Source organism: Coptis chinensis, chromosome 6 (assembly GCF_015680905.1).
Source record: "Coptis chinensis isolate HL-2020 chromosome 6, ASM1568090v1, whole genome shotgun sequence".
Taxonomy (NCBI): Eukaryota; Viridiplantae; Streptophyta; class Magnoliopsida; order Ranunculales; family Ranunculaceae; genus Coptis; species Coptis chinensis.
The window spans coordinates 35,082,839-35,227,017 of record NC_141461.1 but is presented as its reverse complement, the minus strand read 5'-3'; the positions used below and the strand labels follow the sequence as shown (position 1 = coordinate 35,227,017).

Genomic DNA, 144,179 nt, shown 5'->3' with positions numbered 1-144,179 from the left:
AGGTTGGATGTCATTTGTTGCTTAGAGCTTTGTTGTGAGTTGATGTGGCAGGTCCTACATCGTAGTGCGCAAATTATAGCTCGTAGTGCGTAGATAGTAAATCGTATGTCATAATGCGTAGATCGTAGTTCATAGATTGGATTTGACTGATAATTAGCCTTTAAGTGGTAATAACAGTTGAATCAAGCTTAACATTATCAGAGGCCTTAAGCTTATTTGTGGTCCTTTTATGGGTACCGTTGATTGGATTTGACTGAAAATTAGTTTTTGTGTGGTAATTACAGTTGAATCAAGTTTAACCCTCGCGTTGGTGTTAAGTTGATTTTTACGCCTTTTGTGGACATTTTTGTTGATATTTAGCCTTTTGGGGGCATCACTATAGTTGATAGCTAGCCTTTTAGTGGCATCATTATGGTTATTAGTCTTGAATTGATTGTATGTTGCTAGGCCCAATTTTTTAGCTTTGAGCGACCATGTCGGAGATGGTTGTAGTTGGCCCCTAGTTCTTAGTAGAAGCAGCCCTTTGTTGTTGTTAATGTTGTTTAGCCCCAGTATTGGAGCTTGATTGACATGTTTAGATGGCAATAACTTGTCCTAGTTCGGAGATGGCTATGGCTAGCCCCCCAACTTGATTGGCTTGCAATAAACTGCAAGGGAGTGAACTTCCATTTTGTAATTCGAGCGACTCACTGGTTTGTAGTATATGCGAACTGTCGAGGAGGGAACTACGTGCTTTGAATTGTTTTGTCTGATTCGGGAACACTTAGATGCTTCTCGGTTTGGAATTGTTGATTCCTTGATTCCCCTTGATTTGTTATTTCAATTGATGATGGATAGACATGAGAATGGCAGGAACTCCAAAACCAACTTTCCATCCGCAGTGGTCTTGTATATAAACTATCACAGTTATCACAATCATGACTGAAACTGCGGCCGATCCATAATTCCAATTGAAGAAACTCTGCACGACCCTCCTACTTTTGGGATTGCCTCTTTGATCAAACTGGTCTGCACCAAATGCCAATGAACATTGCCGTATACCACCAACTCCAATCGACATAAGCACAAAAGAAGCAAATAGGAGAGTGAGTTGGGATGGCGTTGCAGATTTGCAGCTTTGAGTTGATGAAGTACATTATGGAGGCTTTGTATATGGAACCGTGGTTGTTAAGTATAAAAGAATTATCCCCTGGAACAAGAAAAGGTCAAGTAGTGATTTTGTTTTTGTGTTTTTTTTATGGTGAGGTCAAATGATTCTAATATTGAGTACTACTGGATAAAGACTGATTATATAATGATGAAAATTAAGGCAACATCCGATGTTGAACATGAATCTCGTTGGGCACAGAAATACCGCTAAGGAAAAAAAAACCCCGAATATATACATGTTGTCTTTTAACGTCAGATCCTCAAGATGAATGTGTCTTTTAACGTTAGATCCTCAAGACGATTGTGAATCTTTTAATGTCAGATTCTCAAGACGATTATTAGTCTTTTAACGTTAGATCCTCAAAACGAATCCCAACCTGTGGGAGCAATGGGGTGACGACAAAGTTTATCCTTCTCAACTTGTGTCAGACAAAAGTATACCTTATACCGGCAAATATCGGATAGTAATTTAAGACCTAGACAGAAAGGTGTTTGACAATATAATGCATCCACCACCCCATCTTTCGTGGACATCGCTTACGAGCAAAAGTACTACGACCATTACCTATTCGAGATGAGTGAGACTACACCAAATGATAAGCTGAAATTCGTGAGGAAGAGAATAGAAAAGGGAAGAGAAGGAAGGAGGGGAAATTTTTGGTACCCAATGTTTACCAGAAGGCACGTTTGCTCGATTATCAGAAGACATTTATACTCAGTTCTGAAATAGAGTTTTTGTGGACTACGGTTCCAGCGCTAGCAACCACACACTCAAAGAGATTTGAGAGAAGAAAAGAAAAGAGGGCCCGGCTACCCTAATGGTGTACTTCCCCTTTTTTAAACATATGGAAGGAAGTACACCAGCGAATCTAGTAGTCTCTGTAGACTGGATATTGGAGAAGAGTCTTTTCTACATCTGGGGAACGTAACTCATTATAATGTTTAAGGTGTTGGCCATTTTCTTAAAATTCATTGTTATCGGTTAAATTTTTCAATGAGATTGCCCTATAAGGTGTGACAGTAGAGACAATGAAAGGACTAGACCATCGTGTTTTCAATTTTTCTAGAAAGATGTGTAATCTTGAGTTGTATAACAAAACTTTTTGACCAATCTTGAAATCTTTTCTCAATATGTGCTTGTTGTGCACTTTTTTCAAGTTGGCTTTATAGGACTTTGAGTGATCATAGGCATCACTCCGAATTTCCTCAAGCTCATTTAATTGCAATTTTCTCTTCTCGCTTACCGCATTGATATTGTAATTTAGGCTTTTGATCGCCCATAGAGCACGATGCTCAAGTTCAACTGGCAGATGACAAGGTTTTCCAAAAACGAGGCGATAAGGAGACATCCCTATGAGTGTCTTAAATGTCGTTCTATATGCTCACAAGGCATCAGATAATTGGAGAGACCAGTCTTTCCTAGATGTATTAACTATTTTCTCTAAAATTGACTTAATCTTTCTATTAGAGACATTCACTTGGCCACTGGTCTGAGGATGATATGGAGTTGTCACCTTGTGGGTGACTCCATATTTCTTTACTAACAACTTAAAAAATTTATTATAAAAATGTTTTCCCCCATCACTAATAATAGATTGGGGAACACCAAAACGAGAGAAAATATTTTCTTTTACAAACAAAATGACAGTCTTATAATCATTAGCCTGACATGCTATTGCCTCAATCCATTTTGACACGTAACAGCTACCAGGATGTAGAGAAAGCCATGAGAATTTAGAAAGGGGCCCATGAAGTCGATGGCCCACACCTCAAAAATTTCGACAATTAGAATAAAATTTAAGGGCATCATATTGCGTTGAGTAATGCGTCCTAGTTGCTGGTAGTGGGAGCATGCTTTGCAATGCTTATGTGCATTTCTAAACAGTGTTGGCCAATAAAAACCACATTGTAAAACCTTAGTCGCAGTTTTCTTACCACTGAAATGACCACCACAAGATTTTTCATGGCAGAAGGATAACACGTCATTGTGTTCCCAGTCGGGAATGCAACGGCAGATTAGTTGGTCAGAATAATACTTGAAGAGGTAGGGATCATCCTAGAAATAAAATTTCATAGTGGAGAAGAACTTTTTTCGGTTAGCACGAGGCCATGATGAAGGGACTTTCTCGGTAACTAGGTAGTTTACTATATCAGCGTACTAAGGAGACGAAAAGACTGAGTACAAGTGTTCATCAGGAAAGGAATCATAGATGGGGTCTGGATCATTATCGACATCACTGACGAGTCGTGATAAATGGTCGGCCACAACATTCTCTCAACCTTTTTTATCTCTAATTTCTAAAGTAAACTCTTGCAAAAGGAGGATCCATCATATTAACCTCTGTTTTGCATCTTTTTTCGCTAGTAGGTAACGAAGTGCCATATGGTCAGTATAGACTATTGTCGAAGAACCTGGTATGGACGAAACTTATCCAATGCATAGACAACAGCGAGGAACTCTTTCTCAGTGGTGGTATAGTTACGTTGAGCTTCATTAAAAGTTTTACTAGAGTAGTAAATGACCACGGGTTTGTCATCTTGGCGTTGCCCTAAGACGGCTCCAATAGCATAATCGCTCGCGTCACACATTAGTTCAAATGATTTAGAACAATTAGGTGGTTGAATTATAGGAGTTGTAGTCAGGGCGGTTTTTAAGGTCTCAAAAGCTTGTTTGCAATTGAAATTGAAGTCAAAGACGACATCTTAAATCAGGAGATTTGTTAAAGGTCGAGCAATCTTAGAAAAATCTTGAATAAATCTCCTATAGAACCTTGTGTGGCCTAAAAAGGCACGTATGTCTCGAACTGTTCTTAGTATAGGAAGAGATGCAATTTTTTCAATTGTAGCTTTATCAAATTCTATTCCGTCCTTTGAAACAATATGTCATAGAACTATTCCTTTTGTAACCATAAAATGACATTTTCCCCAATTAAGGACGAGATTTTTCTCTTCACAATGCGCAAAAACCTGTACAAAATTTGATATGCATCTATCGAGAGAAGCACCATATATTGAGAAATCTTTCATGAAGATTTCCATAAAACGTTCAACCATATCACTAAAAATGTGAAGCATACAATGTTGGAATGTACCAGGGGCATTGCAAAGGCCTAAAGGCATTCGTTTATACGCAAGGGTGTCAAAGGGGTAGGTGAATGTTGTTTTCTCTTGATCAGCATGATCAATTACAATTTGAAAATAGCTTGAATATCCATCAAGAAAATAGTAATATTCATGACCCGCTAAAAGTTCAAGCATATGGTCGATGAAGGGAAGTGGGAAGTGATCCTTATTAGTGACCGCATTAAGTTTGTGATAGTCAATGCATATTCTCCATTTCATTGGGATATAGTGGAGATGCATTCATCTTTATCATTTCACATAACTGTAATGCCAGACTTATTGGGAACAACGTGGACTGGACTTACCCAAACATTATCAGAGATATATAATACATGTATCAAGTAACTTTAAAACTTCCTCCCTTACCACATCCTTCATGGCTGGGTTTAGACGATGTTGTGGTTCACACGATGTTTTTGCATTTTCTTCAAGATGTATGCGATGGGTGCACACGCTAGGGTCAATGCCCTTAATGTCATCGAGAAACCATCCAATAACAAAACGGTGTTGTTGAATGACATTAATTAAACGGGATTCTTGATCGTCAATCAATTGGGATGATATGATAATTGGGTGACTACCATCTGGATCAAGATGTGCATATTTTAAATCTTAAGGAAGAGACTTTAAGTCAGGGGTGGGAGGAGTGGGTATCAAAAATTCTTGAGGAAAGTCGTCTTCCATAGAGAAAACAGATTGATGTTCTTCCAAATCGGTCGACATCACGGTAGTAGGGTCAAATAGTGGTAATGACTCTAATAACGCATTTACTTCCTGTGTGTAAGAATCAACATCAAATTTGAAAACACCAAAGGAAAGAAATTGGTGTACTTCATCATCAGGAAAAGAGTTTGTTAAATACTCTTGCACAAGGCTGTCAACCATGTTAACCTCACTATCAATGTCAGCCTATGGAATTTGTTTCATTAACTTGAACACATTTACCTCGACTGAAAGATTTCTGAAGGACATGGTCATGGAACCATCCCTATAGTTTATGAGGGCATTAGCAGTTACGAGGAAAATATGCCCTAAGATGATAGGAATGGAGTCACAGACAACTTCTATATCCAGAATGACAAAATTGATGGGATAGTAAAAGTCTTGGACTTTTACGATGACATTTTCCACAATTTCCTTTGGATACTTAATAGAACGATCGGCTAACCATAGAGTCATGGTGGTAGGTTTAAGCTCATGAAAACCTAGCTGTTTGAATAGGTAATATGGAAGTAAGTTCACACTAGCGCCTAGGTCTAGTAATGCAGTAGCAGTATATTTGTCACCCAATGTGCATGGAACGATTGGTCTACCAGGGTCCTTCTATTTGACAATTCCATTGGATTTAGTGATAGAAGGGAACTGTTCGGTGAGGAACGCTTGTTGAGGAACATTTGTTCTCTGTTTTGTGGTGCACATATCTTTCAAAAACTTTGCATGTTTTGGCAATTGTTTGAGGGCATCGAGAAAAGGTAAGTTAATTGTCAAATTCTTAAAAGTTTCTCGAATTTCATCAAAATTTTCGTCGGGTTTATTTTTTGCCAAACGAGCAGGAAACGGTGCCTTAGGCCAGAATTTGGCATAGGGATCCACTTGCTCATTTCTCAATTTTTGAGTTGGTGACTTGGTTGGAATTGGTGCTTCCAGCGTAGGTTCATTATCAGAAATAGATTCATTGGAAGTTTCAGTTACCTTTGGTTGATCATCTGGTATACGTATTTGATTGTCTATGGTTTTGCTAGATCGAAGAGTAGTGATTGCATTCACCTCACCCTGATTTGGAGTATTTGTACCAGGTGTATTGGTGAGTTCAAAGGCAGTGTTAGCTGGCTTAGGGTTTGGAACTACTTGTCCAGGAAACACGCCTTTCTAACTCTTTTCCTGCGCTAATTGTTGAAGCCATTGTTGGATAGACGTCAATATTTGAGATTGTTGGTTCATGTAAGCCAAGAAAGTCTTACTCGTCTTATCAGTAGCGAGTTGCACAAGTGGTGCAACAAGAACTAGATCACGATTATTGCTGAGAAGCTAAGGATTATAGTCGTAACTAGGATTGGCTGGAACAAGGTTGCGGTTATTTTGATAGTTAGAATTGGAATTACTTGAAAACTGATTTTGACTTTGTTGATACTGCTGATTATTTCCTTGACAATAGGAAATATAGTTGGGGGATGGTCAAACAGGTGGATTGGCGAAACCTGGAAGAGCCATCTGTTGGGTGTTTGGGCACCAAGCGAAATTTGGATTCTGTCTCCAAGGTGCATTAGGAATGTTAAACGCACAAGCCTCTTCTGATGGTTGTGAAGATGAGGCATATAACAAGGGACAATAAGCATCAGGATGGTCAGGACTTAGACAAAGAATACATGGGGAGGTGTTAATATTCATGACCTGTTTTGGGAGTTGATCGTTCACTTTAACTGCGAGGGCATCTACTTTTTTAGTCTGGGATTCTATTAGATTTTTTAATATGGGATCGGGTTTTACCTCAAAAATAGATGTAGCTTTTGTAATAGTTTCCTTAGATGATTTAGAAGAATCAGTGTTACCCCAATGTGTACCTCTCGTTGCTTGTTTTTCAAGAAAATTATATACCTCAATAGCTTCTTTGTCCATGAAGCAACCGCCATTCATTATATCTAGTGTTTCTTTTTGATGATCGGAAAGTTCATTAAAGAATGAACAAACAAAGACAGTGGTGTCGAGCTGATGATGAGGACATTCTAAAAGAAGATCAGTAAATTGACTCCATGCTTCTATAAAGGATTCATGAGGATTTTGGTGAAAGAATTGGATTTTCTGAAGCATTTTAGTAGTTTTCTTCTAAGTGTAAAATTGTAACATGAAAGCTTGCACAAGTTTATTCTGTATTTGTATGGATTGTGGTTGTTGTCCTGCTAGCCAAACTGAAGCTTTATCAGCTAAAGTGAAAGGAAACAACCTTAGCAAGACTTGTTCAGTAGAGACGGATGAATGGTGAAATGTGGTAGCTACTTGCTGAATCCTACGAAGGCGATTGTACGGTTTCTCATGGTCTAAACCATAATAAGCAGGTAACAATCCAAAAATGTTAGGCGGGATTCAAAAATCACCGTCAATATCCTCGAGTTTGATGCAGGCAGAAGGTCCTTCCTGTAAGGCAGATAGAAGTCCGAAAGGGGCTTCTCAGCTGGTGGAGTTTCGTCGGCCATAACGAATGAAGTTAATGGCGACAAGGGATCTTGATGATTTTTATTAACAGATGAAGAACTTTGTTGAGGCGAGAACTTACGCAATTGCCTATTGTATTTTCTCCTATGATAAGTATGTTCAAATTCTTTATTATTACCAGACCTTAATCCCATGCAAACATAAAATTAGATCTGATGCACAAAAGGAACTTATTATTACTTGAATTTTATTATTTTCTTAAGCATTAGAAGTGAACAACGTAGGCCTAAGCTGCTGCTAACGTAGAAGTGAAACTAGGAATACGTGTGCATAAACCAACAACTAGGTCACAAGAAAGATATGAGGGAGGTTTTCCGTGCAAGCACAGTCCTAATTAAGGAACATCAATCTTTCAAGTTTCCTAGACACCGTTGGAATATGTTTAAGATTTATGTTAATTTTTAATTTTTTTTTTTTGTTGTTGTTGTTGTTGTGTGTTTTTTTTTTTTTTTTTTTTTTTTTTGTTTATTTATATATATTTATATATATATATATATATATATATATATATATATATATATATATATATATATATATATTGTTATTGAAGTTATTTAAAATTTATGCATAGGATAAAGTCGCAAAGTATTAATATTAATATTATTATTATTATTATTAAAATTTATGCACGGTTCTTATTAATTATTATTATTATTATTTTAAGTTAATTAAAATTACTAAATAGGCATATAAAATCTAATCATGCATAAATAATATACTCAGATGTAGCTAGAGACTATAGCATGTGAAGATATTCTATTCAGACGTATATAAATACTAATAGCCAAAGATGTATCATCTATAAATATTTCCATACGAACAGGCAAATATACATCAGTAATACGTATATAAAGGCTAATAGACAAATATATATTACGTATATGTATATCTATGCTAACAGGCAAATTGAAACTACTCATACATATCTAGATATTGTAGTAGGCGAAGATATTCTACGTACGCGTATATATAATGATAGGCAAAGACGTAACATATACTTAAAAACTAAACAGGCAACGTATTATATATAGACTAATATAATATACTACTCGTGTTTTGCATAATAATTCAATTTCGTTAATACTCAGTGAGATTGCGAATATCATATAGAGAGCAGTTTCACCTCACAGGGTTTAGAAACAACTTACCCAACTCAGATTTTAACCCTCATTGGAATGTTCTTCTCTTTTATGACAAAATCAACTTATTAAGTAAAACAGTTTACCCATAAGTAGTTAGATACTAAACATGCAACAACGTCCACTTATACGTATATATAGATATAACCATGCAAACCATTATCACGGGCATGTATATATACATTAAGAAGCAATTCATAATCACTCAATATATATATATATTGATAAGCACCCAAAACTGTAATATGAAACCCCATTGAGACATATATATATATATATATATATTGATAAGCACCCAAAACTGTAATATGAAACCCCATTGAGACATATAAATTTGGTTAATTATATGTTTAATAATCATGAAATAAATATATTTTCATACTTTTACAGGTATTCACAGTAAACATGAAAATAATGGTTAAACCTGCGTTAAAACACGGGGAACGATGTATATATGAATTCTTCCAAATTAGCCATGTAAAGCCCAACAAATCCGCACAGAAGCATCAAACTTCCGAAGCTCTTACTTATTGAACCAGGACTCCGAATGCGACAAGTGAGCTGCTCAGACAATCAGGGCGATGAACTCTACGCATAGGCGGAAAGTTATAAAATTGCCAAAAGACTGGACCGCCACTGGACTGCACGTGGACCCACTATACGGGCCTGCAAGATTTGATTAGTCATCAATCATGGAGCATGTCAAGACAAAAATGTCAAATTATTGGTGCAAAGTTGACACCTTGCATGTAATTAATTAGATTAAGTGTTAATAGTGAAAAAAAGGCAAGGTGTCACTTTGTTTTAATGTGGTGGATAAAAATGAAGTAAATGTGGTTTGATGTTTCACGTGGGAGGAAATGAGATATCTCTCAAATGGAGAAGAAAACAAAACAAGGGGGGAACAATCCATTTACTCCCTTGACTTCTTTTCCTTTACCTTATATTATTTTAGTTCCTTAGTTTTAGATAGTTTTTACTTTTTGGTTTTTGGAAACAAAAGCTTGTAATAGTTTTAATGGAGGAAACCTTGTGTTCTTCTTGAAAAATTCTCACTTCTTCATGCAAGCGAGTTTATAAATAAATAGTTTCTTCTTTTTGTTCTCTCTCTCTCTTTTTACATTCCACACTTGTTTTAGTGTTAGCCCAAGAATCATGAGCTAAACTTTCCCTTTGTGGGGAGTTAATAACACTCATGTGAGGGAAAAGTCTTGTTATTTGGTTTAGTAAGTGTTTAGGAAGAACAACTAGGCCTACATCCTATCCCAAAATGATAGTTGGTGTAGAGTCTAGTTTGGGATCAAGTGATGAGCTTAGAGATAAGTCATTGCTTGGTTCCATATGCTAGCATGTATGAGCTTAGAGATGAGTCATATTTGTTAGGGATCAAGTTTTCTTTTAGTAGAACTTGTCTATGAGTTCTAGGAAGATTTTAATGCACTTATAAAAATCAAATAACAAAAGTAATCTTCACATGAGGAGAATTAACTCTCCACTTTTGTTTTAGTAAAATTTTATTGTGTCTTAGTTGCATGATTTCGTAACTTAATGTTTTTAATTTTTGTATAGTAAAGAAACCAAATATTTAGTATTAATATAATCATATTTAAACTTACTCACTAGTTCCCTAAAAGAGTAAAAACCCAGTTGTAAGTGGTCCTAGAATTTAGGTTGGTTCGAATCCTTACTCCAAACTATATGAACACGAAGATCGTGAGTAAGGAAAATCTTTGAATTCGCACTTTCGCCAAAGAAGAGATTCAAATCTCTAACAAAACAAAAGGCAAAAAGTTAAACATCAAAATGGCGCCGCTGCCATTCTAAAGACTAAGTGCTTGTGCTACAGATTGTAAATTACTCCAAGGGAACCCCCACTCTCATCATTCTTTCCTTTTCGTTTTGTTTTTACGTTTTTGTTTTATTTTCGTTATTTTTGTGTCGCAAAAGACCTGACCTCTCTCGAATTTTTTGTTGTACTTCCAGGGACAAAAAGTTAGGACCGGGAAAGTAAACTACACAAGATTCTAAGGTTTATGTGAAAATTTGAACTTATTGTGGCATAATCGACAAAGCGTCTTGTGATCTTGGACTTCAGCGTCCGCGTGTGTAACCCGCGTCCACAGGTGTATTTTCTCTTTTGCTGCTCCTGTTCTACCTCCAGCATGCACTGATAAATCCTGATCCATATCCAGGCCTAACTCTCTGGAACTGTGACATAAAATTCAAATATCTTCTGGGATTAATTACGTCGACGGATTGAAATGTCTGTTTCATTTCTTTGGCGAACTTACAGGAAGCAACAGGTTCCAAATTTTTACTGTTTTTGCATGAATGCCATGTACGTAGTTATTATGTGCTAGTTTATGGATTATTATTTACGTGTTAGCCTAGAAATATGCATGAATCATGTTCATATACCTGTAAATATTTATATACGATTAACTGGGCATGAATTGCATCTTAATGTATATATACATCTAAATGGTACTGTTTTGCATGGTTCTCTGTCTTTCTACGTCTAAGTGTCTATTATTGCATGTTTAGTATTTCTCTTTGTATAAGTACACGTCTTGTATAATACTTCGATTTTGTCAAGAAAGAGGAGAACATTCCAACGAGGGTTAAAATCTGAGTTAGGTAAGTTGTTTCTAAACCCTACAGGGTGAAACTGCTCTCTATATGACACTCGCAATCTCAATGAGTATTGCCGAAATCGATTTATTATGCAACACAAAAGTCGTATTTTAGTTTATGTATAATACGTTGCATGTTTAGTTTTAGCATTGTCATATTTATATGCGTACGCATACTATATTCGCATGCTACTGTATTTAGATACGTATGAGTGATTCAAATTTTCCTGTTACTGTTGATATACGTCTACGTAATATCGATCTACAAATTAGCGTACATATACGTATTACTTATGTATATTTGCCTGTACGTATGGAAGTATTTATCGATGATACAACCTTGCCTATTCGTATTGCTATAAGTATGAGTATAGTATCTTCACATGCTACTGCATCTAGTATTGTATGAGTAGATCATATTTGCATGCTTGTAATTTCACCCTTGCATAAATCTTAAAAATAATAATAATAATAATAATAATTAAGAACGACCTTGCATAAATTTTAATTCCATAAATCTTAATCATATTCCAACAGTGTCTAAGAAACTTGAAAGATTGAGGTTACTTAATTAGAATCGTGCTTGCACGGAAAGCCTCCCTCATATCTCTCTTGTAACCTGGCAGTTGGTTTATACACACGTATTCCTCGCTTCACTGCTACATTAGCAGCAGTTTAGGGTTCAACTCCAAAATCTTTAAGAGAATCATAAAATTCAAGTAATAATAAGTTCCTTCTGTCAATTAGATCTAATTTTATGCTTGCATGAGATTAAGGTCTGGTTCCACTAAAGAATTTGAACATACCTATCGTCGAAAAAAATACGATAAGCAACTGCGTAAGTTCTCACCTAAAAATTGTTCTCCTTCTGTTAATTACATTCATCAAGTTCCTTTGTCGCCATTAACTTCTGCAGTTATGGCTGACGATCTTCCACCAGCTGAGAAGCCCCTGTCGGACTTCTATACTGCATTACAGGAATGACCTTCTTCCTGCATCAAACTTGAGGACATTGTCGGTGATTTTCGTATCCCACCAAACGTTTTTAGTTTGTTACCTGTGTATCATTGTTTGGATCACAAAAAACCGTACAATCATCTTCGTAGGCTTCAACAAGTGGCCACAACATTTCACCATCCAGCTGTCTCTAAGGAACAACTCTTGCTTCGACTATTTCCATTCACCTTAGCAGAAAAAACGTCAATTTAGCTTGCAGGACAACAGCCACAATCCATAGACACATGGAATAAACTTGTTCAAGCTTTCATGCTTCAATTTTACACTAAAAAAAAAACTACTGAAATGCTTCAGAAAATTCAATTCTTTCGTCAAAATCCTCATGAATCGTTTACGGAAGCATGAAGTCGCTTTACTGATATTCTTTTAGAATGTCCTCATCACCAACTAGACAAAGCCGTCCTTGTTCGTTCCTTCTTTAATGGACTTTCTGATCATCAAAAAGAAACCCTTGATATAATGAACGACGGTTGCTTCATGGACAAAGGAGCTACTGAAGCATATACTTTTCTTGAAAAACAAGCGAAAAAAGGTACACACTGGGGTAACACTGAGCCGTCTAGATCATCAAAGGATACTGTAACAAAGGCTACATCTATTTTTGAGGTAAAACCCGATCCCAAATTAAAAAAATTGATAGAATCCCTAACTAAAAAAGTAGATGCCCTTGCAGTTCAAGTAAACGATCAACTCCCAAAATAGGTCATGAACGTTGACACATCCCCATGTGTTCTTTGTCTCAGTCCTAACCATCCTGATGCTTATTGTCCATTGTTATATGTGATCTGGCTGTAAAACAGCGGTCGGGTTTGTCATTTTGTTCACATTTCAATAAAATTGCAAAATATTTCATCTCAATGATTTTAATAAGTTTTGTTGTTTGATAAGTTCATTTTATTCTTCCTAGAACTCATAGACAAGTCTAATGGAAGAAAACTTGATCCCTAACATGTATGACTCATCTCTAAGCTCATACATGCTAGCAAGTGGAACCAAAGCAATGACTTATCTCTAAGCTCACCACTTTGATCCCTAACTAGACACTACACCAACTATCATTTTGGGATAGGATGTAGGTCTAGTTGTTCTTCCTAAACAACTTACCAAACCAACAACGAAGATTTTCCCTCACATGAGTTTTATTAACTCCCCAAACGGATATAATTCTCACTCGAGCAGAGTTTCTGCTCTGAGATCACATAACTAAAGTTTTATTCTAATTAACAGAAAATAAAACTGAATTAAAAACATTTTAATTAAAAACTGGAAATTAAATTCTTCATTACACTAGGAAAGCAGTAAACTACTCTACTCCTACTGATGGAATACTAACCATTCTATGAGAAAAACTAAAACTAGACCTTTCTATTTATAGTTGAATGGACGGTCGTGATCGAATCTCAGAAATCTGATTCAATGAGTGAGATTTTATCACTATTCGACTTTTTGACTTTAAGGAATATTAATCACTATTTGACACTATTCAACATTATTTGACACTATTCGGAACTATTCATCTTTTGACTTTACAAAAAGTTAAATAATAAAAAATCTAAAATATCTACGTCGTCTTCGATGAATAGTGATGTGCTTGGCTTTATCTCTAATTTCAAACCATACGTCCATTTTGTAAAAGCAATATACCGCTGTGTAGAGTTTTCTGTGCTGATCATTTTGACAGGTCATATGCTTCAATCGGAGTTAGGAGACGGAAGATGTCACCATTTGAACTTTCTCCTGATTTTCGGACTGTTACAAGTCAGTTTGACCAAGTCTTGACCCAAACATGACTCCTTTGGCTAGCTCAGGAACTCAAGTTTGGATTCTTCAACTTGTTTCATGGTTCTCTGAGTCCATGAGCTTTGCTGGCAGATTGGAGCTTTAAATGAGCTGATACTGAATATTTCAAGTCCAAGCTTTATTCGGTCATATTTCATCTTTGAAACACATGTTACGTGTGTATTTTATCATTTTATCCGTCAAAAACCTGTGAAAACATGAAAATACAATTAATTTACATTTATTAAACACATAATTGACCCAAATATAATGTCTCTACGGGGTTTAAAACACAATTTTGGGTACTTATCAACCACCCCCAAACAACACTTTGCTTGTCCTCAAGCAAAGAAGAGACTTTAAAACAGATAAGTGGTCAAAAATGTGTAGTCCTAAGCTAATTCTCATTTCGCAGAGTGCGATTGCATTGACCATATGCAACAAGGCATTAAACCACTAGGAATTCCCTAGTGGACGAGTTTTAGCCTCGTGAGAGTTTTCCAGAGAAGATACCCACAAACTTCACCTATGCTACAACGACTCAGTAACAAAGGTTTGTTCCCTAAATTAGATATCAGATATCTATACGTCTCACTAGCGGGGAACGCAGATTAATTCCTTTGAAACCTACGTTAATAAATGTACAATAATCAAAACATCTACATATGAATATGTATGCAGTGAACTTTACAATGAAATGTACAAAGCGGGGCGTTTTGGATACTTTGGAGAGCGTCCTTAAGTAGGTTCTCATAGGTATGTGTTGAAACACAAATTCTCTCATATTTTTCACTCAAGTTTTGCTTACTCCAGTGTGCAGTGGGCACACATTTCCTCACATTCTTAATGACATCCAAGGAAGCCGAGGTCGATCAATCACGTCTACCACTTACTATCGCACTAACCTATCCTAATTGAGCTAGAGGACTTTTATTAGGTATTACAGGGCTTAGGAAATGGTTTAGAAGGAATGGAATGGATAACAAAGCAATGAGTTAGAGAAAATATGGTCTTCAAATAATTACTAGAGAAAACCTAGTGTTCTTCTGTTTCAAAACTGTTCCATACTTCGCCCTTTTTGGCTTTTCTACTCCATTTGATTTTATTTTTGGAGTTTATAACTTTGATTTTAATTTTTTTTTCTTTCATGAAATTTATTTTTTTCTTGGTTTTGACACAGCTAACTAGATTCATCAATCGGCGCCAACTGATAGAATGAATTTTTAATATTTGTATAAGTCTTTCTCTTCTCTTTTTTTGCTCTTCATCATATTTCTCGAACTCATCGATATGGATATGGGAAAGGAAATAATGGATGAAAAGTAAAATGGCTAATATAAAGGCTCAACGGGGAAAACTAGGGGAATATATATATATATATATATATATATATATATATATATATATATATATATATATATATATATATTTTTTTTTTTTTTTTGGTTTGTATATTTTTTTATTTGGTTATATCGGTCTAAAGAATGCTTAAATTCTCCTAGGATATGGTATAGTGATCAAACAAGTGGACGTGTGATTTCTTTCTACTTTCGAATTGCTTCATCCTTGGGTCATTACTTTCGATACACACATATGTTGAGGCTTTTTGGCTAGATTCTCCGGATTTGGAATTTAAGTATTCTAACCATGGATCCTTAAACTTCTTCGCTATGTACAGTCATTGACACTCATTGCATGAAAATTCATGAAAAGATGTAAAAACTATTGCATACGTATTAACACAAGTTTCTAAGAACCAATCATAATTCTAATGCTAATGTAAGATTTCTAGACAATTTTCATCACATAAAAGGAAACAAGACCTTTATTACTAAGTACGACTAACTAATTTTTGATTTTTTTATTTTTTTTTTAGAAAGAAAGAAAAATAAATAACCTAAAAGTGTCTAATTTTTGCAAAATGTTTCTCTCCCACCCCCAAACAGATAGATGCTTTGTCCTCAAAGTATCAAAAGAGATAGGGAAAGAAATTACCTGAGAAACGTGAGCAAAAATTCGGCTGAATCTCTATAACAAAAATTACATAATGCATGCAATAAGAAAATTGAAAATAGCACACCAATCAAGAAAAACAACCAAAATACACACACATATATAGACATAATAATTTAGGTCGCTTATAGTCGATTCCTAAGACTTTTATCAAATATAAGGGTTTGTAGAAACCCTTGGCATTAAATGTCCCGGATAGTGGAATGATTTAGCAAATACAGATTATTCGCTAATATGTTGAACAAATAAACTCGCGGTCGCTGATAAACATTACCTTACCACCCATCGGTACTAAATTGGAATACACAATTTATTTGGACCCGAAGGAACCGGCGTGACAACTATCCCTCCAAATAGAAGGCGCTGGATACCTTATTATGGCATTACTTGAATGCAACGAAAATGAGTCATTTAAAGTCGATTCTCAAGACTTTATATTGGGTATTTTAAGTCGATTCGAGACTAGGTAATGCGTAGGGTCTTTTTACGTCGATTCCCTAGACTATGCACACCCCCAAACGGATGAAACCCGGGGTGTCATATTTCTATATCAACTATTAGGTAATAGTTGAAAGATTTGGGGTTTAGCGAGTACCCCCTAAAAATGGTGGTATTTTTACACCCCTGTGTCGAGATAAAAAATCAGAAGTTGTCTTTCATGAGGCTTAGATATGTAAAATAGGACAGATTAGCAATTTTTTTTTTTTTTTTTTTTATACTCATTCGAAAGATTGGTCTCAACAATGGAAATAATTGATTTATCTCTTGTATGCAAGGGTAAAGGTTTGTTACTCATAGGTTGGTCTACATTTTGATTTATCGTGATGGTAGAATTTTTTTTTTGTATGTAGCAGATTCCCTAAAAGTATGTTTCAGGTACCCAATATAAATGCATGCATGTGTTTAAAGTTAATCAGGTTTGCAAAATTATTAAGCATTCCTAAAATTTGAATTCTAATCATGTTTGCTAATCATACGTTATAAACATGTATTAACGTTAAATCACAATTCTAAACATGCTATCATATCATTTCCAAAAGGCTAAAATTGATTTTCGTTTAAGTAGCCTAATCATGTGTGGAAATGGCATATAACCCTTTGACAGGAGATTCAAAGGAGAGATAAAAGAAAATCGTGCATCTTCCCAAGTTGTGCTTACACACACTTGGGTCAAAGATGACTTGAGTGGTCATTGACTGCTTTTGTGTCGTCAATACCACTCACCTGTTTTAGAAAATTATATACAAACATATAGAAGCCCACAACTAGGCCGAAATGATGGCACAAGGCCAATAAATTATAGAGTCGACCTTCGAGGGCTTGATTACACAAATATATTTAAAAAATAAAAACAACAAAATTACAAGTAAAATAAAATAAAAACCTAATAATTCTACATTCTAATTTATTATTATTATTATTATTTTTTAAATGTGTGGTGCTTGGACGATGAAAATCGGAATCCACAGTCCTTGTGCGTTCAGTACGATCAAATGTGGGATTAGGCATTAGGTGCAGTCCTCAAGTCATTTAGTCCAAAGTCCCTTTGGTTTTTAAGCGTAAGTCCTAATCACACACACACAATATTATTATTGATTTATTTATTATTTACGTATTATTATTATTATTATTATTATTATTATTATTATTTACTTATTTATTTATTTATTTATGTATTATTATTATTATTATTATTATTATTATTTTTTAATTGCTTTGGATAGGTGCAACCACAAAGTTAACACTCGCAACTACCCACGTAGACTTTTAGTGATTGATTCGGTCACCTGCTCAACACTATCACTGTCACTATAACTTCAACAAACACAACTAGTTTCATCATCATAGAAACCACAATGCAGGTGTACACACTCGTCGCTCACCACCACACAAACAACATTTTAGCACCAAACACCTTCCTTTACTTTATAGCTTCCAATATACACAAACAAATTGCCACAGTATTTCTTCCAGCACCACCTAACACCTTCGTCTCCATCAGTTCTTCAATAACAACCACCACCTCTAGCAAAGGTGCAGTAACAACTCGATGCAACACCGCACAACAACACAACTGAACAGAACTACCAAAACAACCACCATCGCCTCCTTCATCACCATGAAAATCAGCTTCATCCAGCAGCAAGACCTTCACCTTTTTCTCAAACCAACACCACCAATTAACGTGACCTTCAACTTCCAGCACCAACTGACCGTCTCCTTCCTCAGGCATCAACATACCCACAACAAGCAGCTACCAATCAGCACTACCAACCATCTTCACGTCCAACTCGCAACCAACTGTCACCCCCACAATACAACCACCACTAGCACAGACATCACCACCACTACACTTTTACAGGCCCCCCCATTTCGACATCAACCAACACCATGATCACAACTAACAGCGGCAACAACGACCACCGCCTCCTTCATCACGATTGCGAACACCGCCAGCACCTTCCATCAGTGGCATCAATCTCCTCGGCAAGCAAGTGGAAGCAGTAGCAGCACCTACAATAAGAGGAAAGCGTGAAGAAATTATATGATTAGAAGAGAAAGATGAGGGAAGGAGTGGGGAAAAAAATGAGGGGTGAAAGAAAAGTGAGTTGAAGAAGAAGAGAAAGAGAAGAAGATGGGTGTTTTTTTTTTAAGGCCCAAAAACAGGCCCATAACCACAAAATGGTTGATTTTGTGGGGGGTTTTTTTTTTTAAGAGGAAAAATATAAAATTGTGGATGGATTAGAAATGATAATGGAAGTGTTGTGACCAAATTAATTTATTTTGCAAATTTTACGGAAAGTCAATGGCCATTGATCCGGGTCAGAAAAAAAGCGGCCGGTCGGGTTTGTCATTTCGTTCACATTTCAATAAAATTGCAAAATATTTCATCTCAATGATTTTAATAAGTTTTGTTGTTTGATGAGTTCATTTTATTCTTTTTAGAACTCATAGACAAGTCTAATGGAAGAAAACTTGATCCCTAACATGTATGGCTCATCTCTAAGCTCATACATGCTAGCAAGTGGAACCAAAGCAATGACTTATCTCTAAACTCATCACTTTGATCCCTAATTAGACACTACACCAACTATCATTTTGGGATAGGATGTAGGTCTAGTTGTTCTTCCTAAACAACTTACCAAACCAACAACGAAGATTTTCCCTCACATGAGTTTTATTAACTCTCCAAACGGATATAATTCTCACTTGGGCGAGTTTACGCTCACGAGATCACATAACTAAAGTTTTATTCTAATTAACAGAAAATAAAACTGAATTAAAAACATTTTAATTAAAAACTGGAAATTAAATTCTTCATTACACTAGGAAAACAGTAAACTACTCTACTCCTACTGATGGAATACTAACCATTCCATGAGAAAAACTAAAACTAGACCCTTTTATTTATAGTTGAATGGACGGTCGTGATCGAATCTCAGAAATCTGATCTAACGACTGAGATTTTATCACTATTCGACTTTTTGACTTTAAGGAATAGTGATCACTATTTGACACTATTCAACATTATTTGACACTATTCGGAACTATTCATCTTTTGACTTTACAAAAAGTTAAATAATAAAAAATCTAAAATATCTACGTCGTCTTGATGAATAGTAACGGTGCTTGGCTTTATCTCTGATTTCAAACCATACGTCCATTTTGTAAAAGCAATATACCATTGTGTAGAATTTTCTCATTGATCATTTTGACAGTCATATGCTTCAATCGGAGTTAGGAGACGGAAAATGTCACCATTTGAACTTTCTCCTCGATTTTGGATCGCATAAGTCGGTTTGACCAAGTCTTGACCCAAACATGACTCCTTTGGCTAGCTCGGGAACTCAAGTTTGGATTCTTCAACTTGTTTCATGGTTCTCTCGAGTCCATGAGCTTTGTTTGGCATTGGAGCTTTAAATGAGCCGACATCAAGATTTCAAGTCCAAGCTTTATTCGGTCAGTATTTCATCTTTGAAACACACAGTTACGTGTGTATTTTATCACGATCGTCGAAACTTGTGAAAACATGAAAATACAATTAATTTACATTTATTAAACACATAATTGACCCAAATATAATGTCTCTGCGGGGTTTAAAACACAATTTTGGGTACTTATCAATATGCCTCCCCTTCTCAACCATCAGAAGAGGCATGTGCATTCAACATTCCTAATGCACCTTAGCGGCAACATCCAAATTTCGCGTGGCGCCAGAATAACCAACAATTAGGGGCTCCTCCAGGTTTCGCTAATCCACCTGTTCGACCAACTAACAACTTTATTCCATACCGCCAAGGCAATAATCAACAATACTAACAAAGTCAGAATCAATTTCAAAATACTTCGGATGCTAACTATCAAACCAACCGTAGCCTTGTTCCAGCCAATCCAAATCCCAACTATAATCGGCAACTTCTCGGAATAATCGTGATCTAGTACCTGTTGCACAACCTCGCTTTACTTCGTTACGGATAGGACAAGTGAGACTTTCTTAGCTTACATGAACCAACAATCTCAAATTTTAACGCCTATCCAACAATCACTTCAACAATTGGCAAGAAAAGAGTTAGAAAGGCGTTTTCCTAGACAAGCGGTTCAAAACCCTAAGCCGAAAGAACATCTGCATTTGAACTCACCAATGCACCGGTACAAGTAATCCCAACCAAGGTGAGGTGCACACAATCACTACTCTTCGATCTGGAAAAACTGTAGACAATCAAATACATATGCCAGATGATCAACCAAAGGAATCCGACGGTTCAAATGAATCTATTTCCAATAATGAACCTACGGAGGATTCACCAAATACAATAATGTCAACATCTCATAATTTAGGAAACAAGCAAGCGGACCCCTTTGCCAAATTCCGCCATAAGGCACCGTTTCCTGCACACTTGGCAAATAAACCTGATGAGAATTTTGCTGAAATTCGAGAGACTTTTTAGAATTTGACAATCAACTTACCTTTTCTCAACGCCTTAAAGCTATTGCCAAAACATGCAAAATTTCTGAAAGATATGTGCACCACAAAAAGGAGAACTAATGTTCCTCAACAAGCGTTCCTCACCAAACAGTTTCCATCCATCATCGAACACAATGGTATAGTCAAATACAAGGACCCTGGTAGACCAACCGTTTTACGCACCTTAGGTGACAAATATACGGCTATTGCACTACTAAACCTAGGAGCTAGTGTGAACTTACTTCCATATTACTTATTTAAACAACTAGGTCTTCATGAGCTAAAACCCACCACCATGACTCTACAGTTAGCCAATCGTTCCATTAAGTATCCAAAAGGAATTGTGGAAAACGTCCTTGTAAAAGTCCAAGACTTTTTCTATCCTGTCGACTTTGTTATTTTGGATACTGAAGTTGCATGTGTTTCCATTCCTATCATCTTAGGACGTCCGTTCCTAGCAACTGCTAATGCTCTTATTAACTGTAGGGATGGTTCCATGACCATGTCCTTCGGAAATCTTTCGATCGAGGTAAATGTGTTCAAGATGATGAAACAAATTCCAGAACTTGACATTGATGGTGAGGTGTACAGGGTTGATAGCATTGTGCAAGAGTATTTAACAAACACTTTTCCTAAAGATGAAGTATACCAATTTATTTCCTTTAGCGATTCTGAATTTGAGGACGATGATTATACACAAGAAGTAAACGAATTATTAGAGTCAATACTATTATTTGACCCTACCACCGTGGTGTCCAGCGATTTGGAGGAACATCAATCTGTTTACTCTATGGAAGACGATTTTCCTCAAGAATCTTTAATACCCACTCCACCCGCCCCTGACTTAAAACCTCTTCCTTTCTGAATTAAAATACGTACATCTTGATCCAGATGGTAGTCATCCAATTATTATATCATCTCAATTGACTGATGAACAAGAATCCCGTTTAATAGATGTCATTCAACAACACCGTTCTGCTATTGGATGGTCCCTCGATGACATTAAGGGTATTGACCCTAATGTATGCACCCATCGCATACATCTTGAAGAAAATGCTAAGACGTCACGTGAACCGCAGCGTCGTCTAAACCCAACCATGAAAGATGTGGTACGGGAGGAAGTTTTAAGATTACTCGATGCATGTATCATTTACCCTATATCCGATAGTATTTGGGTGAGTCCAGTACACGTTGTTCCAAAGAAATCTGGCATTACAGTTGTGTGCAATTATAAAGATGAATGCATCTCCACTCGTATTCTAATGAAATGGCGAATATGCATTGATTATCGCAAACTTAATGCAGTAACTCGTAAGGATCACTTTCCACTGCCCTTCATCGATCAGATGCTTGAACGGTTAGCCGGTCATGCGTATTACTGTTTTCTTGATGGTTATTTAGGATATTTTCAGATAGTCATAGATCCTGCTGATCAAGAAAAGACTACGTTCACCTGTCCTTTTGGTACATTTGCATATAAACGAATGCCTTTCGGCCTTTGCAATGCACTTGGTACTTTCCAACGCTACATGCTTCACATTTTCAGTAATATGGTTGAACGTTTTATGGAAGTATTCATGGATGACTTCTCAATATATGGAGATTCTTTCGATCGCTGTCTATCAAATCTTGAAAAGATCTTTACACGTTGTGAAGAGAAAAACCTTGTTCTTAATTGGGAAAAATGTCATTTCATGGTTAAAAAAGGAATAGTTTTAGGACATATCATTTCAAAAGACGGAATCGAAGTTGACAAAGCTAAGATAGAAAAAATTGCTTCACTTCCTATACCAAAAACAGTTCGCGACATTCGCGCATTTTTAGGACACGCAGGTTTCTATAGGAGATTTATTCAAGATTTCTCAAAGGTTGGTCGACCTTTAACCAATCTTTGCTTAAAGATGTCATGTTTTACTTCAGTTTCAATTGCAAACAAGCTTTTGAGACTTTAAAATCCGCCTTAACTACCACTCCTATAATTCAACCACCTGATTGGTCTAAACCTTTTGAATTAATGTGTGACGCGAGTGACTATGCTATTGGAGCTGTATTAGGGCAACGCCGATAAGATAAGCCAATTGTCATTTATTATGCGAGTAAAACCCTTAATGAAGCTCAACGTAACTATACAACCACTGAGAAAGAGTTTCTCGCCATTGTATATGCCTTGGATAAGTTTCGTCCTTACCTAGTGGGTTCCTCCACAATTGTCTACACTGACCATGCGGCGCTTCGTTACCTATTAGCAAAAAAAGATGCAAAACAGAGGTTGATCCGATGGATTCTCCTTTTGCAAGAGTTTACTCTAGAAATTAGAGATAAAAAAGGTTGCAAAAATGTGGTTGGAGACCATTTATCAAGACTTGTCAGTGATATTGATATCGTCTACGTAACCTATCCATGATTCCTTTCTGGATGAACATTTATATTCCATTTTTTCGTCCCCTTGGTACGCTGACATAGTAAATTACTTAGTTACCGAGGAAGTCCCTTCATCTTGGTCTCGTAATGATCGAAAAAAGTTCTTATCCACTGTAAAATTTTATTTCTGGGATGATCCCTACCTCTTCAAGTATTGTTCCGACCAACTAATCCGTCATTGCATTCCCGACTGGGAACACAATGACGTGTTATCCTTCTGCCATGAACAATCTTGTGGTGGTCATTTTAGTGGTAAGAAAACAGCGGCCAATGTTCTACAATGTGGATTTTATTGGCCAACACTGTTTAGAGATGCACATGAGCATTGCAAAGCATGCAACCGCTGCCAGTAGTTAGGACGCATTACTCAACGTAATATGATGCCTTTAAATCCCATTTTAATTGTGAAAATATTTGATGTATGGGGCATCGACTTCATGGGTCCCTTTCCAAATTCTCATGGTTTCCTTTACATAATGGTAGCAGTTGACTACGTGTCAAAATGGATTGAGGCATTGGCATGTCGTGCTAATGATCATAAAACTATCGTTTTTTTCGTAAAAGAAAATATTTTCTCTCAATTTGGCGTTCCAAAAGCTATTATTAGTGATGGGGGAAAACATTTCTGTAATAAATTTTTTGAATCATTAGTAAAGAAATATGGAGTCACTCACAAAGTGGCAACTCCGTATCATCCTCAAACCAGTGGCCAAGTAGAAGTCTCTAATAGAGAGATCAAATCCATTTTGAAAAAAACTGTTAATCCATCTAGAAAAGACTAGTCTCTACGATTATCTGATGCCTTGTGGGCATACAAAACAGCTTTTAAGACACCTATAGGGATGTCTCCTTATCGCCTCGTTTTTGGAAAACCTTATCACCTGCCGGTTGAACTTGAGCATCGTGCTCTATGGGTCATCAAAAACCTTAATTATAATACTAATGCGGCAGGCGCAAAGAGAAATTTGCAGTTAAATGAGCTCGAGGAAATTCGGAGTGATACCAATGATCTCTCAAAATCTTATAAAGCCAACATGAAAAGAGCGCATGACAAGCACATATTGAGAAAAGATTTCAAAGTTGGTCAAAAAGTTTTGTTGTACAACTCAAGATTACACATTTTTCCAGGAAAATTAAAAACTCGATGGTCTGGTCCTTTCATTGTCTCTGCTGTCACCCCTTATTGGGCTATATCTTTGAAAAATGTAAATGATGAAAGCGAATTTCAAGTAAATGGCCAACGTGTAAAACATTATCATGAGTTGCACTCTCCAGATGTTGAAGAGACTCTTCTCAAAGATCCAGTCTACACAGACTAATAGATTCACTGGTGTACTTCTTTCCATGTGATATAAACAGGGAAAGTATGCCATTAGGGTAGCCGGGCCCTCTTCTATTTTCTTTTCTAAAAATCCCTAGAGTGTATATATAATTTGTAAATAAATAAACTTCCTTTAAAAAAAAAAGTGGGGGTTTGCGTTCTGTTTTTACAAGATTCAAACCCCCCAAATAAAATAAAATAAAATAAAAAGGTTTAAATGTGATTATGTCATATTCCAGTGGATGAAATTTTTAATGCCGATCGTTTTGATATCTCATTTGTTCAATTTGGATTTAAAACGAATCGAAATTCTACGTTTGAAATTTCGGAACATTTCAGGACATAAGGGGAAATTCTCGAAATCATTTGGGTTTGGGCTAAAAATTAGACCTGATCCAAAATCACAGATCCAGTCACAAAACACAACCCGCGGGCCACACCACGCGTCAGCCCCTCACTTTTCTCCCCCCCCCCCCCCCCCAAATCCGGATCTTGGTCCCCCTCCCACTCAACTCTTCGCGCACACGCTTCTTCATAGGCCCGATTTTCACCAAATAGACGCTGGGCAATAACTCCACCAATTCAAGACCCCTTGCTCCAGCACCATCTCCTCCATCACTCCTAGCAATTTCCACCCTCAGAAAATCATCTAGACCTCTCTATGGCAGCATGAAGACGAATCACAGTTGAGAAGAATTTCAAAAATCTATTCGATTTGGGCATGTTTCATCCCTTTTTTGATGAAGAAATTGCAAATAGGGAGTGGGAGTATCTGTTGCACAAGGTGTCGACTAATTACTCGGAAGATTTGGTTTTAAAGTTTTACAACAATGGTGGTTTCCGGGGTGATGAATTTTGGATTACGGCGGATGGGATGGACCGTGAACTCACACTGGAGTTAATATTGAATACAACACAGATTTCGATAAACTCAGATAGTCCAACCCTGTTGTTATCAGAGTATCCGACTACGATGGACTTAATGTTTGACACGCTTCTCGAGAGAGAGTACAATAATGGCTCGAACTGCATGTACCAGCACTCACTCAGACGAAACTAACTAGCCGTCACTCAATGGCTGGCTTACAACGTCATTGGAACTTCTAAGATGTCTGACGTGAACAAGACATTCTTGCACCTGCTGTGGATCCTCCAGGAGAAGAAGAATACTTTCTGTATGGTCCATTTCTTGGGCCATGTTCTTGCGACTGCGTCAAACAGGTAAGCTCCTCTTGTTGTACTTGTTACTCAGCTTATGCTTAACTTAGGATTCCAGTCTACTACTCCTTTCATTCCAACAAGGTCTTTCGAGAATTTTAGAATTTTCGAGACTTGTGTTCTGGACTACTGGGACCCAGTAGCTAGAGATGATATTGAGCGTGATAACGTACCTCCTCCTCCTCCTTCACCACCTAACTATTTTAATGAGGATATCATGCACCGAATCAGCACTCCCATGGAAGCTTTGAGACACATGAACACTAGCATGCGCAGGATGTTTCTTCGTCAGGAAGAGATGCTTACTTCCCAAAATGACTTCCAGCAAGAAATGTGTAATCGCCAAGGCCGTTTCCAGATAATGATGATGGCAAATTAGTAGCAATTCCAAGATCAACTACTAGAGTCTTTGGGTCACATTCCAGACCAGTTAGCTCAGCCAGGAGTTCGTCGTAACCGACGAAGTAGAAACCCTGGTTCATCCTCTGCTAACCCTAAGGATTCCTAGTAGTTGTTTATTTTCCTTGGTTTAGAAATGACTATGTCATTTATTTCCCTTATGCATTGTATTTTTATTTTTCTAGTGATAAAAAAAATTATATATAGTTTGATTTCTCATAATTTTGTATCTCTAGATGGTTTGAATGAGAAATTGTTTATGATATGAAATTATTGTACTTCATAATATTTTAGTTGTTCCTTGATGCACTGGGCCTACTCTCAAAGCCCAACGGTCAAAACCCAATGGACTGATCCAAACGGTCAGAATTCTAATTATAAATACAACTCTCCTTTTCCACTTTCACTCATCCCCTTCTCTCACTCTTCACAAATTCCTTTTCACAAATTCTCATTTTCTTCAACATAATGAATCAACTTGAGCGATGGGAAAAGGAGCAACGCGAATGGGCTGTAACAATATTCGTGATAACCGTGTTTATCATTGTTCTACTATCGCTCATGCATAACATGCTCTAGAATATCTAGATCTATGTAACCGACATCTTTCTTTCCCTTTGTCGCTTTGTATATTACTATGGTGTGTTAAATAATTCTCCACCATTTGTACGGGTTACGTATTAAATGGAGAAGTCCGTATTAAATATTTGCATTGTGTGTATTAGTTGTATTTTTACCTATTAACAAAAAAAAAACAACTAAGAAAACCATAACAAAGAAATTACCATCTAATTCTATCTCTACTCATGGTGTTCAGAGAAGATCGCGCACGCTACACGGTACGCATAACACTTGTCACACACGCAACTCGATTATTCTATCCATATTTTATTACTGAGGCATGATCATAAATTCTGAAATTATGGGTAGGTCTAACTGCCATGTGAAACATTCCCCCATACTTTCTATCATTTTAACATCTCATTAATTGTTTGTGGAAATCTAACATGAAAAGAGTTACTATGGATACCCATTGTTGCTGTTCATAAAGGTCGGTATCACAACAACACATGAGTCACTTGTGTTTTCATATATTAATTTTGGATTTACCTAAACTTGGCATCCTGATTGGTACAGACTCATAGATTGCCTATAAATCTCTTCTTTTCAGCCATTCTCTTTCAAGCATTCTTCACTATACTTCCCTCCGTAATACCTTCAAATGGATCAACCAAGAAAAATAACGCCTGAGAAAGACTACTTGAATTTTTTTTAAGATGGCCAGTTTTCTCCTTATTTTGACACTAAAATTGTACGTCGAGGATGGACGCCTCTTTTATATCATTCAGCAGCTGGTTATTCCCAAGAATTGGTTATGATGTTCTACCAATTTAGCGGAACTGAAAATGGAAAATGCTATTTCAATGCCTATGGACGACGATTGGAATTGACTAGGGAAATTATCTCCGACATACTTCAAATCCCAATAAATACCGAGGAGTTTCTTTTTCCAGAGTCATCATTTGATTCCGTCAAAACTTTACTGCGAGCTACCGTATCCCATGGCGAAGTCGAAAATAGACATCACGTTGTTCTTCAACGCTCTTTGAAACAGAATCAACGAGTTGTGATCCACTGGTTGGGACACAATATGGTAGGTACATCATACCAATCAGAAGTCACAAAGTCTCAACTTCACCTACTTTGGGTTTTGCAGACTCAAAGGGATGATTTTTGTCTAATCCAACACCTCTAGAACGCGATCACCAAGAAAACAAAAAGGTCAGCACCTCTACCTACTTTAGTCACGCAGATTATGATGCATTGGGGTTATCCAATAATTTCTCCAGAGACACCCCTTCAAAGAGCAAATATTAGTGTGCTCCAAACAGACTACTCCGTTGGTTTTGGACTCGACACTCGACGGATGAATGAACGGAACTTTCGGGCTCAAACTCTAAACTTTTCTTTGATGAAAAATGCCATGATAAACATTTTTAATCCCATGGAAGGCATTCAATTTCTTCATCACGGCATGCGGGAACTATAAGCTCGTCAGAATATCATCATTACAACTCTTAAGGTATTCCAAGAACGTCAAGCAATGCATGATGTTGAACAGGACGAAATCTTGGAAAATCATTCTCAGTCCTTGCAAAATCACGCTCTCCGAATGGAAAATCAAACTACACTCTCTGCCAGCCAAGGGGACATTCAGATGCATCTCAAACGACAAATTGAAGAACTAAACACTGTGGTGCACAATATGCGTCTCCAGTAGCATCATAATCCATCATTTTCTTATTGAATAAAAATGGAATAATAATACTAAGTGAATAAATAAATAATCGTATATATTATTACGCTTTTTAAATTATTTATTAATTTTGTTCTTATCTTTGTGTCTTCTTTTGTAAAAAATGCTTGCTAGAATCATTTACGTTGTGACTAACTAATTTTAACATGTGATTTTCAATGTCATTATAGGAGGGTTTATTTTCTTCCATACTCATTTATCCATCCAGTTGCCTTTCTCATTGCCTATTTCTTTACTTCATTAACCATGGCATCTTCATCAAACATTGCATCTTCATCAAATATGACACCTCCAAAACTCATTCCTGAGCAATCCTTTCAGTCTATGATGGATTCCAATACTTATGGCCATCTCTTCCGTGACTACATCACTAACATTGGGTGGTCTTCCCTAGTTCTTCAACCTGACCAAACTTATTCTCCGAGTTTGGCCGCATACTTTTATGCTAATATGGAGGACACACCAGCATTCAATCATGCGCATGGCTTCTACTTAGATGGGTTCACAATCCTAGTTGGTGACACACATCATATTTTTCTCAACAACAAACGCCCTAACTTTGGATCTTCCATATCACGAACCGGCCGCATCATGGCATTACATCTATCATAATTCTTACCGTTCCTTTCAGTGGCAAGTGTTTCGCAACACTTACGGTGATGGTCTTGAGATTAAACGAGAAGGAGTTGGCCATGTACCATGGCGCGACATCACCATTCCCTTAGTAAGCATGACCATGAACATGGGGACTGCGATGTTGTTTGTACTTCTGAACATCATGAGAGATTGGCATTTTTCTACTGCCAATAAGGCTGCCTGCGTAGTATTCAGTGCACTGGCTCAAGGTTATACATTATTTAACATCTTAGGTTGTGTTATTTCCAACCTGAAATGAGCTCGCACTTTTCAGGATCAGTATATTCTTTTATCTGTAACCGCTTGCTGAATCATGAAGACACATTTCCCACAGTTTGCAGCTACTTTTCATGACTGGGTCAAGGTAGATTCTATGTGCCCAGCAAACAAAATCATTCGTTCATTAAGGTTTAGGCAATGGAAGCGTCCCCGCCGCGGTTACGAGGCATGTTAGATTTGTTACCCGACGGATGAAAATATGAAGAAACATTTGAGGAAATCTGGAGACAAAGAATGGGCAGAAATTTGGCAGACTATTATCTTTTGGCGCGATGCTAAGAAAATGCATTTCCTTATTGAGGACGCGAGACCTACACATCCCGCTGGATGGTAAATTTGAGCTTGTCATTGTACATATATCTAGCTAAAAATTATGTTTCGTGTGCTATATTGTCTTTCATTATTCCGTGTGCTATGTTTCGTGTGTTATGTTTCGTGTGTATTGAACATTTTATTGTTTCTTTCTGAATAATATATTATGTTATCCAACCTTTCTGTTCCAGCAATCTAGCCCTAATTTTGCTCACGGTTCTCAGGTAATTTCTCTCTTTATTTATTGATACTTCGAGGACTAAGCATCATTCAGTTTGGGGGTGCTTTTAAACCTGTAGCAAAAATTAGGCATATTGTAAACTGTATATAGTTTTTATTTTCTTGTTAATAATTGTACTTAGTGACAAAGTCTGGTTTCCTTTTCAATGATGAAAATTGTCTAGAAATCTCACATTAGTATTCGAATTATGGGATTTGTTTTAAGAAACTTAAGATAATACGTATGCAATAGTTTATACATCTTTTCATGAACATTCATGCACCGAGTATCATCGATTATACATAGTAGTAAGTTTCTGGAACCAACGGTTAGTTACTTAAACTATAAATCCTGTGAGAATCTAACCAAAAGCCTTGACATGAGTGATTTGTGTGTGATGACACAGAGGACTAGTTTTTCCAATTAGAGAAAATCACGCGTCTACTTACTTGATCACCACCCGAACCCTAGGCGAGAATTTAGGCCTTCTTTGGATCGACATAGCTAAAAATTCTTACTGCTACAAAATTTTACCACTAGTCACTCCACTTGAAACCTTTCATCAAACCTTTCACTTTCACCAAAAATTCCTTACCCATCTATTAAACCAAATAAAAAGAACCTACCTAAGTGATGAGTATGAGAAATAGGATGAAATGTGGAAAAATAAAGAGAAAGACTTGTCACAAATAAAAGTCGGTTACTTTGCTTCCGGAAAAAGAAAATAGAATCATGTTCTGTTCTATATATATATATATATATATATATATATATATATATATATATATATATATATATATATATATATAAAACATCAGTATCCAGAGGCTTATGAACAAGGTTGGAAAACTCAGTTAGAAGAAGGAAAGAAAATAAGGAATTCTCTAGTATAAATATCTTAAAGACCCTATTCTCTCATACTCGTAAATTTTGATTATCCATTTCCATTTTCTTGTACACCATCACCTAAGCCCCATAATACCTAATAAAGACCTCTAGCTCAATTAGGAGTAGGGTGGTGTGATAATAAGTAGTAGATGTGATTGATCGACATCGGCTCCTTTCACTGTCATTGAGATATGAGGAAACGTGTGCCCACTGCACACTGGAGTTAACAAAACCTAAGTGGTAAAATTTTGAGTGGAATTGTGTTTCGACACATACCTGTGAGAACCCATTTAGGTACGCTCTCCAAAGGATCCAGAAACGGCCTTGCTAGTACATTTCAATGCAAAGTTCACTATATACATTATCATATGTAGATGTTTTAATTATTGAATGCATATTAACTTGAGTTTCAAAGAAATCAATCCTCGTTCCCTGCTAAGGAGATGTATGGATATCTGAGATTAATTTAGGAAACGAGTTTTTGTCACTGAGTCGTTGTAGTATAAATGAAGTTTGTGAGTATCTTCTCTGGAAAACTCTCACGAGGCTATAACTAGTCACCTAGGGAATTCCTAGTGGTTTAAGGCCTTGTTACATATGGTCAATGCAACCACACTCTGCGAAACGAGATTTAGTTAGGACTACACATTTTGGCCACTTATCTGTTTTACTGTCTCTTCTTTGCTTGAGGACAAGCAAAGTGCTGTTTGGGGGTAGTGTGATAAGCACCCAAAATTGTAATATGAAACCCCATTGAGACATATAAATTTGGTTAATTATGTGTTTAATAATCATGAAATAAATATATTTTCGTACTTTTGCAGGTATTCACAGTAAACATGAAAATATTAGTTAAACCTGCATTAAAACACGGGGAACGACGTATATATGAATTCTTCTAAATCAGCCATGTAAAGCCCAACAAATCCGCACAGAAGCATCAAACTTCCGAAGCTCTTACCTCTTGAACCAGGACTCCGAATGCGACAAGTGAACTGCTCAGACAATCAGGGCGATGAACTCTATGCATAGGTGGAAAGTTATAAAATTACCAAAAGACCGGACCACCACTGGACTGCACGTGGACAGACTATACGAGCTCGCAAGATTTGATGAGTCATCAATCATGGAGCATGTCAAGACAAAAATGCCAAATTATTGGTGCAAAGTTGACACCTTGCATATAATTAATTAGATTAGGTGTTAATAGTGAAAAAAAAGGCAAGGTGTCACTTTGTTTTAATGTGGTGGATAAAAATGAAGTAAATGTGGTTTGATGTTTCACGTGGGAGGAAATGAGATTTCTCTCAAATGGAGAAGAAAACAAAACAAGGGGGGACAATCCATTTACTCCCTTGACTTCTTTTCCTTTACCTTGTATTATTTTAGTTCCTTAGTTTTAGATAGTTTTTACTTTTTGGTTTTTGGAAACAAAAGCTTGTAATAGTTTTATTGGAGGAAACCTTGTGTTCCTCTTGAAAAATTCTCACTTCTTCATGCAAGCGAGTTTATAAATAAATAGTTTCTTCTTTTTGTTCTCTCTCTCTCTCTTTTTACATTCCACACTTGTTTTAGTTTTAGCCCAAGGATCATGAGCTAAACCTTCCCTTTGTGGGGAGTTAAGAACACTCATGTGAGGGAAAAGTCTTGTTATTTGGTTTAGTAAGTGTTTAGGAAGAACAACTAGGCCTACATCCTATCCCAAAATGATAGTTGGTGTAGAGTCTAGTTAGGGATCAAGTGATGGGCTTAGAGATAAGTCATTGTTTGGTTCCACATGCTAGCATGTATGAGCTTAGAGATGAGTCATATTTGTTAGGGATCAAGTTTTCTTTTAGTATAACTTGTCTATGAGTTTTAGGAAGATTTTAATGCACTAATAAAAATCAAATAACAAAAGTAATCTTCACATGAGGAGAATTAACTCTCCACTTTTGTTTTAGTAAAATTTTATTGTGTCTTAGTTGCATGATTTCGTAACTTAATGTTTTTAATTTTTGTTTAGTAAAGAAACCAAATATTTAGTATTAATATAATCATATTTAAACTTACTCACTAGTTCCCTAAAAGAGTAAAAACCAAGTTCTAAGTGGTCCTAGAATTTAGGTTGGTTCGAATCCTTACTCCAAACTATATGAACACGAAGATCGTGAGTAAGGAAAATCTTTGAATTCGCACTTTCGCCAAAGAAGAGATTCAAATCTCTAACAAAACAAAAGGCAAAAAGTTGAATATCATATATATATATATATATATATATATATATATATATATATATATATATATATGCCCGGCTCCTAAAAAGACCTTAAATAAGTACCAAATCTAAAACACCCACAACTTCATCTACAAAATGATTTAAACCCTAATCTTTTGTGCATATGATCTACTAACCATAAAGAACATCTCTACAAAAATTCAACTCGTTTGATATCCTCTAACTTAGATAAAATTGTTTTCCACTTTTGAAAATATATATAAAGGTCCAGAAATTTATAGTTTTTGCAATCATCTTTTTCCAGTATTAAAAACTGTCAAACAAGTTAAATTTTTGTAGAGATATTCTTTATGGTTAGTAGATCATATGCACAAAAGCTTATGTTTTAAATCATTTTGTAGGTGAAGTTGTGGGTATTTTAGATTTAGTACTTATTTAAGGTCCTTTTAGGAGCCGGGCTGATGTGTAGGTGTATATATATATATATATATTAACAGGTGTATTCACATGATTCATACATATTTCTAACCTAATACGCAAATAATAATCTATTACCTATGACATAATAGATAAACACATGTGAATCATACAAAATTTTATTAAAATTAGAACCTGCAAGTGTCCCGCAAGTCTACCTTAGAATTTAGACCGTCTTTTCACCACATGAACGTGTCGAACTCCGAAAGGTATTACAAGAATCCAATACAGATGGCTTGGACTCAAATCAATACTGGATTTCTACAGAACAAGAGTTTCTGTTGTTGCAAAATCACTAGAAACTGGATAAAACCACCAGCGCACGCGACCCAAATAGCCTGAAATTGAGTTAACGCACGCGAGCTAAAAATCTCATAAACGGCTGAAATTTTCCCAGTAGTCTTAGATATTGGTGAAACTTCTGTTCCAGGTTTGAGTTTGTGGTACCTGTCTGCAGAAAAAATATCTAGGAGACGGATCAGTAGCGAAACTTGAAGAAAATAAAAATGAAAACAACCTAAAAATGAAAAATAAAATATATGGAAGGCTAGGAGAGGGGTGGGTTCCCCTTTGAGCTATTCCAGCTTGTAACATGTGGTCCTTGCGTCTTTAGGATGGCAGCGGCACCATTTGATATTTGCATTTTTTTATTTTTATTGGTATGAATTCCAAATGACTATAAACGTACAAATCTTCAATATTCCTTTTCCTTACTCACGTATCTTTTGCGTAAGCTTAGAGTAAGGGTTTCGTCCAACCTAAATACTAGGCTAAGGTCACAACTGAAATAGAATTAAAGGGGACTAGTGAGAAGGATTTTTGTTTTGAACTTTTTGTTTTTACTTCCTATGATAACTTAACATGCAAGACAAGGTAAAAAAAAACTAAACTTTAGTAGTTTTAAACAAGAACTAGAGAGAGAGAGAAAAAGGAGAGGATAAATCTAGTCATGCAAAAATTAGTTACATAGTTTTAGGTAATAAGATCACTACATCTCTAATCCATTTCGGGATCATAGACAAACTCGAAAATGGAATCGAGCCTCGATCCCTAGCAAGATATACTCATCTCTGAGTCCATCTTACTAGTATGAAGAGTTGAACTGATATTTCATCTCTGAAATACCATCTCAACTCTTGGTCTCATCCTACATCAACCTAGCAAATCGAGAAGTTTGAATTCTCCAGGAGCTCGCGCGCATGATGCATCCCATTGTCACATGGATGGTGCACGCGAGTTCATCTTGAGCTCCAGACTTTTAATTTGGTCGGACACTACCATTTTGGGGTAGGAGGTCAAATGAGTCCTAATTTCCTAAGTAGTGATACTAGAATCCTAATTCATAACCTGATCCTCACATGAACATCATTAACCATCCCCTTGGAGGGTTTTAGTCCATGATCATGGGAGTTGAAATTATATGTTAATTATGTAAGGATAATATAAGAATAGAAGAAGAAAAATAGAAAAATAGAAAAAGACCTTATTTTGCTTAAGAAAATGATAATTTATTTATTATAACACAAGTGTTGCCACCATTAAAGATGTTATAAGAACTTACAAAAGATAAAGATATAAAACATGTATGAATGAGTTAATCCATGCTCCATCTCCAAATTCAATACATATGAGAGCATTCTCTCATTCATCCCACATGAAACCACCTCCCTCATTTACTCCTATCTTATCTTCTAATCCAAACAAATTGACACCTTGCACAATTTGATGCTATTAGCACCTAAAATCTAGTCAACTTAATTAATGTCATGCAAGGTATCAATTTGTGCCAATAATTTGCATATTTTGTCTTGACTTGCTTGATGACTCATCCAATCATGTGGGCTTATAGAGTGGGTTCACGTGTTGCGTACAGTGGTGGGTTGGGCTTCTGGCATTTTAACAACTTCTCGTCTTTGCGTAGAGTTCGTCGCACTGATCGTCTGGGCAGCTCACTCGCTAAAATTAGAGTTCCGGTTCAAGAGATATGAGCTTTTGAAGTTTGATGCTTCTGTGCACGTAATCCCTTTCTAACTTAGAATCGTCCTGTTGGAGTTCCTAGCTTTAGGCAGATTTTGTTGAGCTTTGCATGAGCTAAATCGGAAAGCTTTACGTAGGCCCATTGTTCCGTGCTTAAATACTGGTTTTATCCTCATTTTTACGTTGGTTTCACAAACCTACAAAAGTACGAAAATATGATTATTTCATGATTATTAAGTACATAATTAACCGAAATGTTCTGTCTCTACGGGGTTTATAATACAGTTTTAGGTGCTTATCAGCATGCTTGATTTCAATGCCTTTATTAATAATTTGGGCTTGATTGATTTGGGTTCCTTTGGGCCTAAATTTACCTGGTCTAATAATCATAGATTTAAAGATCATGTCATGGAAAGATTGGATAGAGTTATGGTTAACCCTAATTAGCTTGAATTGTTTCCACATGTTTCTATGAAATCTGTTGTTTGTGCTACTTCTGATCATCTGGCTTTGAACATCAACCTGAAAGGTAACAGTTGTAAAGTATATAGACCATTTAGATTTGTTAATATGTGGTTTAAAGATTCTTCTTGTATTCCTACCATTGAGGAAGCCTGGAATGCTGCTAATCATACTAAACCTGATTGTAATGTTTTAACTAAATTTACAAAAATGAGAATAAAACTTAAAAAATGGAATAAAGATGTGTTTGGGAATGTTTTTTCAAATATTAGAAAGATTCAAAATCAGCAGAAGGAGCTTATGAAAAATACTCTCAATCTCTGAGGTCATATGTGAAGAGATTAGATCTTTTAAAAGGCAACTTAATGAGTGACTTGATAAGGAAGAAGACCTTTGGCTCAAAAAATATGGGGCTCTATGGCTGAAAGAACAGGGTAGGAATACCAAGTTTTTTCATATTTCTACTATCTATAGAAGAAGGAAAAACTGTATTGATAAGTTGAAAGATGATAATGGCAACTGGCTGGAAGGTAAGAACACGATTAGCAAGAACATAAACTCTTTCTTTCAAGACTTATTTACATCTGATATGCCTGTAAATAATACTGATATAGATTCTCTTTTCGTGTCATGTATTACTGATTTTGAAAATGATATGCTTGTTAAAATTCTTTCTGGTGAGGATATATGGTTGGTGGTAAAAAAGATGGGCTCTCTTAAAGGCCCTGACTCGATGGTTTCCAGGGGGTTTTCTTCCAAACTGCCTGGGATGTGGTTGGACCAGCAGTTATTGACTATGTCCGTTTTTTTTTTTTTTTTTTTCTGTAATGGTGTTTTAAACCACAAATTCAATGAAACTTTTATTTCTTTAATTCCTAAAATTTCCTCTCCTAAACATATCTCAAATTTTAGACCCATCAGTCTTTGCAATTTTGTTTATAAAATTATTTCAAAACTTTTAGCTAATAGATTAAAGTGTCATATTCATAAAATAGTGTCACCGTTTCAAGGGGCTTTTGTTAAGGGTAGGAATATAGGGAATAATATAGGCCTTGCTAGTGAAGTATTTCATAACATGAAGAACATGTATAAGAAGAAGGAAGGTTGGGTAGTTTTAAAACTGGATATAGCTAAGGCTTATGATAGAGTGGAGTGATCTTTTCTAAATAATATTTTTGAAAAGCTTGGTTTCTGTGAAAAATGGAGAGTTTTTATTAATCAATGTTTATCTTCTGTTTCTTTTAAAGTGCTCCTCAATGGCTCTCCTTGGAACAGTTCTTCCCTCAAAGGGGATTGAGACAAGGTGACCCGTTATCTCCTTATCTCTTTATTCTTATCTCTGAAGCGCTCTCTCGCATGATTAATAAAGCTGAAAATGATCATGTTATACATGGTATTAAAATGTACGTACTAAACATAGGAAAATTTTGAGAAAATACTAGAATATGAGAGAATTTTCAAATAAAGATAAGTACCTAGGAGTTCTTATTTTACTTACTGACAGTAAGAAAGCTGATTTTGATTACTTGGTGAATATTATACATAATAAAATAAAATGTTGGACAGCTAGGCTGTTATATCAAGTTGGAAGAACGGTTTTGATTCAAGTTGTAGCTCAAGCTACACCCCTTTATGCCATGACATCCTATTCCCTCCTTGTATCCGTATGTGACAATATGGATAAAGTGTGTAGGGAGTTTTGGTGCCATGGACATGATGATTCCAAGAGTATCCATACTATTGAGTGGGATAAACTCTACAAGCCTAAGTCCCTTGGAGGACTAGGATTCAGGAAATTTTCTAATATGAACAAAGCTCTACTGACCAAACAGAGTTGGAGAGCTTTAAAAGATAAAAATTCCATATGGTTTAAAACTTTTCATGCTGCTTATGGAAAAAAGGGTATGGGGACAGAACAAAAATTACCATCTAATGCCTCTTATTTCTGGAGAGGGGTTAATAAAAGTTTTGATCTTGTGCATAAAGGATTTATATGGGCCATTGGGGATAATGCTCATACCTCTATTTTCAATGATAGATCCTTGGCTTATGTTCCATGATCATCCTATACTGATAAAGGATTTGCACCTACCAGTGGGGATCCAGAAACATTGGGAAGTGAAAAATCTCATGAATCAGGAAGGATCAATATGGAATGATCAGCTTATTGATGAAGTTTTTTATCCTATAGTAGTAGGACTTATCAAAGGAACACACATCAGACCATAGGATGGAGGGGAGGATGAGTTAACCTGGTGGCCTGATACTAAAGGAAAATTCTCGGTCAAATCTACTTTTCATATGCTCAAAGCGAAAGATTGGGAGGACTGTGACTCTACTTTTCAAACAAAAACTATCAGAAGAATTTGGAAAGCTAGGGTGGCAGCTAGAGAACAAATGTTCATTTGGAAATTATATATGGACATATTGCCAACTGGAGAAAAGATACAGAAAAGGATAAAGAACAATGATACCATGTGTGGCTTTTGCTTCAGGAATAAGGAAACTGTGGAACACATCTTTTTTGAATGTGATTCGGCAAAAGCTTTGTGGCTTGCTTCAGCTCTTGGTTTAAGAACAGAGGTCAATGGTGGATGGTCCATTAGAAGATAGATGGATGAGATTATGGAATGGGTGAAAGCAAGGTCCCTGACATAGCAAACTTGGGTGTGTATGCATGCACCCTAATGCAAACTATGTGAGATAATAGGAATCTGGAAAAGTTTAACAAAAGAGCAGTTGATAGGGGGTATATACTAACAACTACAATGATTCAATAGGAAAGAAGACTCAAAGCTTTTGACAGGGAGAATCTAAACCCTACTTTTTCTATTCACTCGAACACTACATTTAGGAATGTAAACACTAACCAAAGCACACATGCTTCTGCATCAACAAGTAATACTAGTAATAAATCCTCTACTAACCTCTCTCACATGCCTGATTCTGTAAATGTTAGATTTGATGGTGCTTTTAATAAGAGATCTCTATCAGGACCCACTGCTGTTCTGGCTTGGAATGAAGGAGTTTTAATTGCTGCTGCAGTGAAGAGATTCACAACAATGTCAGCATAGGAGAGTGAACTTCTTGCAGCCGAGGTAGCAGTGAAGCTGGCAAAACACTTAGGAGGAGGAAAATTTCTTTTTGAGGGTGACAACATCAATGTCATTAACAGTTTGAGTTCCCGAGAGTCTAGTACGGCTTCGTCTTTACAAAGCATTACTAAAGTAATTATTAGTACTGCTAGTAAATTTAATTTTTCATGTTTCAGATGGTTAAGAAGATGTTTTAATGGTGAGGCTCATGATCTAGCTAAATGGGTTTATAGCTCGTCTGACCTGAGTACTCTACTAAAATGTTGCACAGACTTTCAGTGTATCACTTTAATTCTATAATATATATATATATATATATATATATATATATATATTATATATATATATATATATATATATATATATATATATATATATATATATATATATATATATATATATATATATATATATATATATATATATATATATATATATATATATATATATATATATATATATATATATATATATATATATATATGCATGTATGTATTGTAGCGACAAAAAAAAAGGAAAAAAGAAAGAGAGGTTTGATTAATGAACGAAAAAGCTTTAGTGAGGACAGACTTGTACGTACAGTTGCATGTATACAATATATGATGTTTTTGCTATATGTTAATGAATGTGTATTTTTGTTCAAAAAAATAAAATACTAGAGTGCTTTCACTTTTCATTTTATTTTGTAAAAACAGACAAGAAATACAGTAGTTAAATACTAAATAATTTTAGTAGACTGCTGGAAATCAACTGTTTCTGTTTTTTTTTTAATTTTTCTTGTGGTTCAGATTTCAGAATAAAAGATTGTTGGACAAGATTTGAGATCTGGACTGGGCTCTGTTGAATTTCTCTAGTCAGGCTTGTACTAAAACTAAGTTCACGGCGCACAATGCCATGGAATTCGTTCACTTCTGAGGAATGTCACAAAGTGTACACTTTTATTTTTTATTTTTTTTATTTTTTTTCCAGGTTTTACTGCTTTCAGTTTTCACATATATCAAAACTAGTTTGCTCGTTCTGTTGAAGGTGGAGACCGAGTTTTCATTTTGATGTGCCACGGAGGTCAATCCATTATTGTACTCTGATGACCACCGGATGAAGTCCCATAACCAATGAACCAATAGGTCAATCCATTATCTACACGGCTACACTAAGTAAGCAACTGGATATATGTTCAGGGGAATATTTATGTAAGACTTCGATTAGGAATACAGGTTTGGATCCCCTTAAGTCCTTAACCCAATAATTTCTTCAAAATAAAAAGTGAGACAACTGGATCACTGACAGAAAAGTGAGAACTACGGAGTGGACCACTAATTTGGCCGTACTAATATGAAAAGAACTATAATGTTTGTAATTTTGTATAATTGATGCAGAGTTACCTTTTTCTTGTTTGAAACTACTACTAGAGGCCTAGAGCCTAAGATTTTTCTTACCATATAGTGCTCTGTTCAGGAAAATCACAAAATATTACCACTTTGTCTGCAAAAATATGTCAACATTGGTATCTCAATATCCACGTAGAATTCCCATAAGAAAGGTTGGTTTAGAGATGTAGCAGCGTATGCACTAAAGTTAGAATGAAATAATGAAGGGGAGTGAAATAGCAGTAGTTATCTACTTATCGACATGACTCAAGCTCATTATGTAGTACATTACTCATTTCCAAAACGAGATAGATTGTCAAACTTTCTAGGTATAGAAGAGGGACAAGGGAACTGTTTTCAGTGAGATGGTCTTTGCCAAATTACAACAATAATATGAAAGAAAATGTTAAAACTTAATTGCCGTCTCAGAACAGTGGTGGTGGGGCTAATGTTCAAGGTTAAATTCAATGCTTCCTAGCAATCAGGCCCAATTGTTTTAAGTTTCTTCGTTTTAGTAATACCCCTCAATTTTCTAATGTGGAGTAGTTAACTGTTGTACTATCACAATTAAGAACTGCAAATGGCAGGCATGCTCCTATCAAAAAAAAAAAAAAAAAAGCAAATAGCAGGCATTCATTAGAACTACCTAATGTTACATTGTTACTTTATGGTATTTGGTGCTTTTGATCTCACCAGACACCAGTTACACGATGACCAACTCTTCTGTATTCGGTAAGAACTCATTTGTATTCCGATCCATTGGAGAAAATAATGTAGGGACTCTGTTTTTGCTTTCATACAACTTCTGGTTATCATTACACAAAGATCAGTCATTCGAATTTTTCTTAATAAATCAGACCATATCTTATGCTTGCTTAATTCACATCACAGAGACCAGCTGATAGGCGAAAATGAATAATTGAATACTAAATCCATTATTTCTTACTTGTTCAGTTGTTTGACTGTATCATAAAGACAATGACCGTGACCATGACCTATTGAGGTTAGACCGTCGTTAATCATTACCTTGACTTTTCACAGCCATTCTCTCTTAGCAAGATGTTTATATATTCTAGATCTTTGCACACTCCCAAGATTCATAAGCTAAAAGAACCATGGATTCATTTCACCATTACCTACTAACTCCAGTAGGCTCATGGGAGCCCGGGTCACATGAGACACATGTGGTGGGTTGACAAAATCTCCAAAGATGGGACAGATATCGTTATACAATAGTAATACAGATCGATTTCAATTTTGTATTGTAAGGAGGAGAGAAATAATTGGTTGGGTAACAACACAAGAATTATATTTAAGTACATTTTCCCCTATTTTATGTAGCAAGACAAACGTTTAATATGTTGTTTATGCAGAATAGGGGCCTCAAATCCTCAACCATTAAAAAATGAGCCTACATAGCAATCGCAACGAAGATCACGTATTGTCCTGACCTTCTTAATATAGAAATATTTTTGATTGGAGGAAGTATAGTTTTGAAAGCCTATAAGTAATCACATATTTGCTCGCTCAACTCTGCAGGTAAAATACCATAAGAAGATAATGGATTCAATTCAACAATTCCTATCTTCACCAATGGTTCTAATTTTCTTTGCTTCAGTAACAACCCTCTATTTTTTGTTGTGGAGGCGTAGGTTTACTTCCATTAGCAAAAATTCCAAAAAGAAGCATGCACCTGAACCTGCTGGAGCATGGCCTATCATTGGTCACCTGCATTTGTTACTTGGGCCTGACTTGCCCCACATAACATTAGAATCCATCGCCAAAAAGCTTGGGCCAATTTTCATGCTACGGATGGGTGTTCGTCGAGCTGTAGTGATAAGCAACTGGGAGGTAGCAAAGGAATGTTTCACTACCAACGATCTGGCCTTCGCTTCTCGTCCTAGTTCATTAGCTGGACGGCTCATGGGATACAATTATGCCATGTTTGGGCTCGCCCCTTACGGACCTTATTGGCGTCGACTGCGCAAACTTGTCATGCTTGATGTCCTCTCAAATAACCGGCTGGAGTCGCTAAAACATGTTAAAGACTTGGAAGTGAGCACTTCTCTCAAAGAACTACATCATCAGTGGGCAACGCAAAATAAGGCCGATCGTCCGGTTTTGGTAGATATGCAAGAATGGTTTGGAAACTTGACTCTGAATTTGGTATTAAGGATGATTGCAGGCAAACGATACTATGGTACAAATTCTGCTTCTAGTGAGAGCGAGCCAAGGCGATGGCGAAATGCCATGACAGATTTCATGAGGCTACTGGGCAGTTTTGTTGTTGAGGATGCAGTTCCTTATCTAGGATGGTTGGACTTGCAAGGATCCAGAAAGCAGATGAAAAACACAGCGAAACAACTTGATAATATTCTGCAAGGATGGTTGGAAGAGCATCGAAGGAAGAAAAACTCTGCGGAGGCCACAGGGGAGCAAGACTTCATTGACATGATGATGTCTATTCTTGAAGTTGAAAAGATCTCAGACTTTGATGCTGATACCATCAACAAAGCCACTTGCTTGGTAAGAACAGATATATGTTAATTTGGCCTTGCCATAAAATGATTATACATTTTCTGGTCTTCATTTCATGTATAAATATTGCCTTCGCAGACTCTAATGTCAGCTGGGAGTGACACGACATCCGTCACTCTAACATGGGCAGTCTCTTTGCTTCTAAATAATCAACATGCACTAAAGAAAGCACAAGATGAGTTGGACATCTGCATTGGTAAGGATAGACAGGTTCAAGAATCAGATCTTAAGAACCTCCCATACCTCCAAGCCATAATCAAGGAAACGATGCGCATGTATCCAGCAGGGCCGCTCTCTGGCGGACGCGTGGCTATAGAAGATTGTACCGTAGCTGGCTATCATGTCCCAGCTGGATCCCTCTTAATAGTGAACCTTTGGAAGATTCAACGAGACCCGTCTGTATGGTCTGAGCCGTCAGATTTTCTCCCCGAGAGATTCCTAACAAGCGATAAAAATGTTGATGTTAGGGGTCAAAATTATGAGCTCATTCCCTTTGGGTCAGGTAGGCGTATATGCCCAGGCATCTCGCTTGCACTTCAAATGGCACACTTAAGTCTGGCTCGTCTGTTGCATCAATTCGAGTTAACAACTCAATCGAACATGCTTGTGGATATGACTGGAAGTGCAGGCATGGTTAATGTAAAGAAGACTCCACTAGAAGTACTTGTTCTCCCACGACTTCCTCCCAAGTTCTATGAAATCTAAACAGAAGTCAAATGAGAAGAATGGCAGATAATATACTATCAATAAAAGATCTGGGCATCTATTTGAGCATATAGACTTAACATAATAACAGAAGATAAGAAAGGTATATCATGTACTTGAGAATTCGATTTTAGTACATGTTGAGGTCTGCAATAATAGAAACATCAATCATCCTCCTACTTCGATAGTGTTTACTTTAGAGTAGAGTAAATAGTAGTGGAAACTTGGATTTGGACACTGCTAAATTGGGATGTAATAATTCATGTCGTCGATGGTCAATTAGAATGCATGTGTTTTCATCAGTGAGTCCAGTTAGAAAAAGATAGTTTTAGGATCCCGGCCTGAAATTATTTATCTTTTGACTTTTGAGTAGCAAACAATGTATGTGGCTTATTTTCATTTGTATTTGTTCTAAAACTAAGAAAGTAGAAAATTAAGGGAGCTGGAGGGGGCACCGTTTGCATACAGTCCACTGGTACGACAACAAACGTAGAAAGTAATCAGCTTAAGCTGCAGGCTTTAGAACTACTTAATATCACCATATTTAATCTTTTGATGTCGGCCAGTTAAAGAGATCCAACACACCCTTCTGTATTTAAAATAATCTCTTACTTTTTCCTTATTTTTTTTTCCATCCCATATTTATTTTATTTAAAGTAGTTGATATACTGATATACTAGATAAAATAATCAATTTAGAACATCTTTAGGAGTGAAACCAAAAAAACACTAAATTTTTGAACCAGAAAAACACCAAATCAGAAAAACACCAATCATCTTTAAGAGCAACATCAAATTTTCGACATCAAATGACGCGGTTTTAGATAGTCATATAGCTCACGCAGTTTTCCCAAAACCGCGACACTAAAGCCCATCTGACATGCCCAAGCCCACGCGGTTTTCCAAAAACCGCGCGATGTATCACACATCAACTTTGTTTTTTATTTTCTTTTCCAATCTCTCGCGCGGTTTTCGCAAAATCGCGTGATTGAAGCCCACTTAGAAGCCCAAGTCCATGCGGTGTTATAAAAACCGCGTGAGAGATTTGATACAGCACCAAAGCTGGAACCAAATTTTGGGCGATTTGGTGTTTTTTTGGTGTTTTCATCAACATGTGACTCTCCTGAAGATGAAAAAATACCAAATTGTTGAAAATTTGATGTTTGATGCTAGGAAAGTATCACTCTTAAAGATGCTCTTAAAGCATCCATTAGAAATGTAGGGACTCTATTTTTGCTTCATACAAGTATACAACTAGGGGGTGTTCATTTGGCTCCGAAACCCAACATGAAAAACCAATCCACACCCAATAAAACCCGAACCCAAAACCTATCCGACATATAATCTATTTAATAAAATAGGGTGTTTTTTTCCACTACATGACAAAATTATAATAAAAGATGGTCCGTATCATTTCTATCACAATCTAACAACTGCTGTGGGGCTGATCATCCTTGAGATAAGGATTCGAATTTAATTGTTGGAATATGACATTAACGGGAACGAATCCCACTTCGTTTTTACAGGCTTTTCTCACACCAAGTCGTAGGTTCGAGTTAGAGCCCAGCATCAATTTCGTTTTTTTTGGGCACTCCTTTTTTTCACTCACTAGAAATATAAAATTTTGCCCTCAAACAAAAAAACACATCCTGGTATACAAGCTTTGTTACAAAGTTTCAGGACTATTTGTTTGAGAATGTTTAAGAGGTTGTAGCTAATAAGGCTAATAAGGTTAAGGTTTATGGGAAGGACTTTATAAGGTTGGCAAAAGGGGAGGCGGTGGATGATTTTTTATTTGGGAGGGTGTAGAAGATGGGGGTGGGTCGGCGAGGCTACTCAGAATTTGATGGAGGAGTTTGAGGAGGCAGCACAAGGAGGAGGAATACAGAGTTTGGCATTGGGTGCTTGGAGAACAGTTTTTTGGTTGGTGGTTCTGGTGTTGAGGTTGTGAAGAATTTTAGTGATGGGATTCAAGGGAAGGGTGTTTATGTGAAGTTTGATAATGGGAGTTCTAGATTTGGTTCACATTTTGGCCATTCGGTTTCAACACCGAAAAAAGCTCTTCTTATGAGGGCCGAGATTAATATGCTGCATATGTACTCGACTACGAGTGAGGTTAGTTCTCATTCGACTGGGCTTCATCAGCTTGATATTGAAATGAGGAGGATAGTTTTGGAATGGAAGTTTGAGAAAAAGGGGACTGATATTACAATGAGTGATATAACTAACAATAGTAAGGGGTCTCAGTTGGACCCTTCGGCATCGATATTCTTGGGTTTGGATGATAATAGGATTTGTAGGTGGGATAAGCGTGATCGAAAAGATATGATTCAGAATCTCACAAGTGAGAGTACATTCGTCTTGAATTAGACTCAAGGACATTAGTTTTCTAGAGGGACGAACTTTCAGTGTTTTTCCATTACTGGTGGTGGTTCAATTGTGGTTACGTTGGATCTCTTGATGGTAAAATTAGATTGTATTTGCCATTACTGGTGGTGGTTCAATGTGTCATGAGTGCCGTCTGACACGGGCATCAACTAGTAGGATTAATAGGTTAGGGTTCGGCAGGGTTTTAGTATCCGAAAGGTAGCTGAACCCGACCCTTACTTTTAACTCCAAAAATGAACTGACAACCCGACGTCCCGACCTTAAATAGTTATAGTCCAAAACTGAACTGACAACTCCGAAACTCAACTGCTCAAGCATCATGTTGGGTTTATAGGCCTATTTGGGCTTTGACATTTTGGTTGCTAACAAATAGCCTAAGCTGTCCACCCAGCTAAAGGATAAAAGGGACACATTTTTAATAAAATAAAAACAAAAAACAGGATACCTCAAAAGTCAAAAGTCTAAGCATCACTCCATCGTCTACATCTAAACTATTTTACAAAGGGTAAATCTATGGTGCGCAGGAGAGAGAAAGTGAGAAAGAATCTGAGCCACTCACACACAGGGGTTGAGGGTGTATTGCTCCACAAGGTATTAGATCTATGCCCTCATAGTCCTGCGTACCCATACATCCTGCGCACTGAAGACATGCTCTTTTAAAAATCGCTACCCTCATCTACAGTCCCGCAATGGTAAAATATTAATTTTTAATGTATCTCTAAATCTCTTGATAATTTTTTTGTCTTACATGATTTGGTTTTCATTTTGACTATTTTACCCCTATTCTTTTAATAGATTGACGATATTACCCTTCTTTGGTTTAAGCAAAACGCACATGCATGCATCAATCTAGTTAATTTTAATTTCCAAACGCACTTACACACCTCATGCTACTCCTTTCTTTTCTTTACTTCCAAAAAAATTAAATATCCAACCAATTAAATATCCAACCGTACATAGAATAGAACCATTGATAATCTCTTTGGGATATATCTTCGCTAGCAGGTCATTATTTCAGAGATAAATGAACCATTTAGGTTTTCTTTGTTGTTAGGTGTGCTACATTTTTTTTTTTTTTTTTTTTTTTTTTATGGGTATGTTTGTGCTGCCACTGGCTTCCTCCTCCTCACACTTTTTTTTTGGGCTTTTGAAGAACCCGCCCCGACAATGTTCAAGCCCTCAAAAGTTGGCCCTCACAAATTTGAGGGGCGGGCTAGGGCCTAGGTTTTGAAGCATGAGCCCGACCCTCATTAAGCCCTCACTTGGCCCTCATACGTTTTCTTGTTATTTTACATCTATATCTTAATATTAAAGCTCCCACAAGGGGTATTTTTTGAGCTCTATTAAAATTCCAGGTCATCAATTTAATAGTTAACTTGAAACAAAAACTCTTTTTCTTTTAGAATCCAACTTCAGACAGGAATCTTCTTTCCTTTTAGAACCAAAACTCAAATAGTAGCATAAAAACTCTACCTAATCTTTAATCAAGTTGTGTGGTGTGGTGTATCATCTTCACAGGTAAATAATCTTCTTCTCTTCTCTGTTGTAAGTTTTCTATGATCGTATTCGTGCGTGTATCTTAGTTTGTACTGGATCTGGAGGATGGCTGAAGTTTCACAGCTATACGAATCCACTCTTCCATGTCCCTCCTTTCATAGCTTAAAAATCTCTTATTACCTTAGAGTTCCAGCTAATAGCGCTTAGTCTTTTCGTTGGTAGTGCCCCTAATTCCTATTTAACTATCTCGGGGCTATATTCTTCTTTGTATGGCTATGAGCTTTTGCTTGAATTCATTTTTTGATCTCGGGGCTCTACTTTTCTTTGTATGGCTGTGAGCTTTTGTTTGAATTCGTTTTTTGATCGGAAACATAGGCTTAGTAACATAACAGATTCTTCCCTCTAAGTACTCAAGAATCCCTTGGTCAGCCTTCCCCTTTATTTTTATTATTATATAAGTTGTAACACCAACAAGAAGATGATTAACATGATTACGACCTTTTCTTCACACTGGACCAGATGACCACATGAGGGGCATGTTTTGCAATGATTAACAATAAACTTCTCTTTGGTAATAGGGTCTACAGGAGGGCGGTCTCCTTTCAATACCATTGTCTTCGTTGCACTCATCATTCCACCAAGCCACCATGCCATCTTTCCTTATTATGCTGCTCTTATGCCCTGCAAAAAAATTCGTTATTCATTATCATAAGATCAATGCATCAATTGATAATTTCATAATGGCTCTTGAGCTCTTTTATACACAATGCATTGACAGGTACCATGGTTTCACCAAGTACAAAAAGAAAAAGAATAACACTGTCGAAAACAATACCTACTGCCAATAAAGAACAAGCTATAGTAAATAGATATGGAAGAAGGACAATTTTGAATGAGATTAGAGACTACAATTAACAAAATAAGCATCTTAATCAACAAAAGAAGCTTCTGGATCAGTTCAGAACTTGCAACCTCTATAATCAGTACTACACAAACTTAGTAGCTGCAAACATCGTCTACAAAGAATTATGTATCGTCTATAACACTATTATAAGTGTATTCTATTTGTTTATTAATTTAACCTGTAATTTATTTGTTTATAACGCTATTAATTTATTAACTTTTACGTAACCTGTGAACAATTATTAGAGATTCCAAACACAAAAAAGAACCTATATTAGATGTATCTAAATGCATGAGAAAGGCGACTGAGGACAATGATTACCATTCCCAGATGAGTGGGGAAGATTCTGATAGTGAATCGATTAGTGGACAGTTCAATGAATCATTAATTACCGATCAAGTCGATGATTCCCATCCAAGTAAGATCTATTACTTATATTTTTGTGTTATATTTTATTCAACATATATTTTTGTGTTATATTTTATTCAACATATATTAACAATGATATTGTGTTATATGTAGGATGAGTAGAAAAGCCATGGCATTTTGGAGGTCCAACATGTGTGTGTTCTTTTTTGTAGAGCCATGGTCTGGTACGAGGAAAGGGTAGACAAAACGAGAAGAACATCAAATCCAAAGTTTTCAATATGTTGTCAAAAAGGTAAAGTTTAACTACCACTTTTGAAAGAGCCGCCTAATTTCCTATGTCGTCTTTTGGATTTTAAGGGTGGTTTGAGATCCTTGAACTTTGCAAAAAACATCAGGGCTTACAACTCCATTTTCGCACTCACATCAATGGGTGGTGTAGTTGATCACTCCGTGAACGATGGAAAGGGTCCATATGTGTTCAAGATAAGTGGTCAAAATTACCACAGGATCGGAACTATTCTAAGATCTGAAGGGCAACAACCAAAATTTGCACAGTTGTACATGTATGACTCCGCAAATGAAGTTTCAAATATAATAAAGGCACTTGATAAAAAAAATACCATATAAAGAAAATGAGGAGGATGATGAAAGATTAGATCCAGATGTGGTTGAAGGACTAATGAAAATGTTTAATGATGAAAATAACCTCACAAAGGTTTACAGAATGGCAAGGGATAGGTTTAAAGAGTCTGAGTTGGCCAATGTTAGTATTAAACTTATTGGAACAAGACAGACTGATGGAAGACAGTATAACTTGCCTTCTACATCAGAGATTGCTGGACTTATTCCTGGGAATGGAGAAGTATCTGTGGGACCCCGGGATGCTGTTGTAGACATAATAGGTCACGGTCTTAAGAGAATAAATGAATTGTTTCCAAGTTTCATGGCGATGTAGTATCATTTACTTTTTCCGTATGCAGAAGATGGATACATGTTGGGCATTCCTTATAGAAAGGGTTCAAATGTGAAGAAAAGGAAACATGTGAGCATGAGAGAGTACTATGCTTATTGATAAGTGCCTAAAATTATATATTTTATATATAGTTTTATAGGCACTTTATAATATCATTTATGCTTAGTAATTGCGTATTTTTAACGTAAAACCATACATTTGCTTTATTCCATGGCATTATGCACATTTTTTGGTCATAAAGAATTATTTATATATATGTGCATGTCTTTGGAAAAGTCTCATGCAAAATATGTTTTATTAATTTGGTTTAATATTTTTTTGTAGGAAATAAAAATGTTGGTCAAAGCCCAATCAAAGCCCAAACCCATGAGCCAAAGAGGATCATTTAAAAAATCAGTAAGTGAGAGCTCATGGAATAAATTGTGTTATCAAGAATGGAAGAAAATGTTAGAGAATTGATAATTATGGAAGAAAATCAAAAAAGATAATCACAACTACCACTGTATATCCTTACCATTTTTCACCCCATTAAATATCCCCATTTCCATTAATCATTTATTCCCTTGATTTTATCATATCAAATCATTCCTTAATAACTTATATTTTTGCCACCATATATATTCCCCCATATCCTTCGTATTCTTGCCAATCACTCCATTTCTAATTTAAAACCATATCATTCCATTTTATCCTTTATTTAATTACCAATTTATATTTCCTTCCCTCACCATGCCTTGATAATATCTCTTATATATTCCATTTCCTAAATTCTTTTATCTTATATTTTCTTCCCATATCCCAAAGATTATTTCCATTTTGTGTGAAGAAATTATATGCACCAAGATCTTCTTTGTGGAAGCTATAAATAGATAAAAGAATTGGCATTGAGGTGGCACCCATTCAACATCCATTCTATCTCCATTCTAGTATCCAAGTAGTAGAAATTTTGCTTTGTAGTTTTAGTTCATTTAATTAGTGAGGAAGAGTGCTCTTGAGTGTGTAATTTTCCAAAGATCAACATCAAAGCAATAAAGGCAGTTTCAATGTTCACTCTATCTCGTCTTTAATTATTCTTTCATATTAATTAATAGCATGGAGGGCTAAGCTTCCACCCCCATGGTGGAAAGTGAAAGATCTCCATGAAATTCTTGTTATTTTGTTTTTGTCATTTTTGTTAGAATCTCCACTATATGTGTTTTTGAAGAAATCCAATGATAGCTCTTTTTAATTGATTTTTGCAATAAGGTTAAATGTGCATGGTTTCTATCACCGTAAAAAATACGGGGTATTTTCCATTGTTAGTTTATTCTTTTTGTTAAAAATCTTTTAGACTCAACTTTATTAGTTATTAAGGGATTTTTGGGATTTTTTGTACTTCTTATTGTGGACATTAAATGCCTAAAAATTCCTCATTTGGAGTCAAAGAGAATAGAGGATTGAATTTAATATTGAGATGTTTTATTATGTTCTTAAACTTATATTTTCCACTAATTCTAGAACTAACGTTTAAGATTTAGTGAAGTTTCAAAAAAAATTTAACAAGAGGTATAAAAATGAAATACAAGAATTGTTGGTGAGTTAGTAGCTTTCTACCAAGGGTTTTGATAAATTGATCTTTGAAAATTAATTGCTTTAGTTAGTTATTATTTTCTTACAAGTTACTTTTAATTTTAGTTTAGATAAAAAATTAGAAATCCTCAACGGCTCAATAATTTTTTTAATATTAATCACCAAGTTAGCTATTGGTTTATGAAATCTTTTCTCCCCCATTTATTCACTTCAAGATGTGGATTGATACCTCACTTACCACTATTCTAATAATATTTTATTGATTATTTTGCAGTTTTTGAGATTTTTGTTGATTGACAAGTTCTAGACGATGGAATTAAATATTCAAAGGATTTGTCCAAATCACTTATAGGATACAACAGAGGGCAAATGAAGGACACACTATTGTTTGTGGAAGAAGACTGATGCTACAATTCTTGGTTGATGGTTATGCAGCTACCAAAGAGAACAGATTGAATTGGGTGAGACAAAATGAAGACAAAATAAGATTTGACCTGTACAAAGGATTGGTTGACATTGTAGTTGCGGGTGATACAAATGCGGCTTCGACTGGTAAACGGTTAGTCCTACCATCATCTTTCACAGGAGGACCACGATGCATGGTCCAAAACTACCAGGATGCGATAGCTATCTGTAGATGGGCATGCCCTCCCGACCTTTTTGTCACCTTCACTTGCAATCCGAAATGGCCAGAAATTCATTCAGCTCTAGATAACCTGTCTTGCACGTGTATGGTTAAAAATAAATGTTCACGACACTATCCGAAAAAATATTGCAGTGAAACAGTCATTGACCAAAACAAGTACACAGTCTATAGAAGGAGAAACAATGGCAGGAAATTAATTGTGGGGGAAGCAGAATTAGGGTGTGTTTGTTAAATTTTAACTCATGGAAAGGAAAGGAAATAAAATAGGTGGTCCACTATGGAATGGAATGGAAAGGAAATAATTTTAAATGGTATGTGTTTGGTAAACTGGGGAAAGGGAAGTAAAAACTGGGGAAAAGAATAATCATGTTTGTTTGCAAAAAGCTATGGAAAGGAATAATTGTATTGTTGGGTCATGGGTGTATTAGTAGTAAGTCCCTATCTATTTATTTCCTTTCCTTTCCTTTCCACAAAATTACACACCCTTAGACAACAGATGGGTAGTTCCACACAATAGAGACTTGGTTGTCAAGTACGAAGCACATATCAACGTGGAACATTGCAACAGAACACGGTCAATTAAGTATCTCTTCAAATACATCAATAAAGGAAAAGACCGAGCAACATTTCTCATCGTGGAAAATGTCGCCATAGACAAATTGACTGGAAAAAAGGTCATTGAAGAAGTTAACGAAATAAAAAAGTACTTGGACGATCGATATATATCTGCTTTGGAGGCAACTTGGAGGATTTTGAAATTCGATACACAGTACAAGGATCTGAGTGTCGAACGGTTGCCATTCCATCTTGAAGGTAACATAAAATCATTGTAGTCATTTAATAGTTAAATCAACACATTGTTATTTATATATCTTACATTATTTCTCTCATTATTATTCGTAGATGAACAGATGGTCTATTACAATGACAACAATATCCGGAAGAAATCATTGAATGCGAAAGTTAAAAAAAAAACACAGTTCACATAATGGTTGAAGACAAACGCACTGCATGCTGATGCAAGAGAGCTCACATATGTTGAATTCCCAACAAAATGGACATGGCAGAAAACCAAAAGGATATGGTCTCGAAGAGAAAAGAGAGGGAAGAGAAAGATTGGTCGTGTATACTATGCACACCCTACATCAGGCAAAAGATACTATCTACGGATGCTTCTTAACATTGTCAAAGGACCTCAAAACTATGAAGACATTTGAAGGATCAATGGTGTGCTACACCTAGACTATAAAAGTGCGTGTATGGCACTTGGTCTACTCAAAGATGACAACGAATGGCATGATGCACTTAAAGAGGCAAGCGACTGGGCTAAAGCTAGATCATTAAGAGAACTATTTGTGACACTGTTATTGCTATGTGAGGTGACAGATCCTTTGAAATTGTGGGAAGACCACTGGGACAACCTAGGAGAAGACATTCTATTTAGGTATAGGCATTTGAAAAATGACGAAACTGCCACACTCACAAAAAGCCAGATCAAGAATTTCACCTTATGTGAGATTGAAAAAATCTTGATACGTAGACAGAAAACATTGAGAACTATCGCCAGTTTAAAAGAATCTATCCAGACATGGATACACAACTCACGTCTAGGAATAGAATGGTTGACGAGGAAATGGACTACGACTGAGAAGACTTGCATATATGAGAACTACTTAAATATGCACAAGCGCCTTAACAAAGAACAATACAAAGTGTTCCAAGCAGTCACAAGTGTCGTTGACTCAAAAGCTGGCGGTGTATTCTTCGTTTATGGAAGCGGAGGAACTGGGAAGACATATCTCTACAAGATAATCATATCTAAGTTGCTCTTAGAAGGAAATATTGTCTTAGTAGTTGCTTATTCAGGAATAGCCTCACTCCTTCTTCCAGGTGGGAGATCATCACACTCAAGATTCAAAATTCCAATTCCAATTGCTGAAAACTCAACTTACGACATCCCACCTAATACAGACCTGGCAAGACTAATCCAGAAAGTTGATCTCATTATATGGGACAAGGCACCTATGAATCATAGGCACAACTTTGAAGTAATTGACCGCACTTTGAAAGACATCATGAAAGAAATTGTGCCTAACTCAGAAAGCACTAAATTTGGAGGAAAAACATTCCTACTAGGAGGAGATTTCAAACAAATACTGCCGGTCGTTCGAAAAGGAAGAAGGGAAAATATTGAGATGTTTCAATAAGCAGGTCGCACCTATGGAGGGACTGTAAAGTTTTTCAGCTAGCAAAGAATATGAGGGTGATGAATGACGCAATTGATTCAGAAAGTGCAGGAGATTTCAATAAGTGGGTGTTAGACCTTGGAGATGGTAAACTGCCAGCAATATCGATAAACGACGAAGCCGAACCATCGTGGGTAAGAATTCTAGATGATCTCCTCATACCACCTTCTGATGATTCAATCCAACAAATAGTATCAACAATCTATCCAGATTTTTCCAACAAGTACGACGATGTTCTTGAAAATCAAATACACTATCTGAAAGAGAGGAGTATTTTGGCTCCGAAAAATGAAGACATTTATGAGATAATTCTTACATAATGTCTTCAATCCTCCCTGGAGAAGTTCATCACTACTTGAGTACAAACTCACTAAGCCCAATAGCAGGTAAATCATAAAGCCAGGATGTTCTGTACCCCGTTGAGTTCTTGAACACCTTGCAATTCTCGGGATTACCAAGCCACGACCTCGAGCTAAAGAAAGGTGTTCCGATTCTACTTATGCGGAACATAAACCAAAGTGCAGGTTTGTGCAATAGAACGAGGCTAATTGTGACACAGTTGGGAAAAAAGGTCATAGAAGTTGATATTATAATAGGGACCAACATAGGCGACAAGGTAATAATCCCATGAATAATATTGGAACCAAGTGACACCAAGTTGCCATTTGAATTTAGGAGAAAACAATTCCCTATTAAAGTTTGCTATGTGATGACGATATACAAAAGTCAGGGGCATACTTTCAATGATGTTGGGGTTTACTTGCCAAGGCCAGTGCACTCATGGCTAGTTGTACATTGCTGCATCACGCACAACATCGCGACAAGGGCTAAAGTTCCTAATAATTAGAGCAGGAAACGAGCCTGAAGGATATACACAAAACATTGTGTATATAGAAGTACTAAATGATTTACCACGAATTTAGTTAGATAATGCTTATTTGGTGTACTTTTTTATTCCATATATAAACTCAATGATTTTTTTTTTTAATTTTATATATTTTTCTTTTGTATATAATCAATCTTGCCAATCCAGGAAAAATATAAGTTCTAAAACTCTACAAATTGTAAGAGATTATTTTAGTATGGTAATCCAGGAAAAAAGGTTCTAAGTGACACAAAATTAAGGTACATATGCACGAACACTCAACATACACATTTCATTCAATTCATTGTGTCGAACGTTCACATAATCCACGTATATGTTCTAAAATGACTATAAATACTCAGCCATAGGATATAGAGTAGGTGATTAAATCCAGGTTTCAATATAATAGAATATTACTATTATAAGAAACGAAACATAGTTCTCTGGATTTTAAGAAAACAAAAGTTTACTCATCACGGAATTTTAATAAAACTGGAATCCAATAGGAAACTTACTAATAAAACAAGTACAAATTATTTAGAAACCACAATATTTAGAAAGGAATCCAAGTCAGATTGGAATTAGTATATGAATAACTATAAATATAACCTAAGTAACGAGAGAATAACATACAGTAGAGTTTCGGCAAGAAAACAATTGCTTTCATCTTCTTCAAACTCAGGTACTCAATTTTCATCTCTTCATCTCATCTGCAAGAAACAAAGGTACATATATTTTATTACTATCTGCATTATTCATAACACACACACACAATGTTGATAATTTTTTGCAAGTTAATAGAAAACACACTACATATCTAGATTTAACTATGGAGTCTGGATACCTAGATACAACTATATGGAGTCAAGATTTCAAGGCTACCGTACCTTCACTAGATATCTAATTGTGATAAGAACTTTTTGAGAAGAAAAGAGTTAAAGAAAAAAATAACATTAGGAAAATTTTGCTACTATATAGAAAACAAGTCACAATGTGTTGGTTTGTAATTGAGGACCAAACCAATTGATTGACAGCCATAGCCTACTTAAATTATACACATATGATGACCACAAACTATGCCAAAGTACACTCACTCATATTAAGAGCTTATTTGTAGTTTTCACCCAATTAAAAGAAATTAGCACAAAAATAATTACCCAATGAACTGACATTCAAACAAACATAGACTTCACCTGATTCTTCCGAGGATAGTTTCTGGTAGGAAAAGATCTGAAACTAGACCACCTCCCATTGCAAAAGCTAAGACAAGCCTACATCTCACAAAATTAAGTTACTCGATAAAACTTGCATGCTTACAGATCTAACAAATATGATGAAGTTAGATCTAATAGAATCACCGTATTCTATTATAATAGTGCAATTTGTGTTTTTTTCAAAATCATATCAGGATGGCGATAAAAGGATACAAAACATTTGATGAAGTAAAAGACACAAAATTCCACTGCAAGGTAAAAGCAAGAATTACGAGGATGTGGATAGCTAGAAACAAGAGGAGTCCAGAAACCATATATGGTTTGGAAATGTTAATAATTGACGAAAAGGTAAAATAATATCAATAAGCTTTCAATTATATTACTATTACTTTTATTAATAAAGTATTTTCAATTGTAGGAAAATCAAATGAAAGCTTCCATACCCACATACAATATAGACCAATTTAAAGATAAACTAAAAGAATGGGATATATTCGTATTTGAAAAGTTTACTATTGCAAGCACATACAGAACAGACTGTTAAATAGACAACAATCTCACAATCAAATGCAAAGACGACACATTTGTAAGTGCAACAACTAATGATGATGATGGCCTGTTCTCAAAAAACAAATTCACATTCACTGATCTAGAACATATTCCAAGCAGACATGGAAAGGTGACTTATACTATAGGTATGAAGGCTAAATTAGAATTTAAAAGGGTTCTTATATATCTTTACATACATTATTTTAAACTGACAAATCCAACAAAATAGATGTTATTAAATTTCTGAAAGGAATCAGCCCACAAGGTTCCAGAAAGTACATTGAAATTACAATCGTAAACGAGAGGTAAATATTTATACATACATTATTTCCTTTATGTACTAGAAAATATCTCATTACTTAAAATAATTATACTTATTCAACGGGGGAACATAACTAACAACAGCTTTATGGGATGATCTCTCAAAACATATATTAAGCAACATGTCTGGAAAAGAAGATGTCGTCATCATCTTATTCTCGATGTTTGTCAAAAATTTTAAAGGTATTCTTTATTAAATGGACATAATTAGCTATCTACTTTTATATTTGACTCACATTTACAGTCAATATGATTACAGTTAATAAAAGGGACGTGTTCAAACTATCCCCGACGTCAGCAACAAGGATATATTTGAACTTGGATATGAAATACGTCGAAGAATTAAGAAATAGGTAACGTTATCACAACTATAATGTCTACATCATTAGTACTACACACATACTTATTTTCTACTTATCTTTCAGGTCAGGAATACGAAGCATACAAGTCCAAATTGAAGAACCTCACTTCAAGAAAATCAATGCAATGGACACATTACAAAATGAAAACAAAACGACATAACAACTAAAAATTCTGGCCAAGATATACATCAACAGGGTAACTACATTCCTATTATGAAAAAAAAAATCATTCTATTCTATATATTAATTACAACTTTATTTTCAAAACAGGGCACATTTCATACTTGAAAAGCAACAGTAAAATTTGTGAACGGAAAACTATGGCACTACTCAACATGCCCACAATGTCCGAGAAAACAAGTTAAGACAGACTCAAGTTCGTATTGCGAATTTTGTCATCTCGCGTACAAAAATCCAAAAGAAATGTAAACTGATTTTAAATTTAGACTTGACAACCAAAAATTTTATCAAGTACATACTGATTTTTAACTCGAATAAACAGATACAAGTTGGAAATAGACTTTGAAGATGAAACTGGGGAAACCACTTTCGTTGCTTTTGGGAAACATGCTGATTTCCTTACAGAACAACCGATTGAAAAGTTGTTAGATATATCTTCGTAGGCAAGCAAATGAATTGTTTTCAGTAAACTTACATCTTATAAACTAATATATTTACACTAATATAATTAATTAATACTCCAAGAAGCTGTTCAAAAGAAACTAGAAAAGAATCTCAACAAGACATTCATTTTTAAAGTTAAATTAAGTCCATTTAGCATAAGAGAGTACCAGTCTTTTTCAATCTCCGATATTTCCAAGACAATGGAGCGAGAAACACGATCGAACACACCGAAAAGGTACTACTCTCACTCAAAACATATTAAACTACACTCGCATTACATTCAAACTTGAATCCATATTAAATTTTCCTTCTCGAAATTACAGGAAGATTTTGAAGCCCAGTATTCTACGAATAGGAATATGAATATAAAGCATCAAATTTCACATCGCTCTACTGTGCATGAGGATGGGTTTGTTACCACAATCCAAATGAACGAGACAAATGAGCAACATGAAGATGAACACGTAACAAAAATACTTTGCACAAGGAATACTCAAATGGAATTTTCTGGAATTTCAAATTAATTAATTTCAAATTAATTTATAATTTGATATTTCATTTAAACCAATACATTGCAAATTCAGTGAGATTATAATGTAATAATATACTTATTCTTCATATTGCTGAAGCGCGCATTTCTCATATTGTTGTTATGGACCATATTATTTTCTCAAATAAGCTTAGTCTATTGAAAATTTCTTTGAACATATTTCTATCCATCAAAAGAATTATCTAATTCCACATGATAATTAACTACTACAAATATACTAAGTTCGACACACGTTCTTAGGACTTTATTTGAATCACTAATAATTCATTAGTTTTTTCACATTATGAGAGATCAAGAATAAAATCTCTCCAATTTTGACATTTGACACATGCAAAACGTGGTAAAAACATATTTTATTTAAGGCAATATATTTAATGTCTCTTTATTACAATACTTATAATGTAAAAATTATTTCAAGCATGTGCACCCAAAGCTATTGACTCCTACGTATATAATATTTTTGACTCCTAAATAAACTCATATTGAAAAAGCAATAACTTCCAAAAATAAAAAGGAATTCCAATACAAACAGATTTCTAAAATAAATACTTCAAAATTCTATTACATCCAGAAAAATCAGTTCAAGCATGTGCACCCAAAGCTACAAGAAAGGAAAGACCTCCTATGTATATAATATTTTTGACTCCTACATAAACTCATATTGAAAAAGCAGTAACTTCCAAAAATAAAAAGGAATTATATTCCAATACAAACAGATTTCTAAAATAAATGCTACCAAATTCAAGACAAATTAGAACTTCTAATATCATCAAATTCCGGCCTATATAAATAAAGATCCACTCTAGAAACATTCAGAAAATCTTGAAGAAACAAAGGATTTGGTACGTTCTTCTTCTATTCATCAAACAATTTTCTTTCATTAGCTTTCAACTTACAGGTGCGTCAACGTATACTTCATTATATACTTACATACATACAACATCATTAACATCTTATTATAATAAAATTTATTACCACAACTTATACTATTTTCAATTATAACATCATAAATTGTTTATCTATAATAAGATTGCAATAAACTTTGTCCTTTCAAAATCAACTATTTATTAGAACATTCCAGACTTGGTGGTAAGAATCACAGTCTAATGTTTTTTGGGCATTGACATACAAATCTATCCTAGACAGGACAGGAATGGCCAGCTTGGATTACAAGTTTACTAGGTATGTAATAATCATAACCAAATAAACCCCAACAATCCAATTAATTCGATATTCTCATTAACCTCACCAACCAATACATAAATCAATTCAACTTCCCCTTATTAGTAAAATCGATCAAGACTTGGTGGTAAGAATCACAATGTCTAATGCTATTTTAGGATTGACATACAAATCCATCGTAAGGGACCTTGGCTGTGGGAAAGGACCTGTATACCACTGTTTCCCTATCGGTGGGAGCTGGCTGTTAACACTATACCAAAATAGGACATTCCTAACGGTCAGAAACCGTTACTAAAAATATTTGTAACGGTTTTGTTGCGTCACAATTTTGGCGTTTCTAATTCATTATTAATAGTCGTAACTGTTTAAAATCATTACATAATTATTTATTGTAAAGGTTTTTTCTGTGACTAAAAATATTTGCTAACGGTTTTATTTGCTTAATTGTGTTACTCTTTTCTAACAATAGTAACACTTTTATAGAATTAGTAACGCTTTTTGACCATTACGCTTTTCTAACAACAGTAACGGTTTTATAAAATTAGTAACACTTTTTTGTGTTACTCTTTTCCAACAGCAGTAACGGTTTTAGAAAGTTAGTAACGTTTTTTTGTGTAATTGATTTATATAATTTGTAACGTTTTGGTAACGGTTTTGTTGCTTAGTAAGTGTTACTTATTACAAAGCTTAGTTACGGTTTTCCACCGTTACAAAACTATTTCATATTTAAAAAAAATAATTTTCCACAAAACCACCCTTTTTTGAAAGACTACTAACCTGCATAAAGATGTCCCCACTTACTGGGTATTCTACAATCGTCCATAACATAAACAAGAAATCTCACAAGTACATCCAATCATATAAAATTTTATTAAAATAACTTCACCAAAATGTCTTTTCATAAATAGGACTTGCCATGAATGAAATATATATTGTTTTCCAAATCAATGGGACTTGTCCCTAAACTCAAGCTCTCACGTCATTTGTACAGAACTCCCACCTTCAATAGTTGCAAGCATCAAGGGATGACTTTAGGATGGTATCATCAGAAAAGTCTTTTTCATCATATACACCAATAGAAATAGATAAAAAATAGTCAGGCAGTAGAAAACAAATATGTATAGATATATACTTGTATCTTATTCTTAAGTTGTAGCTCCTTATACTCAAACTATAGAATTCAGAAAATAGAGTATGGTAGTAGACAATAGAAGCATAGTATTGAAAGTTTATGTAATGCCCCAAAACCCTATAACCTTGTCAGACACCTTGACGAAAGACATAAAAATTTCGGCAGAATCTCCTCTGTATTTTCAACATTTCATAAACATAAATCATGTCATAACCTGAAAATCAAATAATATACTTTCATAACATATATTAAAACCTCATACCTCGGTCGTAAATCCAACTACTCAAATATATATAGATTCGTAGAACCAGCTACTTAACCATCTCGACCAATGTCAGTTAAGTCAAATAACTAATCCTCGGATCAAAAAGACACTATAAATGTTATACCAAAATTAAAATGAAAATAACATATACATCACTTCCACTTATATCAGTGTTATTTATATACCAAAATTCAAATGAAAACAACATATACATCACTTCTACTTATATCAGTGTTATACACCTCTATTAGCTCCAACCAGCGATACCACACTTCGAATATATATACACCATACATTCACACTACTCACATGTAAGAACCCATCTTCCAAAACAAAACTCATGAATATTCCAACTTCCGCATACAATTGTCACATATGAAACGAAAGAAAACCACACAAGGATCTTACCTTTCATTAACTACTAGGTATCCTGTTGCTGCTCTCCATCTACATTCCAACACGGAACACTAAAGCTAGTTTCCTAACAAAATAACTAAAGTAACATATACGCGATTATACAAAATAACTATTATTTTAATATTATATTTAACATTCACAATTTATTTACGCTTTCTGGTCCAAACAAACAATTTAATAACGTAACAAATTAATTCTCAAATCCGGCAAAATTAACGTAACACTTTATGTATAATTGTAACGCTTATAAAATGTTAGGAACCTAGTTACACTTTAAAACCATTACTAAGCAAAAAACTAGAGCGTTACTAATATCCTGTTTTGGTGTTGTGTAAGGAATTCCATGGGCAGTCTTAAGAGTTGGATAGCTTGGATTCCTTCCTCCTATCTACATAGACCTCTACTGGGTTAAAAGTGGAGGAAGACCGACCTCCCTACTAGCTATAGGTATAATATATATGGCTGAGCTGAAGAGAGTTAGGTTGTTGTATGCCACAAGAGATTCAAGGAATGAGAGCAAAAAAGAGACCTATCATGGGACGGAGTAAAAGATCTGTACAGCAGGAGGGATTGTATACTCGACTTGAACGAAGTTTGAATATAGAACACTCTTTCCGACTGCGGGAGGTGTACAGAACGGACTAGACCACTCTTTCCTACTGTGAGGGGAGTACGAGAATAGAGCTCTAGAAGCTAAGGCAAGCAATCCCTTCCTCTATAAGGACCCGACCACTTGAAGTCCTTTTGAGGAATCAGCCCCCTTCCTCTCTTTGCGAATAATTTCATACGATCTATTTCTATTCAACAGACAAATTTATTGGGTTTCACATATATGTTGTATCTAAAGAATAAGTTTACATTGGTTATTGATTACATGCATAATGTATAGAGTGATGATTATGAAGCTTTCATTCAACTTTTTTGAACTTATGATTTGTGTATGTAGGTGTGAATTGTCAAATTTTATTGGATGGTCAATATGGATCTACAAGAAGCAGAAAAGGTACAATTTTATTACTACACTTTGTTATTTAATTTACTTGAATATTCAATTGCTAACATAAAACTTTTTCTTGGTTATCTAATAAAAAAACAGAAAATGATCACTATGGAGATGAGGGAAGGACAGTATTCAAGAGGGATTGAAGTGTCATTCAAACCTATGCTGAAAGAAATAATGATATAACTAAATTTGGATCCACCTATTTACGAAAATTATTTTAAGAACGGAATGTACAATGCAAGCGTCCAAATAATCAATGATGTAGTGGGTGTCGTAAATATTAGAAGAGTACCACCTAAATCCCTCGAAGAGTCTGAAAACACTGCAGCAAGACAGGCAATCGAATTTACACGAAAAGTATAACTTTTTGAAGTTGTTGACTACAACTTTCCGGAGTTGAAAACAAGCAAAAGTTCATTAAAGAACAACAAGAAAGAATTGAATTCCTCGAGAAATCCATGAATATCAAACAATGAATAGAGGCAAGTTTTTTATTTAATGTCATTTTTCATATAAGGTATATATCACTAATTTTTAACAATGTAGGTTGGAAGAATTGAAGCACGTTGCGGTAGGACCACTTCAGAAAAAATAAGTCAGCTTTTCAACAATACCGAACTTAAGATAAAGGAGAATAAAGAACAATACTCAACTCTCAACACTCAACAGATTCAAGAAAGAGGTAAATAAATCCACAGTTAAATTTTTATTGTTAAATTGTGTTGTTTAAGTGTGTTACTAACTATACATAAAACAATCTAACTTGATGCAGCCAATACGATATCCAAAACGAATCCATGTACAATACAAAGAGATGTTGATGTACTACACCGAAAAACTCAAGGTCGACGACCCAGAAATTCACAACGGAAAATTGGGAGAAAATAAGTACAGATGTACAATATCAATTAACGTTGAAGGGTGGAGAACACACCAATTCGATTGAACATCGACAACTACAAAAGAAGAATCATAAAATTCAGCCTCTAAAAAAGCTATTGATTTTCTACATCGTACCAAATTGTTCGAAGTGGTAGACTACAACTATGAAGAACTAGAAGAAAATTACGAAAAACTTCAAATTGCTGAACAGAACGACATGCTTACCAATCAGTGCATACAATTTCAGCAAAAATAAATTCGAAGTCTGAAGGAAGAGATTGAATATTTAAAGGTCATTATGAAGAGGGAATGGGAAAACAAATAGTAGAATTTAGAAATACAAGAATTTGCTTTTATTGTTAGTGGATATTTAATTGATGTCTATGTTCTTTAATTGGTAGATTTACTTGAAATATTGATACTCACTTGCATTACAACTTTTAGAGTAGTTTCAATATAAATATTTCAATGAATCTTATAATATATTGATAGCTACTTTTCATTCCCTCACACCACTAATTAATTGATGTTATACCATATAACAATTTTAATATGCACATAGATAGTATAGTTGTATTATAAGGCTGTGAGGACACTAAAATACAAATGATGAAATCCTTTTCATTCAAATTTGGTGATGAGTTTATAGATGTATAATAGAAAACAATTCATCTGTATTAAAATTTTAAGTTTGACATCTTCTTACATAAGCCATTGAAGAGGGGCTTCTCTTGAATGAATTTTACTAAAACATAAATTTAAAATTTATGACAACACTTAAAAGTCTTAGTTTCTTTTTAAAACCAAGCACTTCACGCATGTGCACCAAAAGCTACCTTCTTGGATACAAGAAAGGAAAGCCCACAGTACATCCATATCTAATATTTTTGACATTTATGGCAACACTTAAAAGTCTTCGTTTCTTTTTAAAACAAAGCAATTCACGCATGTGCACCAAAAGCTTCTTGGATAAAGTCCACATTCGTATCTAATATTTTTGACTACTAAACAAAATCATATTGAAAAAAAATAACTTATTAAAATAAAAAAGGAATTCCAATACAAACATATTTCTAAAATAACTATTTCCAAATTCAAGACACATCATAACTTCTAATATCATCAAATTCCAGCCTATATAAATAGAGATCTACTCAGAAAATTACTAATAAAACAAGTACAAGTTATTTAGAAACCACAATATTTAGAAAGGAATCCAAGTCATATTGGAATTAGTATATGAATAACTATAAATACAACCTAAGTAATGAGAGAATAACATACAATAGAGTTTAGGCAAGAAAACAATTGCTTTTATCTTCTTCAAACACAGGTACTCGATTTTCATCTCTTCATCGATTTTCATCTCTTCATCTCATCTGCAAGAAACAAAGGTACATATATTTGATTACTATCTGTATTATTCATAACACAAAATGTTGATAACTTTTTGCAAGTTAATAGAAAACACACTACATATCTAGATTTAACTATGGAGTCAGGATACCCAGATACAACTATATGGAGTCAGGATTTCAAGGCTACCGTACCTTGACTAGATATCTAATTGTGATTATTATAATATGATTTATTTTCAATTGTAGTATCTATATACATAAATAAATACATCACACATGTATACTACGGGATTATTCCATACAATCTAATTCTATTCAACACACAAATTTATTTCCATGCTAAAATTTAAGAATAATGATATGTGATTTTAGTAGAAATTAGGATATTCTCTTTAGTTCTAAACATGCGCCAATGTGACAAATCTACAACACAACGTTTGTAACTTAATGCATGCTTCTAACAATTAAAAGAAGTAAAAGAAAAAATATTTAGTTTTCCAATTATTATTCATTTTGCAGGTCATATACTTATAGATTAATTATATACTAATCCAAATCAATTTCATATACAGCAAAAAATGGAATACGAAAGGGTGATACCGATATCAAGAAAAACAATATTGGAGGTGGTGCTAATAAGAAATGGAATCTACACACCAGCAATCTAAAACAGAACATTAAAAGGTGACATATTTGTTTCTACTGTTACCATGGACGTGCTAAAACCAAAAGAAATTCTTAAAGAGGATGCAAAAGAATATGAGAATAAATATGAAGAAAGAGACACTTTGGTATCCTTTTGTGGTGCTCTACAAGCAACACAAATTGGGAGAACGAAGAGCACAAAAGGCTATCACATTTCTCCATAATGTGTACCAATTTGAAGTGAGAGATTATAACTTTGGAGCCACACGTATCGAACTTGAAGAAGCCAAGAAAGAAAGAAATAAAAAAAATAAAAAACCTCCAACAAATGAACGAGGAACTTGCAAAAGAAATCAGTGACCTTTGAGAAGCTAATCGAGAATTCTTTGAAATGAATCAAGATCTACACAACGACATCATGCAAGTTGGACAAGAAAATAGAGAAGTCAGGACAGGTATTGCAGATAACGAAATAATCGACATTAGTGACGACGAATAGAACACCATCTATCTATAACTCTAGGAAGGTGATGCCTGATACATGTTTTAGTTTGGTTAAGCAACTAGCATTGCACATATTGGTCTTTGACAATATGGTCGGTGTCTGTATTTTTCAAATTTTAATAACTCCATTCCTTTATAGTAGTTTCAATTGTGTAATGGCTTACTTCGTTTCAATGTAAGTACAAATTAAAGATCAGCTAAAAGACACAACAAACATACACAAATCAAGAGATCATCAAAGAAACAAACAAACAAACAAACAAACAAACAAACAAACAATGATATAAAAAACAATAATGAATCAAGCATGTAGATCAGACAGAATAGGCTACTACGCATTAAGAATTTCATTATTACCTCCTTTCCAATATCCTCTCATCTACCTAGGTTCTGTTTCTTCATGCAGCCCAAGAACGGAGATATTTCAACCAAAGCACAAGGAAAATATAACAAAAATTCAAAACGGATAATATAGTAGCAATACAATAAACATCCAAATAAAAAGTGGGAAATACGGCCAGGCATAATGCATGGTGTGGAAAGGAAAGTATCAATACACATACATTTCCATACAAATTCAATTTCACAACGTTCTGCAGCTAACGTTCACATTTGTCAAGCAAAACCATACCTCCTCTCCATTATCATAAATGCAACTCAAGCCAATTGAATATACATCGAAGACATCTCAGCAAAATCACAAGGAAAATATAAGACGAAGTCAAATCAGAGAATACATAGCCATACAGAAAATAGCGCAGGGAATACGGAATACAGAGCGGAGAATACGGCCAGACAGAGTGGTGTGGAAAAGAGGATTAATACACTTACATTTAACCAATTCAGTAATGTGTCATCCAGAGTGTACAAAAGGAAATTTAGGATAGAGTGTACAAACCATAAAAGCTTGATAATTGTCACCATTATTGTCAGAGATCCACTATACAGAGTAGCTGCTAAAGAATTAGGTCGTGCACGAGCCTTATTTGAATTGGTTTTCCCTACAAGATCAAGGTTGAGCTCATTGTAGATGTGCCTATTTTTGGGAGGCTCACCCTACCACTGGAGAAAACAGGAGAGATTCCAATTCTGTACAAGCCTGATGTTGATATTGAAAAGATAAGCTTCAAGAAATTCTCCTTCGAAGAAACTGTAACACTTCTTCATTTGAAATTGGAAAATATGAATGACTTTGACTTGGGTCTTAATGCACTGAGCTCTGAAATTTGGCTATTTGGAGTGAGCACTGGAGGTGCAAAGTTGACATAATCAAGTAAAATCGATAAAAATGGAATCAGCTACTTTAATCTCCCTATTACGTTTAGACCTAAGGACTTGGGTTCTGCAGTTTGGGACATGATTAGGGGAAGGGGTACATGTTATTCAATCAAATGAGACATTGATGTGGACACTCCAATTGGAGCAATGAAGTTACCAATCAGCAAGGAGGGGGGCACCACTAGCCTCAAGAAAAACAAAGATGGGGATGATGACGATGATGAGGTATGCTATCTTTATGAAGTATGTTACTATCAAATTTTTATCTAATTCGGATATAGGTTCACCTGTTACAAATTTTGATTTGTGGGTTTTCTTCATTTAGTTACTAGCTTTGTTAAATAGATTAGAGAGGGAATGTCACAACGAAGGAGAAAAGGTTTTCTTCGAAAGGTTATATATGGAGTGTATTCACGATGCAAGTCTCTTGTATTCAATTCGCTCAGCAGATGAAAACAAAAAGACAACATTTTCTTTAGTCAACTGAACATAACAAAGTGTCAAAATGATATGTGTTACTTCACACGTGGTGTACTCTTCATGAATGATTGGGCTTGCTTTTTAGCCTAATGACAAATACATGGGCCCATTAATTTGTGGACCAACATAGTAAAATAGTTAAAGCAATGTATTTTTCAACTCAAATTAGAATTTCTAAAATAGTCAACTTCTAATCAAAAAGGATATCAAAATAAAAAATCAAGTTGAATTTCTAATATCAAAAAATCAAACTCTATAAAAGATATATCCCTTAAGATCTAATACATATTTGTTCTCTCCAACAACCAAGGTTCTTTTCATATTTAGATTTCAAATTACAGGTATGTCAATTTATGTTATATCAACTATTGAATATATAATAATTGAATGTGACTTTGAAATTATTATTGAGATGAGAAGAGTTGTAATTTTGATTAAAAAAAATAAAATTTAATGAAAATATTAAAAGACTTTATATCATTTGAAAAAAATAGTGTTAGCCAAAGAATTGATGTGAGGTTTTCATAGACATAAACTGAGGAGGAGCAATTAAAACATTTGCATGTTAGAGTCAATTACTTAAATATGTCTATTATATACCTACTGCCAAGTGGATTCCCTTGGGAAGTTTTCACAATGCCATATATATGGGGATGTACTACTAGCCTTCGGTCTTGGTTACCATGGATCCATTATGGCTTATTGGTTTATCAACTAACTGTCAAGCTAGTGATAAAAGCCTTACGTATGGACATTATTACCCAAGTATATAAACACTCAATATTTCTTTTATCTTTTTTAAATACTATATAATATTGTTTTATATGCAGACAATGACAATTGTACCGGTTTCATTCAAAAGTGTACTCAAAAGGACACTCAAGAAAATCAATACGCCTCAAGCGGTATATGGAGGCAAGCTGAACAAAAACAATCAATTTGAAACATGGGTAGAAATTGAGATCACTAGATACAAAACATATACACAAAGGATTCTCGGAGATAGAAAAGCCACAAGAATTGATTCAGAGCAGTCAGTAGCAAAGAATGCAATAAAACACTTACAAGAAGTCTACAAGAACTTTTTTTTTTTTTTTTGATAATTGAATTTTATTAATAGAAGGGATCAATTACATACCTACATATACTTACCACACAAACCAACAGTCTTGATGTACTATGGTGACAGAGAGGATCACCCTTAGCACAAACATGACAGAAACAAAGAGCTACACCAACTAGAAGAATACTCCAACCTGAAGGATAACACTCCACCAGTTACAAAGCACTATTTATGATCCCCTGCCAGTTAAACACCAAGTCCTTGAACCTGTAGTCCTTCCTTTTCAGTGTTGTCGAGGACCAATAACATAAGAAAGCCTTCACTTCCGCACAAGCTCTTTCAGTCGTAGTACACTTGTTTCTGAAGATTCTATTGTTTATTGATTTCCACAATACCCAAATCACTGCGTACGGAGTCATTCTCCATACCTTAGCAGGAAAGCCGACTCCTCTGAGCTTATGCCATGCCACTAGCCATTCCTCCAAAGAATCTACCTGAGCTATCCAAGGAAATGCAATGCATACCGACTGCATCATAAGTGTCCACAATTCCAGCGCAAAAGAGCAAATGAAAAAAGGTGAAAAATATTCTCGTGAAAGGTTTGACACATAGAGCATACAGGGGAGATGTCCATTCCTCTACGAATAAGGGAGTTTGCTGTTAAAGTTCGTCCATGCACTGCTACCCAAAAGAAGAACTTGACTTTAAGTGGAATGGGGACTATCCAGACCAACTTTGTGGGGAAGCTTGTACTGTCGTGAGCATTGCCAGTATTACTTCCCGTCAAGGTGTCATAGAAGGAACTAACAGAGAAAACACCATTATTAGTCAAACACTCACACCACGAGTCCCGTTGATATGTTAAGACAATGTTGCCTAACATAGCAGTAAATTCTGCATATTGTTGCATTTCCCAGTCATTGCTAGCTCTCCTGAGATGAAGATTCCAAGAGATACTAGTCGAATCCATACTGCCAAACTCACTGACCATGTCGTTCTTCAAACTTGAAGCCTGAAAAATGAAAGGAAACTTCGCTCGTAGCGGTTCAGCACCAATCCATGGGTCCGACCAAAACCGAATGTTATTACCATTCCCCAAGACAAAGGATATGCCGTTTCGAAAGTCAGGGAGAGCTGCGAGAATTCCTTTCTAGAGACATACACCATGTGAGTGTGTAACCTGGTTAGGCCATCCACCATACCTACTAACTCCATATTTAGCAACAATCACCCTCTTCCATAAAGGATCAACTTCATTTCCATATCTCCACGACCAATGTCCCAAAAGTGCTTTGTTCATTGTCACAAGGTTGCGGTAACCAAGACCACCACTCTCCTTGGGTGTGCATATACTGTCTTCCACTTCACTAAATGGTACTTCCTTTTAACTTTTGTACCCCAAAGAAAATCTCTAACCCTTCTTTCGATTCTCTCAGCCACACTAACCGGGATCATAAGCAAGGACATGCAGTAAACTGGCAAATTAGCTAACACACTTTGCATAAGAATCAATATCGTACCTTTAGAAAGAAGTTTCCTCTGCCACCCAGTCATTCTTCTTTGAACGGTTTCTATCACGGGATCCCATATATATCTTCTTATTCTTATATGATGCACCGAGAGGTAAACCCAAGTATCGACAAGGCAGAGTACCAATACCACATCCCATTATTCGAGCAAACTCTTCCAAGTTATCATCCTTACCCACTTCATACAAATTGGTCTTCGTCATATTAGCCTTGAGGCCTGACAATGCCTCAAAAATTAAAAGTACCACTTTGACAACCAAAAGTTGAGACACTGAAGCATCTATCATAAATAGAGTATCGTCGGCAAACTGTAGAATGCCCACCTTCGGACCAGTAGGAGCTGGTTTAAAGCCTTTCATATATCCCAGGTCCATAGCTTTTAAGGCTAAACGGCTAAGAGCTTCCATCACAATATTGAACAAGAACAGAGATATCGAGTCTCCTTGCCTCAAACCCCGCTGGCTTCTAAAGTACCCTGTAGGCGAAACTTCAATGAGCACAGAAAAAGAGGCCGAAGAGATACTCAATCTGATCCACCCTCCGAATTTATCACCAAAACTCATCCTTTTCATTAAGTAATCAAGAAAATCCCAGTTAACACAATCGTATGCTTTGGTTATATCCACCTTCAATAATATGCCACACTCCTTCATTCTAAGATGGGCGTCGATACACTCATTAGCAACAAGAGGGCCATCCAATATCTGTCTATCACTAATGAATGCACTTTGCGCACACGACACAATTGTCCGTAAAACTGCCTTAATCCGTGTAGCCAAAATTTGGAGATTACCTTATAAATACCACCGACCAAGCTAAGGTAATGAAAGTTGAGTTGTTTCTTCTGTCCATAGATGTAAGCTCTTGAAATTCAGTTACAACAGCCATAAAATCTACCTGAAATGTTTGCCAACACTTTCGGAATACAGTCATTTGGAAACCGTCTGGCCCTGGAGCTCTCTCCCCACCCAATTCATTAATTGCAGCCAATATCTCAGTTTCATCAACTGGGACTTCAATACCCATTGATTGCTCTTCAGAAACTTTGATAAATTCTATTCCATCCATCTCGGGCCTCACTAGCGGATCTTCTGAATAAAGCGCTTCATAGAACTCAACTATATGATCTCGAATAGTTGTTTCATCGCTAACTTCATCGTTCCCAATAACCAAATGGTCTATATTGTTAACTTTTCTTCTCGCGTTAGCAAACTTATGAAAATAGCTAGTATTTCTTCACCTTCTTTAAACGACCGAGTTCTAGACTTCTGCCTCCAGCATATTTCATTCTTCCTCATGAGACTTCTCAACTCACTCCGAAGACACGCCCTATACACTTCTTCATCTAGTGATAGTGTAGATGTTTCCTCTTTTTTGTCAAGCTCATCAATCTCTTGAGACTTAGATTTGATAAGCAAGTCCACCCTGCCGAAAACTTTTTTGTTCCATACCCTCAATTTTTTCTTGAGTTCTTTTATCTTGCATCACCACACAAAGCTTGGATGACCCTCAAAAGCAAAAGAAGACCACCACTCGTCAATCAAATGCATTAATTTCTCATCCTCAAACCACATAAGCTCAAACGAAATGGTAAAGGTCCTCTTGTCGACTGACTGCAATCCAACAGTATAACCCGGTGGTCAGGCATATATTTAGGATAGGCAATTTCCTTAGCTTGAGGAAATTGTTCATCCCATTCCACTGAAGCAAGGAACCTATCTATCCTACTCAAACTTCGCTTATCTACCTATGTATACAAGTCCCCATTTAAAGGATAGTCGACCAAGTAGTTCCTAATAACAAAATCATCAAACTTACGCATATATTTCGTAAGTCTACTCCCACCACTTCTTTCATGACTAAACCGTATAATATTAAAGTCATCACCGATACACCACGATAAATCAGACCACGCCCTTATATCTTCCAACTCATTCAGAAAATGGGTGTGACTACTATCATCATTTGGACTATAGACCCCAGTCATGAGCCAAGAAAAACCTTTCGTTTTAAGATTGCACTTCACAGATAATGAGTATGCCCCAAACAAGCTATCTGTAACTTCAACTAAGTCTGAATTCCATGCCACCATAATTCCCCCTGACAATCCACTTAAACCCATTGTTGAAGCACATGCATACTCACATGGCTGTCTCCACAAATCCCCAAGAATAGAATATTGTCCCTCCCCCAGTTTGGTCTCTTGTAATAATAAAATTACAGGGTTATAATTCCTTATCAATAACCTTAAGTTATTGCATGTTTCATCATTTCCGAGACCCCTTAAATTCCAAGACACAAATTTAATCGACATGGGTACCTACATTATCCCCAGCCATAGTCGAATCCTGACCTCCTATGGCATCCCTGTCCACCACAACATGTCCAATGCCACCATTGCTGCTATCGTGCAACTCCCCAAACAGTTTTTCTAGACCAGTTCTGCCAGACCGAGTAGCAATACCGAGATTTACGGCAAGAGGAACCACCATAAATCTAATCCAATCGCTCACATCTCCTGGATTTTGACACCTATATAAGTTACTAGCAATTTCTGCCACATTTCCCATACTTGGAGCATCGTTGGGGCTTCTATAGGTTGGTCATCAATCGGCTCACGGAATGGAAGAGCATTATCTGCTCCATTGATCGAAGAGACAGATTCATTAAGACTCAATGATGGACCTGGATATGTTACCTCAATTTTCTTTCTGTGGTGGCATGGATTCGCAGGCCTACCCCTACCTTTGGAAGCAGTAGAAATACCCATTCTCCAATTAAATTTGTTAGGCCACGGTAGAAGCCCATATGCACCTACTGACTGAGATCTCCTACCCTTACCCATATGGGCTTCTTTTTGACCCACCGAAAGATGTCTCCTCCCCCTTGTTCTATGGGCCCCATACTTCCTATTTTGTGCAACAATTAAATACTCATGTTCTATCAGGACTATTTGAGATATAGACTGTGTGGACACCTCAACACTACCCTGTTCTGCCACCTGTTCACTCTCAATATTATCCTATTCTGCCACCTGTTCACTAACCACATTATCACACCCTGGTACACGACTCGAGGTTGTTCAAGATCGCTCATCTCAATATCCCTTGCCTCACACTCTGCCAGAATGTGATGCTGACAATCACCAACTAGAGGGGTGTCACCATCTTGTAGAGCTAAAGGATGCTCCTACGACTGTATCCCCAATTCAAAATTTAAATTCTGAGCATTTACCGCGGTGCCCAACAGACTACCTGATGCGTCCAATGTATGGCTGCCACCTAGACTGCTAGCTATATTCCTCTACTCCCTCTCCAGTGTCATTCTCTGCCACCACACTACCAACGTTCACCATCTCCAGCCAACTAGGTATATCAACCTCCTTTTCCCCATCTAATTCCGCCTCAACCCAAATAGGGAACATATACCCCCTTTCCTCCAAACGAATAATTCTAGGAACCAACCCCACATCTCCCACCTTTGATTTTACCCGAATCTTCTTTCTGCACACATCTAGAGAGTTCTCGTCTAGGTCTATCAAGCTACCACATGCTTTAGTTAGAGCCTTTGAAATCTCTCTAGTTTTCAAGTGAATACGGAATCCTGAGAAGGAGAGCTAAACTTCCGTCAACTTCAAGCGATTTTCATTGACACTCCCGACTTCGGGGTTCCATCGCCTAAAAATGATTTCTCCTTCGCCACTCCGAAGATGTGGCATCTTGATAAGTCTCTCAACATCCTTTTTGGATTGAAAAAAGACTAGCACTTTGTCTCCTTCTTCCATGATCCTGAAGTCAACTTGGCCGAAAACTATTTCAAGATTACTTTTGACCCAAACCCAGTCCGGTGTCCCTTTACTAGAAGAAGAACATAACACTGTCAAAGTCCACCAGGAAGAGTTGAAGATAGACCACATTGATCTCACTGTAACTTGGCACACTAGCCTCCCACGCTAGAGTTGTAAGGTCTTGCCATTCAAATGTAGGATTTAAATCTCTCCTCTCTAGGTTTGGCACTTATGGTTCGCCATTACTTAAGACATGATTAGTCAAGACCACGACGCTTGGTTGGGGGTTCAAAAGTTTCAATATCTTTGCACCTGCGTCAACCCATCCATTGTTGTCCTTCCCTGCTGGGAAGCATAGTGTTTTGCTTCTCTCTGAACGAGCTCTAGAGAAAAACATCACCTACAGGAATTCACCTCTATCATTGTGTCTGACGGTCCCAAACAACTATCCAAAGACATCTGAGTTTCCCATCGATGTTCCTGCCTTGATCAAGCCCAAAGAACATTGACATAGCAAACCACCTAACCATTTTCCGTTTCTGACCGAGGTTGAGCAGACAAAGACTCCTCCTCTCCCTCTCTCTGTAATTCCTACCTCTTCATTCCTTGATGCATTTCTCCACCACTCGAACTTAAAAGATTTGCCTTCGATCACGGCAAACTACCTTCTTCTCGTTCCATTAGATCTACCGTTTGCCATTAGATCTCTACTGTTTGTAGAATATTTACAACAAACTTTCAACCTACATTTACAAATATATGACATCAATTATGATCTTCTCCAACACTACATTGGGATAAATAAAGATCTCCATAAAGTAATATGCAGTATTATTGAAGAAAACAATGATTTAAAAGCTAAATTAGCAATGACAAGAATTATTCAATATGCATAAACGACAAAAAAGAATTATTCATCGATATTAGCGATGATTCTTGAAGATTAGCATAGTTTTATTTGTTTGTTTGTTAATAATTCATTTATTAGTTATATTGTTTTGACAAACAATTAAGTCAAATATATTTATAGTTCCATTGTGTTGTGCTTATTTCAATAAACTATTAATTGACCAATAAATTTTACCTTCGTTTAAAAAAAAAACATGTGCGAATGCACGGGCCCAAAAACTAGTTATATTTATGTATTATACTATAATTATCTAAGTTGTATAAAAAAAATCACTAAATTAGTTTTCAATAGGGGATAGATTAGAACATAACATAACATATGCATTTTTTGTAATTGATTGAATGATAGGTATATAAGTCATACATAAAAGCAAATCCAACCTAATAACATAATCTCTCTCTCTCTCTCTCTCTCTCTCTCTCCTAATTTTTTTGTAGATATCATATACTCACCATAAACATCATCTCTACAAAATTTCAACTCATTTAGATATCTCTAAGTTAGGCAAAAGATGATTGCAAAAATACTATTTTCTGGACCATTAGATTTCTTTTTAAAAATTACAACAATTTTTATCTAGGTTAGAGGTTTGCAAATGAGCTCAAATTTTGTGAAGATGATCTTTATGGTATGTAGGTAATACCCACAAAAAATTAGAATTGAATTCATTTTCTAGGTGATGTTTTACTTATGTACTTATTTTAACTTTAAAATAAGCATGTACTTCTAAGATCGGGCCTTTATTTTAAGAATTAGTTGTGTATACTTAATTAAAATTGATATACAAGAAACAAGATCTTTGGCGATAAAACAAATGTCGCTAAAAATTGCAAAAGCGTCACTAATAGAATTTGGCGACGTTTTTTGGTGTGTCATGTCATCATCGCTAATGATATAGTCGGCAAAGATATAGTGCGATGATTTTATATCGTCACCAAATATGAGATCTTCACCGACGATTTTTATTGTCGCCATTGCTTCATTTTTGTCGTTGATTCATTTTCATACTCTAGATACAATAACGTCACAAAAGATATACTTTTGGCGACGTCTTCAAAATCGTCGCCATTAAAACCTAACTAGCAATGTTTCTACTGTTGGCAAAACTCCAAAAAATTTGAAAATTTTAGCATCACTAGCGACGTTATAATCACTACTACAAGTCCAATTTTTAAAAAAAAAATTGGTGTTATTTGCAACGTTTTTATTGTCGCCAAAAATAAAAGTAATTTAAAACTTAGTTGAAATAGCAACGTTTCTATCATCGATAAAAGTCTTAATTATTTGAATTTTTTATGTTTTTAGCAACGCTTCTTATGTCAATAAAGATAAAAGAAATTTGAAATTTTAGTGTAATAAACGACGTTTTGATCGTCATTCGAGATGAAAAATATCTTATTGTTGTGTTCGTATTCCAATGTTACATGCATTGTAGAAGACTATTTTTATCACTAATATCGTTATTAATTGTTTCAATCATCTAATATAATTCACTCCATTAGAAACAAAAGAGAGTTGCATAATTTTTTTTTTTAAACTCATCTTAATAATTAATAAAAGTTGCATAAAACATTCTAAACTCCCTCAAGTAGCTTACAAATGAAACTGTCTTCGCTAAAAACAAAAAAGTGACAAAATGGCATATAGATTCATCTTAGATCTCTTGCAATTCCAAACCCCCATTTCTTCAAAAAAATAATAATACCAAACCCTCCTCTTTTGACGTAAGATTACCTGCACACAAAATGTTTTATATTAGACCACCAAAAAAAATGATAAACCAAAAATATAATAACTTCATCATATAAAAATTAAAATTCGATGAACTACTAATAATTATGTTAAGTTTAACATGTATCCAAAGAAGTGGTGCTTGAAACATGGTATGTATCACCAACAAAGCTATGATCCCTTAATAAAGCTAGCACCTTAAATTTTATCATGATCAAAACTATGAGCCACCTTATGCAAACACAAAGTAGGAGGTGTATTTCTAGCAAAGTTACATTTATTTAATAAAAACTTGACGTGGCCCAACCTCCTTGTGTACCTGCAAGCTACACTTCAAGAAATCTGCTTCAAAATATATATAACCAACAATCTAATACCCAATAAAACAATCACATATATGATGAGGGCATGGGTCTGCTGGGTCACGACTACTCCACATCGACCAACCATAGTCCGAAAACTACTAGCTGAAATCTGGTTTGAGGTGTTGCGGAACATTATTAATCTGATTTAGTATGAGACCAAGGCATTTTGTCAAGAGAATTACTTTCTCAGGAGGTACATTTGATGCAAGTTCAACACCTTCAGGGAGACCACTTATATGGGGGGAATGATTAGTAGGTCTAACCTTGTAAACTCTTGTTGCGATTGCTAAGTCACGTATATATATAGTGAGAAACAGATAAAGTCTATTGCTAAGTCTGAGATTTATGGCTCAATAATTTCCACGACAAAACCCAATCTTTGTTCAGTAGTCACTACACGTAAGTACAAACTATAACAATCAATAGCTAATCCTCATAGGCTAATATAACAAAAAATTGGTTTTTTTGTGTACTGTCTTGCATGACACATAATGCAATAGTGACATGTGTCAAAGTAAATGAAGGACGAACTGATGTGGTAAGAATACAGTAAATTAGCCATCATCCACTCCAACCGCAGTAAAACAGCTTAAACCTTACAAAACAACACCAACACAGATCATAAAATAGTTAAGTTGATAGTTCATACCACATTAAAGGACCGCCAAGCTTCTCCATGAGATAGTCCAACTGGCGTTGTTGTTGTTCAAATTGCGCTTGGAATTTAGTACTTCAACAAAAATACACTGTAACAAGATAATAGTCAATAGGAATTTCAAAGTGGGGAACTATATATGTCAATCCCAACACATACCATCATTCCTTAGTATCCTTTAGTTACATACTCTCTTCTTCTTGACAAGCAATGAAGTAGAGATAGTTCTTTACGCTTTTTCTTTTGTGAGTTCTGTGGATATGGCAGAAGGGTATCACACCCTTTGTACTCTATCTGGTTTCTAAACATTGTGCCGACTACCGAGTGTGAACATATATACTAAACCATAAAATGTCAGAGAATACAAGCATCTTTGCGGAATGGGTGCTCTCTTAGCCTTTTAGTTAGCATGCCATAATTGGAGTGCACCAGAAACCATAACCAAACAAATTTAGTTTCTAAGTCAGAACATCCATACCATAATGGAGCACCCCGAGACATTGGAAAGTACAATTGATGTTGTTCTTCTAGTCTCGCTTGTTGTGCATCATGTCCCCCTTGAGACGTTTCCTGCCTAAGACCCTGCAATCCATATTTGCAAGCAAAAAAGCAAAGAAACTCTATCAAACAAAAGTTCAAATAGATATAAGAGCTAGTAATAATAATTGAAATGGCTTTAATTTCAAAGTAACCCTGACAAATTAACAAAGCTGCAAGGCCTACCTATATAATACATCAAATCTTGACCAGAAAAGGAGTTGCCAAAACAACCATATGAGTTTCAAAAGATTGGAATTAGAACAAACATAGTCATACCACCGGAGAGTTGTGTTAGTCGTAACCCATTTAGTTTTCACCAAAAGTTTCATAAACTCAGACCTGTTCAAGCAAGTATAGAACTACATCAACTAGTAGAACCTTAAAATACCCAAGCAGAAAAAATATAGACAGAACCAAAATTCAATTAATACCAAAGAACACATGACTAGCCTTTCTTTCTTATGGCAAGTTTTTCTTCCACAGTTCCACTTGAGAGTTTGCTCAAGTGCTTGCAACTCAAAACACATGATCAGATTCATCTACTCATGCACACGGACATTAAAATTCAAAAGTTAATAAAACATATGCTACACATATGGCATCCAAAGTAGCTTGATGCTGAATAGTACATGGTTCCCCAGCTGTCTTAAGGCTCCTTGGTTGAGATATATAGTAAGCCTTGCGTAACATTATGTAAGTTCCTAACCTGCTCCACAGCCTCCAGTCATCCACTCAATGGTTTTTGAGTTGGATGCATAGAGTTGAGATGGTACACCAGGCTGCCAACAGCCTTAGTCAATTATATTCCCATGGGTTAGGCTCAAGTTCCCTGAGACGCGAGGAGGCATTTTTAGATGTATAACAAGATTTTCTAATACTAAATGTTATAGCTTTTATATTTCAATCCCATAAAAAAAAAACACCTCACAATATATGTCCAAGCTAATATATATCTTTTAGAAAAAAACGACTAAAAAGGGTATCAAACTTTACACGTTTTGACAATATGGAGACCAAACTTTTTTTTCTTGACAGTTTGGAGACCAAACTGTTTGATTTTTGCAATGTAGGAACTTCTGTCAAATTTCTCTAACACCGTTTATAATTTGTATTAATTTTCATACAAATGAAAATTAATTTGTAATGTTGAAAAAAAATTAATATAAATTTTCTAATTTACAATGTTGAAAAAATTAATACAAATTAATACAAATTAGAAACGGTGTTAGAGAAATTTAACGGAAGTTCCTACATTGCAAAAATCAAACAGTTTGGTCCCCATATTGTCAAAAGGTGTAAAGTTTGATACCCTTTTTAGTTGTTTTTCGTATCTTTTAAGCAAAACAAGTTAAAATATAATTGGTCTAGTTGTCCATTATCAAAAAATCACTAAATACCTGCGAACAACATTTATGCCTGACATTTTATCAAATAAATCTAGAGAAGTTAAACACCATTAGCATTTCTAAAAAACTACATTTGTAGAAAGGCATAACATTTTCAACACCCAAAAATAGAAACTGAAAGAATAATATATCTCGGCTGTTCAAATAACCAAAATGTTGTTTGTGGGTGTTTAGTGATTAAAAGGCAAACTTTTTTTCGATCAAAACGTTTAAATAGGGGTTCAAAAGACCAACTAGATCAAAGCGTGCACCAAATATTTGGCTCTCGTGCTCAACAAGATTAAGATCGAAGAAGAGATAGAAAAAATACTCACTTGGTTGCGTAGCGCAGCAAAAACTGCTTATGTCTTCCTCATTTGTTAATCAAGTACAAAACCTCCAAAATCAAAGTTGAAACCCTAATAGAGAGAATAGAGAATAATGGAGAGAGTGTACCTTCTACTGAAACGTTTCTCCAGTAGAGGAAGGTGATTCAGGATTCAGTGGTGGAGGTGAGAAGCAAGACAATTCAGGGTGGAAGCTAGGGTTTTTTTTTTTTTTTTTTTTTTTTTTTATTTTCTCTTTCTTTTTCTTTCTTCTTTTATATTTCTTTTGTTAAAAATTTAAAACTTTTCCTTTTCTTTTATTAAAAATTTAAAACCTTATCAAGTAGTTGGATGGGCGCGAGAAAAGCTTAGTTGGTAAAACCTTTGGGTGATGATACTAGAGGTTTGGGGTTCGAACCCCGCTACACATTATTGAGTTACTGATCTCTTTAAAAATAGGCTTGCCCACATATTTGCAGGTGTCGACTAGCAAAGTCGGTAAAACCTTTGGGTGATGATATCAGAGGTCTGGGACTCGAACCCCTCTAGCATCAAAGAGTTACTGATCTCATTTAAAGCAGGCTTACCAAAAAAAAAAAAAAAAATGAAAAACGTCATCATTGGTAAAAGGATTTATTGACAGTCCTTTTGTCGCCAATTTATTTTTTCTGATTTCTAAAATTTCTAAAAATTGTAAATAAGGCTTTCAGCGACAAAAAAAACGTAGCCAAAAACTTATTATAAAAAGGAAGACACTAGAGAAATTGTGACGTTATAAACGTCACTAAAGACAATCATTAGCCACGTTTTTCTATCGTCACTAAATGTTTTGTCACTAAAAAACTCATTTGTTGTAGTGACATAATCAAAGTATGATAAAAATAAGTAAAAAATCACCAAAATAAAATAAACTAGTAAAGTATAATTAGACGGGCCCGACCCATCCCTCATTTGGCCCTAAAAAATAAGGATCGAGGGGTGGGTTAAGGGCTTGATTTTTCATGTTTGACCCTACTCGACCCGACCCTCAATACAAAATAGGGGCGGGTTGACCCAACCCTCAATCATGAGGGCTTTTATGGTTTGAGGGCCAGGCTAGCCCGACCCAACCCTTTTATCACCCTTAAGTCGAGGTACCCGAATCCGAAACCGACAGAGTACCCGATCCAATTGGATTTCAAGTAGCGTTCGGTAGGTGCTTTGCTCTTTCTACCTGAATCCGTCGGTTCAGTTATTAGGTAACCCGAAACCGATAAAACCCGAATTTTCGGATATGGGTAATGCGACCCAACCCGAATGAACACCCCTACAAATTCCACTTTTGGTTAATATTACACCAAGATCAGTCATTTGAATTATTCTTATCATGCATCAGACCATATCGATCTTACTCTTAATTCACATCACAGAGCCCATCTGATAAACAAAATTGAATACTGAATCCATTATTTCTTACTTGGATTGACCATGACCTTGACCTAATGAGAGCATTCCCAATGCAAGTTGGTATTGAGGGAAATTGAGAATTTTCACCGTTTTTTATCAAAAAACTCTTGCCCAATACAAGGGTGACAAAGTTGGTCACTTGTCACTAAGTCAAAACGAGAGTTGCAATTGCTACCGAGATAGTTGCTGAGTTGTGAGCTTCGGACTCGTGTATTTTTTTATATTTTTTTTCGGTTTTCAATATTCTGTCCCCTTTTTTTTTTTTATTTTTTTTTTTTTTTTTTTTTACATTCAGAAACCAAACATTCCATCCAAAATTCAAAGTCACCTATGTATTGGGCACCCCCTTGCTTTTCACCAAAACGGTAGCAAAAAACAGAAATTAATCCTACATGGAAGTGAAAAATACTGATTTGCATTGGAAATGCTCAGAAGTTAGATCGTCAGTACCATGACTTATCCCATTACCTCGACTTATCCCATCAATTCTCTCTTAATTTTGAAGTTAGACCGTCATTACGATGTTTTTATGCAAAAGGCGAACAAATTGTCACTGGGATTGTGTCCCCCGTCTTTTTCTTCTTCGGCCTTCTCTCTTCTTCAGCCTTCTCTCTTCATCTTCCTCCTCCTCTCCTTGCTACGATCGCGCCCCACTGCCATGCAGTTATTCCAATATATATTCTAGTTCTTTGCACACTCGGAAGGTTCATAAGCTAAGAGAACCGTGGGCTCATTTCACCATTATATTACCTACTAACTCCAGTAGGCTCATGCGAGGATCACATGAGACCCATGTGGTGGGTTCAGAAAATCTCCAAATATGGAACAGATATCATTATACAATAGTAATACAGATCGATTTCAATTTTGTTTTGTAAGGGGGAGGGAATTAGTTGGTTGGGCAACAACACAAGAATTATATTTAAGTACAGTTTCCCCTATATTACGTAGCAAGACAACGTTTAATATGTTGTTTATGCAGAATAGGGGCTTCAAGCATTAAAAAACGAGCCTATACATGTATTATATATCATACCTTCTAAATAGAGATTGAAATCGGAAATACAGTTTCGAAAGCCTACAAATAGTCACATCTTTGCCCAACTCAGCAGGTAAAATCTCGAAAGAAGATAATGGATTCAATTCAACAATTCCTATCTTCCCCAATGGTTCTAATATTTTTTACTTCAGTAACAACCCTCTATGTTCTGATGTGGAGGCGTAGGTGTTCCATTAGCAAGAACTCCAAAAGGAGGCATGCCCCTGAACCTGCTGGAGCATGGCCTATCATTGGTCACCTCCATTTGTTACTTGGGCCTGACTTGCCCCACATAACATTAGAATCCATCGCTGATAAGCTTGGGCCAATTTTCATGCTACGGATGGGTGTTCGTCGAGCTGTAGTGGTAAGCAACTGGGAGGTAGCAAAGGAATGTTTCACTACCAACGATCTGGCCTTTGCTTCTCGTCCTAGTTCATTAGCTGGACGGCTCATGGGATACAATTACGCCATGTTTGGGCTCGGCCCTTACGGACCGTATTGGCGTCGCCTGCGCAAAATTGTCATGCTTGAAGTCCTCTCAAATAACCGGCTGGAGTCGCTGAAACATGTTAAAGACTTGGAAGTGAGCACTTCTCTCAAAGAACTACATCATCAGTGGGCAACGCAAAATAACGCTGGTCGTCCGGTTTTGGTAGATATGCAAGAATGGTTTGGAAACTTGGCTCTGAATTTGGTATTAAGGATGATTGCAGGCAAACGATACTATGGTACAAATTCTGCTTCTAGTGAGAGCGAGTCAAGGCGATGGCGAAATGCCATGACAGATTTCATGAGGCTACTGGGAAGTTTTGTTGTTGAGGATGCAGTTCCTTATCTAGGATGGTTGGACTTGCAAGGATCCAGAAAGGAGATGAAAAACACAGCGAAAGAACTTGATAATATTCTGCAAGGATGGTTGGAAGAGAATCGAAGGAAGAAAAACTCTGCGGAGGCCACAGGGGAGCAAGACTTCATTGACATGATGATGTCTATTCTTGAAGTTGAAAAGATCTCAGACTTTGATGCTGATACCATCAACAAAGCCACTTGCTTGGTGAGAACAGATATATGTTAATTTGGCCTTGCCATAAAATGATTATACATTTTCTGGTCTTCATTTAATGTATAAATATTGCTTTCGCAGAATCTAATGGCAGGTGGGAGTGACACGATACCGGTCAGTCTAACGTGGGCAGTCTCTTTGCTTCTAAATAATCAACATGCACTAAAGAAAGCACAAGATGAGTTGGACATCTGCATTGGTAAGGATAGACAGGTTCAAGAATCAGATCTTAAGAACCTCCCATACCTTCAAGCCATAGTCAAGGAAACGATGCGCATGTATCCAGCAGGGCCACTCTCTGGTGCACGCGTGTCTACAGAAGATTGTCACCTAGCTGGCTACCATGTCCCTGATGGATCCCTCTTAATAGTGAACCTTTGGAAGATTCAACGAGACCCGACTGTATGGTCCGATCCGTCAGATTTTCGCCCAGAGAGATTCCTAACAAGGGACAAAAATGTTGATGTTAGGGGTCAAAATTATGAGCTCATTCCCTTTGGGTCAGGTAGGCGTATATGCCCTGCCATCTCGCTTAGTCTTCAAGTGGTACACTTAAGTCTGGCTCGTTTATTACATCAATTCGAGGTAACAACTCAGTCGAACATGCTTGTGGATATGACTGGAAGTGCTGGCGCAGTGAATGTAAAGAAGACTCCGCTAGAAGTATTTGTTCTCCCACGCCTTCCTCCCAAATTCTATGAAATTTAAACGGGATGCAAATATGAGATGAAAAGGTAGATAATATACTACCAATAAGAGCATCATCAACACGTTACACATCAGCATTTTAACTCAGTCAAAATTGCTAAAATGAAGTAATGTACCAACGCAATTTTCTGAAATTGTTAGTTTGTATTTTCAGACGGGAATACTTGTCCCGTCCATTACAATTTTTTTTATAAAAAAAAAACAAAACATTGAAACAGAAATAGTTGTCCCGTCCGTTTCTAATTTTTTTACTAAAAAAAACATTGAAACGGGAAAACTTGTCCCGTTCCATTTGTGGATGGGAAAATTTGTCCCGTGCGAGTGGTTGTTAAATTTCTAAATATTTTGGTCGAAAATTTAATAATTGCTGAGATAGAAACAGTAGTTTAGCAGCGTGTTGGTGAACAAAATTGCTAGAAAAATTACTACATGTCACATTGGAAATCAAAAATAGTTGCGCGTTGATGATGCTCTAAGAGATCTGGGCATCTATTTGACCAGACTGAACATAATAATAGAAGATAAGAAAGGTATACATAGTGGAAACTTGAACACTGCTAAATTGGGATGTAATTCATGTCGATGGTTAATTAGATTTTTATGACGCTACAACTGTTTCCACCAGCAACATATTAGTAAATGATTAATTCCACAATGTATGTGTTTTCATCAGTGAGTCCACTTAGAAAAAGTTAGTTTCAAGATCCCTGAAATTCTTTTGCTTTTGACTTTTGAGTAGGAAACAATGTATGTGGCTTATTTTTATTTTTATCTGTTCTAAAACTAAGAAATAAAAAAAAGTGGAAAATTAAGGGAGCTGAAGAGAGCAGTTCCGCACCATTGCGTACAGTCCACTGGTACCGTACTACAAACGTAGAAAGTAATCAGTTTAGGCTGCAGGCTTTAGAATTAATTAATATTACTGTATCTAATCTTTTGATGTCGACCAGTTAAAGAGATCGAACACACCCTTCTGTATTTCAAATAATCTTTTATTTTTCCTTATTTTTTTCTCCTTCTTCCCATATTTTCTTATTTTGTTTTACGTTCACAGGTTTTAAGGTAGACACCCCACCTGCATATTAAGCTTAAGAAATTTTTAGACCCCTCCCACTGAGTTTTATCATTAGAGGAAGACTGTCTTAGAGGAAGGTTCAACATTTTACATGATTTAAGATTAATGATGACCAGGAGAAATAAAAAGATGATATAGAAGTTCTCTGTCATCGTGACTTAAAAAGATAAGCATGGCATATATAGTCTCTGTCATTTGTGTCATATAGTTGCGTTGGGACCATTTAATAGACCAAAAGGAATACTATATAATTCATTGTAGACCAAGGACAATGCCTACATTTCTTCCTTGTGGGACTTTAATAAACACCAGGACAATGGCCATGACTACTTGTAATTGGATTTAGCGATTACCTTGACTTTTTACCAAAATTTCTTAGAGAAGATAACCATTCACTAGAATTCTATATATTTTATGGATCTTTGCAAACTGAGAAGTACCACAGGCTAATTAACAAAGCCATGGACTCAGTTCACCAAGGCCAATACCTACCAACTCCGATGATCACTCTCCTTGTGTTTTTTATCAGTCTTTACTTTCTAATTTTGTGGAGGAGATGGTCTAGTTCCAAGACTAACACTTGCAAGGAAGCACCCGAAGCGCCTGGGGCATGGCCTATTATCGGGCACCTTCATTTGTTAGGAGGGAGTGAATTACGCCACAAGACATTAGGGGCCATGGCTGATAAGTATGGCCCAATCTTTAAGATACGTATTGGTGTTAATCATGCATTGGTGGTGAGTAATTCGGATATCGCAAAGGAGTGCTTCACTACTAATGATAAGGCTTTTGCTTCTCGTCCTACCTCTACAGCATCAAAGATCCTGGGCTATGATTATGTCATGTTTGGCATGGCTCCTTATGGACAGTATTGGGTGGAACTACGCAAAATAACCATGTCGGAACTCCTCTCAAATCGCAGGCTCGAACTACTAAAGCATGTTAGGGACTCTGAAATCAATACATCTATCCAAGAACTATACAAGGTGTGGAAGAATCATGATAAGGCAAAAGGTCCAGTCTTAGTAGACATGAAGCAATGGTTTGGAGACTTGACCCTCAATGTGATTCTAAGGATGATTGCGGGAAAGAGATACTCTGGTTCAATGTCTTCTTGTGATGAGACAGAAGCAAGGACATGTCAAAAGGGAATGAGAGATTTCTTTAGGCTGTTAGGGCTATTCATCATCGAAGACGCACTTCCGTATCTAAGTTGGCTCGACTTGCAAGGTTACAAGAAAGAGATGAAGAACACAGCAAAAGAACTTGATTCTGTTTTTCAGAGATGGCTGGAAGAGCATAAACGGATGAGACAAACCGGTGAACTGAATAGGGAGCAGGACTTCATGGATGTTTTAATGTCCATATTGGAAGACACAAAGATATCTGAATACGACAATGATACTATCATCAAGTCTACTTGCCTGGTAAGTAAACCTTTCTGAATAACCTTCTGGACATTTTTATACGACAACAGTGCTGAATGACTCCGAACTAAATTTGTATAGTGCAGCACCATGCTGGAAAAGTACACCTACAGCTTCATTGGTTCTCGTCTTAGATCCTTTGATTGTCGACAACTAAACTAATCTGTCTGATTTCCTCCTAAGACCTTAATTACTTCAGCAGTGAAAGTATAAATAACTAGTAAAGATTTTCTATGAAATCAGTCCCATGTGTGTCAAGCGTGTAACGATAATACTAGACTATTATAACTATTGTATACGGAGCATATTCGACGAAAGTTAAATGTTTAGATAATTAGATCAAGGTCATGAATATTAGAGGTAGGATAAATGTCCAATTTGAAGGTGATTAATTCACGTCATAGTTCAACTCAGACGCTATTATTACTGATGGACTGTTAAAAGCTATCTCCTAATTGTCGTCTTCAAAAGTTATTAACGTGTTGTGACTGCAAAACGTATGATTGACATTTGACAATAAGGTTCTCTATATTGTATATATATATTGGATGAACTGATGAAGAACAGAGCAGCGGAAAAACAAGACACATGTTAACTGGGATATTTTAAGAAACCGCTAGATGAGCTGCTAAGTTGTGACATGATACGAAACAATAGAAAGATATATTGGAAACTATAGCATGATAATTGAACGTCTGGTTTTAATTCAGACGAAGTGTTTTTGTTTTTCTGGTGATGTAACCTTTTATGTGGCTTTGCTCTTGCTTTGCAGAGCATTGTAACAGGTGGAAGTGACACCACAATGGTTACTCTTACTTGGATCCTATCCTTACTTCTAAACAATAAACACGCACTGAAGAAGGCCCAGGATGAGCTGGACAGCCACGTTGGAAAGGATAGACACGTGGAAGAGTCAGATATCAAGAACCTCATCTACCTCCAAGCTATAACGAAGGAAGCATTGCGCTTGTACCCTGCAGGTCCATTATCAGGTCCTCGGGTGGCAGACGCAGACTGCACCGTAGCAGGCTACCACGTCCCAGCAGGCACCCGCTTAATAGTGAATACTTACAAGATCCAAAGAGACCCATTGGTGTGGTCTGAGCCATCTGAATTTCGACCAGAGAGATTCCTCACTAGCCATGTAAACATGGACATTAAAGGTCTGCATTATGAATTAATACCTTTTGGGGCAGGTAGGCGTGCATGTCCAGGGATGTCATTTACGCTTCAAGTGGTGCCATTAGTCCTGGCTCGGTTTCTACATGAGTTTGAGTCAAAGACTGAAATGGATATGCCCGTGGATATGACTGAGACTGCAGGATTAACTAACGCCAAAGCAACGCCACTAGAAGTAGTAATCACCCCCCGCCTTCATCCCGAGATTTATGGGTTATAGATAGATGATGACAGACAGATGCGTATATCTTTATGATGAGAGTTTGCAGTTGTGACAACAGAAAGTGTGAGGTTCTGGTTTGAAAACATATGATTATAGATGGAGGTGAGTTTCTTTAAGATACGAGTATGTTATCCTTTGCTGTAGTGTTGACTAAAGCGTTAGGCTGTCCTGCTTGAAATTATTAAGGCAAGAACTGAATAAGGTCTCCATGTAAAAAAGAATCCATAAGATCGAAGAACCAAAATGTTTGGTTTTATATTTAATTTAATGTACATAAGGACTTGCTTGCTACCAAGCCTAATATTCTTGTGAGTCTCTTCTTCCCACTTTTGAACGAAGATCTATAATAAGCCCAATCTATGCTGTTTTTCTTTGAATTTTTTTTTTAGTTTTGAAGAGTTTTTGTTTTGCTTCGTTTTGTTTTACTGTTGTTGCGTTCATCTTCAAATATGTTGGATCTGGTTCTTCTCTCATGCTCATTTAATCTCCTGGCGTGTCGATGCCTTGAGGAATGTTCTTGTTGGGCCACAGCTGCGCCTTGGTAATGCATATGGTGGCGTATTTCCTTTTGGAATTATTAATCTGACATTGTTTCTGGTACAGAGATGTTTGCTTTGTGCTAGGTTGGCCTTGTGGGAGATGGAGGTTCATGATTCATGCATAGGAGAGGCTGACGTGGTGGTGGTATGCATGAAACAGGCAAGGCAGTTCAAGGGTTTGGTGCTGGTTCTAATTGGCTATAACCAAGCTTTCAGTGTGGCCTGTGTGTGTAATCCATGTAATTTTTGGTTTTGATTCCTGTATGTACTTAACATTTTTTATTATATTAATGAAAAGTAAAGAAAGAGGCTCCCGTGAATTTTCTCACTGATCCGAATGAAGGAAGATCTACACTTCGGCTTGCGGATGTATTGATATACAGTTGGTCTGAGGAGAGACATGCATGTGTTGATATAACTGGCGCCCTGGGCTATTAAATCGTTGAGTACTCCCCAAGTAATCTGTGAGTACTCACTACTCACTGCTTAGCCGACCCGACTAACAATTTAATCCCCGATCACAATCGGGCTCAAAAACTCCCTGAGTACTCGGCCGATTAGGCCCAATTAGCCGATTAGACTAGTAATTGTGTTCACTATTTCAATGTTAAACATTGAACTCGACATTTCGCCGATTCGACCAACTCTCGATTCTGTAAAGTTCTACATTTTAATCATATTTATTTTAGTTGATTGAGTGTTTTAATTGTTTATTGATTGATTGAGTTCTTAATTGGCTTTATTATGTTGGTATTTCAACGTTAAATATATTTAATAATTATTTGTAAAGAAATATAGTGTTATGAAAAATTGTCTGATTAATCCCGATTAATCCCCGACCGATTACACCTACTCGCTCTTCAAGCAAGTAGCGACCGAGTAGTTATTTAACTGCACAGCTGGCGCCTCTCCGTTGGTAGGGCTTGGGAATAGAGTCTTTGAAGTAGAAAAAGCAGCTAAGAGAGCAGCGACAGGAAAGATGGAGAAGCATGAGGAAGTTTGCACAGCTAACCAGCATTGTTTCATTCCGTTTAGTTTCGACACTTTCGGTTTCTTGGAACAACAGGCTATTGAGCTTCTCAAGAGACTTCAGAAAATTATGGACAATAACGTTATGACAGCAGGTTCTAACGAATTTGTTTTAAGAAGAATAGGATTTGTTATTCAGAAAGGATTTGCGGCGCAGTTTGTTGCACGCTTGTCCTAATTAATTGTAAAATTCTTCATCAGTATCAATAAAATTTCCACTTTAAAAAAAAAAACCACCCATTAACGGAAAAAAAAAATCCTGATATTCCGTATCTGAAATACTTGTTTAGCTCTGTTCGGAACTATATATCTAGCGAATACAAAAAGCTGCCGTAACTAATGTCATGCGCGGTCTATAGAATGCCCCACTAAGAATATAAAGTGCAGTCACTGCCACAGGATATAGTGATCGAGTCATTTTACCAATAAAAAACCAGCCCTCTCGCAACATCATACCTTCTAAGGAAGCCGATAAATCAGCTTTGATATTACTCTCTGAGAACGTGATATATCCAAATGATTTTGAGCATCCCAGATAGCATGATGCTGTTGGAATTTGGAACAAAGCCATGGGATATGATGACCTCCTTTCTGCTTGGTAACATGAGCACCCCAGATTGAGGGAGAAAGCTTAATCTTCCTGTGACCTGCGCTATAGCATCAATCTAATCCTTACTGGCTGGCCAGCACCTCAACCTTCAGAACAATGTTTTCTTTCCTGGAGCTATGCAATTACATAGCACACAATCTTGACGGCCCATCCGTAACCTGTGTATTGTCTTATTACACTCCACCCCTGTTCAACTTCACCACCCCCTGCTTAGGAAGAATACAGGAACATGGTTGAGGTATCTTTGTTTCCATTTGTACATTCGAACCCATCTTTGCCACCGTAGTTCTATTACTTGGAACATCATAGAGCTTTCTAATTCTCCCTTGAGGATTTTTAATTTTCATCTGAGCTTCAAGTTAGTCTAGTTTGCACCCTTAAACCTCCTCTTGTTTCTATCTGATAACTGCTATAGACGGTGGCTGCCAGCATGCAAATACTGGTAGAAAGGATCTGCCAATGGTAATAATTCACCACTACCCATGTCCCAACTTCATTCACCAAGTAAGTTTAGTATACACCTAATGTATCCCATCCATGCAAGCATCTCAGCACAAAATTGCCTGGAGAAATGGCAAAGGCTAAATTAATTGGTCCACTAGTCTTGCAAACTCTTGTCAACTGTTCTAAACCAAAAGAAAAACATAAAGAAAATAAAAACATAGTTCTTAAAATTTTCCTTTCTTCTTTTATTTTCTTAGCTAAACAAAAATTGAAAAACAGGTACACTTCGCATTACTTTGTTATGGTCATGGGGTTTCTCTGAAAAACCATAAGCTGGATACCACTTCGAAATCATATTGTAGGAATAATCTTCATTTCTCTATGCCTATCAACCCACAAACAAATACTCCTAAAGGTATCCACATACCCAAAGAACCCATACTCAGGACTCGTGTTCATACTACACACATGCTGTAACTCGAAATGCAACACCACATTAAGTACTTCCAAGGAAGCAATTTCCCCCATCTTTGTCTTTTCAAGTTCAATCTCTTCAACTATTTCATCCCACACTCTCTCCTTGTACTTCATCACTCTTACTATATCAAACTCACTCTCTTCGTCATACGGCTCATATTCAACGTCAAACACGTTAGATAGAAACCTCCAGAGTCTTCCACATGAAAATATCTCCATTTGTGCAGTTAAATGCTTAGTTCTTAGCTGCATGTGTTACATATGCCCATATTTGTTGATCCGACAGTAGACCTGAATCACTCATGTCACAGAAATGCTCCCACGTATATCAGGTACCTTGGTACCTAAACGACGTGCTTTCATAACGAATTAACGAGTGCTGCGTACACTGCTAAGGTTAGCAGTATGTTGCAGAAACTCCTTGGCAATGGACCTAATATGATGTAAGAACGGTGTACAGACCATGTAACTTTTGGAGAGTAGGAACAGAGGACATTCTAAGGTATAGTAGACGTTAAGACCAGGAAGTCTCGCTGAGTCTTCACTGAATGGTAGATCGTGAGGAACGATCTGACCCACAAGAGTAGGATCAACGACAGGACCCATATAGTGTTTGGTGCTTGTTGGGAGAGCTACATGGTTAATTGGGGAAGTGGGAGATGATGTTTAGACATTAAGGACATTAGCAAGCACGGCAGAGTTAATGGTGATGTAACCTTCCTCTCTGAACATGACAGTGATGCTATCAACTAGTATACTTGCGTGGTATCTAAATCATTTTCAATACTTTTGAGGATTACAATGACAGGACTTGGAAACTTTTACTCAAATACCAAACCTCTGATTCCTAATCCGGGACTTCAGTAATTTGGTTGAGGTGTGTTAATATGCTTTCCACACCTACTTTGGACTCGTCTAAACTAAAAGACAGATAATTATTGAATTCGATGAGGAAATGGTAAGAAGCTATGCAGAACTAGGTTCCATTCCTCTAACTCACTATAATTGAAAGTCAAATTTCTGAGAGGAGGCGTCTCTACTAAGGAGCATAATTGAGTGATAAGATGTTTTGAAATGTGTGATGTCTCCATCAATTAAATTATACATATCTTAAGGCTTATTTTAAGCAAATCATTGGTCTACACTTTTTTGCTGGACACTGTTGTTTCCTTAGAGCAAATCCTTCCCCTCACAATTACAAAAATAAAAAAGAAGTTTCAAAAAGTCACGGACGAAAAAAAATAAAACTCATGAAGCAACAAGAATGAGCAAATTCACTTCAGCCACTCTTGAGTCTTTTATCATACTATCAAATTAGTTTTGCATGTAGTACAGTTAATGATGTTCAATATTAAAGTATCACCTCTAAAGAAAGTAAGCTATCAATCAGGTGGAAGAACCAGAAAAGAAGGCCATAAATGAAGCATCACTAACCTCCAGTTGAAACTTAGTCTACCAGAGAGCTTCTGCAAACTGCATATCTGCTATAGAGCACCAGATCCTCTAACAAGAAGGAATATATGCAAAAGTCAGTTTGTGAAATAAGATGTACACTACAACTCATCACATTAACCCCCCTGAAGTTCTTCAAGCTCACATAACCACCCACTTCCTGCAAACCTTGCCTTCGTTGTAATAGCCACAAATAGTACTCTGTTACACTAGGCACATCTCACAAAAAGGAATACAAAGAAGTCATGTCTTTGGTGTCTGTTTGTGCTTCCGTGGTAAATTCCTTAAGTATAGTAACTTGCTGACCTATTTGGTGCAGTGAGCATCTGTTCCATGCATACGGCAGTGAGTATAACCGACACTGGTAAGGAAGCTTCGAATTTGTTTTGCACTGCTATTACTAGCTTGCAGAAGCCGCTCGTCTTCCTCATAAATGAGATATGGGGCTTCACCAGCCTTTCTTGACAGCAGCTTTGACGCTCCTTTCAGTACGTGATACTCCCAACCTTGAACATCAATCTTGAGCAAAAGAACACGTTCAGACTCTGGGACCACTTGATCCAGAGGAATGGATCTCACCTGCAGCTCAACCTCCTCATTTGATTTGAATGCCAGCTTTGCACCACTGGCAGAGACAGCGCTGTTGTCAAGTCGACCAACTAACTGCCAACACAAGGAAAGAAAATAAGAAACCAAATACGTTATAGCAACCGGAAAACTAAAATAGTAAAATTTAGTATAGTCTCAGGTCCAATAAGTTTCAAAATGAAACTATTGAGCAAAATATTCGATTCACCAGTGACAAGTCATCAGTCAACCATAAAGACCAAGGTCAACATTAAATCAGTTAGTTAGTTAGACACCTCAACAAGTTTGTTATGTTTGTTAGTCTGTAACAGACAGCAGTAACTGTCTTGATTTGTAACTCTATATACAGAGAACACATGATGTAATTATTTCTCAATTTTCTTAAGAAGGTAAACATGGTACCAGAGTCTCTGTTGCCAAACGGCCATTAAAGATCACGTTAAAGCTTCTTCGTTCACCATAAAAACACCCAGCAAGGTTTCTCGCTCACTTATTCATCATTCATTCACACTTTCTCAGTACATCTTCTATTCTCATTGATCGAGGTAATCAATTCATTTTAACTCAAGCTGTTCTTCAATTTCTAGGTCAAGCAAATATCTTGATCTGTTATATCATCTCAGTTCAATTAGTTTATAAACTTGTCAATTCAACTCATTTTGTTGATTTCACTAAATTCATAATTTTAACAATTGTGTGTAATCATCAATTTCTATCATAGATGCAACTTCAATTGAAAACATCTCATCACAAATGGAACAATTACAAGCTCAGCTCCAGTCTCAAAGTCTCATTCAATCACAAAATCAAACACATGCCTCTTCAACTCCAACGTCAAATCTGTTTCACTTGCAGAACATTACAAACTTTGTCTCTATAAAGCTAAATCGTGACAACAATTTCATGTGGAAGCAGTTGTTCATTCCAGTCCTAAAGACAAATAATGTTTTGTCATTTGTTGACGGTACATCTATGTCTATCAGCAAACACAGTCATTAGCAGATAGTCTTGCTGCTTCTGGTGAAATTTTAAAGGAAGCAGATTTAGTATACAAAAGTCTTAATGGTGAAGGTTTGGCTATTAAATACACTGGTTCCTCTTTACTTAAAACACCTTCATCAAATTTTGTGCTAAAAGATGTCTTGCATGTGCCACGTATAGCTCATAATTTAATTTCTGAACACAAATTTGTCACAGACAACAATTGCACTATCACATTTACACCAAATTCTTTCTTTATGAAGGATCTTACCTCAGGGAAGATTCCTAGAACACTCTAAGGGTGGTCTTTACCCTCTCTCCGTCTCTGCTACAGCGCATGTGTAAAATCATCTCATCCACCTACTGCATTTGTTGGTAGAAATGCTTCTTCATCTGATTGTCACAAAAGATTGGGACACCCAGCACAAAGGGCTCTCAGTCACATACTTGCTTCACAAAAATGTTCTCTTGAAGGGTGCCCACATTATTCTACTTTCTGCACTCCATGTCAACTTGGGAAAAGTCGCAGACTAGGTTCTGTTGGTCAACAGCTAGAATAAGCTCAAAAGCTCCGTTTCAACTCATCCATGTTGATCTTTAGGGACCAGCTCCAACAACTTCTGTTTCTGGTTTCAAGTACTATTTCAGTCTAGTAGATGACTTAACTAGGTTTTGTTGTTTTCATCCATTGTGTAATAATTCAGACTTTAGAGATGTATTTCCTATTTTCAAATATAATGTGGAGACTCTCTTAAACTCAAAAATAAGAGCCACAAGAAACGATTTTGGAGGAGAATTCGTTAGCAAAAATTTTGAAACCATTTTACAATTTCATGGCGATTCCAAATTATTTCTCTTGCCCTCAAAACTCCATAACAAAATGGAGTGATTGAGTGGAAACATCGCCACAGTTTTGAAACCTCATGAACTCTCATGGCCCATTCTATGTACCAATGCTATACCAGGGTGTGTTTGTTATGATGAAAACACTACGGAAAGGAAAGGAAAATAAGAGTGGTCCACCTTTTCCATAGTTTTTAAGGTATTTGTTTACCCATGGAAAGGAAATGGGATTTTCCATAGGGAAACAAAATCATGGAAATGGAAAAGGTTTTGTGTCTTTAGCTAACCCCTGGAAATTTTGAGGAAAGGAAAGGAAATGGATAGCTAGGGACTCCTTATTAGCACACCCAACAATACTATTACTCTTTTCCATAGCTTTTGCAAAAAAACATGATTATTCATTTCCCCAGTTTTACATTTTTTTTCCCAGTTTACCAAACACACATCATTTTAGAATTATTTCCTTTCTATTCCATTCCATAGTGAACCACCCATTTTATTTCATTTCCTTTCTATTAACTAAAATTTAACAAACACACCTTGGGTTGAAAATTTTCAAAAAACAGTCTATTTGATTAAACCTTTCAAAATGCTGCAAAACTTATCTCCATTTAAAATGTTATTCAAATGAAATCCTGATTACTCCCTTTTAAAAATCTTTAGTTGTACTTGTTTCCCATGGCTTTAGACCATACAACAAGTATAAGTTGAATTTACAACAAAACCATGTATATTCATAGGCTACAGTACTTCTTTCGAAGGGTACAGATGTTTGGACATCACTATTGGCAGGGTGTATATTTCTAGACATGTCATTTTCAATGAGGAAGAGCTTATTTTTAAGCCCACACAAGAAAGAATACCACATCACCTCTCTCTGACACATCCACTCTACAACCTTGTTAGCAATTCGCCGAATTATTCGCGAATCGAATTTTTGAAGGGCAAAACGTATAATACTTCCGAATGTTTGAAGGATTTGCAATAATTCCCGGTTTTTTGCCTTGAAACGAATAATACGGATTCTGCCGAATTTTGGGGCTCAAAAAAAAAAAAAAATGAAAATTCGGTTGCGTTTTTGTTATTTTTTATGTACTTTATGTCCTCACTCTTACTTTAAGTCCCTCATTCTTACATTTTTAGTGATAAATTAATCTAAAAGTTTTGTTTTTATACTTTTTGGGCAATATTTAAATTGTCATTTCATGGTGTGTGTGTGTATTTTGAAATTTGAACGTTAATTTCAATCCAAGAACAAATAAATGAAGGTACCTATGTGGACCATTCAATTAGTTTCAATATTTTTGTAGCTAAATTGTTTAGATATGTTTGTTATGTTGTAAATAATAACAACTATTATTAATATTTACTAACATAATATCACGAATTTTTTACTTCCGAATTTTTGCAACCAAACGTTTAAAACGCATATTAATTAAACACCGCATAATTGCCGTATTCGAATTTTTGACCGAATATTTGACTGTACCGTTTTTTTGAATCACTGAATAATTCTCGAATTATTCCCGTACCAAATTTTTGCCGTATCACGAATTGCTAACAAGGCTCTACAAAACCATTTTGTATCTCTCTTTTCTCCTTTATTCAATTGTCCAACTCATATGCATCCAAATCTTTCAGTCTCATGTTTAGTCCTGCAAAGAGTCCTTCTACTCATATGCACCCAAATCCTTCAGTCTCATGTTTAGTCCTGCAAAGAATCCTTCAACTCATATGTACCCAAATCCTTCACAGTCTCATGTTTCAACATCATCACATTTTCAGAATCCTATACAGAGTCCATTACGTAGTTCACATGTATCCTAATGTTTCACAATCTCATATTTTACCATCATCACAGGTTCATAACAATGCACATAGTCCTCTAACACCTGTTCCTACAGTCATTAATAACACGAACACCATGACATCAATTTAGACAGCTGGATACATTTCTACACACCCATTACTTCCTACAGAGACAACTACAACTCCTTCACCACATCTCAACGATCATACAGATATCATCATTTCTCAGGCACAACCTTCCACCATCCTTACCAATGACAACCACATCCTCATAAGAAAAAAGCTTCTATTCAAAATACCATGATTACAAGTCTAAGAAATGGGATACACAAACAAAAACCAGCCTTTTACACAACCAATTATCTAATACCCACAGCTCTTCTATCTCAACTCAAGGATTTACCAACAACTCCTACATATTACACCCAAGCTTCAAAAGATCCAGAGTGGAGAGATGCAATGGCTCAAGAGTATAATGCACCAATCAGGACGAGGACATGGACATTGGTACCTCCAGACTCAAGTCAAAATTTGGTAGAAAATAAGTGGTTTTTCAGGATAAAGTACAAGGCAAATGGTGTTGTTGACAAACTCAACACAAAACTAGTGGCTAAGGGGCATCACCAACAAGAAGGTATTGATTACTCTGAGACATTTTGTCCGGTTGCTAAGCCCTTCACTATCAAATTCGTCTGTCTATTGCTCTTCAAAATGATTAGACCATAAAACAGATGTAAGTAACACAGATTTGAATGGAAACCTAAAAGAGCAAGTCTGTATGGTCCAACCACCTGGTTTCGTTGATACTAGTAGACCACATCGTGTTTCTCCTTTATATAAAAGTCTCCATGGTCTCAAACAATCCCTTTGGGATTGGTATGAGAAACTTACAAATGTTCTCTATACTCTTGACTTCATTGGATCACAAACTGACTTCTCTCATCAACTATCACCATCCTCCTTCTATGATGACGACAGTCTCATCACTAGAAATTAATTCCCTATATGCAACTTACAACAGTTGACAAAGTCCTTTGAAATGAAGGATTAAGGTCCTTTACATTACTTCGTAGGTCTTGAGATGTGTAGAAATTCTAACTTTATGTTTCTATCTCAAACAAAATACATATATGACTTACTTAAGAAGTTTAATAGGAATGATGCAAAGTCTTGTAATTCTCCCTGCTCCACAACCAAATTAGATCCCTACTCCACTCCTTATTTGTCTGATGCCTCAGAGTATAGATCCCTTGTTGGTACATTACAATACCTTACATGCACTAGGCCAAATATCTCTTTTCCAGTCAATCAGATCTATCATCATATGCATGTGCCAAGGGTTCAACACTTGACTGCAGTAAAGAGGATCATGAGATATTTGCAAGAATCTATTGATGAAGGAATTGTGTATAAGAAGGGATTGTAATAAATCACAGCCTTCTCTGATGCAGATTGGACTGGATGTCCTATTGACAGAAGGTCAACCACTGGAATTTGTGTTTATATGGGTTCAAATTTAATTAGTTGGTGTGGCAAAAGGCAACTAATGGTTACAAGGTTTTCTACTGAGGATGAATACAGGTCATTAGCATACAGAACAGAAGAGATCTTAAGAAAGTAAGCAAAAACACCGTCACTCCTCCAACTATTTTACTCTCCAACATACATCCACCATAGTTTAGTGGAAGAGAGGATGTGCATAGATCAAATATCTCCTACTACATCAATGCTGATAAACAAATTTAGGACAGTTTGCTGGGGACAATATAAGTAAAAAAAAAAGTGTATTAAGGGTCTTGGTTGACATCTTAGTCGTTTTCACTAATAATAAGACCATCGCTCTCATTACATAATGGAATCCAATTTTAGTTAACACATTGTTTTTAGTGGATATCTCAGTCTCACTCATAGGGTAGCTGATATTCTTCCTCATTTAACATATTATCTGAAAGACTGAAACTAATTTCTAATCCTAGCATTAAGCACATAGATGGTCTCACCATAAAGGTAGTTTAACATATTTCTATTGTTTAACATGCTTCAAATACAAAATGCTCTAAAAAAATTAATCAAATCAAACAAAATACCTTATGAAACGTAATATTCCCAATCCGATCCGAAACAGCCGCCTCAAACAAAACAACCAGATCACCAACTCTATTAAAATAAATCCCATCACAAATCCTTTGCAAATTCTCAAAAACAGGTTCAAATGCCCACACTTTAAACCCCATAACCGCAGCAGCAAAACTAGCCATACCGACATTCGCCCCGACATCTAAAACAACTCCATTCTCACTCTTCCCCTTCATATTCTCCAACACATCTTGCACAGTAACAGAAATATCAGGCTTTCTAAATAACTTCCCTTTAAGCATTCTAACAATATTCTTATGTGGCTTATCAGGAAGTGTACCAATATCAGATAATGAATATAAAAAAGGATACTTTACCCCTTCGACAAGGTTAGCTATTATAGGATGTGACTGTGGGCAATTTAAGCAATCAAACGGTTGGATATTAAATGCATGGAGTGAAAGAGAAAACTGTTGGGGAGTTTTTATATTATTATTAGTGTTTGAAGATGGAATGAAGAAGATGTATAGGATAATGAGGACAAGTGTGAATGGAAAGATGAAAAGGAAGTTTCTTTTTCTTGATGTGGGGAGTGAAAATGAGGGTTTGTCTCTTTTCCATGCATTTGCCATGGGATTAGTGGAGATGGGGTGTGTTTTTTCTTGGTGAATGAGTGAAGGTTTTGAGAAGATCACTGAAACGAAGTAGACCAAAATTTCGTTGGAATTTCAAATTTTCGTTTGACTCGGGATCGGCATTGACTGAGCCGAGTAAAAAATGTTTTGGAAGTGTAACGCTGGGTGCAATGGCTCCTTATTCCTTATCTCCACCTTATTCCTTATCTCCATAGAGGATTGCTAGCGTCCTGACCCTAAAGGGGTAGGACCATTCTCACCCGCTAAATGTCGAAATAAAATACGTGTTGACATATTCCATAAGTTTACCATTTTAATTAGTGAAACTCATAAAAAAAAAGCTTAAAACAAAAAGAAACTCAAAAAAAAAGTTTGAGGGTTTTAGCCAGTGGCGGGAAACGAGACAACCTGATGGGAAAAGGTAATTTGTATGAGGTACTTTGTGTCCGCTTCTTCTCTCCCCTCATTTTCACCGGGTATACATTATAGAAAAAATTTAAATGGTAGTTTCATTTGGGATCGCTATGGCACAAGCGTAGCGCAGTGGATATCAAAGCAACCCCAGCAAGCAAGCACCACTTACAGAGATAAAAAGATTGAACATTCAGTCATCAAATATTTCAAATTAGTAGCTACTACCATGAGGCTTTAACTTGGATGATGGCACTCTCATTTCTATTTGATAATTGTTTGGCTTTTCCTCCGTCTCTCCTATCCTTGAGTGTCCCCATTGAATTTCATCGAAATTGAGTCATATTTAATTAGGAACAATTTATTGCAGTCATTGTTCTTGTTTTGGTTGAGCAAAAAAAAATGTTAGCAATGATGTACTTTATTGTTTTGAATCAATGTTGTGCTTATCAGGTATCTAGTTAGCAAGTTTATTTTCAGTTTATCATCAATGAAATAGAATTTAGATAATTTACTAAATTTTTTAATCTTATCTATATTGAACAGAGTATATGGATTACGTTGACGCCATGGATAGTCCAAGACACTTGAGTTTTGAACAAACAATAATGGATGATGCAATATACATTGATGGAAACGTGGTTATGGAGAAGTCCATCTTCAATGACAAAGATTAGAAGTGAAGAGACTAATGTTTACATGGAAGAAGCTAACGGTGAAATTGACAAGGAGTTCGCTGAAAATGAGAATGCAATAGTAGATCCCTATGTTGGTTTGGAATTTGAATCTGAAGAAGAAACTTATAAATGTTACAATGACTATGCGAAGATTATTGGCTTTAGTATTCGTAGACAGCACATGAAGCATTCAAACCCAACAATGATGTGATTGGTAGGACTTATGTGTGTTCTAAAGAAGGCAAAAACGTCTTTGCAAAAGGAGTTGAAAACCCACCCAACACAAGGACAGATTGTAAGGCAATGATGAAGGTGAAGAGAATCACTAATGGAAAGTGGATTTTGCTTGATATTGTTAAAGAGCATAATCATGAAGTGGAACCGATAGTTCACGCTTTTCAGATCACAAAAGAAGATTAACACACCGAAAAGAACGTAATTAGAACTCTCTCGCCGGTAGGGAGTAGGTGTTCAAGATCATGGCAACAATGGTGAAGCAATCGGGTGGAGTGAAAAATCTGACTTTCACGGATAAGGATCTTAGAAATTTTCGTGACAAAGAAAAGAGAGAATCAATGTCAACCGGGATGCAGATCATTTATGAATTTTTATGCGCATACACAAGTTTCAAATCCTCGCTTCTTTTATGCTATGGAGCTAGATGAAGGGAGACACTTGAGGAATGTTTTCGGATAGATGCCAAGTCAAGGATGGCTTATGCACACTTTGGTGACGTTGTTACTTTTGACACTACATACTTGACTAACAAATATTCCATGAAATTTGCCCCATTAAGTAGGAGTTAATCACCACGGGCAATCGGTGTTGCTTGGATGTGCTTTACTAACGGATGAGACTATACCATCTTTTGTTTGGGTCTTTAAAACATGGTTGATTGCAATGGAAGGAAGAGCTCCTAAAGCCATTATCACGGATCAAGACCAGGCGATGAAAGCAGCAATCAAAGAAGTTTTTCCAGGAACAACACGCCATCGTTTTTGCTTGTGGCATATTCTGAAGAAAGTACCTGAGAAATTGGGCAGTGTTTGTGTAGCCAATCCGACCTTCATGTATGAGTTTAACAAGTGCATTTATGATTCATTGACAGTCGACGAGTTCGAAAGACGGTGGAAAAAACTGATTGAAACATATGAGCTTGGTGATCATGAATGGCTTTTAGCATTGTTCGAATGTCGTACACAGTGGGTTCCGGTGTGCTTGAATAATACTTTTTTTGCAGGAATGTCAACGTCTCAACGAAGTGAAAGCATAAATTCTTTCTTCGATGATTATGTAAACCGTAAGACTTGTTTGAAGGAGTTCGTAGATCAATACAATTTAGCTCTACAAAAGAGATACAATGATGAAGAGAAAGCAGATTTTGAGACTCGCCAAAAATCCCCATATTTGAAGACAACGTCGCCTTATGAAGCTCAGATGGCATCTATATACACATTTGGAATATTCAAGAAATTCCAAGAGGAAATATTACGAATTCCTTCGTGTAATAGAGGTACAGTTCAGCTAGATGGGGAAAAGGAAATACATGTAGTGCAAGAGTTGGTAGTGAAGCCAAACGGTAAAAGAGAACGAAGGAATACACGGTTGTGTGGGATGACTCAAAACCAACGCTTCTTGTATTTGTCATCTATAATGAAGTTCAAAGGTTTTCTCGTATGCGCATTAACGCAATGGTTGTTCTATTTGCAAAAGGTGTGTATGAGATCCCACCTCACTATGTAATCAAACGTTGGAGTAAGGATGCAAAATCTTTGGATATCGTTTATGAAAATTCTACTAGAGTAAACGAGGATAATCCGAGTTTAAAGCGAAATGCTTTAGTGACTTATGTGTGGGCTGATCAAACTTGTCAAGAAGGTTGTACATCCAAAGACAAGTACATACTTGTAAAACAGATTTTGAAAGAAGCAAATTGAGAAGTTGTCATCTTTAGATAATGTCACGGGTTCTTCACCGCAAAAGTTCAAGATGGATATCAAGTTGAAGGCATGACGCCCACCGTAATAAAGATTACGATCCAAGATCCACGTGTTCTAGAGGTCGACCATCTAAGAGAATCAAAACTGGGGTGGAAGTGAGCCAAGCAGAAAAGAAAGAAAAAACAAGTGCGATCATTGTAAACAACCCGCCACAACATCAAGAGTGTAAAGAGGTGAGACCCTTGACAAGTTTACAATTCTATATAGCCTTTTTATTGACCACGGGCTATTAGTTAGTGATGCTTGTTACTTCAAATTTGAATATCTTGTAGGTACAACAACAACAACCACCGAGTGCTCTCGCGAACTGAAAATGGTGATGACTACAACATAGCAAGATAAGCTTGCAACAAAGAACGATTGGTGAATGGTGATTGGAAGAAGATTTATGGACTCCTTATACTTAAAGAAGAAGAAAGAACAAATGAGACCTCGGAACAAATACAATTAATCGACATATTTTTGTGAGAAGATGTAAATTTTGTAGTGTGCAAGAGTCATTTTGTGACGATGTCAATATGGACACTAAGTATTTTGTAAAAACTAGTTCTCTAATTCTCATGATCAATGATACGAGAGCAAATCTTTGTTTTTATCAAAGAAAGACCATGCAATTTCCTATACCTAGCTGTTTTATTCTCGATGCTAATGACGGATGAGGAAGTAAGCAGATGAGAGATTCAATTAAGTAGTAAAGAAGAATATGAAAGAAATCAAATACTGAAATAGAAAAACCGTTGTATGCAATCACTCTGCAGTTTAAGCACGACCTTTGTAGGCGGGCTGATCCTCACCGGTTCAAACCTCTTGTTTCAAGAGTCGCCGAGTACCATTAGCCACAAAGATCTTTAGTACTGCATCTACAAGTTGCTCGGTGCATCCGATGCAGTTTTTCCATCACCCTTGGCATCCTTTCCATCTTTAGCGTCCTTGGCATCCTTTCCATCTTGTCGCCCCTTGCCACTCTTTGCATCTTTTCCATCCTTTGCAGGTGTAGGAGGTGGTGGTATCATGTGAGGTGGGGTGTGTGTTCAGCTTCAAGAGTACCCGACGATCCTTGCAAGATCCGTGGGCTTCCTGTGTTTTGGTCCCTGCACAAAACAATTGACGGTTTCTTTGTCCGGATCTTTCCTTCCTCTCCTCTTCTCAATATTGGGGACTTCATGTGGAATAAGCTCTGCAATTGCTTTCCAAAGATTGTTTGTCCGCCTCTTTGTGGAACTTCTCTCGGTCACCAAGTATAGCCATTACAAAGGTAATGTGAACTTAATTAAAGTAATCGGTTGTTTACGCAGAGAAACTAGAAGGGAAAAACAGGGGACCTATTCTAACAAATCATTGGATGCGCCTTGTGCTAAAACTACAGAGTTGTAAGTCGATGGATCCTCACACCGCAAATTTTAAAAAGAGGAGAAATACTATCCAATAATGTGTTGGTCCGAGATGGTGGAATATACCATAACCTACCAAGGGCATCCTCAGTAGTGATTCTGCATTGTGTGAGTTCCACTTAGGACCAAATAGAAGGCACAATGGCGAAGGGATGGGGAGCAAAATCAAATTTTACTGGTTCTACATCCAAGTTATGCCGATCGCGCAAAGGAAATCAGGCTTTGATAGAAAACCACTTGTCCCACCTTTTAATCGAGAAAAATAAATGGTAATATATTTGTAGATGTCCCGAACCCGGCTGGCGTTTTTTCTTACTCATAATTGATTGTATAGAAACCTAGGGAGCGAACTCACAACCGACTCAAGATCGCCTCTCAATCGTATTACATCCCATATGTTGTGATATAAGGCTTGATACAAATCAAACAGTTGAAGGATTTGAAACCCCCAAAGGAGTAGAGTCTTCTATAGATGAAAGAATAGGCATGCTCATGGGCATCTACAAGTATATCATTTAGAGGCCTCAGATTTAAGGACCAAGTATTGGGTGGGAGAGCTTAGCTTCAGTCTCTTTTATTGCCTTTTTAGTTCATATTCAGATTCTATCAAATCCATTTTGCCCTTTTTTGGTTCAAAGAATACATTTGTCACTTTTGTTGAAGCCAAAAAGGAAAAAAGAGAACAAGAAGAGGTATGTAGAACAAAAGGAGGCACTTTGGAAAAAGCTATTACCTTCTCTTTTTCTGTTATTAGTCTTGTTAGTCTCACAATTAAGTTTCCTTTTTCATAGAAAGATCGCTTGTACTCCTCTCGCTTCATCAAGTATCCGGTTTCTCATGTCTTTCTCCCCGTTTCTCCTTCTCTTCAAGATGAATTGCATTTAGTCTCAGAAACAAAAAGAGAACGCTTACATCAAACCCATACAAATGTGAATACCGTGCAATCAGTGCTTTGGGGATAGAATCAAGTGAACAATCTAAATGTATATTAAAGTATTTATAAATAGGCATTACAAAGTTTATGCGCCAGGTCGTAAAAGCTAAAAAAAACACTGATTCTCGACTAGATGGTTGTGGCCGTCAGTCATCCTACATTGGTGGTGTGAATAATACTCTTTGTAAGGGTGAAGTGTGAACAACCAAAACCTCCCGAATATCAGATAAATGAGGCTTAAAACCGGTGCTTATTGGAGTCTAAAAATCTGGATGCTACTAATCCCGAAAGAGAATGGAAAGTAGTAAAGCTAGACCGAGACCTTTAGAGGAGTATAACGTAAAAGCTCTAAGGACCCCAAATGGCAAGGGAAAGACAAGAGCTAAGAAGGGAACATATGAAGGAAAACAGTTATATAGACATTGATTACTATTCTCACCCAAAAATACCCCTTATGGTCATCTTTTATATGGTATAAATTTCCTAAAGTTGGTAAATCCCTTTCGAGAGAAACTATCTAGTTTTAACATCCAAAACAACACCATTTCTCGGGCAGTTCAGAAATTTATACATCCAAATCAAGAAGATATATAGGCTAAATCCATCAAATATAATAAATGTTTACACAAGATGCTAAGAATCAAACTTAAAATCCAATACATATGGAGATTATTCAAAGTGAACAATGATTGCAAGTAACCAATCCTAAGTATGTGTAATTGTGTATTCCTAAGATTCGATTCTATCCCTTCTTTTAAAAAGAACCACGTAAACAACTGAAACCACATTTAAAAGGAAATATGATCATACATTTATACAAAGTACAACAAGATGCAAGGAGTCGGGCTTAGCATCCGTAACCGGTAGGTATAGGAAATTGCCGTTTTATGGCGATATTACCAGCCGTGTTGCTAGGGTACAAAGTGAAATAGTGTTACAAAGTTACAGTTTATGGTTTAGATATCAATGGGTCTTGGTGGATTTGAACCACCATCATCTTGAGATATTTAAGTTCGCCTTGAATTTCTCAAGTGCTCTTCCAATTTGAGCTAAAGACCCAGCCACACAAAAAATAAAACTCAACCAAAGAAATTCACCAAAAAAAATGAACAAGAAGATACGTAAACATCACAACAAAGTAAACATTTTTCCAATTCACAAAAAGTAAACACCTTTAACAAAGTCACAACAACCGAAAATGAAATTGTTGAGAAGTTTATTTATTTGGAATACATACCAAATGAAATTTGATTGGGGCGGATGCTTTCAAAGTCATGAGAACTAGAAGAAAGGAATACGGTAGTTGCCGAATTTGTCGGGATTTATTTCTTCGCAACCCTCGCTCGATAGTCTTGGAGATAAAAATTGAAAAAATAGAACGAAGAAGATAACTTCGGTTTTCTCTCGCTCGATCTCTTTTCTTTTTTCCTCTTTCTTTTTTAAGCCCAAGTTTTAAGTTTGGAAAGATTTCACCGGTTGAAACATTACCCTTGTTTTCTTTCTCGTCTTTTAGCGGGTGAGAATGGTCCTACCCCTTTATAGGGTCAGGACGCTAGCAATCCTCATCTCCATATTGAGTAATAGAGAGTATATTCCACGCGGTGGTTTGCAAAAATCCAAACGGCGCCATTTGAAGTGGCATGGAATGCATTTTTTAATTTCATACTGCACCATTTGAAGTGGCGTGGTTTAAAAAATCCCAAACGGCGCCATTTGAAGTGGCGTGGAATGCATTTTTTTTTATTTTTAATTCCGCGCCGGTCGAAGTGGTATAGAATGGTTCGAACCATTGGACACCAAAATTGACTCCCCATCCTCAAAACACTGTTTTTTGGTAGAATGGAGATAGAGGGTGATGCACCATTGGACTCAACCTAAGAGCATCCCGGGGAAATTTATTAATGTGGGGATTTTTGTATGTGGGCCATGTGTGTGTGTGTTTTTATTAAGCTAAATTTTTATTAAACCAAATGAGAGTTTTGACATAAGAAAAAACTGGAAGAAAGGACAAATCTCCAAAAGGCCAAGTTGAGAACTCCACATTCTGTTGTCCCTGCCCCCGAAAATTCATTCTTCACTTGAGCAGTACCATATGAAACAAGAACATATGCAGAACCATTTCCTTCTCTATAACACCAACTAAAGTGGACTTCTTCAAAGTGATGCAGTAATAACCAATTGCACTGAAAAGTTTCATCTGTCAAAACTTTGAAAAGCAATTGAGAATCAGTCTCCAGTTCTATCTTCCGATATCCCGTTCTTGTTAAAAGTTGAAGTCCATAAAATAGAACAAGGAATTTTGCTTCACTGTTGGTTGCATAAAAAAATAGGAGTTGCTGCTCCCATTAAAAATTTGCCTTTCGAATCCCTTAAAATACAGCCAACACCCCCCCCCCCCCCACCCCTCACCCCCCACCCGCATATCCTGGATTTCCAAGAGAAGCACCATCAGTATTGAGTTTCACGTATCCTTCCTTAGGTGGAAACCATTTAACATACACCAGAAATTTGTCTCTATGAATTCCCTGTGCCATGATTTCCTAAACCAGCTGCATATTTTTTAAAGCTTTGTTAATGTATCGAACTAGATCTCGACGTTTTCCTTTAAACCTTGTATCATTTCTTGCAAGTTATATATTCCACATAACCACAACAAAGTAGCAAAACTGAACATCACCATTTTGCATTGTCCTTATATCTCTTGCTAAACTCCAAAATTGTTCCTTAAAGCAGGCACCACTTGTATTCCGCTGATCAATAACTCCACTTAAATTTGTTCCACGCCAAATAGCTCTAGAGAAGGAACATTCAAAAAATATATGGGTTTGCGTTTCTGGGAAGCTCTCACAAAGGGTGCATTCAGGTTGGACTTGAAAATGATGAGATGCCAAATAATCCGCAGTCGGGACAACACCTTGCAAGCATTGTCATACGAAAAATCTTTATTTAAACGAAACTTTCATCTTCCAAACATATTTGTAAATATAGTTTTCATGAATTGCTGTATTTGTATCATTAATCAACTGAATGCAGCCATTATACGCAGATTTCATAGAATATTCTCTAGATTTCGCCCATTTCCAAACCAAAGTATCCTCATCATTTGGTGTAATAGGAATTGAAACAATTCTTTCAACATATTCCAAAGGCCAAAATTCATTTAGCCTATTTCAATCCCAATTGTGGTATCCATGTCGATAAAATCATAAACAAGCTTGAATGGACAGTCAGGAGGTTTGCCAGTAAGTACCTGCATATCATCTGAATGAGGAATCCATTTGTCCTCCCATGCTCTAATAGAAGTACCTTTCCCCATATTCCAAAACAAGCCAGCATTGATAATCCTTCATGTTTCGCAAATTCTTTTCCATATTAATGATGAACTAGCTTTAACTTCAGCCTTCAAGAAACTGGCAGTGTGAAAGTACCTCTGTTGCATTTGTTGAGCCCATAATGATGTTGGATTAAGTAAATATCATGCCTTCTCAAGAAACTGGCAGTGTGAAAGTACCTCTGTTGCATTTGTTGAGCCCATAATGATGTTGGATTAAGTAAATATCATGCCTTCTTTGCAAGTAAAACATAATTTTGTAATTGAAGCTCCTTTATACCCAATTCTCCATTTTGTTTCGAAGTGCATGCTAAGCGCCATGGAAAATAATGAATGAAGTTTCTTGGTTGAAGGTGTATGTCCCCATAGGAAAGATCTTCAGATAATATCCATTCTATCAACTATCTGTGCAGGCAAAATAGTACATGACATGGAATGAGTTGGTAACGCAGATAAAACTGCATTGACCAAAGTGAGTCGCCCTGCCTTAGATAAACAATTGGCTTTCCACCTTGCAAGCTTCCTTTGAAATCTCTCAAGTAAATGATTGAACTTCTGAACTCTACCCTTACCAGTAAGAGTAGGTACACCCAAATACGTTGGCACTACAGAAGTAGAAAGCATACTGAAACTTCTCTGCAGAAAGTACACAAACCTCCAATGCAACTTTGGATGATGTATGATTTGAGACTTGGTTCTGTTAATAGTCTAACCCAATACTCTGCAATACTCCTTTAATATCTTGTTCAATTGATACTGCTCATCAAATCCATAATTACCTAGCACCAAAAGATCATCCGCGTACATTAAATGAGACACTGGCTAACAATTTCTCCCCAATTTGCACCCATGAATCAGTCCATCTCTGTGAAGTTTCAAGAAATTCAATGATAAAATATCATAACACAATATGAAAACATAGGGAGAAAGTTGACCTCCCTGTCTTAATCCTCTCGAAGGCTTAAAGAAACCATGTGCAACACCGTTTAGTAAGCACATAATATATAAGATACATTTTGGACACAGAACATTATCTTATTGATCCAATCTACAAGGAAATCAAACTTGGTAAGCATCAATTAATCTTAGAAAACTCCACTCAATTTTATCATAAGCCTTCAGCATATCAATCTTTAGAGCAAAAAACTTGGCTTTCCTGTTTCCATGTCTTCTGATCTTGTGATAGAACTCATTGGCAAGCAAAACATTGTCATGAATACATCTTTTGGGTAAGAAAGCAGTCTGAAATGGACCAACAAATCGCTAAATGATAGGCCTCAATCTGTTGACAATAATCTTCGAGATAATTTTGTAAACCACATTAGTTAAACTAATTGGTCTAAAATGCTATGGTAGAGATGGATTCATGATTTTTGGAATTAATGCAATGAAGGAATGATTGAGCTAGAGTGAAAATGAGCCATTGAGGAAAAAAGACGTTACTGCCTCACATACTTGATCACCCACCAAATGCCATAAATACTAAAAAAATAATGCCTGATAACCATCCGGTCCTGGAGACTTAAATGGCTTCATATGTTTAAGAGCAGCAACAATTTCATCATTATCAACTCCTTTTAGCAAAATTATTTTTCCCCCTCATCAAGACATGGCGATTCAGCATTGAATATCTGTGACATAAAATCAGGTTCAGAAGTAGACATAGTGTACTCAAAAAATTCCTTGAGCCTATCACCAATCTGTCTCCTTTTTGTTAGAATGCCACCATTTCGATCTCTGATTTAATGTATAAAATTTCTTTCCCGGCCTTCTGCAGTTCACCATAGTGTGAAAAAATCGAGTGTTTTGATCTCCAAATTGGAACCAATTTAAACAAGCTTTTTGGCCCCAATGATTTGCTTGTTGCACAAGGATATCATTATGTTCCACTATCAACTCATTTTCTGCAAGAAATAACTCCTCTGTAGCATTTGCATTCTCTATTAAACTTTGGATTTCAATCAATGTCTGTTTGACCACATTCAACTTCTGCTCAACCTTTCCAACACACATGTCTATTCCACCATCTTAATTTTTTTTGGCATTTGTGAAGCTTTTTACGTAATACAAACAAAGGAGAACCATAACACTCATGTTGAAAAACATTTGTTATTTGCTCCTAACATCCTCCATGTTGCGTCCACATTACTTCAAACTTGAAAGGTCGTCTTACATTTACCCTTTCTTGTATCAATTTTAAAATCAAGAATTTGTGATCTGAACTTGTGGCTATCTTATGTAAAACTCTACAAGCTGTGAATCATGAACTCCAAGCTTCATTTGCCAACATTCTATCAATTCTTTCCCAGATTCTATTGCGACCATTCTGTCTATTAGTCTAGGTGTAAATGTTACTAACAAAACCCAAATCCAACAACTCACAAGCATCAATCATATCTAAGCAAGGCCTGACTTTGGAATAATTGAATTGTTTGCCACCACACGTTTCTTCTTGACATGTTACCTCATTAAAATCACACATTAGCAACCATGGTTCATCATTTGTATGTTTAAACATAGCAAGGACATTCCACTGCAATCTCCGAATAAAGGACTTTGAGTCATAGTACAAAATATCATGATATATTGCGATATTTTGTGATATATATCCATATTTCAACAAAAGATATATTAATATCACGATATGTTTAGAGATATATAAGACTACAAATATTCACGATATTTCAACGATATTTGTGATATTTGTGATATTTAGTGATATTTTGGAATATTTTACGATATTTTGTGTAGGTAACAATTTTATTTAATATTTATTATTATATTTCAAATAAATATAAATTATATATCCTGATATATCAAAAAATATCCATAATATCTACGATATTTATCGATATTATATATATATTCATGATATTTGCATATGAAATAATGTCAAATATCTCCAAAAAGAATGATATATTCACGATACATATCCATAAATCAGGGATCAATATTTTGCCATATCCTGATATTTTGTACTATGCTTTGAGTTACCATATACACACGACAAAAAAAAACATTCACTTACTCCATTAACTTTAACAGTACGTAAGTGTACAGTGAATGAACCAGGACTCGGACATAATAACTTCGACAACTACACTTCGTTCCCAAAAGATGTACAAGCCACCAGACAACCCTTGGCTCGGTACAACAAAAGACTCAAAATCCCCTAACCTTCTAATTAAACTAACTCCTTTATTTACAGAACACTTAGTCTCCATAACAAACATAAATAAAGGCTTAACATCATTGATTTTCTTTTTCAGTTCCTCCATCATCGAGGGTCGCCCACTCCCTCAACAATTCCAAGATAAAAGACTCATGGCTTCCTTGGGGTCTGCTTACGGCAAGAACCCTTAACCGACTGACTTTGTTTGCCCTTGTCAGCAAAAGCCTTAGTCACAATGTTGGGATGAATAACAACCACATTTTGTTCTTCATGCACTGGAGTTTTCCTTCAAGCATCTCGATCCTCAGCAAAGAAACTTTCTACCATGTCATTGAACTTCTCCTTTTCCTTTTTCAGCAACTCTATACCTGCAACCCCTTGTGATATTTCCTATCTTTTAAAAGAATAAACCCCTTCTTGCACAGTGTGGTCATGTAATTGAGACAAATCAATAAAGTGTAGGTTCTTAAGATCATTAGAAATCTGCGTGAAACCTGGAGGGCATTCAACTTCAGCCAACGGATGAAAAATCTGATAAGACATTTGAGTAGAAAAACCCATTTGCCCAGGGTTATGTGCTTTAACATTTAGAGGCAAATGATCTGGTGCAGATAGTCATACATGTTCATTACTTGGACCATCAGTACAATTCACCTTAGGTGATGACATATCAACTATCATGGGTCCTTTTGTTGGTTCAACAGTTAGAGAAACTAACTTGGAGGGTAGTTGACAGAAGAATCAACCAAATTTTTAATCAAAGGAAGAAGTGGTTGATTAAGGTCAATACCAAACAATAGAGAAAAGTCAAACACATATCGTTCTCCAATGGGTTTTGGAATAAGTTGAGTTTTGGAAGAGTAAAACTCAAACCATTGTCCGCTTGGTGAAATTCTAACTTCATTCCCATGACATTCATTTGTTACCTTGCAGGCTGCGAAATGATGCCCTATAAAACCACACTTGAAGCAAAAAGCTGGCAGGTACTCGAACATAAAAGGAATGCAGTCAACACCATTAATTGATTCCGACAAAAGGAAGCCTGCAGGAATTGGTTCATGAACATCAAACAACACTTTAACTCGAACATAGTTAGTCTTAGGATATATCTCTAAATATTTGAGATGAGACATGCCAAAATAGCCAGATTCCACCAGAATGCCTTCAATTATTTCCTTATCTAGGTACACATAAGGATAGTGGCTTAAATGCATCCACACATAAAACTTTGAGAAATTCAACTCCTTTGTTTCATAAAATTCTGTCCATGGAATGATCTGAAAAATGTGATGAGCTACAATCCAAGGCTGACCCAGAAGTAGAGCATCCACTTGCTCCTAAGACTCCATCATAATATGAAAGATTTCTCCTTTATAATAAACTATTTCTTCTATGAAATGGTGTCATGCTTTATCAAGTGCTGATTTGATTGTGCCTAGATTCAACCTACCACCCAGAACACGACCAAAAGGAGTCATCTTATTGTAGCCCACATATTTACTCTCCATTTTCTCGGAACTGGTGATCATAGGAGGATATGTGTACGACATCTTCATTTTTAAGGCAAAATTTGTAACAAGATCGAAGTTCAATAGAAGTTGGGTTCTTTGAGGAAGATAGAAACTTGTTGGTGTTGAAGCTCATATACGTAGCTTATTGAAATAACTTTACTTCTTGAACTCTGAAGAACAACCGAGCTCCAAGTAAACACTTATATAACCCAAAAATTCCAGCTTTCTATACACATGCAAGTATTCTCAATTCAGCCGCATTATTTGCCCATTCATACACCACCTTCTGTATTAAGAAAAACCATGCACAAATCTATCCATAATTTCATTTTTACATATTGAACCCGCCAAATGGTTGCATCTTCATTCAGATCATTATTGTCCATATATTTTCACAACCAATACTAAGATTGAAATGAGTCTAGATTAAGAAGACATCGTAACATGTAATCTCTATCAAATCTTGCTTAGAAAGGAGTAAGATTTGAGCCCAATCACAACACCAAAGCACGATACCCAAGAGAAATTACCTCCACATATTAATCGTATACTACATGGCAAAGATAAGGTGGAGTAAGAAATGGAAAAATAAAAAAATATATATATATATATATATATATATATATATATATATATATATATATATATATATATATATATATATATATATATATATATATATATATATATACACACAGCCCTTTCTAAAGGATGTCCTTAAACGGACTTGACAAACAAAAATAAATCTCACGTGTGAAAGAAATTTAGAAACCCACGCAATAAAAATAGGGAAATAAAAGGAAATAACTAACCTCTTATTTTCTCTCTCTCCCTAGTCCTTAATATTCTCTATTATGTCTTTCTCTATCTGGTTCTCTTTCCTCTCCATATTAACAACTCTATATTCAAAATAAAAAGAAAAGAAACAAAACTTAAATTGCGCTCGATACCATTTAGAGATACAAAAGGTGGTAGTGTCATATGAATATATTGCACTTGCGCTAATGCCTCAATGTCATCCGGAACTAAAAAAAATGATCAACTAAATAAATTTTAAAGCATTAGTATGTGAATCTTTTTATTATTATGTCAGCTCCAACATCAGTTAGTGTTGATTTTAGATTAGTGAAAAGCAACAAGATCTGATCGTATTTTATGGAGCAAAGTATAAGTTTTGGTAAACTCTAATTGAGTTATTGAATCTACTTTAGCAACCACTACATTCTTTTATTCAGTCGTTGCCACTGTTCTTCTCTTCAAATTTTCAAATTCAATCATCGTGGTTGTTTGCCGCCTCGCAACTCCGCTGTATACTCTTGTTTTCTCCAGCCACCACCACCAGCGTTTTCTTCTTTATTTTGTTGCTATTGTGTGCGATCGTTCCGTTACTAAATAGTTGTAGTTGTAGAGGAATCTCTTTTTCTTTTTTGATATTGCAATTGGTTCACTGCCTACTTGAAGTTTTCTGCTTGGTTCACTGCGTGGAGTTTTGTGCTTAGTAAATAATTGAGTGAGGCTTCGTTGAATAAGGTATTAAAGGTCTTGATTGATTCTTTGCACTTAGCTCTTTTGCTTGAGCGTTGGTGCTAATTCTTCAAGCCAACTATATTATTTTCAGTCTCAATAATTCCAAGTTCAGGCAAACCAAACCCAACGAAACTAACAAATCGAAGTCATCCGATAAATCATGAGCAACAAATTGCCATTAGTGAACTAGCTCAACTACTTTGAGGTACTTGAACCAATCGAATTTTCTTTGTAGAAATGACGCCCAAAACGCCTCTAAGTGACCACCACCATCTATAAATCCTCAAAACACGCTCAATTCTTTCGAATTTTCACAGTCTAATATCCACCTATCAACATCAAACACCATTATTTCGTATTCCATGTCAATTTTGTTTGGTAAAAATAAACAATCACGAGAGAGACACGTTATAAAGGGCAAAGCTTTCTTTATGGTTTTGTTAATATGGAGCAAGACAGGAGAGACGAGAGAAAACGGAAAGAAAGAACCAGAAGAGAGAGAGAGAGAGTGGTGAGAGAAAAGATAGAATATTGGGGGTTTATTTCCATTTTTTTTTACTATATTCTTTCTTTTTTAGTGTGAGGTGCGTGGGTTTTTTCAGTTTCTTTCCTCACATGAGATTTCTTTTTGAGTGTGAGTCCGTTCAAAATACGTAGTTCAGAGTCCGCTTAAGAGCCAACCTGTTATATATATATATATATATATCGGTTTGTCTAGGGTGCCACTCTTATAGTGACACCCTTATCTCACTCTTCTCTAGAGCCGTCGGATCCGCCCTCAAGATCTGAAGATCTCAATGAGGGTAAAAATGTATTTTCCTCATCATCTTCTCAAAAAAAAAAAAAAAACCGATCTAACAAAAAAAAATAACTGATCTACTTTATCAGTACCCAATTCCATCGCCATTAACAACCACCTAAAAAAACAGATCTAGCAAAAAAAAAAGAGGGATCGACTTTATCAGTACCCAATTCCATCGCCATTAACAACCACCTAAAAAAACAGATCTAGCAAAAAAATAAACAGATCGACTATAGTAATTACATATTTCCATCGCCATTAACAACCACCTGAGCTCTCTAAACTTCACTCTCTCTCGAGTTCCAATTAAGGTATGCTTCCATTAACACATTTTATTCTCTACTTTGTATAAATTGGTTAGTTACTTGATGTACATTGTATCAATTGGTTCAGAAAAAAGTGCATTGTATCTTGTAGTATTTTAGTCCTTGTAAACTTGTAAGTACGACTCAGACTTGTCTCTGCTTTTGAGGAGCTGGAGTAACCATTTTTTTTCCGTATGAGTATACTAAGCGGATAGATGATTTTGACGAGTATTTGTCCATCAAACTGCAATAGTGAAAATGCCGTATTCTGTCAGAGTTCGGTGAACTCTGTCGTATTCTTCATGCCATATTCTGTCAGAGTTTTGAACTCTGTCAGAGTTTTGAACTCTGTCAGAGTTTGGTGGACTCTGTCGTATTCTTCATGCCGTATTATGTCAGAGTTTTGAACTCTGTCAGAGTTCGTTGAAGTAGCATATTCGGTGAACTCTGTCAGAGTTTTGAACTCTGTCGTATTCTGTCAGAGTTTTGAACTCTTTCAGAGTTCGGTGAACTCTGTCAGAGTTCGTTGAAGTAGCATATTCGGTGAACCCCCACTCTGTCAGAGTTTTGAACTCTTTTAGAGTTCGGGAACTCGTCGTTATTCTTCATGTCGTGATTCGTCGAGTTTTGAACTCCCCGCCAGAAGTTCGATGAACTAGCATATTCGTGAACTCGGCCGAGTTTTGAATTCTATCAGAGTTTTGAACTCTGTCAGAGTTCACCGAACTCTATCAGAGTTTTGAACTCTTTCAGAGTTTTGAACTCTGTCAGAGTTCGGTGACAAATACATATTCGGTGAACTCTGTTAGAGTTCGGTGAACTCTATCAGAGTTCGGTGAAGTAGCATATTCGGTGAACTCTGTCAGAGTTTTCGGTGAAGTAACATATTCGGTGAACTCTGTCAGAGTTTTGATGTTTAAGTTATTTACACTGTTTATATACATTGGGATTTTTGACTGTTTAAGTTATTTATATTTTTAATTTTTTTGATTTATAGAAATGGAGACAGAGACATCAATGTTATGTTTATCCAAGTTCAAAATAAATAAATCATTAAATCAAACAATGAAGTTATGAACTTATTGTCTCTCCTGTTGATATCACTAGATTTTTATTTGAGGCCATATCGACCGAGTATCTTTCTTTGCTTGATTCAAAATAAATATATAGCTCGCTTTTGTAAACCTGTTCTATCTTTCTATCTTTTTTTTTTTTTTTATATATATATATATAATGTTATGTTTGATTCAATTCTTTTGAATTCTAGACACCCATTTTGTACTTTCCCTGTTGATATCACCCATTCTGTTGATATCACCCATTCTTTTAGTGAAGTTAAGAATGCATGAAAACCAAAATAAAGCTGAACCTAGCTAGTGGTCATCCATCTAACACAAGTTTCACAAGATTTCGAGTATAACAAAATTTATATTTTCGCAAGTATAGCAGATATATATAGATACGTTCCGTAAGATCCACATCAAATGATATCGAAGTTTTGCATTCACCAAACTCAGGAAGGATAAATCAATTGATAATCAGAGAAGTGAAGTTAGACAAGCTCTTTGTGACACCATTTAGAATGGTGTAATAGGAAGTAAATACAAGCACAAACTAAGAGAAAACAAAGAACTCGCTGCCCTATAAGAGTTGTGTTGCTAGAACTCACCACTCTATGGAATCCACCAAAGAGATAAGAGTTGTTTCACCAAGAAGAACCACTTCTTCTCAATAAAAGTCCTATATCTTCATTCAAATACTGCTCTACTTCCATTACAAGTCTTAGAGAATTTATAGCTAAATACAAACTTCGGATGCGAAGAGACAAGCATTAAAACTATTCCTGATTTTCTTCTAAGTTTAAAGTCAAACTTGAATCTGAACATGACGTTTCTCCATACATAACACACACCACCACTAAAAGCTCATGAAGTCTAGTTTCCAACCAAATTCTACGGTTAAGCAAAACAAAGGTTTCTAGAGAAAGTTATGATCATTTTGTCATATGTTGTCAAACCGACTGCCAATCCAAATTAGACTTATTTGGGCTATATCTTGGACTTTCGATTGAATGTTTCATCATCACTTTGGCTTATCGCGAGGAGTCAATCCTGCTACTTGGGCGCTTCCTTCCGAGAAGCGGTGAATAAGGCTAGGTACTACGAAAGTACAACAAACCCTTATGTGAACTAATGACCAATTCATTTTCCCCGAATCAAGCCAAAGCGTCCTGTGCTTTATATACAACCAATATACTTAGATGCTTATTGTGTTTCAGCTTAACCGATCGGCACCAATACATAGTAAATCGAACACTTCAACGTCCGATAAACTCTCAAAGGTAACTAATCGAAGTTACTACTCTTCAAATTCTCATCGATTACTAGTTTATGGTACCGATCTCACCAACTAAATTAAATCTTTAAGTTTTACAAAGTCACAAACCTTATTCCGAAATATTTCTCAAAAAGCTAACCGAATCCAAAGTCTAAATCTTCCAACAAAGATGTGATCGAGAGAAATGTAGAAACGATACCAAATTCAACATAGAGTTCATACAGATCGATCAAAGGTGAAAAGATGACAAGACACCAGTTGAGCACTAATTCGACATCACATATATTATTTATTTGGGATATTTTCAGTAATGTAGGGTAGCATTCTAGCAAAGCGCCGACAGCTTATAGGTCGACATTCATGGCAGAGGAAGGATATCATAGAATAGCATCCTTTTCACACACCAAATGTAAACACTCATTCTTTTATGTTAGTACATTATTAGTAAAGAAAACGTTTGTTAAGCAAAGTAGATTTAGGTAACTCACACATAGAGAACAAGAGAAATCCAATAGCAGATCCAACTAAGCAAACACCCCAAAAATCTTATCCACACAATACAATCTTGATACATAATATCCCACTATTTAGCAACAAAGTGCAGAAAATTGAGTTTTCCAAAGTCAGAGCTAAATACACTAATTAATAGAAGAGTTATTCAGTTTCCTTTTTCTCTTTTGTGTGTGTATGTGTATCACTAGATTTTTATTTGAGGCCATATCGACTGGAGTATTGCTTGCTTGATTCAAAATAAATATATAGCTCTGTTTCACACTACACCATAACTGGCTATTTGCAACGGCAAAAAACCGTTGCTAATAATTTTCGCAACGCTTTTTAAGCGTTGCAAATATGGCGTGAGTAAAGCGTTGGGAATATTTGCAACGGTTAATAAGCGTTGCAAACAGAGATTTCCAACGGTCAATAAGCGTTAGTAATATGTTAAAAATATTACCAACGGTTCTTAACCGTTGCAAAGTTATTTGTTAATTTAAAAAAAATAATTTAAAAATCATTTGTAACGGTTATAAACCGTTGCTGATGGGTTGCTAATAAAAAAAAAATTAATTTCTCATATTTTGTAGCCACATTGCTTTATGTGCAAGCTTAATCAAGGCCAAAATTACAACTTTACAAGTCTGCAAAGTAAACTTCCGAATTGGAACAAAACCTTAAAAATAGTAATTAGTTATAATAATAACAATTATGATACTAGTACCGATGGTCAACAAATAATGACCATACTTACATCAGCAATTAGAGGGCACAAAATATCTTCTTGGCCATATTGTTTACTAGCAACAACAACTTTCATGCGGAGAACAACTTCATCCTTGTTCCTTACATCCATAATCTCAACCTTCCTCTACCAACTCATCTAAAAGTTCAATTGCCTAAAAAATAAATATACAAAAAAGTCTCAATTCATACACTTTATCAAGATGAGTTCTTTCCAAATATAAATACAAACCTTAGCAATAGCTTTAGTGTATCCACTAATAATTTCACTCGGGTGCAATCCCGACCTGATAAGCTCCTCAGCATTTTATAAAAGTTCCCCAGAAAATGATATCGTTAGATTAGCTCCATCACCAATTTCCTCCTGCCTTTCCAGCTAACACCAATATCTTTGCTCCAATAGTCTCCTCCTGTGCAGGATAGTCTCCTCCTCCTGTGCAGCAGTTGTCACCTCCAACATCCATGTTGCCGGATTGTATCCATCTCGTATCTTTGGGACTCCATTAACACTCTTGAAAAATAAAATCAAGTTGTTCAGTACAGTACAAAAGTCACGAGTGATAAAACCAAGAACTCAACAGGCAATTTCCATGTGTCCTCACCTCAAAGTACTTAATTAGATGGCAAGAATTGCGCCCCAATGGTCCAACATATATTTCTTCTCCTCCTCATTTCATTAGGAAGAGCTGCAAGCATGTAGAAAGACTTAATACTTACCCACCTTTAGTTGTACAGATATATATGTATGCGTGACTCAACCCCGTAATGCTTGGGTCGGGATCCGAACTCCGTGACAATTGTCTTGGTGTGTCAAATTTGTCAATAATAACTAGTATATGTATGTCAATCTTTTGAGTCCTTGAAACCCCACCCTATAATGTCAAAATGTAATCGACACCGCTGTCATTGACAATCTCATACCTCATCAAACGCCTCAAAATGTCAATGCTAGGCTGGTGAATGGTGCACACCACGCTTCTTCCCTGTGGTCCACGTGTTCCTCACGGTCCTCATCACAATAGCAGCCGCTCGGCATCAAGTCCAGAGGTTGGTTCATCCATGAAAATTATGGAGGGATTGGCAACCAGCTCAACCGCAATAGTGAGCCGCTTTTGACTGATACGCTCGTTGAGAGCCCATTCACTCCGGGCAACCCTACTAGTGCTCCTCGAAAGTGATTTCAGTTCAACAAGTTCCATGCCTTCCTCAATAAACATCTGCGACATTAGATTTCCGAAGTTAGATAATACTATGTATACCTAAAGAGCATAAGAAAGACACAATGAACTGAAAGCAACAAACCTTTCTAGTTGCTAAATCAACTTCGTGAGGTAGCCGAAGCCATGCCGAATATACTAAGGACTCGTGAACCGTTACATTCAATTCGAGAGTGGATATTTGTCCGCTCACAAGAGTCTCGAAATTCGAGCAAAGGTTTCCTCGGTTCTTTGGATAACCGGATATGGTGATTGTTCCATCTATATATCCACCGGTTTTCCTTCTAGCCAACACGCCCATCAATATGGTCTTACCTCGCCTCCATCGACACCCATTAGTGCCGTAAGGACTCGGCCCGAACGCACCACCCACTTATGCCCTTCGTAAGCATAAGTCGATCTTCTTCTATACCTTGGACTTTCATCTCCTGTAGGCTTACTTTTATTACATTTTTACTTTACAAACACGGAGAATACCGAATGAAGGTTCAGTACTAAACCATAATTGGTACTTCACTTACCAATCGCATGTCTACGTAATATTTAATATCTTCAAATGTGATGGAATGAGGTGTAAATGGGAGAACCATTCCTTTCTTTGCTCGACTACCTTCACCACTTGTGTCAATTATAGCGGACCCACTGAATGAACACCGCTTGGTGTAATTTCATTACGATGGCAATCCAAGAGGTTAGATGAAAATTACGTGGTGGAAATAGCAAATGTAAAATACCGAAACAGATTCAACTTACCAAAATTGTTTGATTGCTTCAAAGATCTCTTTCCTTTGGATGATAGTTCAACACCTTCAATTTCACCAGTTCTATTCGTGATGCTTCTTTTTCGGTAGCTTTCTCGCATTTAACTGCTTGTGATGTCCCAACTATTGACGATTAATCGAGGTAAGAAATCGATCGCTTCATTGTCAAGAAAGTAAGGTATCGATCTTGTTAAGATATGCAAGGGACAGAGTGAAGATGATGTTAAAGAGTACAACGTATCCAACCAATGCTCTAGCACCAATCCAGTACCAAGGTATCAGTACTTTTCACGGACTCCAATGACTCAAACTCAACAAATCCAAAACGTAATCCCTCCTTGGCCGAAAGTAACAACCAATAGAGAACCAAAACCACATTAAAAAAAAAAAAATGCAACCCATGATATGTTTGACAAATGTTAATTAAGGAATGAGGAGAGTATATATTAGTACTTCCGACTTGTATACCATTTGGTCTGATTTTCCCAAAAGTTTTGAACTCTTCCTCGACTTCGAGATCAAGCATTTAAGGGCAAACTCTTTACATAGATAGATAGTAGGTATAGAATGTTGCGCTGCAGATCCAATACCCAAATAAACAAATCTTAGAGATTCCCGAACACATAATCAAGCACAATTCCTTTTAGTAAAGCGCATCAATAAAACTCCAAGAGTATGGTTTGGAAAACTGATTATCATACTTTAGCCAGGTTCGCGAAGTCAACTCCTTTCTAGTTTCAACTACTTATTAGTTCAGCACGAAACAATAGTTAATAAACAAAATAAATAGAATATAATGAGTGAAAGCGAGAGAGTTAAAAAATGTGCACTGCGGAATTATATTCAATATATGTGTTGTGTGCTACCTGGTAAAAGTCTACAACTGTCATGGAAAATTATGGTGAAAGGTGCTACAATTCCGCCGTGGTTTCTCCCAGTGAGAGTGTGTGTGGTCAGAGAAAGATAAGGGTGGCTAGGGCAAAAGGAAAGTGAGGGAGATGGGGACGAAGTGGTGAGTGTTTCATTTGGAAACTCCATTAAGTGTAGCCAACAATCTAGCAAGGCATGTGAGAAAGTTCGATACCATCTCATTTCAAGGAAGAAGGAAAGCTTAAAGCTTATCCAAGAACATACAAAAACAAAAATATTTCACTGCTCAAACACATGCACCAACACTCGACATTATAACAAAATTCAGTGTTTTCCAATGGGATCATTCCAAAACTTGCATGATTAGACTTATTCTAGAACTGCATTTTAAGTTAATGAGAAACTGAATATATTTCCAAATATTCAGTGAAAATCTACAACAAAAAACTGGATAGGGGCACAACTTAATGAGAGAAGCCTAAACAAAATTAACAAAAAACAAAAAAACAAAAAAGACAATAAGATATTTCACTAAACCAAACCAAAAAAAAAAGAAGGAAAGAGAGACTCACAGTGAATGCATTTTCCACCAAATGAAATACAGGCCCTTGCATACCAACAAGGTCATCAAAGGGCACATCTTCAGCACCATCAACATCATCCAAACCATCAAACATCTGTTCAACTTGTGCCTCAAGACGTCTTTGCTTGCATTTCCAGCCCGGCAAATGACATTCTCTGCATTTCTTCTAATCATTTCACCAAAATTTCCAACAATACCTTGACCACCACCAACATTCTCAACGCGTCATCCATTCTATTTGCCACAACAGTGGTCTTCTAGCAAAGACGAAAGCAACGTCATCATCTCTCAACATCCCCCACCACCACCACCAATCTCCCTTAAATGTCTAAAATAATCCCTCAAAGAAGTAGCTCCAAGAAATATAAAACAATACTAGCGTAAAGTAAGATACATGACTCAAAAAACAATCTATGTGCCTCACTAAAACTCCCCGACAAATGACAACCTCCAAATCCACAATGTAATAAACAAGATTATAAGTAGCTAAATTGAAAGTACAAACACAAGTCGTTAAAATAAACTGCAAAATCTAGCTCCCTTAAATCTAGCTCTCACAAATTTCAAATTTGAGTAAAGATATTTTCCACTTCCCCGTGGAGCTCTTTCCAAAAGGCTTCTTTGTACAAAAGAGCATTCTTTCTATTATGAGCGGCCCTGAAAACGCAAGTGAAAGTATGTGAACAAATAACTAAACTTTGCACCTACTTGCTAGTCAAACTTTAAGTTATTACACAAAAGAACATACTACAAAATACTCACAAAAATATCTAATTCCTTCCGGATATGGTGCGCTTCTACATAGGCAAAGAACAAAGAAGAATTTGTTTGAGTCTTGAAGTTGACACACAATGTGACGGATTTGAGGTGACTATAAGTTCCTTGTAATCCCTCTCTTGCGATTAATTGGGGAAAGCCGGAAACCAACAGAGAAAAACAAAAGTCACTAAAGTCGAACTAAATTGTATGAAGACAAACATATAGGATTATAGGAATGCCAAAGAAACTTACCTCCGTGAACTGATAGTCAATAAAAAATTGCTGAATTTCATCTAGCTGCCCACAAACTCTTGGAAAGGTAGCATATTTTGTGTTTGCTAGATTGTTGGCCATACTCCGGCGTACGAGATGATGATATAAACTGGATCTGGATCGAGATGATGATTTTGAGGAAAAAGAATTTCAATTTTAGGGATTTTGAAATGCGTACGAGAAGGTATTGAGCCTTGAGCTTCTTGAATTGAATAGAGAGAGGGAGAGCGACAGAAGAGTGTAGCGGTTGTGAGAGAGAGAAGGGGAGGAGGCTGGAGAGTGTAGAGGCGGTGAGAGAGAGAGACAGAGGAGAGAAAATAAAATTATGTTTTAAGTTTTTAATTTGTAACACTTCACAAACGCTTTTTAAGCGTTAACAATTAATTCCTAAAATTCACTTAAATAAACCAACGCTTTTATTAATATTGCCAACGCTTATGTAGCGTTGGTAACTTGCTAACGGTAAATAACCGTTGCAAAGCAAAAAATGTGCGTGTTGCAAATATCCTATTATGGTGTAGTGTCAGGTAACTGTTCTATCTTTCTATCTTTTTTTATATATATATATAATGTTATGTTTGATTCAATTTAGTTTTTGAGTTAGAGACTTAAGATCGAGTATCGACAGTTGTTCCCCCTTTGATTAGGGGGTCATCGAAGTCGAAGCGAGCGAGTATTGGCATGCCTCAGATTCGCTCGTGAGTTTTCGAGTCGAAGTTCGAGCCGAGGTCAAACTCAATGTCGAAGCTCCACTTTGTGCTCAAACTTCGACTTCGATTTGAATTATAATTAGCTCGAGCTCGACTTCGACTCGACTCGTTTTACAAAAAACGAGCTCGAGTGAAGCTCGACCGCCGAGCTCGAGACTCGTAGGTCATGAGCTTGCATCCGGAAACAAATGGCATATATACTCAAAATTGTTGAATAAACCCCATTTTTGTATGATTTAAGTACAAAAAATTCCAAAAAACGTAACCAAGGTCCGATTCTAAGTCACGTTAGAACTGGTGCTTACACCGGCGGTTTGTCGCCGCCTTAAAGTTACTGAACTACAAGTAAAGAGAGAGTCCCCAGGAAACTTGATGAGGATTATATTAAACTTTAGCTGGGTCTTGCGAGACATACCAAAGATGCGGGATGAAAACAAAAGAGGGAAAGAGCTATCTTACTCGGGCCGAAGCACCAAGCCTTAGTAAAACAAGATGTGATTTGATCTCAACCTCGATCTCTATAGTTACTCATCACACTACAAAAGACCAATCTCTTGTTACTAATATTCGTAATCCGGGGACTACATCATTTATGTACTCCTCGCCAAGAAGGGTACTACCTCTCACAACATCCCTCGCCGGGGGTAGGTGGTAGTTTGGCTTAGCCTTACCCCCAACCCGCATCGAACTTATATCTAATTTAGGCAGGGGCGGGTAGGTGCAGAAAGTCGCCTTTCGGGGGACATGCTTTGTTGAAGACATCTCTATACCCATTCAGGAGTGAAGGGGCCTAGTAGGCTCCTCCTTGGAGAGATAAGTACCTTGATTGAGATAGAGCAGTCCTTGTAGAATTGGTTGGGTTTTTAGCGCGCAGCGTTTAAGGTATATTACTTAGTAACGACAAGTGGCATTCTCCCCTTCTTTCATATAGCCTACTTGGACTAGATAAACCTATGCCTCTCTCGACCTAGACACGGGCATTTGTCCTTAAGTCCTTCAGGGGGAGGCCAGTTGTTCGTGTTGGAGAGAGCCGCCGACCGTCGCCATGCTTCTTAGATCGAAGTCAACGCTTATTTACTGTCGCCTATGTTATCTAGGAATCTGAGATTCCGCTTTAACATTTATCACTTTCGCTTATGAGTCGGGGTAGACAAATGTTCCATCCATCTGGATTTTGTACCGGCAATGACCAAGTATAGTCCCATTCGAATTAAGAGGAATGACGATGTTAGCCGAGACCCTATTTCTTATCTTGTCTTGGAAGGTCATTTTGCTACGGCCGCAGATGGAAGTTGCCAAGAGTTACGTTCACCATGGCGGAGTAATCCTCTTCCTATTGATCAAAAGCGCCACGGGTTTAGAATTCTATTCTAAGGGCACCCCAAAGATCTCAAGTGATTAGGCAGGCTTTCAAAGAAATAATCAACTTCGCCAAGCAGGCTTTCAAAGTTGGTTTATTGATGCTTGATGACATACCTTGATTGCTAGCAGCGATATTTCCACAAAGCTTTAAAGGCTTTGAAAAAGTCCCACCCCTTAATAAAAGCTTATGGCCTAAGAAATTCTTTTAAGTTTAGATGTTGTAAAATTTCAACTCACACGCGTACAAACTAAAAGAGGTTACCTGACTTGCTAGTTTTCTGAATCACACATGTCTTATATTGTCTTTCTCTTATGCCGCGTCGACTATTTTCGTTTTACAAATGTGCTTCTTTTTTCGATGTTCATTATCTCCATGGCGGCTTTAAAGTTTTACATGAGTCGTTCTCGCAAAGTTTTCCTAGTCGATTTCGCATGCTTGAATTAGATTGGGTTTTTTTTGTTAGTGTGTGGAGGGGGGATTTAATAGAGGAGTATAGTTTGCCTAGATACATGCACACCTTAGATATAGATTGGCATGCACACGCCTTTATTTTTCGTTCTTTGTTTTTCACGCTTGGTATTGCAACAATTTGAATTAGTTGAATGTCTTATTTTTAACTCCTATTTATTTTGTAGCAATGCCTCGAACAAAGAATCTGAATGTGAAGAATGCAGCAAAAGTGTTTTCCACGGGTGCTAAGAAGTTGTTAGGTGGGGGAGTAGTAGTTCGGTCAGATGAGGAGCCCGAAAAAGAGAGGAAGGAGAACAACCACTTCGGCATCAGTTCGTAGAGGGGATCGAAAAGCGGATGATCCCAGTAATGTTGTAAGTGGTGTAGAGTTAGGAAATCAAAAGAGAAGAAAGGGGACAGAGATGAGTGATGTAGATGTAGATGTAGATGTAGATTTAGATTTAGATATAGATATAGATGTAGATGTAGATGTAGATGTAGATGACAATGACGTAAATATGGATCGTGGGAAGAGTGTAGTTCTAAGTCATGCTGATAGTGAAGAAGAGGGTGTTGATGATGCAGAAGAGGAGACTGACGAGGAGGAAGAGGACACGGAGGACGCGGAGGATGACGGAGGATGACGAGGAAGTCCATGTACACGTATTCCTCCGAAGGAATATTGTGAGAAAGTCTAACAATGACTTGGAGTTCAAGAGAGGTGTTTATGGAGGTGGCCCTTGTTGTGTCACATCCGTTGTATGACTATGCAAAGCACGGGCTCGCGATGTTTGGGAGGGTAGGTAATATTATCATATAGTGTCTATTAGTATTTAAATTTTGTATTACTGAAACTTGTGCATACATTAATACTAAGTTTTTGTTGTTTTAGGCGGAGGCGAGGGGTGTTGAAGTGCCATGGGCACCTAAACAAGTTGGTACAATGGGATATCGAGGAGAGTGTTCAAACCGTTTCTACTTTTCACGGAGCTTCAAAGGACCGGCTTATGTGCTCTGGTCTTAGGTGTATACTGAGCATCGATCCCGTGTTGGTCTCTGCGTTTGTGGAGAGGTGGCATCCGAGACCAACACGTTTCATATGCCGCGGGCGAGATGACAATCATGTTGGACGATGTTTCCCAACTCTTAGGAGTTCGAGCAGAGGCAAAGCAAGTGGCTCGGGACACCGATTTGACCTTGAAACGCATAAAAAGACTCCTCCACAAAAATCTTGGCATACCCATGGATAAGATAGATCGCGGAGATGAAATCCAATAAGTTCACTTCCAAAGTTAGGATGGATTTCTTGATGAAGCAGTTTTTTTGGGAAGGTAAATGAGATGAAGATTTACGTGATGAAAATGGGGTTGTTGTGAAGAAGGCGTCAACCCAAAAAAGAGGTGCGGTTTGTTGTGAGAGCTTATCTGTTATTTTTCTTTGGATGTACCGCCTTCATCGACATCGCCGCCCGAACTGCGGTTCCCGTTTGTTATCCGAGATCGCTTTGAAATTTGCCGAGATCGAGAGACTACGGCGTGGGTGCGACCTTCTACCGGCTTACTTGTGCAGGGGGTCTTGGGACTGCCACAAGTGCCAAGGTGAAGGGTGTTTCGGGCTATTTCACTCTCCTACGTGTATTAGTTTTTTGTTTTTCTTTTCAATGTCAATTTTATCTATCTATTACAATATTAACTTCGGTGTCTATATTAATGTAGGCATGGATTTATGAGTACTTCCTAGTGTTCAGCCATACCCAAATGAGGACTATCATTTGAGCATGTCCCGCTAATAATAGGTACTTTCGCCACTCGGTCTTTTATGCTAGCACAACATCTGCATTAAAGTATACCCGAGCCACCATTGATAATATGACTTGTACCGATGTAAGCATTTTTGTATGTAAATAGTTTTATTTATTAATTAATATTATTAGTATGTGATTAATGATTAATTTCCTCGATCATATGCTATTTGACAGGTTGAATGGTATCCCTATGTTGAAGTCCGAGCTACACGGCCGGTGGATGAAATAGCATTTTTCGAGGGATTTATATGCTTTCTTGATAATGTCGAGTAGTACAATGTTGCGAGGGTTGTGCGTCAGTTGGGTCATATGCAGTTTGTACCCTCAGATCCCCCAAAACCAAAGACCTCGACGCGAACTACTTCCGGACGCGGGTATGATGTGAAATTTAATATTGCGTCTTCCTACTGGAGTAATTGGCAGAATCACTTGATTCAACTTGAATAACGAGGACCCATTCCGTCTTATCCATGGGAGTGTGTTAGTAGATACATGAGTTGGTACGAAAACAATAGTCATATTCGAATGATAAACCCTGATCATCTTAGTCACTACTCCCTACAGAGTCTTCCATATCATAATCTGGTGAGTTAATATCTTACAACGTTAATTTTTGCTTTGTTTTGTTTTGGTATTTTATAAATGTAAATGTATATACTAATGTAGTTTTGTGTTTTAATTTTGACAAAGACCCGTTGTCGATGAAATTTCTCGCTTTGCTCAATCAAAGCCCGCAATTGGGTGGATCATGCGATTCCAAAGGATGCAATGAAACGAGTTCATGGAGGCATACAATTTGACCCGTGCAAGTTCATTGGCCGGACGATATCGTGAAGGAGCATAGGATTTAGGTATGTTGAGTTTGGTTAGTTTAGGGTTTAGTGGTTAGTTTGGTTAGTTTACCTCCTTTTATCTTGTGTTGGGGACGAGTGTTGGAAATGGAAATGGTTTGTTTGTGTTAGTTGAGATGATGCGGGGGAGTGTTTATTGGCATTTGAGATGATCTTTGGTTTTGCTTTACTTTTCAGTTTGTGTTAGTTGAGATGATCACGGGGAGTGTTTATTGGCATTTGAGATGATCGCGGGTTTTGCTTTACTTTTCAGGTTTGTGTTAGTTGAGATGATGCGGGGAGTGTTTATTGGCATTTGTCTTTCTTTGTTCTTTTGAGAGTTGATCATGACTTAAGTTCAAGAGTTTTCCAATCAATGAGGTTTCTAGATTTGGTGTTGAATTTGACATATGTGGTAGTATTTATACTGATTCATGTGTTTTTATTGGGGGGTAATTAGGCAAATGGTGGTGGCGGAAGATGGTGAACATGAGGAAGCAAGTGGAGAGGTTAGTTTTTCCATCGGACCTTAATAAAAGCGGTTTGATTTAACTTTGCTTGACCGATCTGTTTATTCAATTTTTTGTTTTTTTGCGGAAGGAGATAAAGTCAGAAAGTTAGATTGGAAATCTCTTTGTAGTCAAAAAATGTTATGTTAGGACTCTTTTGTAAGTGCAAGTTGTTGATATGTAGCAACTTAGCTTTATGTTCAGTAATTCAGACAATGTAATTCAGACATGGTGTCACATTGTTGAAATATGAAATGATAGTGATCTTGCTTTGGACTTGTCATTCTTTTCATGTTCACCTAAGATCCTAGGGTTTCATGTATTTCATGTCACATTGCCTTTGGTTATGTTTCTGCTATTAGCAGGCATTGATTTTAATAGGACGTCTGCTGTCAGTAGAGTAAACAGTTATACTACTTACCGTAGCAGCGTATGTGCTTTGCTTAGATCTCGGTTTATATCCATTCAATGGCTCTTCTTGTGCTCTCCGACAATTTGCGATTTTAATTTGTCACATCGGTATCTCTATTAATAATCTAATGCGAGACCATTGTCCCAATGTTATCTCTAATGTCCCAATGTTATCTCTATTAGTATCTCTAATGCGAACACAAAAATCCCAATGTTATCAACAAAAATCCCAATGTTATTTACCAAAACACAAAAATCTAATGCAGTACGCAATGTTTTTGCCAAAACACAAAAGATCTGTTTTTTTGCCTCTTGAACGGTGTGGTCACACCGTTTGGGACTAAGGCCAAACGGTGTGGCCATATCGTTTGGATTTGAACTTGCAAAAAAAATGGCGTGTCTGTTTGGACTTTGTCCCAAACGGCATGGCGTGTCTGTTTGGACTTAGTCCCAAACGGCATGGCCACACCGTTTGGACTTTGAACTTGCAAAAAAAATGGCTTGTCTGTTTGGACTTTGTCCCAAACGGCATGGCCACACCGTTTGGACTTAGTCCAAACAGACACGCCATTTTTTTTTGCAAGTTCAAAGTCCAACGGCATGGCCACACCGTTTTGGCCTTAGTCTCAACGGTGTGGCCATGCCATTTGGAACTAAGGCCAAGCGGTGTGATTCGTTGGGACAAAGTCCAAACAGACACGCCATTTTTTTGCAAGTTCAAAGTCAAACGGCATGGCCACACCGTTTGAGACTAAGGCCAAACGGTGTGGCCATGCCGTTTGGACTTTGAACTTGCAAAAAAAATGGCGTGTCTGTTTGGACTTTGTCCCAAACGGCATGGCCACACCGTTTGGACTTAGTCCCAAACAGACACGCCATTTTTTTATCCAAATTCAAATCCAAACGATATGGCCGCATTTCAAGTCCATATCGTTGATGTTGATGTTTTGGCAATTTATCGTTTGGTTTGTTTGTGTTGATGTTGATTGATGATCATATGAGTTGAGGTAAATTTGTTGTTGAAAAATGTTGGCATTATACTGGTGGTATAGTATCTGCATCAATACATCATATCAACTTACGGAACAAAATTGCAAGTGGGCACGCAGGTAACAACAAGAACATTTATAATAAGCACATCAAAATGCTTTATGCAATCCCAAATATTATTGTTCTCGTATTACAACATTTAAGCACATCGAATGAATTAGCAACAAGTATAGCTGCTGCTTTCAAGACCTAGCTTTGGCTTGTTCAAGCCTTTCACTCCAAGTTTCAACTCTCTTCAACTTCTCCACCTTCTTTCAACACTTACGCTTCTTCTCGCTCTTTTCCGACAATTTCCCCGTTGTAGCTAATAACTCAATTTTGGCCTTTCTTGAATGGTGCATAGTCAAGGTGGCGGTGATATCTTGTGGCATCTTGTGGAACTGTAGCGGTCCGAAAACATAACCGCAGAGAATGATGAAAAGATCAAGATCGACCGATGCAAAAGTCGAGGGGCTGGAAACGAACGGATGAGTAGGCGATATTTTTACTAAAGCAAAGCTTTGCCTCCAGATTCTCCATTTCTCCTTGAGCCATACTTCTCTTTTCTACAACATCAATGAGATTAGAACTCGGTCTAATTAAACTCCCCAAATGTAACCTAAACCAAAGAATATTGAACTTTGAAAATAAAAAGGGAGAAAGAAGTTATCAAAAAAGCACCGGTCTATCATTATGATGTTTCCTATCTAGAGCCTAGCTAGCGGACAACATTAGATACTATCCAATGGATATAATGATGCAATGGAACACAACCCTCGACCGCAGTTCAACTTAACAACACTTGATAAAACTCTAACAAGGCTGCCATATCTAAACCACTCTTAACAAGTCCGGACATCAATGAAGTCCATGACCTTGCAGATAAAATATCATTAGAACTAGTGAACATTTAGAATCAAAGAGTTTTGAATAAAGCTATACTTACAATCGACCGATTCATTACGATATTTTTCTCCGGACAATTTCTCGAGTCATGGTTAGCAATCTGTCCACATCGTGACACTTTCTTCCCGAATTGTTTAGGGCTATCTCTTTGGGGATTTCCATCTATCCGCTTTCTTCTTCCCCTCCCTTTTGTTTGAGAAATGTTGGGATTCAAAATCAATAGCTGAAATAAAGACCCGAATTAAAATAAATATTTATATCAAATTAAACACTAAATTTATATCAAATTAAACATTCAAATAAAAAAAAAGCACGTGATGTATTAACCGAAGGTATCGAAGGCTCTGCAATAACTTCGCGTCTCCTTTGTAGGAAGTCTCATTAAACTTTGAAATTTCAATAGCCATTTCACCAATCTTTTCAATAAAATATGAATAACCCTCAAAAGTATGTGACGATCGTAAAGCCACTTGAGAAGCAACCTTGATAGAATGAGCCACTCTCAAAGGTTCATTTGAGACATTCCCACCACAAATCCAAAGATCAAACTCCGCTCTATAAGTGTTAGACTTTTGCATCCACTGCGTCAATCTAAAATGGTTTGGAATCTCTTCAATCTCATAAGCGATAAAACCTTTAAGATATGACCACAAAGCAAACCCATAAACTAAAACTACTTGCATTCGCAGATCTCCTCTAAGGTTCCTCTATCGAAACTCACTCTCCAAACGAATTCTTCAAATGGTCTCTCCATTTCACCATGTAGCTTCGGTTCCATACCTGAATTTGTTCCCCATCAATTTTGTACTCCATCTTTGCCTTTTCTAGTTGCTCTTTAAATTTATTGAATATTGAGATCGTTATAGACCTTCAGGCATGCATAAGGATGAAAGCATCGTTAGGCACAATCCGTGAACTATGCTTTCGGTCGCGGTGATCGAATCTCTTTCTTTCCTAGCAAGCAAAGCCAAAGACTTCTCATTACCATGTACAAACCTGCATAAGCGTGGTCGCCGAATTGACAAACCGGTCATAATGAGCATTCATCGATTCACTTCCCGACTAGTCGTGTGCATACCGAAGAAAAAAGGTGCCACCGAGATAACAAGGAACCCATTTCTCCCGCATTGAATATATCTCTGTCAACCAAGGATTTTCAGACAACTCATACTTCTCAATGATTGTACACCATCTTCTTTCAAAATCAACAATCCTATACGAAAAAGAAATAGTGTTCTTCAACTCAGTTACCAATGTCTCAAATTTGGTAAATGACATCTTCTCTTGGAATTTCTACATAATATGCCAAAGACAGTAACGATGACGAGTATTAGGAAACACTTTGGCAATGGTTGCTGTCATCGCTCTATCCTGGTCAGTAATGATTGCAGTTGGCGCACGACCACCCATGGCTGCAAGCCAGGCCTTAAATAGCCATATGAATGTATCTTCTGTCTCATCAAGCAACAATGCGCAACCAAACTGAATCGACTGATAATGATGGTTGACTCTAGTAAAAGGGGCAAAAGGCATGGAATATGCATTGGTACGATATGTGGTATCAAAAGACACAACATCCCCGAAATATTCATATTGGCATCGAGACCTCCCATGAACCCGAAAAAAAGTTCGCATGATCCCATTTTCATCTAAATCAATAAGCGTAATAGAACCGGGGATCCTCGGCCTCTTACGATAAAATATTGCAAAAGACGGCAGTTGCATCACCTTCTTTAGGCATCTTTTCTCGGTCAAACCATAATAATGGTTCCAACAATCTTTCGTGTAAACCCAACTTCCTCTCCATGGAAAACAGATGCCACTTTCCCAACAGATAAATTGTTATCACTAAATATCTCGGTCAAAGCACCCGGCGCCCGGGCATATGTTTGTTAGTTTTCATGCAAATTCTCTTCGATGGGGTCACCGGGACCCGTGACTATGGTCATTATGAGCAACGACCTCATATATCTCTTCATGCATTCTTTTCTTAATACTTAATTCTAGCTTGGCAACCACACCGGATAGTTGATGTATTTCTTGATCGGACTTCATCTCTTTGTTAACCCCTTCACGTGAGCAAACCAAGAAACAACCACTAACCAAATCCACCTGATTTTGTTGCTTGGAAGTCGTCCAACACGAGTCTCAAATCCCTTTGTTGACCATACTCTTTGTAATAAGTCTTTGCCTCATCAACACTTGTAAAAGTCATTCCTATATAAGGAGCAGCTAATGTTTGCGTGCCTTGAACAGGGGCTTTAGTAGACGAAGACCCAACTACGTCTTTGTAACACCTGTATTTTTTTATACGTATTTTTATATTTATTAATTAATTAAATTATTTATTTTCAAAATTCGTCGGACCGGACTCGGGATACGTGGGCCTGGTTTTGGGCCCGAGTCGGTGTTGGGCTTGGGTTTCGGACCCAAGTATATAAACACATTTTTCTAGAAAATAGGGTTCAGAGAAAAATAATATATTAAAAATGAAGGCTGTTTGTTTGGAGGGTGGAGCCGCGACGGTCGGACTACTGGAGGATTCGTTTGGTTTTAATTCAGTGAGTAGCTATTTTGCTATTTCACGGTTTATGGTTTTCCCTATATCGAGTATACCGACTAAGGTTTCGCCTATTAATACTTTCATTATTATCTTGTTGTGTTGGAGTTAAGTGTCTTTGTATTAGTCAACTTTGTTAAATTTCGTTTTACGTAATCATCTTGTTGAATCGTGCCTTTAAAAACCGCCGAAGCTCGACAGAGCTAATGGCGTCGGACAAATCGTCCCGATGGATTCGATTAAACTTTTTTTATATACCGTGATGTTAAATATTAATTGGTTGTTGATATATGATGAATGTCGGGTTTAGCATGGTCGATTGGGTCTTTGGGGAGTGGTGGAAGCTTGGAGGCGTTAATGGCCCGGTGGTTGTTGATTTGTGTTTTTTTGGTTTGATTGGTTGGGGTGTTTTTGTGGTGATGTGGGGATGTTGTTTAGTGTTGATTGTAGTGTGTGAGGGCGGTCGATGGGAGTCACCGAAGCTTGCAATCGAGCCATTAATGGCGGCGATAAACCTTTTAGATCTAGTTTGGAGGTAGGAGATGGAGTTAGCAAATCGAGGTGGAGCTTTCATTAAAGCTATAGGGGTTTTGATTTGGGTCAAAACCGCTAGGATGATGGAGGTGGACGAAGCGGTGGCGGAATTCGGCGGTGGTGGGCTCATTGTTGGAGAAGATGACCGAACTTGGGCTTGGGCCGAAGTTCGATCTTTGGGCCTGGTTGTTTTGGTTTAGGCCCGAAGTCTATTTTAGATTGGTCGGGCGGATCGGTTCAATTAAACTTGGACCAATTTGGTTTAGTTGGTGGACCAGTTTAATTTAAAGCTTGGACCCGATTCTATTTTGTTTTGATTGGGCGGTTTTCTCTTATTTGTGGACCAGTTCAATTTAAAGATTTTTGGACCGAACCACTTAAACCTGTTTTGGGCGGTTTTTCTAATATAGCTTGGGACCATCCATTGGACTTAAAATAGATCTTTCCGGTCTTTTTACATGTTTAGACTTTCGGGTTCTAAGGTTTGGGCTCGGCCAGTTGGGTCCGAACCATTACCTTGGTTATGAGCCCATGAGCCATGCACCTTTGACCTTAGCCATGAACCATGGCTATGACCCTGAACCTGTCGAACATGGAAACGACAGTTTGACTTTGACCAAGACCTGTTGACTTTGACCAGGACCTGTTGACCTTTGACCATTGACGGTTGACTTTGATTTTGACCGTTGACCGTTGACTTTGACCGTTGACTAGGCAACGTTGACTTTTCTAGTTTTTCACACGTTTGTTTATATTCATTATCTAATTATGATTTGACGTGGGTAGTGTGTAAAGCATATATATATTGGGCTTTGATTGTGGATTGTAGACTGTATAATTGTGCTATATTTTATGTTGTAAATGGTATGGACAAATTAAATGTGGAAATGCTGTGGAAGCTGATATAAATCTAGTTGTCATTATTTAATTAAGATTTGACGTGAGTAGTGTGTAAAGCATATATATGTTGGGATATATATATTAAGTGGAATAGTTTTAGAGACATAAATGTATAAATACTCCATTATTATATATGTGAGATGCTACTATGAGGTAGCATAGTATTGGTGAATATTTGCCCGGGGTGTGGTGTAGTGCAATAATATATTGGCACGTGAAAGTATGAAAATGGTTATGAGATATATTGAGACATTTCTAAATATTGTGGCTTAGTGCAATAATGTATTTGACATGCACGATATAGTGAAACGCGTTTATGAGTCATAAATGTATGACACACGAATAAATTACGTAACGAAAATCCTAGAACCTGACTACCACAACTCATGTGATCTGCCCTGTGTGGGCGTACTTGAGATATAAGATGTTGATATATAAGATGTTGTATATATATGAGATGTTGATTGACCCATGTGTTGGGCAATCGTGGCAATAATAGTGGCTTGAGATATAAGATGTTGATATATAAGATGTTGTATATATATGAGATGTTGATTGACCCATGTGTTGGGCAATCGTAGCCGAATAGTGGCTTGAGATATAAGATGTTGATATATAAGATGTTGATATATATGAGATGTTGATTGACCCATGTGTTGGGCAATCGTAGCCGAATAGTGGCTTGAGATATAAGATATTGATATATAAGATGTTGAGATATAAGATGTTGAGATATAAGATGTTGATATATAAGATGTTGTATATATATGAGATGTTGATTGACCCATGTGTTGGGCAATCGTAGCCGAATAGTGGCTTGAGATATAAGATATTGATATATAAGATGTTGATATATAAGATGTTGATATATAAGATGTTGATATATATGAGATGTTGTTGATTGACCCATGTGTTGGGCAATCGTGAAATAATAGTGGCTTGAGATATAAGATGTTGATATATAAGATGTTGTATATATATGAGATGTTGATTGACCCATGTGTTGGGCAATCGTAGTAGCGAATAGTGGCTTGAGATATAAGATGTTGATATAAAGATGTTGAGATATAAGATGTTGATATATAAGATGTTGATATATAAGATGTTGATATATTCCGTTCAAAAATAGAAACCATCGCTTTGATATTTTATGCGAATAGTGACATTACTTACATAATGACTTCCGTGTGAGGATTTACCTGGTGTGCGGCATCCCGCTCAGGGTGGTTATGCACGGAGTGGTACATTATATAAGGGGAGGCATGTGGATGTACATGTTCGGCGTTGGTTCACGATTGTGGTAGCCGGGAAACTAGGTAAGACATAGATCTGACGTGATTTTAGGGACACACAAAGAAAGCCCGAAATAATCTAATTATGGTAATATGTTTGGTTGGTTATTTGTTTAGTTAGAACCTAAGGCGCCTCGATGGAGGAACTACATGCCTTATTTATGATGTGTATAGTTTGTTGTGTGGTTAGTGAGAAGTTAAAAGGCCTCGGTGGAGGAACTACACCGCCTTTAATTATTGTACTTGAGTGGGTTATATTAGTCGTTGAAAGTTAAAGGCTTCCGGTGGAGGAACTAACTGCCGTAGGGATTGTGTATATATATGTATAATTATATGTTGTAGTTTAGGGCTACTCACACCAAAGATTGTTTATAATCTTGACCCGATTTGCATGTTTGCTTATCGGTGTGTTCATTCAATGAACATAGTTGATAAGTTTTGATGAGTTTAGTGTTGAAGAAGGTTGGTCACTTTGCTTGTGGTTTGCATTAAGCGTTACATCTCCTGGATCGTTTTTTTTTCCTTGAGGTGATATAGCTTTTCAGTCTAGACAATGTTTTTGTATTCTCATTTGTATATTTTAATTAAAGAGTTATTGAAAAGAGATTTGTAACCTAATCTTAATTGGGAATTTTTGTAATGAAGAGGACTTATGTATAATTGAAATTTTTATTGGTTTTAATTATCCGTATTTTTAAACTGTTTATGGGTTTTGGAAGTGGAGAGCGTCACACCCTGAGAGATCGAAGAGTCGGGGACAAATAATGTTTTTCCGAATTCTGTCGAAATTCGGGGTGTGACAGTCTTCTTCGATATTGATTGATGTCTCTGTCTCCATTTCTATAAATCGAAAAAATTAAAAATATAAATAACTTAAACAGTCAAAAATCCCAATGTACATAAACAGTGTAAATAACTTAAATATCAAAACTCTGACAGAGTTAACCAAATATGCTACTTCACCGAACTCTGTCAGAGTTCAAAACTCTAACAGAGTTCACCGAATATGCTAGTTCACCGAACTCTGACAGAGTTCAAAACTCTGACAAAGTTCACCGAATATGTTAGTTCACGAACTCGACAGAGTTCAAAACTCGATAGAGTTCACCGAACTCTAACGAGTTCAAAACTCGAAAGAGTTCAAAACTCGATAGAGTTCACGAACTCCGGCGAGTTCAAAACTCTGACGAGAATGGCATGAAGAATGAAGAAAAACTCGGACAGAGTTCAAAACTCGGCGAGTTCACCGAATATGCTATTTGGTGAACTCGGCGAGTTCACCGAATATGCTACTTCATCGAACTCGACCAGTTCAAAACTCCGACGAATCACGGCATGAAGAATACGGCCGAGTTCACCAACTCCCCGGCGAATCTGACGAGTTCACGAATATGCTACTTCAAACTAACTCGACAGAGTTCAAAACTCGAAAGAGTTCAAAACTCGATAGAGTTCACCGAACTCCGGATCAATCGACATGAAGAATACGACGAGTTCACCGAACTCGAAGAGTTCAAAACTTCGGCGAATCACGACGAGTTCAAAACTCGGCGAGTTTACCGAATATGCTACTTCAACGAACTCGACAGAGTTCAAAACTCGATAGAGTTCACCTCAACTCCGACGAATCAACATGAAGAATACGACAGAGTTCACCGAACTCGAAAGAGTTCAAAACTCGACAGAGTTCAAAACTCCGGCAGAGTTCAAAACTCCCACGAGAATCGGCATGAAGAATACGACGAGTTCACCGAACTCGATAGAGTTCAAAACTCGGCGAGAATCACGGCATGAAGAATACGACGAGTTCACCGAACTCGGCGTATCACCTTACATGAAGAATACGACGAGTTCACCGAACTCGAAGAGTTCAAAACTCGGCGAAATCACGCATGAAGAATAATGACGAGTTCACCGAATATGCTAGTTCACCGAACTCTGACAGAGTTCAAAACTCTGACAGAATACGGCATGAAGAATACGACAGAGTTCACCGAAATTGTCGCCGTCTTTAAACGAGGGTATTAATCATAACTATAATCATAGCAACCTAAATTAAATCAAAATTCAAGTTTTTATGGTATAATGACAATCCAAGTGTCAATTAAAACGTTCCAATAGGCAAGCACCATAACCAAAAGTGCACTATAGTTGAAGTGCCAAATGATACCTGTCAGAGAAGAAGAAACCAAATGAAGAAACCGAATTGCCAAATGATGAGAAGAAGAAGCCGAGAGAGCCGTAGAGAGAGAGAACCCAATTTCGGTTTATTTTTTTTTTGTTAGATCGGTTATTTTTTTTGTTAGATCGGTTTTTTTTTTTCTTTTTTTGAGAAGATGATGAGGAAAATACATTTTTACCCTCATTGAGATCTTCAGATCTTGAGGGCGGATCCGACGGCTCTAGAAAGAGTGAGATAAAGGGTGTCACTATAAGAGTGGCACCCTAGACAAACCGTATATATATATATATATATATATATATATATATATATATATATATATATATATATATATATATATATATATATATAAACACCCAATAAGAGTGCTGATCACACATTACCCATAGTTCGGAGAGTTTTAACTTTAATAGGAAACTAAATCAAATGAGTTTTATTTGGGCATGATTTTAGGGATATGGCACCGAAAATTAAACAAAAATAAATGGGAAACAAAAAGACTACATGAGAGATTTAGTATTATTATTTTTTATTGGCGTCTTATTTTCCTTCTTCTCCTTCATCCTCTTGGCTCAGAAAAAAAATTCACTCCTTTTATGTTTCAACATTTAGAGATGACATTGATATTCATCATGTTTAATATTCTTCAATATTTAGACACGCTACAAGAATTGCATCCCACCATTTTGGACATGCTAGTCATTATGCTTAGCATTCTTCAATAACGGAACAATTATTTCGTTTGTTTGTCATTGCATTTTTTTGTTTTCTCATTTTCTTCTTTTGTTTGTTTGGGTACTAAAGTTTCATTGTTCTATTGATTAGTGAAAGTTTTTTTTCTTATGGACATTTTTTTTTTTTTGGTATATACAATATTTTGCGGTGGGAAGAGGGAAAAAAAATCTCAATTAGTCTTTTTGTTTCTTATTTACCTTACATATCCCTAAAATTTTGGAAATGGAACTCACCTAGTTTTGATTCCTATCAAAGCTTATACATTCACGAACTATTAGTGACTCGTTGACCCATATCTAAAAAGTTTTATTAACCTAAACTTCAGTTCTCAAAACCCACCAGCTCTCATTCCCAAGAGACCATCACTTCTATTTATTTCCCATTCTATAATAACAAACCCAGTTCCATTTATTTCCTGTATTATAAAAAATTTCCCATTTTCTCAATCGATCGTAACTTTGAAAATCAAGTTCAGGAAAAATATCAAACCACATTCCTAACGAACTCTACCTAACCCATATATTTTAAACCATGCCATTAAATTTGTAATCGATTCATCACGCGTTCTAGTGGGCGATAAGATTAATGTGGCTTCTAATGTTGTTTTGTTCGATTAATATAATACTTGTATTGGTCATTTCAACTCATATATTTGAGGATTGCCCTTAAAACTTGGCACTGTACAGTTGCCGAAGGGTTCATAATCGAGTTTTTCTCTACCCTGATGATTCTAAAGGGTTATCGTCGGTTTTTTTTTTTCAACAATGAAAAAAAATCTCATAGAAAACTTTATTAATGATGGGAAGTTTAAAAGAAGCAATGGTCGGCATGTAAAAAACCGACACCTTCAACGATGAAAAAAATCTCATAGAACACTTTATTAATGATGGGAAGTTTAGGAGAAGCAATGGTAGACACGTAAAAAAACTGACACCTAGGACTTATGTTATTATGGGTTTCATGTAACCGGATTACATTTATTGATTCGGGGGTGGTTTTCAGGTGGATGGAGTTTAATGTACGTTGACAAAATATTGTGGAGAACACCGACTGACTACTGGTTTTATAATGACTTTACAGATGTGTCACAAGGGGGAAAAGGATACTTTGGAAATGTTAATTGAGGCCAAAAATTTGATAGCATCAAAGACATTTGATTGTTGGTGATTGGCTATGATTTTGTGTTGCATGTTTCTTCTATCTAAGTATACTTGTTTCATTAAATCTAATATGTTAATATAGAGAAAAAGACATTTTTATCTCTGGTGTTAAGGGCGCGATCCACACTCTATTTATGCCTGGACAAGGCGCGTGGCGCGCTCATGCCTTTGGCGGCCTCAAGGTACTTAAGCGCGACTCGCGCTCGATTTTGTCTGGCCAAGGGTGTGACCCGCGCTCCACCATATTTCAGCAAGATACGACTGTTTCGGAAGTTTTTTTTGAAACAGTATAAATATAGGGTTTTTTTTGTAAAAACCTAACCTAACCAAAAACCAAGAAAGAGAGAGATTATAAAAGAGCAATTCTTTGTGAGTTGAGTGTTCATTCTTTGTGAATGAATTGAGAGATCTTGTAATCTGTTACTCTGGACATCAAGGAAAGCTTGGAACTCGCAGCGTGGGGGCGTAAAGAAATTCTTTGAACCAATATATATCTTTGTCTTGTGGTTTGTTCTCCTTTACATTAATTATTTTACCTTATATGCTTGTTATTTGATATTGAAAAGTGTTGGAATATTGCTTGAAGGGTGTTGAAGTCTTGTCTTGTGAGAAAAATCGATCCTTGTGTAGAATTGATCTATTTGTTGTGGATAACGTTGTTTCCGCATTGTACTATCCACAACAGTTAAGTTATGATTTTGTATTGCATGTTTCTTGTGTCTGAGTATACTTGTTTCATTAAATCTAATATGTTTGAGATAAAATGATACCTAATCCACTTTGGAAAAAAGAAAAGTGGAAATAAAAATCAATCTTTCTTATAAGTAAGAAGGTTTAACTTCTTCATCAGCAAAAATATTTTCACACAACTCGATCATATCGCGTTCAATATATCGTCCCTCTCATTCGAGTATAACAAGGCAACTATGGCTGCTCTTTGTTTTTTAAACTCGTCTTGGTGGCAACCATGTTGAATGCATAGTTGATTAAACCCAAAATAATTAACTTTGCTTTTATTCACGACACCATGCAGTAAAGTAAACCTTTGAGAGTACATACTAGCCATTAACGAAAACAATGACTCTTGAAACCTAACAAGGAATAACTAATAACTAATCACACACTGTATAATAATTTATGTTTTAATTATTTATGGAGTTTCCCAATTTTTTTAACGAGAATTTGTACGATTTTATTCTTGCCGAATTAATGCCGAATTCCGAATTTGTGAGTATGGATTGAAGACACAATTACTTACTAATATTCATATTAAAGGAGCAAAATAAAAGAATAATTATAAAAAGAAGAAAAGAAGCCGATTGATTTGCTTTTAATTAAATCACATTGACCTTTATAAAGTCTTTGGATTACATATTGGTATATAAAAAATGAAAATTTTCAAATCAATATCCTGTTTTAATTTTGAATATTCGATTCTATTAAAATCATTTTTTATAATTTCATAATTCATCACAGCGATTTTTTATTTAGGTTCAAATAAAGAAAAAAATAAAATAAAACAATCACTCAAACTCAACATTTCAATCAACAAGGTGTCACGCCGAATTATCTAACTAACGTACAAGGACAACAGATTCATAACCATGTATTGAAATAATATGGGTTTGCGTGGGGGTGTTGATAAAGAGAGGGAGTTGTATAATGAAATGCCTGAAAGAGATGTTGTATTGTATAGTTTTATGATTTCTGGGTATTTCAGTGTTCGAGTAAAAGATGTTCTGTCTTGGAATTCTGTAATTATTGCATTCGGGAAAAGTGACTATGCAATGGAGGCTTTGGAAGTGTTCAAATCGATGAAGGATTCTCGGTTAAAGACTACTAATATCAGATTTCTTCATGTGCTCAATTAGGTGCCCTTCCCAAAGAAAGGGAAACTGATGTACCTACTAAATAAAATGGCGTTCGGTTCTGATACATCCATTAGAACTGCTCTACGGGATATGCACGAAATGTGGAAGCCTTGCGGATGCTTGTCGAGTTTTTAGTGGAATTTACCCTAGGGATTTTGTTACGTGGAGTGCTCTGATTAACGGGTACGCCACGAATGGCCATTATAAAGGCGCAACAGCATTGTTTGGAGGATTACTGAAGGATGGGAGCAGACCAAATGAGGTCACCTTCTTGGGTTTATTACATGCTTGTTCACATGGAGGCTTGGTCGTCCATGAAGGATATGAGCATTTTAATTCTATGACCAGGGAATATGGAATTCCACCAAGATGGAGCATTATCCTTGTATGGTTGACCTACTAGGACGAGCAGGAGCGGTTGAGGAGGCTAAAAGTTTAGTAGATAGCATGCTAGTTGAACCTGGTATAAGTGTTTGGGGATCTCTGCTTAGCTCTTGCACGACCCACAAGAACACTGAAATAGGATAACTTGCAGCTTGGCAACGAACTTAATAATTTGAATCCTGTAAATGATGGCAACTACGTTCTTTTATTAAACATATACGCTGCCACAAGAAGGTGGGAAGATGTCGAGAGTACTAGAGCTACAATGAAGCATCATATGAATCATAAGTTCCCAGGATGCAGTTGGTTAGAAGTGGAAGGACAGATACATGAGTTTCTGGTCAGGGATAGGGCACATCATCAGGCTCTCATCTGTATGATATACTGAATAGTTTGTTTGAGCGTTATTCA

General features: G+C 36.5%; 6 protein-coding genes and 2 pseudogenes across 8 annotated transcripts; 6 read left to right on the top strand and 2 right to left on the bottom strand.

Annotated features, from left to right (window-relative positions):
- Positions 1-42,102: 42,102 nt before the first annotated feature.
- On the top strand, positions 42,103-44,181 carry LOC147492724 (cytochrome P450 CYP82D47-like). The gene is made up of 2 exons (XM_086566942.1): positions 42,103-43,162; positions 43,253-44,181. The coding sequence occupies exons 1-2, from the start codon at positions 42,197-42,199 to the stop codon at positions 43,877-43,879; spliced, it is 1,593 nt and encodes a 530-aa protein (XP_086423068.1). The 5' UTR covers positions 42,103-42,196; the 3' UTR covers positions 43,880-44,181.
- Positions 44,182-53,483: 9,302 nt separating this feature from the next.
- On the top strand, positions 53,484-54,431 carry LOC147492723 (uncharacterized). The gene has a single exon (XM_086567607.1). The coding sequence runs from the start codon at positions 53,484-53,486 to the stop codon at positions 54,429-54,431; it is 948 nt and encodes a 315-aa protein (XP_086423733.1).
- A 12,914-nt stretch (positions 54,432-67,345) lies between these two features.
- LOC147492722 (uncharacterized) lies at positions 67,346-67,891 on the top strand (annotated as a pseudogene).
- Positions 67,892-82,102: 14,211 nt separating this feature from the next.
- On the top strand, positions 82,103-84,872 carry LOC147492721 (cytochrome P450 CYP82D47-like). The gene is made up of 2 exons (XM_086565766.1): positions 82,103-83,934; positions 84,025-84,872. Exons 1-2 carry the CDS (start codon positions 82,972-82,974, stop codon positions 84,649-84,651), a joined length of 1,590 nt encoding a protein of 529 aa, XP_086421892.1. The 5' UTR covers positions 82,103-82,971; the 3' UTR covers positions 84,652-84,872.
- Positions 84,873-85,647: 775 nt separating this feature from the next.
- Positions 85,648-89,422, top strand: LOC147492720 (cytochrome P450 CYP82D47-like). 2 transcript variants are annotated; one of them, XR_015198490.1, is made up of 3 exons: positions 85,648-87,153; positions 87,926-88,657; positions 89,159-89,422. XR_015198490.1 is itself a non-coding variant. In XM_086565765.1 (2 exons), the coding sequence occupies exons 1-2, from the start codon at positions 86,188-86,190 to the stop codon at positions 88,550-88,552; spliced, it is 1,593 nt and encodes a 530-aa protein (XP_086421891.1). In that variant the 5' UTR covers positions 85,648-86,187; the 3' UTR covers positions 88,553-88,932. The 2 variants fall into 2 exon arrangements, 1 of the variants encoding a protein (XP_086421891.1); XM_086565765.1 differs by lacking the exon at positions 89,159-89,422 and having other exon boundaries at positions 87,926-88,932.
- A 941-nt stretch (positions 89,423-90,363) lies between these two features.
- Positions 90,364-100,243, bottom strand: LOC147492719 (FkbM family methyltransferase). 2 transcript variants are annotated; one of them, XR_015198491.1, is made up of 3 exons: positions 99,415-100,243; positions 93,089-93,769; positions 90,364-91,296 (listed from the first exon to the last, which is right to left on the bottom strand). XR_015198491.1 is itself a non-coding variant. In XM_086565767.1 (2 exons), the coding sequence occupies exons 1-2, from the start codon at positions 100,033-100,035 to the stop codon at positions 93,413-93,415; spliced, it is 978 nt and encodes a 325-aa protein (XP_086421893.1). In that variant the 5' UTR covers positions 100,036-100,243; the 3' UTR covers positions 92,889-93,412. The 2 variants fall into 2 exon arrangements, 1 of the variants encoding a protein (XP_086421893.1); XM_086565767.1 differs by lacking the exon at positions 90,364-91,296 and having other exon boundaries at positions 92,889-93,769.
- An 836-nt stretch (positions 100,244-101,079) lies between these two features.
- On the top strand, positions 101,080-103,063 carry LOC147492718 (protein FAR-RED IMPAIRED RESPONSE 1 pseudogene; annotated as a pseudogene).
- A 6,097-nt stretch (positions 103,064-109,160) lies between these two features.
- Positions 109,161-119,787, bottom strand: LOC147492717 (uncharacterized). The gene is made up of 4 exons (XM_086567606.1): positions 119,686-119,787; positions 109,848-110,024; positions 109,588-109,647; positions 109,161-109,418 (listed from the first exon to the last, which is right to left on the bottom strand). The coding sequence occupies exons 1-4, from the start codon at positions 119,785-119,787 to the stop codon at positions 109,161-109,163; spliced, it is 597 nt and encodes a 198-aa protein (XP_086423732.1).
- Between the last annotated feature and the right edge of the window lie 24,392 nt (positions 119,788-144,179).

Coding starts and splice junctions, on each gene's coding strand:
- LOC147492720 (XM_086565765.1), top strand. CDS start 86,188: ATGGACTCAGTTCACCAAGGCCAATACCTACCAACTCCGATGATCACT. Junction 87,154..87,925: donor TCATCAAGTCTACTTGCCTG/GTAAGTAAACCT, acceptor CTTGCTTTGCAG/AGCATTGTAACAGGTGGAAG.
- LOC147492717 (XM_086567606.1), bottom strand. CDS start 119,787: ATGGATGTAAGGAACAAGGATGAAGTTGTTCTCCGCATGAAAGTTGTT. Junction 110,025..119,685: donor TGTGCCCTCTAATTGCTGAT/GTAAGTATGGTC, acceptor GGTCCATTTCAG/ACTGCTTTCTTACCCAAAAG. Junction 109,648..109,847: donor GATTAATTGATGCTTACCAA/GTTTGATTTCCT, acceptor GAAACTTCACAG/AGATGGACTGATTCATGGGT.
- LOC147492724 (XM_086566942.1), top strand. CDS start 42,197: ATGGATTCAATTCAACAATTCCTATCTTCACCAATGGTTCTAATTTTC. Junction 43,163..43,252: donor TCAACAAAGCCACTTGCTTG/GTAAGAACAGAT, acceptor TTGCCTTCGCAG/ACTCTAATGTCAGCTGGGAG.
- LOC147492719 (XM_086565767.1), bottom strand. CDS start 100,035: ATGGCAAATGCATGGAAAAGAGACAAACCCTCATTTTCACTCCCCACA. Junction 93,770..99,414: donor GGAATATTACGTTTCATAAG/GTATTTTGTTTG, acceptor TTGTGTTGGCAG/TTAGTTGGTCGACTTGACAA.
- LOC147492723 (XM_086567607.1), top strand. CDS start 53,484: ATGGCACTTGGTCTACTCAAAGATGACAACGAATGGCATGATGCACTT.
- LOC147492721 (XM_086565766.1), top strand. CDS start 82,972: ATGGATTCAATTCAACAATTCCTATCTTCCCCAATGGTTCTAATATTT. Junction 83,935..84,024: donor TCAACAAAGCCACTTGCTTG/GTGAGAACAGAT, acceptor TTGCTTTCGCAG/AATCTAATGGCAGGTGGGAG.